The 140606-nt window shown below is 34.0% G+C and overlaps 19 protein-coding genes across 34 annotated transcripts; 13 read left to right on the top strand and 6 right to left on the bottom strand.

The window, feature by feature from the left end:
• Positions 1–1101: 1101 nt before the first annotated feature.
• Positions 1102–5081, top strand: LOC108223116 (endo-1,4-beta-xylanase 1). Of its 4 annotated transcripts, none has more exons than XM_017397207.2 (8): positions 1102–1375; positions 1469–1522; positions 1742–2115; positions 2197–2356; positions 2441–2796; positions 2928–3105; positions 3207–3743; positions 3834–5081. In XM_017397207.2, the coding sequence occupies exons 1-8, from the start codon at positions 1304–1306 to the stop codon at positions 4953–4955; spliced, it is 2853 nt and encodes a 950-aa protein (XP_017252696.1). In that variant the 5' UTR covers positions 1102–1303; the 3' UTR covers positions 4956–5081. The 4 variants fall into 4 exon arrangements, with proteins under 4 accessions (XP_017252696.1, XP_063949134.1, XP_063949133.1 ...); XM_064093064.1 differs by having other exon boundaries at positions 1173–1375; positions 1739–2115; XM_064093063.1 differs by having other exon boundaries at positions 1348–1385; positions 1739–2115.
• A 97-nt stretch (positions 5082–5178) lies between these two features.
• Positions 5179–10535, bottom strand: LOC108223118 (homeotic protein knotted-1). The gene is made up of 5 exons (XM_017397210.2): positions 9973–10535; positions 9627–9749; positions 9405–9540; positions 5791–6044; positions 5179–5680 (listed from the first exon to the last, which is right to left on the bottom strand). The coding sequence occupies exons 1-5, from the start codon at positions 10324–10326 to the stop codon at positions 5477–5479; spliced, it is 1071 nt and encodes a 356-aa protein (XP_017252699.1). The 5' UTR covers positions 10327–10535; the 3' UTR covers positions 5179–5476.
• A 6944-nt stretch (positions 10536–17479) lies between these two features.
• LOC108224020 (uncharacterized) lies at positions 17480–21948 on the top strand. Its single transcript, XM_017398540.2, has 3 exons — positions 17480–17638; positions 20983–21402; positions 21495–21948. The coding sequence occupies exons 1-3, from the start codon at positions 17597–17599 to the stop codon at positions 21696–21698; spliced, it is 666 nt and encodes a 221-aa protein (XP_017254029.1). The 5' UTR covers positions 17480–17596; the 3' UTR covers positions 21699–21948.
• Positions 21949–22107: 159 nt separating this feature from the next.
• Positions 22108–33131, bottom strand: LOC108224018 (CSC1-like protein RXW8). 3 transcript variants are annotated; one of them, XM_017398537.2, is made up of 12 exons: positions 32916–33131; positions 31576–31968; positions 30334–30480; positions 29864–29927; positions 29506–29712; positions 26953–27129; positions 26061–26362; positions 25191–25467; positions 24721–24999; positions 22780–23013; positions 22462–22705; positions 22108–22364 (listed from the first exon to the last, which is right to left on the bottom strand). In XM_017398537.2, exons 2-12 carry the CDS (start codon positions 31854–31856, stop codon positions 22279–22281), a joined length of 2298 nt encoding a protein of 765 aa, XP_017254026.1. In that variant the 5' UTR covers positions 31857–31968; positions 32916–33131; the 3' UTR covers positions 22108–22278. The 3 variants fall into 3 exon arrangements, with proteins under 3 accessions (XP_017254026.1, XP_063949791.1, XP_017254028.1); XM_064093721.1 differs by lacking the exon at positions 32916–33131 and adding an exon at positions 32112–32342; XM_017398539.2 differs by lacking the exon at positions 30334–30480.
• Positions 33132–41632: 8501 nt separating this feature from the next.
• On the top strand, positions 41633–44909 carry LOC108223887 (probable xyloglucan glycosyltransferase 12). The gene is made up of 5 exons (XM_017398339.2): positions 41633–42648; positions 42767–43075; positions 43221–43511; positions 43611–43724; positions 43893–44909. The coding sequence occupies exons 1-5, from the start codon at positions 41875–41877 to the stop codon at positions 44532–44534; spliced, it is 2130 nt and encodes a 709-aa protein (XP_017253828.1). The 5' UTR covers positions 41633–41874; the 3' UTR covers positions 44535–44909.
• Positions 44910–48579: 3670 nt separating this feature from the next.
• LOC108220724 (AP2-like ethylene-responsive transcription factor CRL5) lies at positions 48580–51897 on the bottom strand. The gene is made up of 9 exons (XM_017394574.2): positions 51377–51897; positions 50811–51288; positions 50635–50717; positions 50445–50453; positions 50268–50356; positions 50111–50184; positions 49970–50020; positions 49785–49861; positions 48580–49507 (listed from the first exon to the last, which is right to left on the bottom strand). Exons 1-9 carry the CDS (start codon positions 51651–51653, stop codon positions 48906–48908), a joined length of 1740 nt encoding a protein of 579 aa, XP_017250063.1. The 5' UTR covers positions 51654–51897; the 3' UTR covers positions 48580–48905.
• A 1277-nt stretch (positions 51898–53174) lies between these two features.
• LOC108192542 (growth-regulating factor 6-like) lies at positions 53175–57957 on the top strand. Of its 2 annotated transcripts, XM_064094627.1 has the most exons (5): positions 53175–53339; positions 53421–53505; positions 54445–54654; positions 55989–56337; positions 57024–57957. In XM_064094627.1, exons 2-5 carry the CDS (start codon positions 53427–53429, stop codon positions 57631–57633), a joined length of 1248 nt encoding a protein of 415 aa, XP_063950697.1. In that variant the 5' UTR covers positions 53175–53339; positions 53421–53426; the 3' UTR covers positions 57634–57957. The 2 variants fall into 2 exon arrangements, with proteins under 2 accessions (XP_063950697.1, XP_063950696.1); XM_064094626.1 differs by having other exon boundaries at positions 53175–53505.
• A 1296-nt stretch (positions 57958–59253) lies between these two features.
• On the bottom strand, positions 59254–67755 carry LOC108222911 (uncharacterized). The gene is made up of 12 exons (XM_017396882.2): positions 67562–67755; positions 66646–66835; positions 66456–66530; positions 65729–65835; positions 64886–64946; positions 63894–63953; positions 63714–63788; positions 62766–62918; positions 61523–61577; positions 60123–60245; positions 59754–59980; positions 59254–59627 (listed from the first exon to the last, which is right to left on the bottom strand). The coding sequence occupies exons 1-12, from the start codon at positions 67594–67596 to the stop codon at positions 59589–59591; spliced, it is 1200 nt and encodes a 399-aa protein (XP_017252371.1). The 5' UTR covers positions 67597–67755; the 3' UTR covers positions 59254–59588.
• Positions 67756–68668: 913 nt separating this feature from the next.
• Positions 68669–70363, top strand: LOC108222912 (DNA-(apurinic or apyrimidinic site) endonuclease, chloroplastic). Its single transcript, XM_017396883.2, has 2 exons — positions 68669–69090; positions 69538–70363. The coding sequence occupies exons 1-2, from the start codon at positions 68743–68745 to the stop codon at positions 70192–70194; spliced, it is 1005 nt and encodes a 334-aa protein (XP_017252372.1). The 5' UTR covers positions 68669–68742; the 3' UTR covers positions 70195–70363.
• Positions 70274–74954, bottom strand: LOC108222910 (uncharacterized). The gene is made up of 2 exons (XM_064092893.1): positions 71246–74954; positions 70274–70606 (listed from the first exon to the last, which is right to left on the bottom strand). The coding sequence occupies exon 1, from the start codon at positions 74781–74783 to the stop codon at positions 71271–71273; it is 3513 nt and encodes a 1170-aa protein (XP_063948963.1). The 5' UTR covers positions 74784–74954; the 3' UTR covers positions 70274–70606; positions 71246–71270.
• A 9916-nt stretch (positions 74955–84870) lies between these two features.
• LOC108219824 (heptahelical transmembrane protein 4-like) lies at positions 84871–88492 on the top strand. 4 transcript variants are annotated; one of them, XM_064094178.1, is made up of 5 exons: positions 84879–85030; positions 85316–85397; positions 85952–86227; positions 87143–87461; positions 87630–88492. In XM_064094178.1, the coding sequence occupies exons 2-5, from the start codon at positions 85375–85377 to the stop codon at positions 88290–88292; spliced, it is 1281 nt and encodes a 426-aa protein (XP_063950248.1). In that variant the 5' UTR covers positions 84879–85030; positions 85316–85374; the 3' UTR covers positions 88293–88492. The 4 variants fall into 4 exon arrangements, with proteins under 4 accessions (XP_017248844.1, XP_017248845.1, XP_017248846.1 ...); XM_017393355.2 differs by lacking the exon at positions 85316–85397 and having other exon boundaries at positions 84871–85030; XM_017393356.2 differs by lacking the exon at positions 85316–85397 and having other exon boundaries at positions 84874–85030; positions 85956–86227.
• Positions 88493–88808: 316 nt separating this feature from the next.
• Positions 88809–90114, top strand: LOC108223146 (protein SOB FIVE-LIKE 5-like). Of its 6 annotated transcripts, none has more exons than XM_017397256.2 (4): positions 88809–89372; positions 89462–89513; positions 89629–89704; positions 89789–90114. In XM_017397256.2, exons 1-3 carry the CDS (start codon positions 89043–89045, stop codon positions 89685–89687), a joined length of 441 nt encoding a protein of 146 aa, XP_017252745.1. In that variant the 5' UTR covers positions 88809–89042; the 3' UTR covers positions 89688–89704; positions 89789–90114. The 6 variants fall into 6 exon arrangements, with proteins under 6 accessions (XP_017252745.1, XP_017252746.1, XP_017252741.1 ...); XM_017397257.2 differs by having other exon boundaries at positions 89465–89513; XM_017397253.2 differs by having other exon boundaries at positions 88811–89372; positions 89462–89536.
• An 815-nt stretch (positions 90115–90929) lies between these two features.
• LOC108223145 (adenylate kinase 5, chloroplastic) lies at positions 90930–98915 on the top strand. Of its 2 annotated transcripts, XM_017397251.2 has the most exons (19): positions 90930–91253; positions 91387–91491; positions 92142–92270; positions 92348–92482; positions 92818–92964; positions 93778–93852; positions 93932–94025; positions 95328–95371; positions 95477–95605; positions 96051–96086; positions 96158–96238; positions 96319–96457; positions 96841–96920; positions 97019–97084; positions 97523–97552; positions 97635–97744; positions 98208–98351; positions 98464–98493; positions 98570–98915. In XM_017397251.2, the coding sequence occupies exons 1-19, from the start codon at positions 91059–91061 to the stop codon at positions 98595–98597; spliced, it is 1797 nt and encodes a 598-aa protein (XP_017252740.1). In that variant the 5' UTR covers positions 90930–91058; the 3' UTR covers positions 98598–98915. The 2 variants fall into 2 exon arrangements, with proteins under 2 accessions (XP_017252740.1, XP_063949517.1); XM_064093447.1 differs by lacking the exon at positions 98570–98915 and having other exon boundaries at positions 90950–91253; positions 98464–98497.
• Positions 98916–102578: 3663 nt separating this feature from the next.
• LOC108219877 (sugar transport protein 7) lies at positions 102579–105704 on the top strand. The gene is made up of 4 exons (XM_017393432.2): positions 102579–102880; positions 103789–104108; positions 104378–105004; positions 105104–105704. Exons 1-4 carry the CDS (start codon positions 102736–102738, stop codon positions 105557–105559), a joined length of 1548 nt encoding a protein of 515 aa, XP_017248921.1. The 5' UTR covers positions 102579–102735; the 3' UTR covers positions 105560–105704.
• An 857-nt stretch (positions 105705–106561) lies between these two features.
• Positions 106562–108373, top strand: LOC108222159 (SNW/SKI-interacting protein A). Its single transcript, XM_017396065.2, has one exon. The coding sequence runs from the start codon at positions 106836–106838 to the stop codon at positions 108243–108245; it is 1410 nt and encodes a 469-aa protein (XP_017251554.2). The 5' UTR covers positions 106562–106835; the 3' UTR covers positions 108246–108373.
• Positions 108374–115189: 6816 nt separating this feature from the next.
• On the top strand, positions 115190–118623 carry LOC108219948 (uncharacterized). Its single transcript, XM_017393550.2, has 3 exons — positions 115190–115308; positions 115412–115606; positions 118036–118623. Exons 2-3 carry the CDS (start codon positions 115424–115426, stop codon positions 118312–118314), a joined length of 462 nt encoding a protein of 153 aa, XP_017249039.1. The 5' UTR covers positions 115190–115308; positions 115412–115423; the 3' UTR covers positions 118315–118623.
• Positions 118624–119747: 1124 nt separating this feature from the next.
• On the top strand, positions 119748–130206 carry LOC108222173 (protein ENHANCED DISEASE RESISTANCE 2-like). The gene is made up of 22 exons (XM_017396076.2): positions 119748–120375; positions 120692–120766; positions 120913–120966; positions 121235–121300; positions 121567–121625; positions 121982–122058; positions 122707–122820; positions 123295–123329; positions 124185–124285; positions 124350–124445; positions 125075–125139; positions 125250–125321; positions 125422–125586; positions 126150–126295; positions 126643–126709; positions 126860–127023; positions 127355–127456; positions 127899–127946; positions 128704–128847; positions 128938–129033; positions 129286–129387; positions 129517–130206. Exons 1-22 carry the CDS (start codon positions 120142–120144, stop codon positions 129607–129609), a joined length of 2175 nt encoding a protein of 724 aa, XP_017251565.1. The 5' UTR covers positions 119748–120141; the 3' UTR covers positions 129610–130206.
• A 2775-nt stretch (positions 130207–132981) lies between these two features.
• LOC108219880 (leucine-rich repeat receptor-like protein kinase TDR) lies at positions 132982–136064 on the top strand. The gene is made up of 2 exons (XM_017393436.2): positions 132982–135545; positions 135621–136064. The coding sequence occupies exons 1-2, from the start codon at positions 133139–133141 to the stop codon at positions 135902–135904; spliced, it is 2691 nt and encodes an 896-aa protein (XP_017248925.1). The 5' UTR covers positions 132982–133138; the 3' UTR covers positions 135905–136064.
• A 211-nt stretch (positions 136065–136275) lies between these two features.
• On the bottom strand, positions 136276–139214 carry LOC108220403 (zinc finger CCCH domain-containing protein 49). The gene is made up of 3 exons (XM_017394161.2): positions 139088–139214; positions 137648–138127; positions 136276–136992 (listed from the first exon to the last, which is right to left on the bottom strand). The coding sequence occupies exons 2-3, from the start codon at positions 138088–138090 to the stop codon at positions 136398–136400; spliced, it is 1038 nt and encodes a 345-aa protein (XP_017249650.1). The 5' UTR covers positions 138091–138127; positions 139088–139214; the 3' UTR covers positions 136276–136397.
• Positions 139215–140606: the final 1392 nt, after the last annotated feature.

A 140606-nucleotide genomic window follows, 5' to 3' on the forward strand; every position in this document is an offset into this window, starting at 1 on the left:
TGCCAGAAGCAAATTTCCAACAAAACATTTCTTGTGAAAATTAATATCATTTATAAAGTGATGGACATAATTAAACAAAGGATTAGGAAATCTTAAAAGGTTTTTGATTATATAGTATATAGATTATGATTATATATATAGATTAAGTGCTGAAAAGCTTCTTAATGTCATTTATAAAGTGATAAATAAACATAAGCAAATGAAGGATTAAGGAATTTCAAAGGTTTTTTTTATTATATATAAATTAAGGAGGGTACTCAAAAGCTTCTCCATAAACTTGCTCATTATTCATTCAAGGCTGATCCAACAAAAAAAACATTTTCAGAGGTATGGTTAGTCACTGATCTTGTTTGCTTTGATTAAGTTTTTGTTCGTCTTATGAATCCAAAGAAACTATGGAGACCCCATCAGCAAGCCATGTTCAAAATGCATGTTCTTTTCTGTTTCATGTTTATCAGTTTTACCTTCATTCTGTTGCTCTCTAAAATATCTCAGCTCTACTGAGTACTGTATATTCACTAAACACAAGAATAGATCATTGTCAAGTAATCTGCTCTAAAGGGCCAGGTATCAGTATTAGATTTGATATCATGTTAAGTAACAGGTTAGAGAAAGGCCCAACAGAATCTTATGTTACACCAAACATTATTCAACATCGATATCTTGTGATATTTATTATATTTCTGGCCAAAGAATCGTAGAAAAAAAATAAAATCATTCGGTTCTTTTCTTGTTGCAGTACATATAGCAATGTTGTAACTATGCATGCAAATACTCTCTGTATTTTGCAATTAATGTATGGATTAGGGTCCTATGTTATGGTTATACATTCCTTGTATGCCAATAAGCAAAATTTTCTATAAACTTTTCTTCTGAAAATGAATGGAATTTATGAAGGAATGAACAGAACTAAACAGAGGCATATAGGATAATAAACAAACTATCCTTCTATTTTACTTCAAGCATTTTCAATCTGCAAGGCCAAGTTTACTCATCAACCAACAAATCAATATAGTAAAGAAATAAAAAAATGGATGTTTCACTCTTTACTCAATCTAACAATTTGGATTGCCCAGAAAGAGTGGATCAAATTTGAAGTTTAAGAAATTATAAAGTTCTTTCTTATTACTCTCTGATCCTCTCTTTTTCTTTCGCGTTCAATTCTATTTTTCGTCTTCAATTATTCATTTATTGGGTTCGAAATTCATTCTTTGATTGGAGGGTTCTGGTTGGGTTGGTCCATGCTTTTTGTAGAAGTAAAATCTTTTTAAAATTCAAATTTATTGATATTTTGTTGTATATAATGAGGAGAGTCCTGAAAAGCTTCTTCATAAGCTCAGTATTCAGGGCTAATAGAAAGAAAATATATTCAGAGGTATTGTCTGGTAATCTATCATGTATATTGCAGAGTTGTTTGTTCATCAAAAATCGCTTTGAGTATTAATGTTAATGTTTTTGTTTGTCGTAGGAAACAATGGAGACCCCATCAGCAAGCAATGTCCAAAATGCATCTCACTCTGAGGTACATTTTTGATTCCATCATGTTTTTGATTCATTTGTTTGTTTCTAATAATTTTATCGGCATTTTGTTGTTTAAAAGTAAATCAGATCCTCAACATGAACACATGTATTTTGTACATTATTTAGTTACTAATTGATCATCCTTAATTTTCATGAAATTAATATTTCTGTTTTATCTTGATCACATAACTGTCCACTCGAATTTTTGTTCATCCAGCAGAAATTAGAAGAGTGCCTAATGGAGGGTCCAGAAAACAGTCTCACTGATAATATCATACTAAATCATGACTTCTCTGAAGGGCTGCAATCGTGGAATCTAAATTGCTGCGAAGGCTTTGTAGCTTCTGCAAGTTCGGGTCACAAAGGAGCATTGGCAAATTCAGAGTCAGAAAGTCATTATGCTGTTGTTACTAATCGCAAGGAGTGTTGGCAAGGGTTAGAACAAGATATCACAACTAGAGTTTCGCCTGGTTCTTCTTGCACAGTTTCTGCTAAGGTTAAAGTAGCAGGGCCTGTGGAGGGATTGGCTGATGTATTGGCTACACTTAAGCTGGATCACGAAGACGGAACAACTAGTTATCAACGCGTATCAAGGTACTGGTACTTCTTCAAATTTTGTGTGTGGCCTTTCTGTATTAAACACGAAGTTATTTTAATAAGTGTCTCTACATGCAGAATCTCTGTCAGTAAAGAAAGGTGGGAGAAATTAGAAGGAACATTTTCATTGACAAAAATTCCCAAGCGTGTTGTATTTTATTTGGAAGGGCCATCTCCTGGAATAGACTTACTCATAGAATCAGTAGTGATTTCATGTCTCAGGCGCGGCAAGCTCAGTGTAAGTTGATGTTGCATACAATTTATTCATTATACTGTAGTTTATACATTCTGTTAATGTGTATCTTATCATGCAATTTGACAGATTAAAGGCACCGGAGACGTTCCAGCTGAAAGTGAGAATATAATACTGAATCCTGCATTTGATGATGGTGTTAACAATTGGTCTGGAAGAGGAGGCTGCAAAATTCTTGTCCACGACTCCATGGGAGATGGAAAAATCTTACCCAAGTCTGGAAAATATTTTGCATCTGCAACAGAACGCACACAAAGTTGGAATGGTATTCAGCAGGATATAACTGGAAGGGTTCAGAGAAAGCTTGCTTATGAGGTATCTGCTGTAGTACGGATTTATGGTAACAATGTTACAAGTGCCAATGTACAAGCTACTTTATGGGTCCAGACACCAGACTTCCAGGAGCAGTACATAGGCATCTCCAGGTCAGTTTTTCCTATCTCATCTAGAACTAAAAATGAGCTAACAATGTTACCAGTAATTTTATGGATTTTGCACGGAGACATAGTAGTTGCAGTACTTAATATAACCGGTTCTATATGTTTACTTCTTAAAGTACGCAGGCCACAGATAAAGATTGGGTACAGTTGCAGGGTAAATTTCTTATTAACGGCAATCCATCAAAGGTAGTTGTATATCTAGAAGGCCCGCCTGCAGGCACTGATATTCTCGTTAACAATTTATCCTTGAAGCACGCAGAAAAGATCCCTCCATTACCTGCACCAGTTATAGAGGTATTTGAATTAGTGATTCAGTTCTTGTTATTGCTTCTTGACAGAACAGATTCAACTAATTGAGATTTGATATATTGAGACGCTGTTTTACTGTATTGCAGGATGCAAATTATGGAGTAAATGTAATTGCAAACAGCAACCTTTATGATGGCAGCAATGGATGGTTTTCTCTTGGCAATTGCACCTTAACCGTTGCAAATGGCTCACCTCGTGTACTTCCACCTATGGCGAGAGATACCTTAGGGCAACATGCACCATTAAGTGGTCGCTGCATTCTTGTGACTAATCGGACTCAGACTTGGATGGGACCTGCTCAGGTGATCACTGATAAAGTCAAGCTCTACCTGACATACCAAGTGTCTGCTTGGGTAAGAATTGGCTCCAGGGCAGCTGGTCCTCAGAACGTGAATGTTGCAGTTGGCGTGGACAGCCAATGGGTGAATGGTGGCCAAGCTGAGATTAATGATACTCGTTGGCATGAAATTGGCGGCTCTTTTAGAATTGAGAGAGAGGCAGCTAAGGTGATGGTTTATGTTCAAGGTCCTGCTCAAGGTGTTGACTTCATGGTCGCGGGACTGCAGATTTTTCCAGTTAACCGGGAAGCAAGGTTTAGACACTTGAAAAGGCAAACTGATCAGGTTTAAATTCCCTATATGATTATATTACTTGAGTAATTAGAAACTGACATTGTTAGGATACGATCAAATTTTCCTTTTGTTGCTTTGCAGGTACGTAAACGCGATGTCACCCTCAAATTCTCTGCATCTGATTCAAGCATGCTGCCTGGTACTTTTGTAAAAGTCAGACAAACTCAAAACAGTTTCCCCATTGGTTCATGTATGAGCAGATCAAACATAGAGAACGAAGATTTTGTCGATTTCTTCACGAAACATTTTAATTGGTCTGTATTTGCAAATGAGTTGAAGTGGTATTGGACAGAGTCCCAACAAGGAAAATTAAACTACAAAGATGCTGATGACCTCCTGAACTTGTGCAACACAAACAATATTGAAGTCCGTGGTCACTGTATCTTCTGGGAAGCAGAGAACACGGTTCAGCCATGGTTGAAGGCTCTCAACAAAGCCGACTTGATGACAGCAGTTCAGAATCGTCTGACAGGCCTTTTAAGCCGTTACAAGGGGAAGTTCAAGCACTATGATGTTAACAATGAGATGCTGCATGGATCATTTTATCAAGATCGATTAGGTAAAGATATCCGAGCCAACATGTTCAAGACTGCCAACCAACTAGATCCCTCGCCTACTCTATTTGTAAACGATTATCACATTGAGGATGGATGTGACACTAGGTCGACTCCAGAAAAGTACATTGAGCAGATTCTTGGTCTGCAAGAACAAGGTGCACCTGTCGGAGGGATAGGAATTCAAGGACACATAGACAATCCAGTCGGGCCTATTGTTTGTTCTGCTCTAGACACTTTAGGCACTCTTGGCCTTCCAATCTGGTTCACAGAAGTCGACGTGTCTTCCATCAACGAGCACATCAGAGCAGATGACTTAGAAGTTATGCTTCGAGAATGTTTTGCTCATCCAGCTGTAGAAGGAATAATGCTGTGGGGATTCTGGGAGCTCTTTATGGCTAGAGATAACTCACATTTGGTAAATGCAGAAGGCGATATCAACGAAGCAGGAAAACGGTTGCTTGAGCTTAAGCAAGAGTGGATGTCGAATGCACATGGACATGTCGATGAACAACAACAGTTTCAGTTCAGAGGCTTCCAGGGAACATATGAAGTGGAAGTTCGCAACTTCTCTCAAAGAAAGAAGGTTCTCAAGACATTTGTTGTGGATAAAACTGAGTCTCCAATCGTCGTTTCTATCGATCTATAACCCCAATTGGTACCATTGCTGTGGAATCAGAACTTGCATTACATTGTCTAAATTGTGTGTAATTCTAAATGGTTTAAGTTGGTGTCTATTGTAATAATAAAAGGCATTCTCTGTTTCATTGCTCAATGCTCATTGAATCTTTGATCCTCTCAGTATCCGTAAAACTTGAAACTATTAGAACTATAAAAGCACGCTGTTCGACGTTACAAGGTCTGAACAAATATACACAACAAACTTCATACATTTATCTTAAGACTTTGAACAGAAGTTCTGATACAGATATCAGTACAAGTAAAATATGCAGGTCTCGAAAACTTACTTCCAGATCTTCAAGATTGCGAAAGGACAAGCAAAACTGAAGCTGTTCAGCTAAAAATAATTAAATCACTCTCCTATCATAACATACATACATACATAACAGTCCCACAAACACTGGCCAACTCTCAACAACCATAGTATTCATAGATTTATGGCACAATATTAATCATTGTTGTCTCGGGAGACCGGCCCACGTTTATTATTCATGGCCCCAATCGATAAGGACCTTCACCAACATAGTGGCCCTCCATGTATAGAGCTGCATTTTGAGGATGAAGTCCATCCATCACCATAAATTGCATATCTTCCGAAGGTTTCCAGTGTCGTTTTCTTTGGTTGATGAACCAATTATTAATCTGTTTCTGATCCAACCCGGTTGATTCTGCCAATGCTACTTTCTCCGTCTCCTGTGTATCAACACATCTTATTTAATTACATATTTGCTTGAGTAATCTTAACTACGTTTACATTATGCATCTAACATTACATGTAGATTTGCATGAAAAAAAAAACTTACAGAAGGATATGGCCATTTGTAGTGCAAGTCCCACCAACTTAGTAACTTCTGGCGGGCATCTTTGGGTAGTTTTCCTTTCTTCTTTTTCTTGGAAAGTTCTTGCTTGAGACTACTCAGGTAACCACTATATTTCCTCAAGAGGTGGTTCTTCAGCTCCCTATCTTCAGCACGTGGATCAATCTGCGGAAGTTCTGTCTCTCCACCGCTATTATCTTGATCCTCTTCTGACGAACCAATGACCTCACATTTCTCATCTAGTTAATTATAGAGAGAATTAGAAAACAAGAGTAAACCCTTTACTTTATCAGACGCCTTAAAACATACTATATTAGGGCAGCAGATCAAGGGGAGAAAATTGCATAAAAATAGCAGACTGTGTTAGGGCAGCAGACCAAGGAGAGAAAAATTGTAAAAATAGCTATGCACTTCATATAATATGCTTTAGGTAACATTAGGTTTGCCACAATCAGTATCAACTATAAAACATGCAAGAAAAAACATGCGAGAAACGTAATCAACCTCTAGCATCCCAAATTGTCGTGTGATTAAAATTAATACAAATCCTTAAGAAAGAATATGAACAAGCACAAAATTGCACTGACAAACTGACTAAGTACAAGTAAAATTTGAGGTTTTTTAGGATCCTGTCTGATCCATTACAATGTACCATCAACTAGAATAGTCGAACTAGGAAAAATAAAAACTTAACTTAGTAGTGGAGTATACGCAAAATCCATTCAGTAGAAATCAAAATTCAACTTAGTAGATTAGAGCGGTGTTCAGTATGTTTAGCAAGCACAAGTAAAAATAATTAAGGTCATAAAGTGGAGCCTGTCATCCCATATTAGTGAATGCTCATCTCTCTTAGTAAAACAAAAACGATCAGGCGTATATATATGGAACTTGATAACAAAGCACTTCAAAGTGTATTCAATTTTGCATCTTACCGTCAATGATTAACTAGTATTTCCTTTTCTGAACATGCTTTCTAATTATGCTTATACCTCAACCTTCGGTTACAACTTCATTGTGGAATCTAGAATCACTTTTGTTCATCTATCTTTTCTAAGAGATAATTTCACAGGTTGTGACTAACTTACAAGTTATCAACATACTGAACTCAGCTCTAATATTTGGAGAGTATTTCCTTTCTCTTGTAGTGTTTTTAGTTGGGAATCCTGAGCTGTTTATACCAATTTCACTGAGTGTGTACCATAAAAGTAAAGGTTTCGAGCTTGTCTTGTGACAATTACGGAAAAAAGTAATATTGTTTGTTAACCCAACTTTTCCACCAAGCTCCTATCAAATACTAACACCCAAAGTTATGTCTCAATGCCTCTATATATATGTGCTCCTCGATTTCGGACTCCCTACCAGAATTACCATTGGGTACTTGAAAATATTTGACACTGTCATTATTGAATATAGGCATTTTGACAAACTAAAAAAGATCACTTTTGAGATGGATTTACAATGCAGAAAGAAAAAAAAGAAAAATGAGGAAAAAGAAGAAAGTGAGAAGAAATGGAGGCTTCGGCATTAATGTAATAAAAATAAACATAATTGATTTAAGTTACAATCTTTCAGGAAACCTAATTAAACACATCTTGTTTACTCCCAATAGGTTTTGCATATTATCCATTTAAATAAATTGAAGTCAGAATACCTTATAATTATCTATCTGTTTGACCATACCTACTTGAACTCGGGCAACATAATTTAGAAGTAATTACAAATTTTTTCTAAAGTTATTACTTGGATTGGTCAAGACTTTATAAGGTAATGTTTATATCCAATGTGAATTTTAATTAGAATGGGCTACTTATTTTTAGAGGATTTGCTTACAGGTTGTTGAAATGTGATTTTATATGTAGGAGTATAGGACTGAAATCAAGTATTACAACATAAGAAAAAAAAATTGGATAATTCTTTGGCATTTTAACAAAAACTTTTTCCATTTTCAGAAAAAAAAAACAAAAACAAAAACAAAAACTTTTACCAAGCGAAAATATAAGAAATTATTAGTAAATTGCTTATAAACTTAATATAAAAACTTTCAGACTTCCACCAAATAACAAGTCCTAGGAGAAATAGGAGAAAATGAACCTAACTAATTCCGAGACAAATGGACATGTTGCTGATGCTCATTGCTTGATTGCTCACAAGCATTAACTGGAAAAACTGAAAAGGTGCATCTATTCTAAACATCAGCTGATTCCCAGCAGCCCTTACAAAACCCATCTTTTATTTCAAATCCAAGCAACACACCATAGTCACAACAATTGCCAGCCAACTAGCAGCACTTATTTATAATCAACCGGTTAAAAATCTTTAAAAAACTATCAACATTAATTAAAAAAACGTTACCCAGTGTATTCAAGTAAAAAAATCAAAGTGGATATCACAAGTCCACAGACAAAGATAATTAGATCTAGAAACAGTCATATTAATACATGCATGAACTAGTACTACTGCTACTAGTCATATTATGTACTCCCTCCGCCCCCTGAGTTGTATACATTGGGGGACGGGGACGCGGCACGGACTTTAATGCTCCTGTAGAGTGTAGTTGTGTAATTTATTTTTGAAATTTTCTTTTTCTGAATTAAAATTTGGATGTTATATTTTTATTCAGAAAAAGAAAATCTCAAAAATAAGTTACGGAACTATATTTTATAAGAGCATTGAAATGCGTGTCGAGCAGTTGAAAAGAAACGTATACAATTAAATGGGACAGAGCAAGTAATGAAAAGACAGAAAGTTGAAAGCAGATAAATTGACACTTAAATAAAATAAAAAGTTAGGGAGAAGTAAATAAGAAAAGAGAGGCAGGAAAAGATGTACAGGCTATATTTGCTAGGTCTGATGTGAAACAGCATCCTATGTTCTTCTCCAGTTTTCAAAGCCATACACCCCTACTACTCTACTACTCCACTACTCTACTCGGGAATGTAAGAAAACCATTTTAATAACTGCACACACCTTGATACACATACACACATACATGTCAGAACAAAATAAGTGTGTTTTTTTTAAGTAGGGGAACAAAACCCTAGTAATTAATTACTCCAATGAGTGTGTCAGATGATTAATCAATGAGATTAGTTGAAAAGAGTGAGATTGTGTTTGCCTAATTCCCTACCAATGTCTGGTTTATAAAGAGTAAAGTATGAATAAATTGTGAGGTTTTGGTGTAAAGTGGTGATTAGGGTTTCTTCAAAAGGACACACAGAGTGCAGTCAAGGGCAGTGGCAGTTTGTTCTGTGAGTCAAAGTTTGGGTTCCCGGTGAATAAATGACAATCAATCACACTCCATCTCCACATCTCTTTACTTCAACTGCCAGTTCTAACTTAACATTTCCCCAAATATAACAAAACTACACTCCACATAGATCTACCTTCATCACTTGTATCTTGTTTCCTCTTTCCAGCTATATGTTCATAGTACGTACGGATATACGGTTATTTTTGTTTATATTTGAGATTTTAGAAGAAGTGGTCACTTAGCAAATACAGAAGAGACGACCGGAGTTGCTATATATGGTTATTTTTGTTGAAATTTGAGGTTTTGGAAGAAACGGTCACTTAACAGTAACAGATATGGAGGGGAGTACCGGGGTTGAAGATCTGACGTGGACTGGTGGAGAGCATATTGAGCTGAGTCTCTATCCTTTGCATGAACTCCATGGCCTCTTGTAATGGTCTGGTTAGCTCCTCACGGTACTTCACAAGCATGTCGTAATAAGCCTCCTGTTGATCAATCTTTTATTAATTGAATCTAAAAATAATCACTAGTGAAAGAACAAAATTATGAGATAAAATCATAAAAAACACACCATGAATTGATCAAGCTCTGGATCTTTGGATGCTTCTCCGCAGTTTACTGATGCTTGCTGCCTGGCTTCGAAGTCCTGCCGAATAGCCGCCAGCCGAGCCATCACTTCTGCCGGAGCTCCAACCTAATAAATTCCGTTACAATTGATAGCAGAAATTTAAATACTCATGCCAGAAGGCTAAGGCTATATTAATCTCGACCCTGTGTACTTATTATAGATTGAGTAATAAGTCCAATTATAGTCGATTACAGAAATTTAAATACTCATGCCATAGAGCCTAGACTATATTAGTCTCTACCCTGTGTACTTATTACAGATCGAGTAATATGTATTAAATTAAAAAAACCTTTTGGCAATCCATGTAAGCTTGCAGAAGACTAGAATACTGAGGATGAGCAATGATCTTAGCTTTAATAGCTTCAGCAGCCGCACCTTCACTCTGATCAATATTCTCCTGGTGGCTTCTGATGGCAGAAGGATAATGAAATCTGTGGTGCACAGAATTATGATTCCCAGCCTCCATTTTCACCATAGGATGATGATGAAACCTACTTGATTCATCATTAGGGAGATGAAATCCATTCATCACAAGAGGCAGCTGATGAGCAGAAGAAGAGCTAGAGGTGCCTCCAATTCCGTACAAGAAACTACTTGCTCCTCTTGAATTATTAGATGTATTATTATCATTCATATTATCCATAGCATGTAATAAATTATATGCAAACCTTTTTTCTAGCTAAAAAAATAAAATATCAAAAGGGTTTGAGAATTTTCCGGTAGGTTTTCCGGCTGAGGGACAGTACATAGGGGGTGCTTTTGTTGAAGAATAAAAAGAAAGGTTGTGTGGTTATAAATTATTATTTCTAAGACTAGTTGGTTTAGTAGGAGGTGTATATAAAAGCAATGTGCAGTTTGTTTGATGATTTTTGGTGATAATGTAAAAGAGGGGTGTAGTGTTTACCAGTTGGATTTTTTTTATCTTTTTGTTTTTCTTATCTTTTTGTTGTTGTGTATGGTGCAGTGCAGCATTTGAAATAAAATCCGAATAAATGTGACAGGTATAGGTATCGGTTACTTGTATTTGGACTATGTGGTAGTGATGTAGCCTCAGACAAAGGGACACCAAGTTCTCTCAAATTAATTTCATTCGATTCTTAAATAAATGATTCAGCTAATCAGCTTGTTGCAAAGGAAAGGTCTTATTAGTTTCGTCTATATACTAGAAAACCTCTCGAATGACATTTGAACCTAAAAATTTGATTCCAAGATGTTATCATAGTAGGAGAATTTATTTATTCAATATTACAGAAGCATGAGACTTTTTATCATTATGTGCATGGAGAACAATTAAGGGGGGATTCTACTATAATTAATACTAACCTATTTATTTTAATATGCTATTTAGGTTTTTAGTAAGATAAGTATAAAAAATATAAAAATAATTCTTTTTAATAATATAAATTAGATCGAGTTATATCATATTTGGATATTAATGAGTTAAAAGAATAAATTGTATGTATATATATAATTCATCATAACTTTTTCATAAAAATAATTTATATTATAAATCATGACTATCCATCAAATTCTAAACAATAAAATGTATTATAAGTGATGTGTATATTAGCATTATAGAAGTTGTTTGTTTTTTTTTTCTTAACTCGTTTGTGTAAATAAGTATAAGCACTTTGAAGAAATTGAGAATACTAGCGTCTCTCTCAAAACTTTTACTTCTTTTTCAAATATTTTATTAACTTATTTATTTTTCAATTATGATCCACTTCTTTACCGTTTTTAAATTTGTTCAAACGGCCCTATAGTTTAACTGATGAGAGGAAGTAGAAATTGAAAAGATAAAACAGACATTCTCAACTTTTTTCTCCGATAAAAGGAGGCCGCTTGTTGGCGGCCAGCACTACATATTCAATCTTGAACAGTAGTCCAGCGCGCATCATTTGTTCTGTATGATTAGAAACACAAAGGAAATGGTTAAAACGCAAAAAATAAAAAATGCAAAAAATTTCCATTAATAAAAAAGGCGATGAGATGAAACCAAAAATAGGAGAGTGATGGTGATGTGAGGTGGTGAAAGATAGGAGTGATAGTTGAAGAAATGATACGTCTGTGGAGGTTCCAGAGAGAAAACGTACCAAGTTTCAACGGTAAACAGTGTGCAGGAAAGTGATGAATGACACACAACAATGAGTTTATGACTCTCAGTCTCTGCCCTCTCTGCTCCTTTGATTTAACCCGTTTTTCAGTTAATCCACATGCATGCATCTCTCCTCCTCCATCTCTAGAAACTAACTATACATCTTGCTTCATCATTAATCTAAGGTGGTGATTGGCAACGACTTATAAGCCCGACTTCTGGATTTATAAGTTAGAAGTACTTATTTGTACGTAACAAGTTAAGAAGTACTTACAAAATGATATGATAATATTTGTCGTTTGTTTCATTTCGTGGCTCGATCGCACCAAATATCTTCTCACTCCGAGTTTTTAGTCTCGGCAAGTGATTTTTCACAATTATTGTACAAACAATCAGAGGATTATTAGACTCAACTTGAAAAATATATTTATTGTTTAAAAATTATTATTAGAAAAAAGTGGAAGAAATTATTATTATTTTTCGTCAAAAAAAGAAGTGGAAGAAATTAATAATGAATATTTGAGAATTTTATAGTCATAAACAAATAACTCTATGCACATAATTTTTGACTCGAACCAGGACTCCAATTTGAGGTCGATAATTTCCTAACGTGTTAAAACAAAACATTCAAGAGCTTATCAGTCCACAACCCTAAGTCCCCACCCTAACCTTCAAATTAATTTCGCAACTTACTGCAAGAATCAGCTGAACATTCGCAACAAAAACCATCACAGTTTGTGAAAATGAAATACTCCCCCTCTGTAATCCTAATTCTGAGAATATTGGGACAGTCTCGTGATATCATGTTGAGAAGTAACCCATCTAAAATTTTAAAATATTAAAAGAAGATCCAAATATATCTAATACTGTATTTCAAACATAATAGTTGTTATAGCAATCGTTTTCTATCCAGTTTTAGTTAATTTTTGACATAATCTTACGATATTACTGAATTTATTTAAAAATCTCTAATCTTGATTATTCAAAAAATATCCTATAATTCTGAAAATGAAAATGAATGGATTAATTACTATTTCTGATATTGACACTGATATACAAGGAGCATAGTTGAATTGATGCATAGCAAGCAGTGAAGAATGATAATTTAGCTTAAAGTAAAAGAACTGGAGTCTGAATGGGACCTGATCCCCCGCGATACCCGCGCTCTCTCAGCTCACACACAGCGTTCTCTGCCTGCGCCAACTGTTGCCTCACTCTGCAGCCTGCACTGTTCCATGCTACCATGCGCTACTGCTCCACTTTTTATTATTATATCTATTTCTCTCGTTTTGTCTTTCATACCCTTTCTCTTATTTATTTTTAATCTCTCCTCTGACCGGCTGAATGACTTCTTGTGACTCGGTGTCTGTTTGCTTTTCTTAACCCGTTTGTGTAAATAAGTAAAAATACTTTTAAAAAGCTGAAAATGTTATCTTCTCTTTCGGATACTTTATTAACTTATCTACTTTTCACTTTTAATCTACTTCTTTACTTTAAACAAGAAGTCACTCTTGTTAAGGTGTCCAAACGGCCCCTCAATATGCTGATTCTTTTATTTTTTATGTTCCAACTTAAAGTTCCAAAAATAAGTTACGAAAGTATGTTTTATAAGTGCCTTAAAATGCGTGTCGAGCAGTGAAAAAAACTATTAAAATACGTGTCGAGCGGTGAAAAAAACTGTAAAGAAATGAGAGGGACGGAGGGAGTAGTATAAGATGGCAGTTTTGATTCCTCTGAGTTTTGATATATCGTTGATATCAGAATTTGGTTTAAGAAGAATATTTCTGTTTGTCTATTGATGTCAGAATTCGGTTTAAAAAGAATATATTTCTGCTTATCGTGTAATCCACATTCTAAGATAAGAGAAAAGGTGAAGAAGAATTTGTAATAGAGCTTTAATAAAGAAGCTAATCATCTAAACAGACTGTGATTAACTTGTAGATGCACTGGCATTGCCACTTTACTCATGCAAAGACAAACAAATTACCCCATTTTATCATCTTCTTGCTGGGTGCGGACTGCACAGTGTGGTCGCCTATATCCCAAATATTACACTTAAAATAAAGTAAAATAAATCATAAGTTTAAATTTAACAACAAATGAAACATACAGTAGAATGAAGATAGTGGGGCTGTTTGTTTCCAAGAAGCGGAAGCTATTTCTAACTTCTATTTTTCTTGACCTGTTTGTGTAAATAAGTAGAAGTATTTTTAAGAAGTAGAGAATGCAAGCTTCTCTCTCAGAATTTTTGCGTTATTTTCAAACATTTTATTAATTTATTTACATTTCACCTGTGATTTAAATAAGAAGTCATATTTCTTAAGTTTGTCCAGAGGCCCTGTACATGTATTCCAGGGTAGGGGTGATCGCGGTGCGGGCGGTGCGGTTTTTCACTAAAATCGCGAATCAAACCGCGCATGCGGTTTGGTTAAAACCTCAAACCACAACCGCACCACGCTAGCATAAAAACCGCGTAAACCGCACCACAAAAATGCGGTGCGGTGTGGTTTGTGCGGTTTGTATGCTTAAGAATAAATATTTTTAGTTGAAGTTAAAAATAAAATTTAAATATACAATAATTAAAATTTTTTCTTGTAATGAATTTATATAATATTTATCATTTCAGAGCTACAACAACTACTAAAATAATACAAACAAAAGTGTAAATATGATAAAAAAAATATGAATACTAAGAGACATATTATAATAATATAATCATTTCATACAAATTTGATATAATGGTTATGCGAGATTGATAAGATAATTATTAATTATTATTTGAAGAGATTTAACAAATATATATAACATAATTATAAAATAATATATATGAATATAATATAATTTTATTTGACAATCACTAATATAATTTATATATATTATAATATTGCAGTGCGGTACGGTTTGAACCGCAATAGGAATATGTCAAACCGCAACCCGCACCGCACCACGCGGTTTGTGAAAAATTCAAACCGCAACCGCACCACGAAAATTAAAAACAACATTTTGTGGTGCAGTTTGATGCGGTGCGGGCGATTTATGCGGTTTGGGCGGTTTCTTAATCATCCTTATTCCAGGGTAAAACTCTACTACTGTGTATGGGAAGACATAAATTTCCTACCTATCTCCTCAGCGAGCCATGTCTGATAGTGGGTGTCTTTCATTGTGATGGGATTTGTAGGTCCCTCTGCTGCTTTTAGGGTTTCGCGGGTCCCTTTTCTAAATTTACTTGGTTTTCAAATCAAAATGATTCTTTATCAGTTGCTGTATTCTTAGCCGAGGAGATCTGCAACTATATACACTTGTGACATAACATGCACATATTTTCTATCCTTTCAGGCTGGACACGTGTCTCACTAGCTGCGATGATTATGAAACCAAAAATATACTCCCTCTGATTTTTTTACTTTTCCCATTTGGGATGTTGGAACTGTTCACGACATGAGATAAATTACTAATTTACGCATAATTCATATGACCAAATATAGTCATGAGTGATCTTGTTAGATTCGTATTTATAAGTACTTTAATACAGTGAAATTTTTATATTTAATACTAATACAAAACTAAAAATATTAATGATTAAAAGTGTGTGTTGGCAAACGTGAAAAGTACAAATGGGAAAAGTATTAAGAGACGGAGGGAGTATAAATATAAGTCTAATGAGTTATAATGAGTTACTCCCCCGTCCCATTTTAATTGATACTTATTCTTTTTTGAGACGTCCCTAAAAAAATCTATTACATTTATTATTTTTGAACACTACTTTTCACTATTACACCCACTACTTCTTTCACTATCTCTATTCTATAATAATATAAACACTGTTACACCCATTTCTTTCATCCACTATCTCAAATTTATTATTAAAATTTTGATGGTTCCTATCATTTTACCAACTTTTCAACTAATTTAATTCATTTTGTTACCATTTTTTTAATCTCCGTGAAAGTCAAAGCAGTTCAGTCTTTTTGGGACGTAGGGAGTATATTATTGGAAAAATCGGCAACCCGAATTAATATCTATCTCTATATCAGAGTTTCTTTTGGATAATTAAGAAATTATTAATTAAAATCAAAATATAATCAAAGGATAGGTGAATTTTTGAAAGATTAATCAGAAATTTTTAATAAATTAAAAAAAATTGAACAGTGCTGAAAACAATTAATTTCCAATTTTGTGAATTTTGTGAATTGATTACTGAAATTTTATTAAATCTTGAGTGTCAAACACTTGTATGTTTTTGTTCGAGGCAACGTCACAGCATGCACATTTTGAATTTTGCTTAACATTATAAATTACATGATACTCTTGTGTGAATATATATAATTGAGTTGAGAGATGAGCTAATTTTGTATGAATTCATTTGGATGATTGTTAAGAACTATTCGGACTTAATTAAACACTGTAACCTTTACAGCCTTTAATTGGATTTGATTAGATTGTGGATTAACATCTTAATTGTACTAACCATATTCTTATCTCTTCCACAATATTCTTCCACTTACTTCTTGTCGCGAAACTTGACAAGTTGTGTTCGGTAATTATTATACTCCCTCCATCCCCCTGAATTGTATACATTGGGGGACGGGGACGCGGCACGGACTTTAATGCTCCTGTAAAGTGTAGTTGTGTAATTTATTTTTAAAATTTTCTTTTTCTGAATTAAAGTTTGGATGTTATATTTTTATTCAGAAAAAAAAATCTCAAAAATAAGTTACGAAACTATATTTTATAAGAGCATTGAAATGCGTGTCGAACAGTTGAAAAGAAACGTATACAATTAAATGGGACAGAGGGAGTATCAATTAAGTGATACTATCCTGATTATTGAGGGAAAAATAACACACTTCCGGAAATAGGATTAAGGAGGTAGTTTGGTAGTGTTAGCTGCACATCTTAGATTTCTGTTTTTTGATAAATTTTAATATAGCTCAGAAAACCCATCTTGTTTCTGCTTTTAGGAAGTCCCATATCTTCAGGAAAAAAGTGTTTTTAAGTCTTTGAAGAAATGTTGCTCAAAAAAAAAAAAGTCTTTGAAGAAATGTTAAATATTTTAATATCAAATTTCATAAATAATGCAGTATCAAAATTATTTTCAAGTAATTATCTTATTCTTATAACAGTATTTTTTACCAGATCTTTTCTATAACCGCAATATAGTTTTGGATAACTGAACAAATCTGGGTGTTTAAAATAATTTGTATTATTATTATTTTAAATTATTATGAATAAAATATATTATTTAAAATGAGAATAAGTTATTTAGAATTTTCTCAGGTTCAGGAAGTTTCAAGACGGTTTTTTTTACGTCACAAGATATTCCAGGCAACGACTGTTGTATTCTGATACAATTCACCATACGAGATGGATTAAATCTTAAAATAAGAGAATATCTTGTTAGATTGAAAATTTAAAATTATTCTTATTAAATTCTTGTACCTTGGAAGCTCCATTTTGTAACAGATTATATAATATGATTATATTATATATATAATATATATAATTCAATTAAATTAATTTGACCAGTCAAAATTCGAATTTTAAAAGTGGACACGAACTGAGATAGTAAAACCCTTAATAGGTGACTTTCAAAAAAAAACCCTTAATAGGTGACTTTGGTCATTGGTGTGATACTGAGTTCAGGCCCATCAAACTTATAGCAAGTGTACAACCACATTTTTCCCCAGCCCACTAATAAAAATTCATAAACGAACCCAGATCCATTAACCAGTAGGCCCAACAAACCAAACCCGATTACAAAACCTTGTTGGTTATAAACTTCCGTCGAAGAAACACACCGGCCGATTAGCCGACGGCGATGGCGTTACAGACTTGCACCGTCACTCTTCCGACTTTTTCGGTAAACCCCTCCTTTTTTTTCCTTTCAATTTTACTTATTTATTTGATGATGATAATATATTAAGTTTTAATCTACAGCGATACAAGAATTAGGGTTTTAAGTAGAGCGCGGATGCGAGAATCGAACTCTAGACCTCTTCGAGCACGTGAAGTAGACTTTATCGATTATATTCTGATTTGACTGATAAATCCCCTGTTTATCGAAAAAATCTTCGATATCTGAATCGGATTAGTTCTGATTCCTGATTTCTACGACAATGATTTCTAGTATTAAATATGATTATCGCGAGTTGATTATATATCTAAATAGTATTAAATTTTTTGACACTTTCGGGTTCACCGAGTTAGGTTGAGGGGACTTTGTCATTTGTCATGTATATGATGCTCAATTGCTCATCAGGTTGTCCGATCTTCCCTTTTTAGTGGGCTGTGGGCAGGAGCTTGATTTCCTTGGCTTAAGTGTAAATTGTGTGTGTACTTTTGTTACTCGGACTCGGCTGGAAGTGTCTGTTATGGATGTGTGTCCAAGTGTTGAATTCGGCGAGATTTTATGAATTTTACATGTTTTTTGGCCTAAAGTAAGTGTCCATAGTCCATACCTATTGCCAAGTGTCAAATGTGGTACATGAGGCAGAATGAAAAAATCGGAGTAACAGAGGTGTATATTTCTATCTGACTGTGTAAAGTAACGGCCGCATGGACCATGGGCTTGCTAACCGAGTTGGTTAATCCTGAATTCCTGATGTAGTTGAATAGATCCCCTTGGAAAAGTGAAAGTATCCTATGCAACCGTTACTTCAGGACCAAGGTTTGTGTAGTCACCCAAGTGCTGATTGCCTGATCTTAGGTACTCAGTAAGCAAATTGTTATTGCCGTAGCAATACAGTGATGTTGAGTAGGTTAAATTATTTACTCAGGATTTTAATGATTCAAAGATGTATTTTGATGTTCAGGATAGAGGCAGTACCACGGTTCTGTGTGGGTTTGTTTGTATCTTATAGGGTTCATTTATAACCTAAGAATAGATTATATGGAAGAAATGCATTACTACTATTAGCGCTTTTACTTTTGGCATAGACGGTGCCAAAAGCTCCCAAACCCAACACACATAATAGTTGTTTACGGGGATGCCAATCCAGAGACTAAGAGCCCCACATATCATAAATGCTACTCTTTGGGTAGTTTAGCACTCTTGGCCCCGTCTCCTTATTTATAATTGGAATTAGTCCAACCACTAGGGTAGAGACTACAGATGTTACTCTTGGTATAAAGATAGGAGTCCATGGATTCAGTTACTTGCTGCTGTGTTTAATAGTTATGTTAGATGTGTTGTGCTAAGAAAACATGACTGGAATTTTCAAAATAAGTACATGTCATCATTTGTTAGGGTTAAATAATATACACCTCTCAGTCCTCTGGTGTCTAGAATTGCCATAGTGATTAGTGTATTTCAATTAACTCTAATTACTTACCGTCCAAGTCTGTTCATCTTTACTTTAAGGCTATATGACAATGATAAGCTTATAGATGAGCAACAGATTGTGATTCCCATCTATGGAAAAGTTTAAAATATTGTCTTCATCATAATGATATTATCAACAACTAGCTTTTTAACCCGTGCAAAGCACGGGTTGTTTTAAATTATTTTTTCAATGTATCTCATATCTTTTTGTTTATTTTTTCTAAATTAATATTATTTGCATGTGTTATAAATGTAATTTAAATGTAATATTTGTTTGTATTTGAAGTCATATCATGTGTATGTTAGGATGCCCCTGCTTCCGGCTTCCTTTTATAAGCAAGTCAGTTTCAAGTCAGTTTCTATTTTCCTTGACTCGTTTGTATAAAAAGTCACAAGAACACAAGAACATATAAGAAGCCGAAAATTCCATTCTTTTATCAAGACTTTTACTTTCTTTCAAACACTTTAATAAACTTATAAGTCTAGACTTCCTTCTCATTAATAGTCCACTTTTTTATTTTATTGTATATTATATTTATAATCATTCAAAACTTATGGTAAAATCGGCCGAATTAACGGATTAATCGATAATCGGACGGATTTTGATCTGATTTGGTAAAATCCAGTTAAATCGATGCCTAATTGGTAAGAGATTTGATTAATAGCTCGAAAATCAGCCAGAATATAAAAATTTACAAATTTTATGGAGGAAAATGATAGTTTGAAAAATGATTATATATTATTTTAACATATATAATATTAAACTAATTTCAAATAATGATCATGTTAATTATTCTCATTAATCGCCGCTTTTTACACCAGTAGATATTTATTTTTTATTAAATCATAATTATAAATATTATATACATATATGTATTGGAATTTTAATTATAAAATAATTAATATATATTAATGAAGAGACATTAATGTCTATTTATGTTAGTATAAAAAGTCAGAATTAGCCTTACTATTTATGAATATACATGTATAGTAGCAAGGGTAGTTTAGTCTCAGTAAATTAAATTACTCACCCTTGCTCTATTAGATATATAATAGATGAGTCTATCCTTTCCAAGCTGTCCAAAGACAAACTGGGTGATATGTGTATACTGTTGGTTACTTACTTACTTGTGCTGTTGTGCATACTGGTGGTTGGTTGTGCGTTCATGAGAAGGAAGATGAAGTGGGGGGATCTAATGCTCCACATTGTATATTTCACTCTGTATATAATTGTAAGGGTGACCAGGACACTTATTGTTATAACTTGTAAATAATACTTGATGATCCAACAGAAGTTCTGCCAAGCTATTATATTTTTCTGTTAACTAGGTGTCCATCTTTGTCTAGGTTATATGTATTGTAGCATCTATAGCTTTTATTTTGTATTTAATCAAGAAGATTTAACTTATATTTCATTGTGCGGTTGAATGAAATTATCTCTTACTATTTCATTATCGAGCATTATCATTAGAAAGTAGTGTATACAAGTTGCTACGATTTGATTTTTTTTTTAATAACTGCTATCTATATTTTTATCATAATATGATGATTTTATGCGTATTCTTATTCGTGCACAGTTGGTATGGCTCCCAAATAAATAGATTTGTTTTTCTTATTTTCTCTTTAACATCAAATATCCAGATAAGTGGTATATGACGTGATTTTGTGTGGTGTAAAAGCTTCCTGGTGGCACAGTAATTAATTTTCTATTTATCTTTTTTGCTGTGAAAGCTTCCTGAATTTAGTTTTAGTAGATGTATACTACTGGGAACAGAAATAAAACAAACAAAGATTATTACAATACTAAATTTAGATGCGTACAAAATCTTCTTTTTTATGAATGGGTAAAATATGTTAAACAAAGCAGTATTTTGTTTGTGCAGATGGAATTATTGAACAGCAAATCTTGTCCCCGTAGCCACAGGCTGATAAATGTCACCAGAAGCCCAAATTCAGTCACCCGGTGTGTAAGACTACCAACAAGAGCACAGTTGAATGACCCCTCAGGGATTAATCTGCATATGAATAATATCAAGGATAGATTGTGGTATGTCATTCCTAATCCAGTCAAAGAATTTTCATGGAAGAAAGCAGAATCTATAGCATTAAAGCAATTTCTACTAACTGCAAAAGAGGCGTTGAAGTGGTCTCTCGTTGCTGTGCTAATTTTTGGTTCGATGTCAGATGTTTTATTCTCCATCTCCATGAACAAAGAGTTACTTATCCCCTTTGGGCTCTTTGTTGGCTGTGTAGTTGCCAACTTTTTGAAAGAGATATCTCGAGAATTATTTCCCAACCCAGAGGTATCCTTCGCTTTTCTTCTCCTTCCGGTTTCTGTTTTTTCTTTCACATGTGCATGAAAAATATTAATGCTTATGATTTAAATAAATAACAGGAGGGAAACCTGAGTTGGAACCTTTTGGCTGTATCTTGCCTTTTTGTTATGGTAAAAGTGCTAGCCAACTATTTTACACAAGGAAGACAAGTATTTATCTCACATGTCGTAAATGGTGTTTTAATGCAAATTTTGCTGCCATGGAGAAGTTCGCAAGAAGTTAATAGAGACGACGAAAAGAACTCCTCAGTCCTCAGTGAATGAGGTTTCCGCTACCATGAATCCTTAAGATTAGAACCTTGGTCTAAGAGTATCATTGTGTTTCTGTAGTTTTGTATATCTACCATTTTATTGTAGGATTGTAAGATGCCCCAACCCTATCAAAATTTGCTAGGTCTGTAGAATTTCAGTGTGGCACATCTGCCCCGGTTTGACTCTCATATAAGAACTTCAATTTTGTTGTGTATTGTGGCAAAATGATAAATGTATCACAATTACAGATGTTTGTTTAGAACATGGAAAAAGAGTGCACGCATCGAAGTTAAAAGTTTTTTTCTTTTTTATGAGGGATTTCAAACCTCCATGTAAATCTAGACTCAACTACTAAGGGCAAGCATGCCAAGCGTCTCCGACTTGTACAAGTTCTATGATAAAACAGGCGAAAAAGAGCAGATGAACATGTAAACGGAATTCTTAGCATGCCACGGATGAAAAAACGCCGTATCGTCCTTTTAAAGGTATATACACAGAATTGCTACCTAGCTTTTCCGATGACAACAATTTGCCTATTCAGGCACATACATGACATGTATATGAAAGATGCTATCTGCATGCAGAATACAACCTAGCTGAAATAAAACATCGAGTCATCTCCATCATCTCGAAGGAGATCAGCTAGTGTATTGCCTGGCGTATAGTTAGAATTTTTTGCTGCAAAATGAATGCCGCGTTTGATAAATTTAGAGAAAGTATGGATATTTTAGCACAAAGTATAAAATGTAAGTGAAGAGAATTACTAGTGAATCACCTGGGTTTTTATCGTCTGCATCTGCTCGATTCGTGCCCAGTTCTAAGGCCTTGGGTATTGTTGTCCGCGAAGTGGATTTGAAGGAACCAAATGTCGAACGCATTTGTTCATTAAACTCTTTTACTTGTTTATCATGAGTGGAGCATGGAGACGATTGGAACTGACAATATGATGAATTCAAGTGGTCATGAATCTCTTTCAATCTTCCAGAATTCTCGTCCTGCCTATCCATCTCCATTACAACCTGGAGGAGCACATATACATTGTGTAAAAGAGAGCTTTCATGAGTCAAATTGGTGTTCGCATTTTGCTCAGTACCTGTGCAGCAGTGCTATGAAATACTGCAAAAAATCTTTGCCTCGAGAAGAAGTGGAAAAGGAGCGTGCAAATGATCAGTGCGATGGTGCAACTAGAGCAAACTTCCGCTTTCTTGATAGTGAATACTCCCAGGACAATCACTTGCGTCAGCAGCAATGAGAAGATTATAGTATTATGTGCAACGGGCCAATAAAGTCCACCAGTATCATACTTTGTGATGTATACATTGATAAACTGAAAAGGTACAATCAAATTATTAGATCACAACCAGACAAAAAGCATAATGATATAATCAGGAAAGAAGATCCATCACTGCTCACCATAGATTGCCTCTAATCTCTGTAGATTAACTACACCCTACTTTTGGGAACAGCGAACTCCTAATTGGGATTATATAGTAACCAAGGATGTTCAGCATTTTGAATCTTAAGATTTCACATTTTAATTTTTATTTCATTTGGAACTATAATAGAACTTCATTAAACATATGGGTAAGAAATTGGATCAAAAGAATCAGGATATAAACATGTATGGTTCAGATATATATATAAGCAACAATGTGCTGAACTAAGTTATATGTATTTGAACCTCTGTGGTTTCGTTTATATGGTTTGGATCTAAACCACGCCCATGTATATAAGCTCAGTTCTTATTTTCCAAATGCTAAACTGTTGGCTGAAGCATTGAAGTTCAAGAATATAACTAGTCTGGAAAAATCAAGCGGTAAAAAATTACTTTTCCGGGTAAGCTCATAAGGAACCGTTTGAAAACTGGAAGGTTAGCATACTTTAGAACTGTATATATTTGGTTCATCGAATAAGTCCAATATGGAATCATACTCTTCAACACTTCCCCATAAGGTATCAGAGACAGATAAGCAGTAATTAAATCAAATAAATGGGGTAGAAAAACTCCTTTATAAACCAAACTATGATACCATGTTCAGTATCAGTCCATCTAAAACTTCAGGTTATACTCTTCAACAGTCCACATGTACAAAATATATTGATATAGCAATGCATAGTGCCTTTGACCACACAAACATCAGTTAAGTTAAATGGTTATAATTACAATGATACTGGTGTGTGTTGTGGGATTTTTCTTTCAAATGAAAAGAAAAGTTCTTCAACTTGTTCTTCTCTGTCTCTTTCCTGAATTCGTGAACACATTTAAGATGGCATACACATTAGTGTGGGTATTTGAGACTCAGTACATGTTGCAAAAGATATTTGGCTAAAATAGTTGATACTTGAAAATTGCAGGTCTGGATAGTCATGTAAGAGTAAGTCCAATGCTAGGTGCTATATATCTATTGCTATTGCTATAATATAGCACCAAAAAGTGTTTTTTGGTGCTAAAATAAAACTTGCACTCCAATGCTAAGTTCTATAACTAGTTTTAAATTTAACCAACTCATTAACTTTTACCTAACTTCTATAAATAAAATATAGAACCAAGGATGTGGCAACATGGATGGATCCATCCTTGGTTTCAAATATAGAACCAAGGATGCATCTATGCATGGATGCATCCAAATATAGCACCCCTTTGGAGTTGAGTTTTTTTACTTTTGATGCTATAATATAGCAATAGAACCAAGTATAGCATTGCATTGGAGTTGCTCTTAGGAGCAAAATAGCAGGTAAACTTATTACCTGTCATAGAGTTTAAAGTACTTCCAATTCTAGAGTTCGAGTTCCCAATTTTCTATGATTCTATATATGTATTAGTGAATGTAGGTAGAAAAAGGCCTCTATTCGTATGTACTGTAGCCTGTATACCAAATAATATTTGGCTTTCTAGTTCACTCTCTCTTCGCATGCAGTCTCATTATATAAATTTCAACAATGCGCCACAAATTTACCCTAATAGCCATTACATACAACACAAAATTAGGCAAATTAGCTGACTTTATCTTTGTTAGGTTAAAGAAATTCTCACCTGATTACGATATACCAGATAGGCAAGTATAAAGTAAACCATCAAGAAGGGTAAAAGTAGAGGTGCCGTCACGGAACCAGTGAAGCCCAACAATCCAAAGTGAAGAAGTCTTGGGATTTCAGTGTGGTATGGGAAAGTCATTGGGCCATACCCTAAAACAGGTTTGCCTTTGAAAAATATTATATCCAACCAATGGCACAAAAGGACAACAGGTTGCATAAGCTCGGAAGCCAAACCCGTCCAACCTGATGTTAAAATGTACGTCATAAAGAAGACAGCCTGCAAAAGTTTTATTGTCCTAGTCAATAATTAAAAAAAAACACCTTGATTTTCATCTTCTCTTATTAGGTCCTGGATCTATAAGTAAGATAAATACTTGGGAAACAATTATGAAAGTCACAAATATCAAAAACAACTAAGAGTGCTAAGAGACTTAAGAAATTTATTAAATTAATTAGAAGAGAGATTACCAGTGATGGTACTCCATTGGCAAGTTGCAGCGGAATGTCCCATAAACTTGAAAGTGTATCGAACCTCTCCAAGACAGATCCTGACAGAATATTAGAGAAGAAGACATTCCAAACTATAAAAAACATAACTTTGCGGCATGCACTTATTTTCCTGCCACTACGGGCAACAGGACCCTCTACCGCCGCCAAAGTCGACATTAATGGTGGGACAGTGAGCAGTAATACTGTCAACATCACACTTGGTAGATATCCGGTAATCATATCAAAGATGAAGTTCCTGCAGACACATTGAAAATGTTTAAGAGACTACATAACTATCATACTCATTATCTATATGCTATCAACTGGCAAAGACTTGGTCTAGTGGAGAGGAATAGGGAACAAAAGTTACAATATTATGTGGCATGCTTGGTGTGCATTCCGTAATATTAAACTTTATATAGAGAAATCATGACAATCTTTAATAACATCTGTGTGATATGCACACTCGATTTATCCTTGACATCCTGGTAACTTTAGTATTATTTGGTAACAAGGTTATAACTTTGTGGGGGGCAAGGATCAGTGTAGTAATTCCAATAAGGTTTTCAGTAAGTTTCAAAGAGCATTTACAACGTATACTGGTAGCAAAAGTTTGGACCCTCCAGTCAGCTCTCATCAAGCACAAACGAATTTGCAAACGCTCATAAAACTTGCATGATTTACATATTGCATCAGAAAATGTATATTATATAAGCTAACAAAATTAAATTCATCTTAGACATATTGAAATGAACTTGGCTCCATCTAAATGGAATGACATTTATTAGGGCTTCATGAGAGTGAATTTGACAATTTTTTGGTTAAGTAGAACCTGACAGTATCACATACCTCTTTTCGCTCAACTTCCTCACGAACAAAAAATTTTCTTTGAGCTTATCTAGGTAAACAAGACTTTGCACAAATGACACAGGCACAAAAAAGAAAACCATCAACACACTTGCAGCCAAGTAAACTCCAAGCTTGCGAACCCAGAGTAATTTGTATGGTACACAAAGGTTTGCCCAGAATACATCTGGTGGTTCTGGCGCCATATCTGTAACCCAGAGCATAGGATTTGGTGATTGTTGTGTCGCTGCAGCAACAAGAGCAGCATAGCGAGTTCTGAAAAAAACTAAAGCAGCTGCACACTCCTGCATGGAAATACCTTAATAATGAAACTTTATCATCGCAGCCAAAGGATAATTTATGATGTGGTTACTGGTTAGAGTGGTTAAGCTTTAGGGTTGCAAGTAACGGTTCCCAGATCACGTCACTTGCAGATATACACACAGGAGACTTGCTACATTCATTATAACAAAATATGATTATAAATACTGGAAAAAAAATCAGTCTATTTAAGTACCAAAGAATCAAACAAATGAATCAGCCTTATCTTGGTAATTCAGTGAGATGTAAAATTTTTGGTACTATAACCATAAAAATAAGAAACTCATGGTCATTATATTTTACAACATCTTTCTTAAAGGTGAAGAGAATAAGAGTTATGCCCAACCACCACATATAAATGCATAGTCCAATATCCTAGGAGGTGCAGACCAGTAGTTGGCCGGTGCATTCCCAAAATGAATGAACATAGACACATGATTCTAACATTCAGTTGAAATACAATAAAAAAAATTTGGTTCTAAATCCCATGCAAAACATATACTCCTAACAGTGATATGCATAAATTTATCAGGTAACTTCATGTAAAACTTGCTAGCAGTGTCATGCATATCACCTTTTCTCTTAGATCTTCCACAAATTCAGTTCTATCGTCATCTGAATCCGTTGAATTCTTAGAAAGAATCTTGAAAGGCTTTTTATTTATTCCACAGAGGCCGCATCCTCCTAAATTAGATCCAGATGGAGCCGGATTAGGGGCCTTGAGCATTTTCAACATCATCTCTGCATCTTTCTGAAAGTTTTAAGGTGAAGACAAGAAACTTATGATTGACAGGTGGAAATTTCTAAATAAAGACCAGATATAATTTATTTTTTTTATGGAAAAAGACCAGATATAATCAACTAAATAAAAGGAAAACTTGTCGCACAGTAAGAAGTTAATGGCAATACTGTAGAAATTAAGTTTGAAATACATTTTCCTATGAAATTATTGACATACAATGAGCAAAAAGAATTAAAAACTGACATACTGGTTCAGAGAGGCATTCATGATAAAATTTTATACCAACATCGAATGACATATATTAGTTTCCCACGTATACTACAATTTCTTATCTTAATCTACAGACCACAAATGTACCTCATTGGCTGAACAAAATATATACAGTACTAAAAAGGATCAAAGTACACACACACACACACACACACACATATTGTCAGCCAATAAATTCTGCTAATCAGTAAGTATTAAATAGAAAAATATATAAAAATAAAATAAAATGATTGTATGCTTAATTCAGCAACTCTAACACTCATACACAGACATAATTTCTTACAAAACATATGTCAACTGGATAAAGGTTTCCGATTTTCTCGTCCATATATTTAAAGAAAAAAGCAGTTGACCAATATATAGTTATCGCTCTTCACCGCAGTTAATCAGCAAGTGAAAGAATCTTAGAAGTTCAAAAATCTAATTCTCTTCGAATTTTGACCAACTTCAAATCTTATGATTGATGTGTTATAGATGGAGCTATAACTACAGACATCCAATCAAGGCTCAAGCAAAAAAAGGAGGGAAGTTAGCATTTCATTTCGAATTTCTGTTAAGTCTGTTAGAATCAATACTGGCGGGACATTCTGTTAATCTTAGAACTCAACTTGTGGCAGCTATTCATATTGTTTAATATGTGTAACTGAAGGATTAATAATTTTAATAAATCCAATTTTGAATTCTCTTGTATCTCTCTGATATTACTCATCTCCCAATCTCATACTGTAAAAGTTGTTAAGACTCATTTCTTGATTTATACTTAATATCTTAAGGTCATATACTCATATCCCTGTCTTTAACATGATGTTCATGTAGTTTAGCACCATGTTTCTGGTCTATTTCCTTGAGCTTTATAAGAATAATGAATCACATATATGAAAGTAGATTTGAAAAAAATACAGGCCTAGAACTACTTTTATTATATTACTCTGCATATAGGGTCATAAACTATAAAACCAGACAATTTCTCTGCACAAAGATATTCTTTCTAGTGAGGGAAATTCATAAATGATCTAAAGCACAGAATAGATCATGGACACAAACCGCAATAAAGAAATAAACTCTAAAATATATTGAACGGAGATAGTAATTCCAGCAAAGGGTTTTGTCTCCGAAATTGTATTAAAACATTAAGACTATAAAATATCTTGGTTGGAGTCCCTATGTTTATTAAAATCTGGTAACCTGGGGAAGCTGGAATTTTTTTATGAAGATTTTAAGATATTACATTGATTATATATGAGTTAAGTTCTATGGAGTACAAAAAAAATTGGAGTATTGGAGTACAAAGTTTGATAAAATGTAATCTAGTCATCTAAATTTCAATTTTTTTTGTCCAATAATATTTGTAAATATTTGACAACATGCACATTATGTTCTGCAACATAAACATCGTGATCAAATGGTAGAATAATTACTTTTATAAATCATAGGACTCTATGTTCTGCAATATAACTAATAAGCAGAACAATAATCTTATTACTTTTTTAAAGTTGAAAGATATTAATGATTAATATACAATTATGTGCAAGACAACTTATAAATGATAGATTGTATCAAAATTTGGATAATCAAAGATATTATATAGGATCAAACTAAAAAATTATGATTTGTACTCCAATACTCCAATGTTTTTATGTACTCCATAGAACTTAACTCTATATATATATATATATATATATATATATATATATATATATATATATATATATTAGGGTATATAGATATACATTAAAAATTGTAAGAAAGTCGAGGCAACCCATAGCTCCACTTAATGCTTATTAGAAACTGAGGATGTTAACTCATTGCACTTTTTACATGACAAATTTTGTTGTTAAGTTTCTTCTTATCTTTAAGAATTCATCATTTTGTCACTTGATTGTAGCTAAAGGAAAATTCAGAATGACAGGTTAGGGAGCCATGACATATACTATCTATGATCTATTCTGCACCTGACTAGTTTCCTAGCTCATAAAAGAGGAGCTCATAGTCCATAGAGATATACTATACGTACAATCTGTGGACAGCATAGTGAATAAACACATGTACAACAAGATTTTTAAGGAATTAGTAACAAATACAATTGTCAAAAGTAATGTTATGTCAGAAGCTCACCACAAGTTGCCGAATTGTATCAGGGAAATAAACCATCTGGTGTGATAAGTAACTTGAAGGGTAGTAATTTGTGAAGAAGTTGGTTACTGAATCACTGTATGACTCTCCCGAAAAGGGGATAGCGCGAACAAGAACTGTAAAGAGACTTAACTTATTTGGATTACCGAGAATGTAGGTGATCCTCTTCTTAGCAATACTTTTGCTTTCCTAGACCAAGCAAGAACAATTACAAAAATATTCAGGACGTGTTAAACATAATAATGATTAATATATGGTACAGAAGTTTAACAAGACACTTAGGGGAATTCATACTAATTGTATATTGCTTGCACGACAAACTTAAAATTTAATCTCTTACTATGTACAGGAGAACACAGGCGCAGAAGGTTATAATGTATAACGCAGCACAATGAACCCAAAGCCTGAAAAAAAAAAAAAAAGATAAATCAGCAACAGTGTAGACCAATAAAGGAACAGAGCAAATGGTCTGTATAATACATAAAAAATTAAGTTTTATTTTGCTTGCATTGAACTAGAATTAGTGGAAACAGTAAAATTTTAATCTCTATAGATCATTAATTGTGGTAGAAGACAAATATGTAGCGGGTGCAGTTTAATCAATTTTAGTAGCCCTGAACATCTCGGATTAAAATGGAAGCCAGCAAGCCGGGAGTGCTGGGATCAATATTATATTTTCTATGTTGAACTTATGTTTACTACAATTGCTTAATGATAGCCTTCATTGTCGAACATCAATAAACTCCTCAAGTTAACATGTAAATAACTGGATCACAGATATAATCATCCATAGGGAGATGAAACTAATACCATTCTGACCGTGCTTTAATATTTATAATGGTGAACGCTGTGAGTGACTCTGTACGAATTCTCTTATGATGTACTGGTTGACCCAAATAGTTGAGTGGAAGCACTATACAAATGCAAATAGCAGCAGCAACGGAGAATACCTTGATACTGCATAAAATGCAAGTGTGAGTTCAGTATCTTAGCGTAAATATGTTACCTGTTGTATGTTAGACTGAAAATATATAGCATTCCAGCCAATGAAAAGGACATTAAACGTTAAGGTTCCAATGATATGAGTAATAGTGTGTGTTTCAACCACAAACTGATAGGACATGTAATAATCTTCAGGCATGGTGCAAGAAAGTAAATTCAGGATAATATAAATCTATTCACTTGCTGGGACTTACGAATAATATGAATTAGATAAGAATCTACCAAGAGGGTGAGAGGGGGATTAAGTGTGTCGAGAAAAACTAGTGTAAGGATTAATAAGAAAAGAATGATTAAGAAATAGGAAGTAAAAAAGCGGAGGATAAATACATTTTATCCGCTAATATCCTTCACCAAACCACTTTAAAAAAGAGATTTCTCTAAGTAAGCTCCTTCCAGGTGTATCCATGATATCATAGCAAACTTGTATAAACGTTGAAGTTGCCTACTCGCTGCAGCATTTTATCCATGGATTTACCCAAGTTTGGGTGCAAGTGTACATCATGGATATGTGTCCAAGTGTCAAACTGGGCAAAACTTTAAACATATTGCATATTTAACCAAAAATGAAGTGATTAGTGTTCACACTCATGTATGAGATCTGACAATCCGACATGGATACTTAAGTGAAATAAAGTTCGGGGTAAAAGAGTTGTGCAATTACAAATTTTGGCGCACTTTATCAAGTTAAGGCAGAGAAAGTGTAATAAGGAACTTACCGTTTTATGCAATAATAAATACCGAGCTAAGCCAATACGGAGTCAATGTATAGCATGTAATAATGTACTTAATTGCAACATTTCAAGATATAATAAATCATAAAAAGATGAGGAAAACAATACTAGGCATATCACTGAGTTCTTTGAACTACCTTCAAAATGAGAGAAAGAAATAAATCACTCACTTTCAGGTTGCAAAGACCTTAATATTAGAATCTATATCACATAAATCTTTAGAAAATTTGATTACTTCCATTATCATAGACCACCCAGAAATTTTTTGATATAGTAGAAATTTGTATCAGTGACAGATATAAAAATAATGTGTACTTACCAAAACAGAACTATCCTGAAAAATACAACTGCATCTAGACCCCCAATTGCCAATAAATCTTCTTCGGTTGTCTCCCAAGCTCTAAGTATCCAGCTAGGTGAAGGAACATATCTGTCAAAGGTAATTGGATCCTCCTCGTTTACTTGTACTTGAGAGATCCTTTGCTCAAAGTACACGCTTACATTGCTTGGTTGTTTTCTTAATATCGAATACAGCGAGGCGAGCCCTGTACACAATGCTATATTAATTCCAGCAGAAGTACACAAACCAGCTACATTCATCGGTCTTCCACTGTGTTTGAAACCTTAAAACCCAAAATATAGCATCACGAAAATTGTGAGGTCACCATGAAGACTAATACTGTGGAAACGAAGTGGCACACCAGTGAAGTAGCTGCAAAGGTCAACAACCAATGTCACCTAGAATATCTTGAAAAACGATAGGCGATTTCTGCATAACTATTAGCTAAATACCTTCGATTGGCCTGGACAAGCATGCATAAACATTTAACATAGAAATAAAACTTAAATGCCTACCTGTTACTTGCAATTTTTAGCTCCTCTCCCTCGCCATATTACCATATATAAAAAGCCTTATTCATGAAAATGAGAGGAAGAACATGCAAATGAACAGGGTTTAAGTAAAAAACCATGATGACCGGAATGCAACTATACATAATTCCTCCAAATAACCTAACCCCACATTTGTGAAATCTGAACACATTGAAGTGGCATTCATATTCTCCAAAACTTGAGGTCTTTACGGAAACAGCCTCTCCACATCCTAAACCGACGATTAAAGATTTTCATACATGACACTCTCCCAAGCTTGCTGAGTGGGACATACCGACTATGTTTGGTTTGTTTGTCTCTGTTCTAAATATATAATATAGGAATTTTCAGCATATCTATAAAATTGGGAGACTAAACTTGAACACATTCTGTAAACTGGACTGCATTTATGCAACTTTTCTTTTGGGAATAAATTCGAAAACAAGGTGAGCTAAAGGACATAATGGAACATCCCACTCATTTTGATAAAGAGTATTTGGACCTTTATAAGCCCAATCACATAACTAATTATTTCTTTCGAATTCGACAACGATGAGATTTTCCTATAGCAGATAAGAATCCATCATTCTAGAGCCAAAAAAAATCAATTTCTGGAAATTTAATAGAAAAATCGCATTAAATTGTTTTAAAACAATCTTTCTTCTTGGGGTCTATGCATGCAAAACAGATGCAGATCATAAAAACAATAAAACAACAGAAATACAAGTTTAAATAAATAACACCAAATTGTTAAAAAATATATAAAATAGAGAGAAATAAATTCTTTACCTGCACCGATATGACATGCAAAAGTGTGAATTTGATAGTGGAAAGTGTAGAATTGAGAGAGACTAATTAAATGAAATCACACTATTGTTGATGTTTTTCTGATGATTCAGGGGAGGAGAAGGTGAAGAAGAAAACCCAGAAGACAAGAACCTATGATTATACAGGTGTGTACTATATATAGAACTTGCTTTTTTGTGTCTGCATATTTTAGCGGGTGTGTCTCGAAACTGCAAATATAACTATATATTTATATTCTACTCCAAAAAAAAAAGTATACATTTATATTTTTATTTTTTTTATGTAATGTAATTATGAGTCCCCAAATTTTTAGACCCTGATCGCTTAACCTGTACTACTAGATACTGAGGTAAGAGTTTTGTATGCCTAATTCTAATACATACTTTTATTTATCATAATTTTGTAATTGTACATTTCATCAAAGCATATAAAATTTTATGTAATTACTATTTTATTATAAAATTTCAGACAATCATTTTATCGTAACAGTTTCAGAGATATTCTAATTAAGGACCCGAAATTTTGTATGTATAATACAAGATATTACTTTTTTACAAAATACATATATTTCATATTGTGTTGGGTTACCTGCAACTTAATTTCATGCATAATTTATATTATAATATAAATGAAATCATATAATTAAATGACATTTATTTAATTTTATTGTTATTAACATATATTTTTATCAGTGTCTGCCTTCTTTCCTCTCCACACCACCTAAAAGTTTATAATTAACCCTCCAAAAGCAGTGCATTGTTGTTTTGTATGATCATTGCTTTCCATTTCGATGTGTTATAGTCATCCCACAAATACAAACACCTATTTGTTCTTTGGTATTTGTGTTTGATCCATTATCATGAATAAAAGACTACATACCAAAAGTTCCTTCTAACTGGTGTGCTCTGTTCATATCTTTTTCGATGCTTTTCAACTAGCCCAGGGTTTGGCAAGCGAGACAACTATAAATTATAATAATGTCCTGAATATCCTAAACATAATTACAAAGTATTTAAAATAAATAAGTCATCCAATGATCTTTGTCTTAAAATAAAATCCAACATCTATTTTATTTTATCAAAACTGAATAAATGTATAATCATATCACTATTGAATTCTCCCATCTTGGATATACAACCAAACAAATTATTGAAAAAATATGTATATTTTATAATATGAGCACTCGATCATAAATACATCACTATTTTTAAACTGAGTTAGTATCATGAAAATTCCGTAGATTTATAATGTCGAACATGATAAATAATAATAAAAATTCAAATAAAAACCAAACTCTCATAAGAGAAGAAATCGCACAAAATCTAAATAAATTGAAATTCTAGTTTTAAAAAATAAAAAGATGAAACAAGTGTAATAAAAAGAATACAGAAGGGGGTGTTCACCCGTAAGTCATTGAAAGTCCCTAAAACAAGGAAGGGAGTTTCAAATTTTTAGGATCGTTTGGTTCCAACAATGGTATGGGGTTGAAATGGAGAATCGAGTTAAACTGCTTTAAGTATCATATTTGATATCATGTGTTTGGTTGGTTGAGTGTTGGAATTAATATATACCATTTTTGTAAGAATTAAGTTATTACTTTATATTAATTAAAAAATTATTATTATTAAATATTAATATTTCAATACTTAAATAGAGATAAAAAATCAAAAATGAATGTAGCTCATATCCAACCCCTCTTGGAGGATTAAAATATGAGTTCAAGATTTTATTTTTTTACTTTAATAATGCAATACAAACTAATATCGCAGATCACGGGAACTTTTACCTTTTTTAATATATTTATTAAAAACGTGCTAAGACATTTTTTATTGCTAACCTTGATCAAATAATACTCTCTCCGTATCCTAAAGTATATAATATTTGAATTTTTAACAAATTCTTCTTTGGAGAATTCCAGACACATCATGATAAAAAATTTGAGCACATGGCAAAAATTATTATTTCTAATTAATTATTTTGAACTAAAATTTTGATTACATATTTTATATAATATTTTTAAAAATAATAATGATTTGACTAAAATACATAACATTGTTGAAAAAAGCATTATATCTTGCAAGAACGAGGGGTAATGATCCTTAATCCTTAATTATATGTTAAAATAATACTTTTGTTGAGCTGATATTTTCTAAATTTTAATATAATATAGATATAGATAACATATTTAAATATTTATTAAAATAATATATAAACTAACTTCTTTCAAAATTAGCACTTTAAATAAGTTTAACATTACCGCACTTTTTTAGCTTTTTTCCTTGACGGAGACCAGTAATGATTTGAATAAAGAGCCGTTGATAGTGGCGGAGCCTAATGAAAGTGATGGGATATACTCCCTCCTTCCCATTTTAATAGTCCACTTTGCAAAGAAAAAATTTCCCATATTATTTGTCCTACTTCTTTGTCCAATACAATTTTATACAAGTTTCAATGTTAACATTTATTAGCATGTACAATTTTCATGATTTACAATGCAAACTATGTTGACTTTTAACAAAATGAATGAAAATTTAGTAGTGTTTTTGTATAATTAATGCATAACAATGATAACAACATATCATATTTAATTTTTCTTAATATGTGTGATTTGAGCAAAGTGGACAATTAAAATGGGAAGGAGGGAGTATATAACTAGTGAGTTCTAATTTCTTCTCTCATGCCTCGACTGCCACACGAGTGCACTTGGAAAAGTTGATCTCAGCGTAGCCCAGGCAATCAACCACACAACTGATTAATTTTTCTATATAAAGGCCGTTTGGTTTAAATCTTAAAAATATTATTTATTATTTATGAGTCAAAGTTTATTTATACTTGGATAAATTTATTGATATTTATAATATAAGATGTATAAATTTATTAATATTATAATAGAATATTTTAAATTTTTATTGTGTCAAATTTCGAAAACAATAAAAGTCAGCAGAAAAGTATCATTTTCAACTTATCATATCTCCGCTTGTAAGTTAAAAATTGACTTAGAGCATCTCCAATGGTGTGGCTAAAAGTGGTTGGGTAAATTGTACCTGTAAAGCATTATGTCGAATTTGCCGAAGTTGTAAGCCATTTTGCTTCGATGGTACTGACTATATTGGTTGATTATATTTCACAAATAGTAAAATATTATTCTTTCAAGTTATTATAAATAAAATGTATATTATCATATAGTAATAAATGATACGAAAATTTGCTACAGTTGTTGCTACATGTTTGTAGAGGTTGACCAAATATAGCCAACATCAATTGGTTGGCTATATTCTTAGACAAGGGTTATGTGTGGTTGAAGTGAAGCAAATTTCACACATTATCTATAATTTTTATTTATGATATAATTTAATGAATTTTAACTAAGAATTGTGATGAGTTGGAGAAGCTCTTATAAATTATAAACCACAAGTCAGATATTTTAAACACAACAAGACATGATCGTATTATGAAAAATCCTAACTTAGATTATAGAAAATGTTAGAGCATCTCCAACGGCGTTGGCTATAATCGTTGGCTAAATTGAACCTGTAAGACATTATGTAAAATTTGCTGAACCTGTAAGACATTTTGCTTCAATGGTATTGGCTATATTAGTTGGCTATAATTTAAAAAGAGTATGTTATTAATATTTTATATTGTTAAAATAGAATATATCAGTTCAATATAGTAATAAATGATGTGCAATTTTTCTACAGATTTCTTACAGACCTGTAGAGGTTCGACAAATTTAGCCATCCATAGGAGGTTGGCTAAATTTATAGACAACAGCTGAGCATGGTTGGAGTTGAGTTTTTCGCATTGTTGGCTAAATTTTTTTATTTTAGGTATGCCAATTCACTTTTTAACCAAGAACTCTCAATGGTTGGAGATGCTCATAATTATCGAGTTCGACTTCTACAAAACCTGTGTAGGTATTAGGTAACACCTGCCTCGATAAATCGACCTTGACAGATTTGCAATCAGATAAATAATAAATGAAAATGGGATATATTTTACAGTAATCGTTGACAATACCTGTGTGGAACAACGGTTATTGATGCGTAAATCGTAATCAGCGGAGTATACTATTAATTAAATAATTAAAATTAAAGAGAAAAATGATTAGGGGACCAGGGAGATTAGCAAGGCCTTTTGCAAAACCTAGCAATGCGCAAGTTACACCTCTGGTTGAGTCGATGGTTTGAGCAGACACCTGGACAAAATATACGCCCACATATGTCTGAAAACGACTGATTTATTTATTACGAGATTGAGACTTGCAATGTTGCCGACAGTTTCCTATTTTATTACAGGCCACTTCAACGTATTCCGGAACGTAGTTTCTAAATAATAATTTCTCTAAAAATTTGGAAAAACTATAATTTATCATATTAATCGAATTTGAACGGACGAAAAGACAAAGAAATGAGTACTATACGGGGACCGTTTGGGTTAGTTTAAGATAACTGACTTCTTACTTAATTAGAAAAGTAAGAAGTAAATAAGTTTATAAAGTGTTTGGAAAAGAAGCAGAAATTCTGAGGAAGAACTTAGCATTCTCAGTTGCTTAAAAATGTTTCTGCTTATTTACATAAACATGTCAAAAAAGCAGAAGCCGGAAGCAGCTCCGGCTTCCGGGAAACAAACAACCCATAAACTGAGGAAGTTCATTAGGTCGTTGAGCTTGGCTTCAAAAATATGTTTATTGTTCATAAATGAAAAGTTAATTATAAATGAGAAGTGATTTTTAATTCATGTGTTCGGACAATTTTTTTGATATTTATAATTTTTTTCTACATAAAATTATGAATAAACTATTTCTATATTATGACTTATAAATTCAGAATTTGGGTTTAAAAATCCAGCCAAACAGGCCATGTTATTTCGCAAGAAAAACTTGTGATCAGAAATTTCCATTAATAAATAATTGTGCTGCTAATTATTAGCTTAAGTATAATTAAACCACGAATGACCTTTACCAATGGCCTACTGGTGATTAACAAATCTACTTTTCTACTACCTAATCTTGCAATTGCCCTAATCCGGGGCAATCGAACTGGTAGCTCTCTGGTTTTCTTATTAGACATCCTCGATTCCTTAGAATAGTTTAAATTGGAAAGTTAACTTTAGCACTCTAGATTATTCTAAAATTCCGTCTTTTCTATTAACAAAGTAATTAGCAGAGCTGTTATCCATAATTAGAGTTACTACTAGAGTACTAGCTAGCTGTGATAAGCATCGCATTGCTTCAAATTAATAATATATTAGTATCCAATAATTGTTCAAAAGAAATCATTTACCTTTTTACTTTTATTAGCAAAAGAAATCATGACTTTATATAAACGTGTTTTACTCTCTCAAGTTTAGTAGAGTAATATTAAAATTCTATTCAAAATATTTGAACAAGAAATCTATACTATACTATTAAAGCTGAAAGATTAAAAGTTTGGTCGGTCGGTACTTGGGCCAAAATACGGGCCTATATAACTAATAATTCTTTTTAATTTGGGCCAAATTACGGGCCTATCTATATAACCAATTAATAATTCGTTTAAAATCGTCGGTACTTGGGTCAAAATACGGGCCTATCTATATAACTAATTATTCTTTTTAATTTGGGTCAAATTAATTTGGGTCAAATTACGAACCTATATATATAACCAATTAATAATTCTTTTAAAATCGAAACAATAAAAGTTTGGTAGGTCAGTACTTGGGCCAAAATACGGGCCTATCTATATAACCAATTATTCTGGACCTATCTATATAACCAATTATCTTTTTTAATTTGGGCTAAAGTACGGGCCTATCGATATAACCAATTAATCCTTTTAATTGAAATATATTACCTTTTTTATATTTCTGACTAAAAAACTTAATCTTCTAAAATAACATTAAGAAACATGGTAATTACTTTTTTTAAGTAAAATATATTATCTTTTCATAAATTTTCTAACTAAAAAATTAATCTTTTACAATTAATACGAACATGGGCGACATATTTATACGTAAAGATGTGAGCCAAAAGTCTAAACGTCAAATAATAAAAAATAGAGAGAGTATTATTATATTGTCGGGCGGTCGGTACTTGCACCGAAGTACGGGCCTATCTATATATAAAACCAATTATTCTTTTTAACTAAAATAAATTACCTTTATATATTTATTAGCTAAAAGAACTCAATCTTCTAAAATAATATCGAGCAACATAGTAATTGTCTTTTTAATCAAAACGGGTTATCATTTTTAGATTTTCTAACTAAAAAATCAAGTTTTTACAATTAACACGGACGTCATGTATATTAAAAATATAATTATTAATAAATAACATGTGATATTATTAAACCAAAAATACATTAATAACATTATTTTTAAATACTCTAATGATCTCACATTAAAAAAAATATTACAAATCTATCATATACTATATATTATTACAATATTAATAAAACCGAAATAAAAAGTTCACATGGTCGGTCAGTTAGTAAAGTTGGTGAATGGGTTGGTATTCGACCCACGGAGCTCTTGAATTTATAACATGTTATACTATATTTTTTTTATCATTTATTAAACCAAAACATTAAATTCAAATTAGTATGATGGGTCGGACGGTCGGTATTTGGTTTCATGCGTCTCTTTAAATTATAATATGTTTTATACCATATTATGAATTATTAATAACGAAATATTAAAAAGGTTGATTGGTTAGTTTATATATGAGTTTATAGGCCTTCTTAAATTATAACATGCAAAAAAAAATATTTTAACATTCTTATTAAAATATATATGTTCGACCTAATATTTAATTAGCCATTTGACGGACTTAACTATGAAGAATTTATCCAACTGCTAAATAAAATATTTATTTAACCACATTATTCTATCATAATTTTATTTTTACAATAAAATTAGATAAATTTAAGATATATAAAATAAAATAACAAATATGTTAACCGCCCGTGCATTGCACGGGTTATAAGCTAGTATGAAATAATGTTCAAAAACTAAAACGCATGGTTGTTTTACTAAAGGCAGACTTGGTCATTACCCCATTCCATAGGTGACGCTCTTTCGATCCCCTGTTTCATCTCTGACCGACATTTACACATTTTATTTCAGATTAAAACATTAAAAAAATAACATTTAAAATGTGAAAAGATCCACCAAGTTTAACATGATTTTTCTAATCTTTTCCTGAAGCAGATTCCGGGAGTATTTGGCTGGGATTTTGCCCTCGGTTATAAATCAAGAGTAGCTTATTAATATTGTTTGTAAAATAAATTATTTTAATCAACTTCGTAAATGACCATTGAAGAGATAATTTATAATATTTTTTTATTATATTTATAATTTTTATGCCCAATAATTACGAGTATAAAGAAAATTTAAATAAATAAAATAAATATTACTTTTCACTTATAATTAAATTTTAATAAATAATTTTTTAAAATTACATAAAAGGACACACTTTAACTTAACGATTTTGCTCTTTGATTTCAGCTTCTCGAAACAAGAAGCCCTCCATTTGACAAAAATCATACTCATAAACCAAAATCTCGAAATGCGTGATTTAAGAAAAAAATGAGGATAAAATTAACTAGTGTATGTGTGCGTGTAACAACGTCAGTAATGATACTCTGATAGCTGTAATAAAACTAAGACTTAATTACCGAAAAAACTATTAAACTATAGTGATTTTTTCATTTTAACCATAAATCTAATTTTGTTGCAGAAAAATGCAACTAACTAATAAAAAACGTATTTGAGAGAACCCAATTTGAAAATATTTCTAACCATGGTTAAATGGATGTCATACACAACTTTACTAAAATATTATTTTTTTATAATTTTATTTTAAATATTTACATAATTCATTGTACACACGCCAAACAATCAGTTTTTTTTCCGTAGGGCGCACCGGGTAAATCCACGACTTCACATAATAGCCTGCAAACTGCACTTAAGTGACAGACTCTAGTCCAAGCGGCATAATTTTTTTCCCGTAGGACGCACTGGGTAAACCTACGAGTTCACATAATAGCCTGCAAACTGCACTTAAGTGACAGGCTCTGGTCCAAGAGGCATAATCACAAATTCTGCTCCCTTCAGAAGTTGAACTTGTGACCAAAAGGATACAAGTCCCCTCTTTAAACAGTTGAACCAACCCTTGCGGGCAATTTTTATTTGAATTATCAAGGTTCGTCATAATATAATTTATAAATTCGATACAAATATCATAAATCACATGGAAAATTATCAATATAATCATACACATGTAGCCAGTAGGCTATGGGTGTTTCATAAAAATCATGCTAACATTGTCCTCTGCCTTCAAACATAAATTATAATTCGCTCAATATTTGTGTAAAATATGAATTATGATTTTGACATTTTAACTCGATAGTAAAAAAATAAATAAAATTCGTATACTAATTAATTTATAACTTAGACAATATATGTGGCATACATCTCAATTTTAACTTAACCATGATTATGGATTAGTGAGATTGGGTTTTAAAAATAATTTTTTAAAATTACTTGCATTATCCCGCAATAAATATACTATTATGGTTAAATTGAAAAAAACATGATAGTTGTATAATTCTTTTAGTAATTAAGTCTAAAACTAATGAAGCTCGTTCTTTACTCATCTTCCATCTCCATTCCTCTGTAAATCAATCTTAAAAACATCTCATCTTCTTACATAATCACACACGGACAGACATATTTCATATCTTATAGTGTCTGATATATATATACATACACGTATAGATACACACTTCACTCTCTGTCTCCCCCATTTTCTCTGCAACTTTTTCACCAGTCTCGAGAAATGAGATCATATTTGTAGATTTCAGCCATCTGGGTCCTTCACATTTTGCTCATTCTACAACCCCATCTCGGAATCTTGGATTTTTTTCACTGATTTCTCATCTGGGTCGCCGGAATTTGAGAAATGGCGCCGTCGTTCGAGTGGTGGGCTAAAGAAACCCACAGAGGGACGCCGGTGGTTGTGAAGATGGAGAATCCGAATAACTGGGCCATGTTGGAGCTTGAGTCCCCTTCTGATGACGATTTTCTCGCGCCGGAGACTGCCGGAAATGGGAATTCCGGCAGCACGAAATCCAAATCTCGCCGGAATAAAAATGCCAAACAGCTCACTTGGGTTCTCCTGCTTAAAGCCCACAAAGCTGCTGGTTGTTTGACTTCAATTGCTTCTGCATTGTTTAGTCTTTCCTCCGCCGTGCGCCGCCGTATTGCCGCCGGAAAAACGGACTCCGATGAGTCTGAAAGGCCAGTTGTGAAATCAAGGTTTTATAAATGTATAAAGGTGTTTCTTTGGTTATCTGTTTTGTTATTAGGTTTTGAGATAGTTGCTTATTATAAAGGCTGGCATTTAGGTAAACCAGATCTTCAGTTAGAGTATTTATATACATTAACAAGGCCATCAGGGCTGAAAGATGCATTTGATTTGCTTTATTCCAGTTGGGTTTCGATTAGGGTTGATTATCTTGCTCCCCCTCTTCAATTCCTTGCCAATTCTTGTATTATACTTTTTCTTATCCAGAGTTTGGATAGGTTAGCTTTGTGTTTGGGTTGTTTTTGGATTAAATTTAAGAAGATTAAGCCAGTTTTGAAACAAGGGTTAGAAGATCTTGAAGCTGGTGATGGTACTGGTGGTTACTTCCCTATGGTTCTTGTCCAGATCCCCATGTGTAATGAAAAAGAGGTGAGTTTTGTATGCATTTGTTTGTTCTTTGTCTGAAATTTGGTTTCTCGCTTTAGTCTGAATTCAGACAAAATAAGAGATTATTCATTGTTTTCAACTTGGAAGTTTGTGTTTTTAGGTTTATCAGCAGTCTATAGGAGCAGTGTGTAACTTGGATTGGCCAAAATCTAAATTGCTTATTCAAGTTTTAGATGATTCGGATGATCCAACTACACAGTTGTTGATCCAAGATGAGGTTTCTAAGTGGCACAAAGAGGGTGCAAACATTTTGTATCGGCATAGGGTGAATAGAGAAGGGTATAAAGCTGGAAATCTCAAGTCTGCGATGAATTGTAGTTATGTTAAGGACTATGAATTTGTTGCCATTTTCGATGCCGATTTTCAGCCCAACCCTGATTTTCTTAAGAAAACTGTTCCACATTTTAAGGTAATAAAACTTCCTTGCTTCTTGTTTAACTTGATTATTACGCCACTGCTTTTTTGTCACTGCAAACACGCATCAGGCGAGAAGCTAATTATACAAGTTTTTGTGGTATCAGTATTTCAATGTATTGGGGTTTATGACTTTGTAGGATAATGAGGAGTTAGGGTTGGTCCAGACAAGATGGTCCTTTGTAAACAAGGAAGAAAACCTGTTGACGAGGCTCCAAAATATTAATTTGGCATTTCATTTTGAAGTAGAACAACAGGTGAATGGGATTCTACTCAATTTCTTCGGATTTAATGGAACGGCTGGGGTGTGGAGGATCAAAGCCTTAGAAGAGTCCGGTGGTTGGTTAGAGAGGACCACAGTTGAGGACATGGACATCGCAGTCCGAGCTCATCTCCATGGATGGAAATTCATCTTCCTTAATGATGTTGAGGTAAATTTCAATGGATAATACATGTAGTACAATCAGTACTGCTTGTTTGGAATTCTTATCATTTGCTGAAAACATTTGTTTGTGTAATCCAAATTTCAGTGTCAATGTGAACTGCCGGAGTCTTATGAGGCATACAGGAAACAACAGCACAGATGGCATTCTGGTCCGATGCAGTTGTTTCGTCTCTGTTTGCCTGATATAATCCGTTCAAAGGTATTTAACTTGTATGGTCTTCTCTGTCAAAAAAAAAAAACTTGTATGGTCTTATCTTCACACAAATATATTTTTTAAAACCAAACTCTTCACTCGCTGATGTAAGTTCTAGTTAATTGGTATTAAAGTGACCCATCATTGTGTTAATGTAACTTCTGATTGCTGCAGATAAGCTTATGGAAAAAGTTCAATATGATATTCCTCTTCTTCCTTTTAAGAAAATTAATACTTCCATTTTACTCTTTCACTCTATTTTGCATAATCCTTCCAATGACTATGTTCATACCGGAGGCTACGCTCCCAGCATGGGTTGTTTGTTATATACCAGCAACCATGTCATTTCTTAACATACTCCCAGCCCCAAAATCTTTTCCTTTCATTGTCCCTTACCTTCTATTCGAGAACACAATGTCAGTAACCAAGTTCAATGCCATGATTTCTGGTTTATTTCAACTAGGAAGTGCATACGAATGGGTAGTTACCAAGAAATCTGGACGCTCCTCAGAAGGAGATCTCGTTTCCTTAGTTGACAAAGACCCAGAAAAAAAGCCTCTAAGGGGCAACTCATTGCCAGATTTAGATGAAATGCGAGGAGAAATTGAAAAGGAAATCAAGAAGGAGCAGATGGCTTCTAAGAAGGTAAAACACAACAGACTATACACGAAAGAGCTCGCACTAGCTTTTCTTCTCTTGACAGCTTCAGCCCGAAGCCTGCTGTCTGCCCAGGGAATCCATTTCTACTTCTTACTCTTTCAAGGGGTTTCATTTCTACTGGTCGGACTTGATTTGATTGGCGAGCAGGTTGCTTAAAGGAGCATTGGTAGGCTTTGCAGGGATTACATTGTAAAGAAAGCTATTCTGGCTTTTGTAGATATTGAATTGAAGATCAAACACGGAAATGAACTTTGTCGATGAGTGAGTTAACACCCTGTCTTCCTCGTTCAAACTCTGGTTCTGATTCCAGCAACTTCTGGTTGGACATGCAGCAGAATGATCAAATACCAGTGCACAGAAATGGAGGTAGATGATTTTATATGAAAATTCGATAATTAGTAGCCAGTCTTGTGATTTCATTTGTACTTACTATTGAAAATCCACAGTTCTACGTTTCAGCCATTCATTCGTTTTTTAGACTATTCTTTTGTAAGAACACAAGCTATTTCAAATGTGTGCAGTTTCAGATCATCTTAGTAGCTGTGCAGATTTTTAAGCACTGTTCTTTGTGTAAATTTGATCGATATGTAAACATTGGCAATTTTCTTCGTACGATCCTGGTCTTCGGAGAATTTAGAAAAAATCCGAGTCAGAATCTAGTCTTCGGAATTTTTTTTAAAAACGAGTCATTTTCGGGCTGTGAAACGTGCTACATGAAATATGAGCACCCTGATCAAATGTGCATGTATTGACATAAAAATGTGGCTAAAAATAGATTGGGGCAAGGCTATGAATTGGATTCTGACATAGGAGTATCTTTCTGTACTTTTTGGTCATCTCTTTATTTGTCCACCGATAATATGGTTGAGTAGCTGGAGCCTCTCTTTAATGAAGTTGAATATCCCTTTATGACCTGCTGTTTTTTTTAAATTCACTCATTTAATTACATTAAATAGTGGTCACACCAACCACTAATTAAAAAAATTGAAAATTAATTCGTGCCATAAAATTGCAAACACAGGCTTTAATTATAATGGACCTGCCGTTGGGTAAATGTCCAAATTAATTAAAAAGGGTCCATGCAAATTGGCCCATGCAACAAGCTGTATGTGTATTCTTCATTAATACTGCAATATCTGTTTTCTTCCCATGTTACATAATATTATGGTCATAGAAATTAAAAATCATAACTAATCAATTGATTTATCAATTCAGAATATTCAGAATCTATAAGAGATTTATCAGAATATTTTTACATAAATTAGAATGTATCGCTAAATCGGTGAATTAATAATTTAATATGCATTAGAAAATACTATCACTTACCGTATGTTATAATAATGCTTTTCTTTAAATTAGAGAAATAAGATAAAGGTATTCTGAAAAATTTGAAAGACCGCAACCGAAACCGAAACTGAAACCGAGACCGGAGGGGAGGGAGGGGTGGAAGAAGTTTGTCTGCAAGTCTGGTACAGAATTCGACATTTGACCTGCCATTAATCGTGCCACCCATGTTTGTATGATTCTATATGGTTTTACATGCAGGTACATTATGCATGTGTATAAAAAGTGTTGCTTAGTGACATTATTGGATGAATGTGTCCAATCTTTAATTCCACACTAGAGCTCTAACATGTTTTGTTCGTCAACAACCATGCAAGCCTTTGATTCTTTGTCTTTTTCCATCACTGTATGCTTCAACTGTTTGATATATCATCAATCGGACTATTAATTGTTCGAGGTACGTAGCCCAGACAATGTGTTGGGCTGCCTTACATGGGCTTGGGAACAATTTCAAAGGCCTTGTAATCATACTAAGCTTGTTGAGCAGTTGGAGAGACCGGCCCAGTAATAATTTCATGTATATTATCCTGTAAAACGCTCAAACTCCAGCTCAACTCGAATTATAGCGTTGTTGTAAACTTTCATGATTTATTGACAAATTTCTATTAATCATCGTCTTATTTTCCAAAAATATTTTCTCAATTTGTCGATTGCAAATTAATTTGATCAAAAATCTCTGATTAACTCCAAAAAAATTGATAAATTTTTTATTAATTTTGAATCTATAGATTTTTTTTGAAAGAATTGAATCGATAAATTTACCGATCAGCTTCGATTTTCAATTTCTAAAACCGAATTTATAGCCCACGGGGAGTGATTAAACTTTGTTTTACTTGATCTTACCTGTCCGGCAATTGTGTAATTATGGTTTTTTTGACTAAAACCAAAGAAACACTACTGTATATATAAAAATGCCAAATGCAAAGCCGCAGTGTTGCGATCTTTTGACCATAAAACTCTCTACTTGTTGTCTTTTTAAACAAACATATCATAGTTGTTCAATGTGCCTTTCTTTTCTCAAAGTGGACCTCCTTTTTCTCTTTCGGTTATTCATTTCAATTTTTTCCCCTCTCAAATTCTTTTAATCATGCGTTACAGTGTAATTTTTAATCTGTTTGTTTAGTGTGTCTTGGTGGACACATGCTAAATATTAAATTTATATATTTAGTTCGTTTAGATTGACGCAGTTTTTATATACGCGGATGATCCATTATTATTGAAAATAAGCTAAATTTATAAAATTTGATGTTTAGCAATGGATTTATAGACACATGATAAAAATTCCTTTTTAGTTATGCATTACGATGTTATAACAAAAATAGAAATAACTAGAGAAGCTTGTTCGGGTTTCACACGTTTATGTAATTTTCCGATCAGTGTTCTAAAGATCTCTAATATATTGAAAAATCTTAACTATTTTTTAATTTTTTTCAATCAATTCACCAACACTTATTCAAAATATTTTGAAATATCCTAAATCGATAAGATCAACCGATTAGTTAACCTGTATCTACATCTCACTAGATGATCTAGAATTCCACTTAAATGTATGGTTTATACCAGCTGCATGTCAATTACTAGTACTCGGTTAGGTAAATTTAAGTGTTCACTCAGGAGCCCATCTCCACACTACAAATTCTTGCATGCACAGTCTTTTTGGATGATTAATTCATCTTTCCTGCCAAAATTTTCCTCCTTGTCTGCTAACTCAACCTACTTTATCTTAATCTCCAAGATTTCACAACTAATACACCACATAAGTGCACCACAGAGGTGGTCTCACGTGTGACCTAATTTGATTAAGGCCACTAATCATCATTTCATCTTTCATTAGTGGCACACAAGGACATGGAATTACTTTTAGTTAATGAATCACTGGATTACTGTTTTCTTTTTTTGACATAAAATAGCAGACAAAAGTGGCAACTAATCATGACCATCTAATCTTTTAAATAAAAAGAAAGTTGGGGGATGAGAATATTTCCCACCTTTTTTTGAATAATTCAAGAGAATGTCTTTTGCCTTTAAAGAAAGCTTAATCCAAAAGATTTACAATCATTTTGTCATGCAGATTTGAGTGATGAATAGGGAAATTTTTAGTGTGGTCAAACCAAGAAAACACCCTTTTAGAGCAAGTCCAACAATTTCCTAGTTAGAGCCCCAAATATAATATAAAATATGATGTCCTAGTGATTTAGGACATGATTATGTAAGTTCAACTCCAACAATGTGTCTTATTTTCAATATATGTTTAATATTTTATTATTAAAGTCTTCCTTTCATCATTAAAACACAATATTAAGTAGAGAGAGAAAGAGAGTGGATATAAAATTTTATATTAAAATATTGGATAGGGCAAGGAGAGAGATGCCCTATTAATAGGCCTTGAAGAGGTTGTCCTAGTGATATAAGGCATCACTAGGACACTCTTGGATCAACATTTTTCATCAAGTGCCTTAAATTATAACTTAAGACAAGTTATAGGGCTTCTCTTGGACTTGCTCTTACATTATCGAGAGTGTCATTCAGCTGGTTTTGTACTTTGAGTTTAAGAATTCAAATAAAGCAGATACAATCATGAAACACATGGATCCACACAGGTGATTGATTCATTTATTTATCATCAGAAAACTTAATATAGACATTTTTATACTACAATTCATGATAGTAGAAATCAGAATCAATTAGTTGACCCGTCAATTAAAGATTTACCGGGATTTATTTCAGATTTTTTCGATAAATCAAATTTTTTTAGCCAAATCAGAATATAATCGGTAAAAGTAAAATACTTTAAAAGATTAATCTAAGATTTTTAACACTAATACAAATGCATAATCTTTGACACTCTAAATAACCATTTTAGAATTTTTGCAAATCAACAATAAAATATAATAGCATTTCTATGTAATGATCCCTCCATTAAAACCATACCCTCCATTTTTCAAGTAATTAAATAAATAGTATGGCCCCTAATGTCTTCCACTGGCCCTATTTTTAATACCTAAACACCACAAAAATTTTACTATTTTTTGTCTTCTGTTGTTCATGCAAATAAACAAGCCTTCACATGCAACTAAAACACAGAATCCCTTGCCAAGCACTAGTACAAGAAGAAAAAAAGCAGCAAGTGAGCCATTTGGAGGGCTTGGCTGAGCTGATGAAATCCAAGAACTTGAAGTTGCATTAGCAGAACAGCATTGAGGCTGTGATGACCGCGAAATTTTCAGGGCTAGCTTCTCTTGAGCTACTTAAACTAGTAACCAGGGAAGATGGTTCTGAGAAATGGTTACTATTATCAATCTTTGTTGATGTCAATGAATCATCAAACATCTGTTGCGTCGAATTCATGGCCTCGATACTGATCAAATCCTGGAGAGCCATTGAGAAAGACAAATTCTTGTAGTGCTGCTGTTGCTGCTCTTGTTCAACACTAGTATTTTGCTCAGCAAGTGATTCCAGACAATTAGGATTTTGTTCATGCTGTTGCGAAGACTGGTGCATCACCATTTTCCAATCTGAACTACTGGCATTCTTGTGATTAGCAGATTGGAAAAATTCACCTTGGCTTGAAGGTACTAACAACGGGTTTATGTACTCAACAATACCCGTGTGATTAGTTGTTTCTGAGTCATTCAGGCGCCTGGCTTGCTCTCCAGCAAGTATTGCATCGCTGGCCATGATTTTTTCAACGTCGTATCTTGTAATGTCAAAGTTTGTCACAGCACTTACCCCGCGGAACTTAATAGCAGCAATGTCATAGGCTTCAGCTGCTTCCTCTTGAGTGCCTGAACCATCAAGATTTAACCACATTGTCACCAAAGAGTCCATAAGTATAAGAAGGATCAAAGCATTCACAGTACAACTCAAATTTATAAATTAGTCCTAATTTCATTATATTACTGGATAATATAACTTGTGCTCGAATAAAGTAAAGTTTAAATTCAAGAATAAACAACCATGTCATGCATATTTTGCTATTAAGTTCTGTTTCTGAGGTACTGTAAATCAGAAGAGCAAAAGTAAATTTAACAGAGTAAAATGTGCATGTAGGGCAGGACTTACTGAATGTCCCCAGGTAGAGGTCCTTGTTTCCTGCAACCCGGCCAATTCGAGCTTGCCATCTTCCATGCTGATGATGCCTAGTAATAAAGTTTTTAACAAGAAAATGTGAAATCTCTGAATATGCATATGTTACTACTTATCAATTACTAGTACTGCAGCACTAATACATAAACCTCATCAACTACCTTGTTACTCCTCTGTACATTGAAGCTCCCCTCGAAAACCCACTGCTTTTCCTAGAAACAGAAATCAGAAAACAGACAATTAATACCTCAAAATGCTGCTAAACTAATCACTTAAAAAAAATATTCTGCCATCAGCATTACCTTCTCAGATTCGCAACATACTCCTGTCGGCTCATGCTTTTCATATCCTCGAGTTGTTGCTGGTAGCTCTCCAACTTAAAAAAATGCATAATAATTCAGTATAACTCAATCTGGTGAGAAAACAATAAACTTAAAAGATAGGTACTTAAAATCATACAGGAAAGTTAATATGGGTTTGAGATCCCCAGTACTTCAAGGCCGCGCAATCATAAGCTCTTGCAGCTTTTTCTTCCATATCATAACCCCCTAAAAAAATTACATTTTCAATGGCTTGATTAAAGATGAAAAACTAATAATTCAGCTGAGTTTTTTCACTACAAGTAAAATGGCTTACCAAGATACACTGAAAATATGCATCAACAGTTGATTTGTAAAGCAAATATTCCCCCATCATAGAAAAGCATGACAAGATATAATCAAAAGAAATGGTCAGATTAATGTGCCAAAATTGTACAAGTCAAAAGCATGAACCAAAATTGTCCAAAAAAATTGAGAAACATGCAATTTTCATTTTAAATTCTGACCTTGCCTTCCTTTCCTTGTTTGGCCTTCTTTCTGGCAACTATTATCCCACAAATGTGCTTCATATCTACCAGTCCATCTATGCCTAATCAATACATGACGTTTTACAATATGAATCACAAAATATAGCCAAAAAAAGTTACAGATAAAGATGAACAAAAGAATATTTTGAACTAACCTGGTGACACCTCTATACTGAGATGTTCTTTTCCCAAAAGTGTCAATAGTTTTGGTTTTGAGTTGTTTTGAGCCCATCTTGGCTGACCCTTTCTTTTTAGCAGGTGAGATTTCTGCTTGAGTTGTGATGCTGCTTGATTGAGAGCCAGGGCTGATGGACAAGCTCAGACACTGTAAATCTCCAAAACCCATTGACCCAACAGAGCCAGAAGCAGCTACAACAGAACCATCATTGTGAACCATGGTGCCAGTGTTCATCTCTTGGCCTGGGAAAATTTCAGAAAAAATATCTCCACCCTGGGAATCTCTGGCTTCTTGCATAGAAGCAGTTTGATACAACTGATGGCAATGCATCCCAGAATAATATTGCATCTCCTGTTGTTGTTGTTGCCTTTGAGCTTCTTGGTCTGCAGCATTTTGGTGGTAATAAACACTGTCTAAGCTGAGAGCCTTACTCTCCCTATTTTGGCTTGCACCACCTAACAAGTTCCAACAATTAGAATGTGAAAAATTGAAAATGACCATTTGAACAAACAAGATTTGAGATGAGTATACTCATTTTGTTACCTTGCAGGCTTTGTGATGTGGAGAATGGTGGTATAATACAAAGAGAACCATCTGATTTCAAAGGCATCACAGGTAAATGAGAGTGAAAAGCACCATTTTGAGCATAAGTTGAGGGAGAAGAGCCATAGAAGCTTGTTGAAACTGTGGAGGAAAGTGAAGTAGTGAAGTGATGATGGTTATGTTCAGTCTCCTTCATTTTCATGTGAGGTGAGAGAGAAAATCCCAGCCAGTTGGGACTACTAGTGTTATTATTGCCATTGTTGATCTTTCTTTTCATTGCTTAATGACTTGAAACAGAAAAACAAACAAATAATACTTCAAAGTTCAAATATATCTCAGTATTGCAGGCTTGCAGCTGTGGAATAGAGGTCAAGAAAGTAGGAATAATAAACAAAGAGAATGAACAACATCAAGAAGTGTTGGGCATAAGCCATGCATTCTTGTACAGGGATCTGTGTGGAGTATTTGATAAAGAAAGATCAAGGCCCTTCAAATGTACTCCCTCCGTCCCATCCAATTCGTTACATTGGGTTTGGGCACGGATGTTAAGAAATATGTATAAAGTAGTGGAAAAGAGAAGGAAAAGTGGGTGAAGTGGTGGGACCAATTGATTTTTAATATATAAAAGGGAGTTGGTGGAGTAAAAGTAGTGTGAAAAGGAAGAAAAAGTGAGAAAGTGGTAGGACCTATTAACTATTTTAGGAAAGTTTTGTGACGTAAAGAAATGGGTGAGACGGCCAAATAAAGAAACTGTAAAGAATCTGGTGGGACGGAGGGAGTATATTCTCACACACTTGCAGATGCAGCGACTAATAGACATATTTATAGGCAGGTCTCGAACATCTGAAACGGTTTTTTATATTTAAACGATATGATTTCTGTATTTAAATAAAATATTTTAAGTAATAATTGTATCAATCGCTTGACGGGGACTCGAGACTTGTATGTGTATGAATGTATTCAAGATTTCATGTAGCATGGACTTGAAAGAAAAAATTAAAGCAGAAAACAAACCAAGAAACAAGTCTGCCATATGTTTTGCACTGCGACTAAATGACTGACTTTTTTAACCAAAGGTGAATAGGTGTACAGTGAGGCAGGGGATTGATAGATACTACTAGCTGGGATAGATTTTCAAATCTGCCCCCATTCATCTAGTCACTTCATGCAAGACAGCTCTTTCTTCTGTATAATGCGGCTACTGCATCACCTGCAACTGCAACACTCTCTTTTATACTGTACACTATACAGTGGTACTCATCTCTTAATATTTTTTTTGTTTGTTTTTATCCCAACATACGTTTCTGATCATTAATATTTTAAATTAATATTAAATTCATCATTATATTAAAGTATTCATGAATACGAAACCAACAAAATGATTATAATTTTGTGTAACACTATTCTTTTGATGCAACCCATTTATGTTAAATCTTAAACTTTGTCCGATAAATTATCTTGGGAGATCTTGTCATGACCGTATTTTAAAATTTTTATAAAATATAATTTTATAAATTTTTTCTTCCAAAAATATCTAATATTTAAATATTTATATAAAAAAAGTTTTTAAGAAAAAAAATTATAAAATTATATTTTATATACACATTATATTGCCTAAAGAAATGAGAATGACTTGCAGGGACCAAGAAAATGTATCACAATAATAAGCCTAAAATTGTTGGTTCAGTCAATTTTCTTGGCATGACACGCATGTAGCGCATGCGTTGTGTGAACTGGAAGGACCAGGCACCCAAGCCCAATGCTGCATTTAATGTGGGTTTAAAATTATCTCTAGTTTGGTGGGTTGATTGATTGGCTAATGGAATTTGGGGTTGGATTGTTACTACCGTTTTTGCTTCACATCTTCAGACCACCAACAAGTTGTCCTAATCTCAACTATCAAGATTCATGGCTTTAAACTAGTAGTAGCACTTTCCTGTTCAAGCCAACAAACAGTACTAAGGTTTTTGTTTTTTTGCAATCTTGAAATTATACTATGTTGAAGAAGAGATCTGATTCTGGTTCTCTCTTTGGTAATGGGCAGTCTCAAATGCTCAGTTTCTCTTCCCCCAACTCTCACCCTCTAGGGATGCATCATCAAGTTGCAACTCCTCACTCTTACACTACAGGTCTCTCTCACTCTCTCTCTCTCTCTCTCTCTCTCTCCCCCCCCCCCCTCCCTCCCTCCCCCTCCTCTCTCTCCCCTTCTCTCTCCCTCTCCCTCTCTCTTCCCCCTCTCTCTCCTCGCTCCCTCCCCCCTCTCTCTCCCTCGCTCCCTCCCCCCTCTCTCTCTGTCTCCCCCCCTCGTGTGTGTAAGCAATTCAGGCTGTGTGTTGTATTGAACGGGTAGAAACCTGATGTTTTTGCTATGTTTCTTGATATGGGTTACTGGCTATTTGCACTTATGGTTTTAAGGATTTGAGTATGTTCTAGTGAAGGACTTTAGAGATTTGTTTAGTTTAGTTTGTTATTTGGGTTATGTTTTTAAGTATTGTGATTGTGAATGCCTTCCATACATACTTATCCAAGTGTTTGTGTTTATGTATAAACCTTTGTTTAAAATACAGGCTTCAAATTCTTCACACCCATCTCTTATATGAGACAATGGTTTAGGTAATATAGTGTTGAATTGGCAATTTGTAGAGTGTAATATGGTGTCGATTTGGTGATTTGTAGAGCGTAATATAGTGTCGATTTGGCGATTTTATATAGCTTTTAAGCTCAGCTGGTTTGCCAAAATCAAATGACCTGGTGTAAATTATTGTCATTTAAAAGTTAAAAAAAAGAACTGTTATTCCTCTCTTTTGGTGTAAAGTGTGAGGTTTTGGCTGTGTATCAATATTGTTCATGATTGTGTAGTACAAAAAGAAAAAAATTATAACAAGAATGACTAGAGCTATTGGAAAAGGCATATGACACTTGTTTCATCGTTGATTTATTCTGATTCTGATTATGTTCCTCTATGTCATTCTTAGTGTTTAGATTTCTTATCAAATATGTCAGTCAGCACTTGCAGAGGTTTATGTTCCAACTGAAAACTGATACTATTTGGGAACTATTTATTTCAGGCCCTGTCTCTGGAGGCTTGTATGGTGGAATATCAACAGGGGTTAAGGGGCCATTTACTCCATCACAATGGATGGAGCTAGAACACCAAGCCTTAATCTACAAGTACATGACTGCAAATTATCCTGTGCCTTCTAACCTCCTCAACCCCATTAAGAAAGCAATGGAATCTGCTCGGTTCTCCAGTTCTTTGGGCGCAAATCTTAGACCAGGTAAATTTGCATTGTGGTCTCATATTACCTCCATTTTGTCATTTATATGCACAGCAGTTTTCTACCTTCACTTTGTTATGTAGTTGGTCCGATGTGGCAATTCGCCAGTTTGCTTGTTTCTCTTATTTTCTTGAACAATACCCACCATAAAATCAAGAAAACGGGTTCCTTGTCTCCAATCTTCTCCGCAGGAGTCATGTTAAAAAAAGATATTGATTTTTTAGAATTCACTTAGAGAAATGTATTTTTAGAAAAGACGCCATCATCAGCCCTTTCCAGAGAAATGCTTGTGAGGTGCTTATAGCCCTTCTGAGACACATAGTTCTGAGAACAGTGACGACCACCTTCCTATCAGACCTTAGTCCAACAATTTAGTAACTACCCCCAGTTCACTCCACAACTCCTAACTCCACTCGTCTGTTTATTGCATCAATGGCAACATCTAAATTAATTTTAATGGTACCTGCTGCCGGAAATGTGCAGCAAACTACCCCATTGCCAGCAACTCCTGACTTGAAGCTACCATGCCGAATATTAGCATCTTGGAACTCATGGAGAAACAATAGAGCAATAGATTTGACCGGATTGCTGAGAGCACTTCACTGTTCCATAACTTATGACTGTGTTGGCCTCCCACACTTTGGGAGAGACTCTGAAATATGAAATAAACCCACTGCTCCCATTCGTTGACATTAACCTCAACATTGGCAGCTTTCTAATACTCCTTTGCAAACTTGCAGTGCAGTCTACAAAGATATGCATGTTATGCTTTACAACTGCTTTACACAGGACATATTTATTCTCTATGAGAATACCTTTAAGGAATAGGTGCTCTCAAGTAGGGAGAAGATTGTTAAAAAAATTTACTTTTAAGGGTGTATTACTGCTTTGCACATTACACACTTTATGTAGAATTTCAACTTTCAAGATTTGATTATGAACAAACATTAAGGAACTATCGGGCTTCCTGCACTAAATCTACCTTTATAGTCTTCCTATAGTTACACTAATGAAACATTAGTGCTAACCTTTAGTAAGATAACTACCTGAATGCCACATTGAAAGCAAAATGGATCTGATTATATTGCATCAGCAATTCAAAGAAAAATAAAAGCTTCAGACCCTAAAATAATAAGACTATTCGCACTGAATTTTAGTGCATAAAAATCATTGATCCAAGTGAAGAAAAGCGAATCGAAATTTCTGATGTTATAATTAAGCATAAATCCAAATTCTCACACATGATATAGATTTTATGCATTTTTAATACTGATTTCAGGTCATGTGACCACATGCATATATCTTAATTGATTGCGTTCATGTTCATCAAACAGTTGAATGGGGTGCTTTTCATCTGGGATTTCCTAACAATGCTGATCCTGATCTTGGGAGATGTCGTCGGACAGATGGGAAAAAATGGCGCTGCTCACGAGAGGCTGTCGCTGATCGAAAATATTGTGATCGACACACAAAAAGATCCCGTTCAAGAAAGCCTGTGGAAGGTCAAACTGGCCATAACGTCTCTGGAACCACCAATACCACCACAAAGAGTCCGCCTATGTCTTCTTCCACATCAGCTGCCTTGGTGGTTCCAGCTAGCGATACATTTAACAATTTTGGTCTCTCAGGAAACCGATTGCAACAAGGCACACCCAATCCCACCACATCCCCTCACCCTAAAAGGTAAATACAGTTCTTGCAATTATTTTTTCTGTTGTATTTTGCTATTTGCTTGTAGATTAACATTCACTCTCTAGACTTAGCTTTACCTATATAAGCAACATAATCGAAACTTATGTTACTCAGACTCTTTGGTTTCTGGCTTCTGCATTTGTGTCGACTCCTTGCCTCCTTGGACACGATACTCATTTCATGTTATATTCACTTTGACCAACTGAAAGACCATATAATGAGATGTACTTGTGATGCAGAAAATAAAAGAGAAAGAGAGAAGATCCCTTGGTATTATCCTAAAATTGGTGTTGATAATAGAAGTCCAACATAATTAGTTTCAAGAAAAACTAGTACCTGTAATCTGCTATTTTAAAAAATCATGTATACTATGAGTATCATGTCTAATATCTGATAAGATATTGTATCCTTATAATGAGGTATCTATCAACAAATTGCGCGGAGTCTCTGTACATGTATCAGAAAATAGGTTATTTTCTCGTTTGGCCGGAATCCAATAGTCAGATATGAATGTGTTCATACCTGAGTCTAAGCAACTTAGGCTTAAACTACATATTAGCAATAATTTGTGTTCATATTTCAATTTGCAGCATTGCTTCACACTAAAACTTACATGAATATTAGTTCTTTTTGCTAGTCTTCTCAGTTGTCAGACCTGAATAATTTTCTTCAAGCAGGAGATCTGTTAATATCCATGAGGAAGTGAAAGAGATGGAAGGGCTTCCCATGAAACGTCCAGTCAATACTCTGAATGAAAGTGGGTTCTTAAATATTAAACATATTCCATATCAAGAGTCTTCTACAATGGACTTTGGACTTCAATGCTCCGACTCGATGCTAAACCCATTCCAGAAAGCTCCTTCATTGATCAAAGGCAAAAGCTATAGGTCTTCTGCAGAGCTTGATAAAGACAAATATAGATCAGAGCATTCACTTGGACAGTTCATGGGTGACTGGATGAAATGCCAGTCTGAGCCCCAAGCTATCCCGTGGCCTGAGACTGATGCCCAACTAGACAGGACCAGACTCTCCATATCATTACCAGTAGGTGCTGCAGATTTCATATCATCAACTTCATCTCTTACCAATGAAAACCTTGTATGTTCACCCATAAGATTATCGTGCAATCTTGGCTCTGCTCATGCGGGTTCTGAAATGAATACATTCATCAAAGATACGAACCAAAGACATGCAAATTGGGGTACTTCTGCGGGTGGACCACTCGGGGAAGTTTTGCATAGTTCCAATAATAGTGCAAGTGATTCCCAGAACTCCATCAGTCCTTAATCTCATGGGTGGGAACTGGGACAGCAGCGGGTCGATTGCTTTCTAATAGCAGTGCTGGGATCATTCCTAAAAAAGAGTCGATCTTCTCCAGCTTCAATAACATCAGTTCCCAACCCTCTTGTAACACCTTGATCCTCTAACCTGGAGATCTTCAAACTACGTGGCGCATGCAAGCTTTTATGTCAATGCTGGGAAACGTCTGACTTGTTATCTTACTGAATTAGAGTTCACAATTAAGCTATGAAGTACTTATTTGAATCTGCTGTATCTTTTCTTTATGTGTTGTGACTTTGACTTGCGTTAGTAATATAGTGTTTTTGTTCATTTGTTTCTGTTTTTCAAACACCCATTTGGCGTATCTTATTTTTCAGAAACAAGTAAATTTTTTAAGAAAATAGTAGTATGTAAATGAGAATTGTTTTTCCTTGAACATAGGTATTTTTTTTTTTTTTTGACAAAATGCAAATTCACTCCATTAAATTAAAACAAGTCTAGTCGGGACAGATCCCCAACTGACAATGCAATCAGGTTAATAAACAATAAAACGAGCTAAACAAATAGCCGCATTGTTTCCAGACTGCTTAACACAATGAATCCAATGATTCTTGAAATTGAAAATGAATACAAAGGCTTCTCGAGTAATCCAACCTACATCAATCCCGAAAATGGTAGCTTCACAATTGACCTTCACAATAGTTCCATGGCTGTTGCGGTATTCAGACGACTCAGTTGCAAAAACTAAGCAATGAGGAACAAGAATCCTCGAATAATGAACAACTATAATTTGTGAAAGGTGAGCACATGCGATCACCACCGTTCCAAGCATACCCCAGCTATCTACATTCCGGGAGCCAGCTATAGACATGCCGAAAGTATTAATGATGCGATAAACCAGATCTCCCAAAACTCCATCCCAATCATTCTCATTGATAATGCAGGAAGACATAACAACCACAAATATAACACCCAAAAATTGGGTACTAAATCAACACACGCCAAAAGGCGAGACGGAAAAACACAATCGGACCTTTGATTTCAAAAGATCTGATTTATTCAGAAAACAATCAAGTCCAAGCTCAAATCCGAAACAGATCTGAAAATAAAACTCGATTGAAATTTTCGAGGTTTAAGCAACACTCGATTTTATTGAAAAACAAAAAACAGGTAAATAGTAGAGAAGATGGGAGAGCGAAAATGATTTGGTGGATGTAGAGGATGAAGGTGAAGAATGGAGAAGTGACGGCTAATTTTGGGAGACTCTCAAAACCCTAATTTGAGATTAAGTTCAGTGGACGAACATAGGTACTTATTTTTATAAGTAAGGAATATCTTTTGCATTACCGATATTTTGGACTGTCACACGATCACTGATTTATTAATTCAGAATTATTGGAGATTTATTTGATAAATTATGAATTTTCAGTCAAATTAGAATATAATTGATAAACAATAAAATATTTTTTTAAGATTAATTATGAATCAGTGATATTTGAAATTTTGAATTTTTAGTGAAGTCAAAGTGTAATAGGTAAGTCGATAACGTTTTTTTAAGAATAAATCACGATTTTCAGTCAACTTAAAATGTTACCAGTAAATCGAATATTTTTTTAAGAACTCACAGAGATAAGTCAGCTGATAAAATAAATCCTCGGGCTCAAGCAAAGTTCTACAGTATTAAACATCAAATTGCTTTCATAAATAATCTTATGTCGACTAACTAGTAACATATATTATTACATCTGCTTACATTTCCTTGTTACCATCTTCACTGGTATATCTTTGTTCTATTTCCTATAACATCCAAGGAAATAAATATCAGTGTCTTTTTCAAATGTATCATTTTCCTTCTCCATGCTGCATGAACCTCCCCGCTTGTGTTTCTTCTCCTTGAAGATGTGGATTCCTATTCTATATAAAACAACCGGAACAACGTATTTACATTTTTCTTGAAGATCCTAAGTATCAGCCACTTGCAAGTTCGCCTGTATATTTCCCTACGAAACCAGGAGAGTGGATTCTGCAGTTAGCTCAATAGTTTAACTACTCTACGTAGTTTTTAGTGAGTTTAGACTCCATTGACATGATTCACATTTCAGCACTTGTGATATACTGATTCTTACCTTAAATAAGAGGTCGTAAGCAATACATTCCCAGGGCAATGATATGGACATCAAACAGCACTTCAGTGGATGCGTTTTGTCAGAACTCTGGCTTTCACCAGCTGCATATACATGCTTCGCGGTCGCAGATGCTACAATCGCTGCTTTACGTACTGTTTCTCTGATTCGAGATTTTTTCTTAGACGATTTCGCTGACGAATAAGAGGGTATTCCCTGCATGCTTCCATCTGAACAGTAACCAAGATTCGTTAAATAAAATATGGTTTGCATAAGGCTATATTAGTCATTTTAAGACAGATTCAAACTGAAGAAGCAAAAGAGACTATTAAGTAGTACATCTCGACTTAAGCCAGGCAGGTACAAGTATACCTAAAACACCAGAAATGGCCACTTCAACTTCCCCACGACCTCCAGGACCTTTCATGTGTAGCTTGTGTGTCTTGCCAGACGTATGACCAATTGACAAAAGACTACTGAATCCAGATTTACCAGCTGTAAGTTGGCATATACATGGTCAGAATTCAGATCTTGAAATATAGGTCAAAGCAGGTAATTGATCCATACAATAATACAACAGTAACAAGGTAAGTCTAAATTACTACACATGAGCAAACAGAATTACAACAAGGAGATTTGTGCTTTGGTACTCATCCTAAAGTAGCTAGGGACTTTTGTTCACTTAAACAGCATCTTTAAATTTCTAAAATCCTCTTTCTGGTCCATGCATATCCCAAATGACAGTTTGGGAAATTGACTCGAGTGCTTGGACTTGGACATGTTTCATTCCATTTTTCCAACCACCCAAGTCCAATGGCCTAAATGCAACCAACTACGGTCATCCACCAGCCCACCACAAGCTCCAAAAGATCATGAATTGACGGTTTTGGGACAAGATATCTGGAAACACCCGCCTAATAATTACAAATCAACACAGCAAACAATTGAACAGACAAACCTCAGGCAGCGGGCAGGCACCTCTGACCGGGTAGAACTCTGATACCATCTCTAACAACCAGAGTCAAATCCCGAATTTTAATCTAAAATTTAGGTCTGCGACATATGTGAACCCTGATTAAGTCCAAAGTGCATTGGGCCAAAGCAATCAACTAGGGTATCGACAGGTTTTGTTATTCAATTTTAATAATAAATTATAAAACACTCAAAATATTTGTAGAGCAACAACTAAGAAGTATAAAATCCATGTGATTCACAATATTTTCAATATATAACTGAAACAATTAAGTCATCTTAATAACATAAACCGGTAAGAAGTGTGTTGACTTAATGACAACTATAATCCATCCATATATAATAAAAACCTTTAAAGGTTGTGCAAGTCCTAAAACGGAAGGGAATGGACGTCATCCTCCAATAGTCAAGGCATCAAACGGAGTCGATTTAATTTCTTTCGGGTGGGTGGGGTACAGGGTCTAAATATTGCTGAAGCTAAACATGACACAAAATCTGTGTATTCTTGTGTGTTCATGTACCTTTTCATTTTGCGAACCTGAAAGTCAAATCCAAACACTAATTCTCATGTACATGTCGTGTACCAAATTGGCAAATTGTCAGTTCTAGATGAGAAACCAAAAAGGAAGGTATATTTAAAGTTAGATTCCACAATGGCAGTTGCTTACTATAGCTTTTCAGAACATGGACATAAAAGAAATTATGGTGCCCCAAGTGCAACATTGTTAAGTTATATAATGTTTCCACAATTCCACTTCAAAATTTTAATACAACCAAAAACAATATAAAGATGATTATACCATCGCTTGCTTCTCGGACAATTTGATAGCTGACAAATCCTGAGAAAAGTGTGACCTGCATCCAAAAACTAACATCTTTGAGAAGAACTTATCAATCTTCATGAACCCAGACCAAAACACCACCCAATAAAAGAAGAGGGGCAAGGCTCCTAATGTATATTCAATGGGGAAATTAACATGATGTATCACATCTTGTAAAATAAAGAAAAACAGCATTACCCACTTTTAAGTCCTTACAACTGAAAATGACTATGTTCTAAACAACATGTAACATTGTCATAAACTAAGCCTAGTAGCACCATTGACAGCATCTAAATCTTAACCAGAATGTCTAGCAAAAAGATAACATCACAACTTTTGCCACCATCAAGACTGGAACCAGATTTACTGTCATGGTAGGCAATTAACTCCCGTCTCTGTTATGGTAACGTAGGCAGGGAAAGCAAATGCTTTCAAGCTCATCAGAGCTGCGTTCCGAATAATAAATGACAGAAACTCAACATGCCCATGCTTAAGCGAACTCAATACCCTTATGCCTCATTAAATAGATGTAATGCATGAGCAATTTTACACACAAAACAACATGAAAATTTAGTGTTTCTGTTCAAGCATCTAATACGAAGTAGGTTTAGTGACTTGCTCGGACTACACACACACACACACATTTATATATTTTATATGTACTGTAATTATACATCATAAATTTATAATCTGATTTCAATTTTTGATATAATTGATGACAATTGGCTCATAAAATAGGAACCATTGACGCTTGTCGCTTTTAGTGGATATGAAAAACTTTGGGGTTATATAAAAATCAAATATTCAGAACTACATGCATTTATACTTACAAACATAAGTACTATGCATTAATACCAGATTCAAAAGTAAAAAGTCGGACTACCCTGGGTTTCTATCTCCTTTTTCTCCTAGCCGCTTTAATCTACTACTACGACCTCTCTTATCTTCAGCTCTAAATGGCTGACGATGATATCATACTGTTGAAAAGGTAAAAATTAAAATATCCAATTTAGACTTTCATTTTCGTTAAGATTTGTATCGGTGCAGAAATGTAATCCTGTTAGTTTGTCTATGTAATTTCCATCGGAGTTTAGACAAATTTACCACATGTAGACACAACTTCATGTCGCTAACAAATTCTTGTCGTGTATGGGTTGGACGATTACAGCACAAAAACATGGAACTACACAACACGACAAGCATGCAAAAAGGCATCTCAAACCTTTGGATGCTTTGTTTTTCCTGTATCATTTCCGGAATTTGCTGAAGAATTGTCACTAGAACTAGAATCTTGTGATATTGTTTCACTAGGAAAAGCTGCTCCACCGTGTGCATGTAGGAGAACACAGAAACAATGGTCGACATCAGTTAGCACCTGCAAAATGAAAATATCAACAGAAATGACACATTGCAAGTTGCAACAAGCAATTAGTTGCACCACATATAATTGTGTATTACAAAATTTTATCCTTTTTCTCTACCCACATATAATAGTCATATAAAAGTAACCCCCTGCTAATCAAATGCAAACACTTGCACACACATAACCATGATCTTAGATGCACATGCATATACAAGCAATTAGTTGCACCACATATAATTGTGTTTTAATTTTTTTTATCCTTTTCCTCTACTCACATATAATAGTCATATGAAAGTAACCCCCTGCTAATTGGATGCAAACACTTGCACACACATAACCATGATCATAGATGCACATGAATATATAATGAAACACATGGTGAAATAAAAAAAAAAAGAGGCACCCATCACCAATAGATCAAATGCAGAATACATTAGAACATATTAAATTTTTCCTCGTGTTTTCTACTGCCTAGTATATTAAGGAAACAACTGGTTCTCTTTAATTTTGCAACCAAGATTGTAAAATGATGGGAAAACCTAGCCATGTCTAAGATAAGAACAACATAGGTTCTCTTTCTTAAACTGTGCAAGATATAATGCTAAAAAAATGACTATGACTAGATGTACTTCGATTGTTTCATGGATCGAGTACTCTAACGTGTTTGTTATTTCTATGGGACAAAGTCGCTTGACATTTTCCAAACCTTTATTGGAGCTATGACGGAGAGGACAGAAACATACAACCAAGGAACCAAAAAAACAAGTTGAATTCATAACTAAAAAATGTGTTGGAAATTAGAGTTACCATTGCATCAAAAGTGGAATCAAAATCATCAACTGCAAAACATACATCTGGATAGGAAGGAGTTGTCTCTACTTCCTGTATAAACAGCAGGAACAGTACCAGATTTGCTAAGTTATGGATGAAGACAAAGATAGAACATTATTTTGAGAATCATGGTGTTGGCAACGAATTAATACTAGCCTTCCTTGAGTCTACATGGAAATTTACACGGTCTGGAGATGCATAAACAGTTTTCACAACCTGCGCACAAAGCATACCAATATATATACTTATACTCTGTAAACTAACCCGAGTGACCAAATACGATAATTGAAAGAAATTTTGTGCATCAGAACATATACATAAAGAAGATTTATACAGGATATGTCATTATATTCTGAATTTTTGACGAATTAATTATTTGTTTTTTCCCTTTCTCTGCCTCACATGATATCACCTTAAATTCCCGAAACACAAGTAGAGAAACCAATTGAATTTATATCCATTTCAAGTATATAAGCATGCGTTGGCAATATATTATAATTGACCCGCTTCCTACAAAGGCTTCTAACTTTCTTAACTACAAAGGCTTCAACTTTTTAATAAGAGTAACACCCACTCATGAGAAATGAACATGAAGCCAGCCAGTGGCTTAGCCGTATAGGAGAACTTATAAGTAGATGGCAAGGTACTTAAATGCGAGAGGCACACTGAGGCGCAAGACCCTCATGGAGCCTAGGCACGAAGAATACGTGAGGCCCACATAATAAAAAACATCACATATATAATCTATAAAACATATATCTATTATATATATTATAGAGAGAGAGTTATCTTCTATTTAAAAAGCAAAAGTTCAGTTTTAAGCTACAAAATATTTAAAAAATTCCCACAAAGATAAATGAAAACCAAATCAAAGACCAATGCGCACCAAAATCAATTCTGTACATATGCAAATCAAATGCAAGAAGTCAGAAATAGTGAGCATAAAGAAGTTGACAAACATGGACACAAAATAAATAAATAAATAAGTAGCAAACAAATTACTTCAACTTTATATATATGTATTTAATCATTTAATAAATTCATGATTATATTAAACAATATACGAAATATACAACTGCCCTCCCCTCCGGGACACATTGTTTCATCAATAATAAAGTTTCATCACCAAACTATTAGCATATTGATACCTTACATATGGGAGATATCGATGTTGTTTCACCACTTTGATAATTCTGAAGAGCCTGATGACTGAAAGCAAAAGTCCTAGTTAAATTAAGTGCAGTACTGGTATTATTATCAAAAGCTGAAAATTCATAGTTACATTACAGTAAAAGATGATTAAGATACAAATGCGGTCTTTTTTAAGTTACTCAGTTTTTTCCCTTCTATTTATTATTCGGAAACAAAACCCAGAGAGTTTAAAATTCAGTATTGTCCCTCTAGTTCACAATGAAAATCATGCTACTCCTGAAGCTTCCAACACTACATTAGCTGCACAAGGCTGCAGTTGGTAATAGTATATTTGCATATACAAAGACCTAGCAACCCACTTAATTACGGTTTAACAGAAAGTTAAGTAAGTCTTCAAAGAAGTTCTCCTCCAAAAGAGCTGATCAAGTCAAATTTTTAATTTTTAATAGTCAAAGTTGCTAGCAGAAATGGACACTGACTTGCAGATGCAGGCATGACTAGATGTAATAAAGAATGTGGTATGAAGTACAATTATCAACTTCAACAACCTAGAGGGGAACATAAGTTCAACAGGGTATTAATCATGATACACTATTAGAATTAGTTGTCGGAATATTAACCAGCAGGCAGCAACTCAACTGTACTTGATAAACCAGACTCTTTCCAAAGCAAGCAGATGCAATAATTTTTTTCCCTTCCTGATAATTCAGAATCTAGGCAAGTACAAGTAAATCCCGAGAAAAACACATACACTCATGCCCACATGAAAAGCAGAAGATTTTACATAATTCAGGGCAAAAACATGTTTTAGCTATTAAGGGTATGGAAAGATAATGTACCTGCAAATTAACACTGTTACACTAAACGAAGAGTGCGCAATTAAGTTCAAGTAAAATGAGCATCTCCAGTCCACGTTTACTGCATTCTTCTCCACTAAATTATTCAACTGGAAATAACATCATAGAACAGAAGGCCAAATCAATAAAATAAAGATCATAGTCCATGTTTTTTGTGAAGGACATGGACCATAAGCAAACCCAACAAGTCAACAAGTAAAAGACAAAAAACAACTGATTATTAAAGGTGATAGTTTTATGTTGGCTAATCATTTTATACAAAATAACATTAGGCAGTACTGCAGCAGTAACTGCATGATAAAATACAGATGTTAACAACTGTGTTTCCACTTAAGTGAGAAATGACATTATGCCAGTGGTCAAACTTTACGATGGGAACTTCAGTTGATGTTTCTACAAACACGTCTCTACAAGTATACACATTCTAGTTTCTACAGACGACTTCCATCAATCATCTGCAAAGAGAAGTTTCTTTTCAGGAGGGGGAGCAAGAAGTCAACTTTGTACTTTCTACACTATCTGCAGAAATCTTAAAAGCAATTTCAAAACTAAGTCACAACCCAAAACTAAGAATCAACGCCAAGTATTTCAGTAATTTAGAGTTCACTAAAGCTTGAGAAGAATGGAGCATCTAACAACTGGTACAGTTAACTAGAATCATCTTAAGGCCAGAGCAAATTTTAAATTGTTTCAAATTAATAGCCTTTACCTCAGGTGCCCACCTGCGCACAAAGTAAGGGGAGTCGTCCTCTGCACTGTCAATGAATTCAAACCCATCCATGCTCTGGAAGCAAGATAATAAACAAACCAATGATGACTTGGCAGAGGAAAAAAAGAAAACAATACTACATATCTGATATCACCAAAAGCATTAGAAAAAAAAAAAGAAGTGAACCAACCGTTTTCCTAACAAAGAATATGAGATCATCATCCAACCGTCTCCTTGCCTCCTTACCAGTCACAAAATACAGTTCCATGACATCATGCCAAAATCCGTGATTCTTTTCCACATCAGAAACATCTTGATCGTCAACAGACTCTTTCCGTAATAACACTGAATGCTTCTTAACGATATCCAACAATTCAAACCTGGAAATTGTAAGTGCAATAGTAAAAAACACTAGAAACAAAATAAGCCGAACATTTATTTTACTTTCTGTAAAGAATATGTGCTAGCACAGATGTCTAATATGCGTGTTTGTGCAAGAGTAAGCTTTTATAGAAAACCACCACAGATGGAGACATGGAATTCAAAATCTTGTTATGCAGCCATGATCATTTGCTTCAAGGTAAATGCGGGTACTCTTTTTTTTTCTTTTTCTTTTTTGCTAATTAAATGCGGGTACTCTTTAAACATAACAAATTGGTTCTTGATCCTCCGAACAAATAAATGCTTGTCATTTGAACTTCACCCTACTTTCCTTACTAACACACTCTTTTTACTTAACAAAGAACTAAGGAATTACGACCAAGAGGCCTTTCATAATTTTTGCCTATATTGTATATAAATTGTAATAAAACAGTGCTTCTTCCAGAAAATATTTTCCAAGATTCTTTAAAACTTGGCTTTACATAAAACCTAAAAGGGTTACTCCATAAAAGTACAAAAGGGTCATAACCAAGCACTAAACACATATAGCTTATCTAAAAGATTCCTAATTACCAGTTAAGTCGAGATCAAACTTTTATCACCAAATCACACAAGTAGAGCCAAGAAACACAATATACCCTCAAGCAACTATAGAAACATGATTAAAATTTCACAAATACATACATATATATATGCACACACAATTGCAGAATTGCATCACTCACCGAGAAGGTGCATCCCCATTATCGTGTAGCATCATATATGTGTGTCTATATATCTTTCAAGAATCAAGATCAGCAATGGCCCAGTTGGGTTCCAGATCAAGCTCTTTAGTTTTTCTTGTATATAGATGATGATGATTCACTCTAACAATTCTTGTTTTGTAAGTATCATAGTTCTTTATTTTATCTGGGACACGCAGACGGTCACTATTTTTGGATAAAGGGTGTTTATGTTATTTTTTTTTAATGAAAAAACGGACTTCAAAATCCAATTTGATTTTTTTTTCCCTGAAAATAAATCCAATTTGGTTTTCAGTTGAAATTGCGTCTGGAAGTGCTCTTATTAATTATAAAAATAAAAATAAAAGATAGCAGCGACTCATTTCATTAAGGCGAAGTCTATTATTTAAAAAAAATAATTATTATTATATTTTCAAAATTATATGAGTTCCGAAAGTAAATTCTAATCATTAATTAAGTATTATTATTTAATTATAATAAAAAATTAAAAAAAAATCAACTAGATATTAAATTGGCCAAAAAAAATTAGTTTCAAAACCCTTAGACGAATGGAATGAAATGAAATGAAAATTTATATAGTTGTGTTAATGATAAATAAGAAAGTATGAGATACTAGTGCAAAATATGAATGTGAGAAAGATGGTAAGGAAGAATGATGTATAAATAGAGTGAGCATTTTTTCCTTCCAAAACATGTGAACTTAGAATTATAGTTAAAATAGTAAGAATGAAATTATCGAATAAATGAAAATTAAGTTTTATCAGCACTGTTTTAATTATCAGATACAAAATTCATTTCATTCTCTTTCTATTCTATTCAATCGAAGCGAAAACACAACTTTAGTATTATCGTATCTCAAATCTTCTTTTCTTTTTTCCTTTTCTAATTATATCTCAAATTTTCTTCGACCAATATATAAGAGCAAAAGAAGTGAAGAACTAACATAGGAAACATATAAACACATTTCCATATCGATAACTATAAGAGAATCCAAAAAAAAAAAATTACATTCTCTAAACCTAAAAATACATATAAAAAAATGAAATAATTGCAGGCATTTCAAACGAGTTTTAATTTTTTTTTAACTATTTCAAGTTTTCAACAGAAAAATTAATTTTATTCTTCTCTCTCTTTTTTCTTTCCCTTACAGTTCTTTAAGCCAAATGATTCGTGTCTCAACTCTGAAAAAACTAGGGTTCTGCCATACCTTATCTCCCCTGACTCATTTATTTCCACCACCGTTGCTTAGATTCTCCCGTACAATAAGCCTAGCCATGTCTGCTGAGCCCTGGACTCTTCTTACACACAGGAATCCACAACATGGGTGGGCCCCTTACAATCCTCGTACTATGAGAAACCCTCCTCTTACACCTCACACTAAACATGTCAAGATTCTGTCTTACAATGTCAACGGCTTGAAGCGCTTACTGGAACTGGATGGGAATTACCTGGTACAGCTGGCGCAGAGAGAAGACTTTGATGTCTTGTGCTTGCAAGAAACTCACTTACAGGTACATCTCGTCTCGTTTATTATTAATCCGTTAAAATCCTAATTGAATACGCTCCTGTTTATTATTAATCCGTTAAAATCTTAATTGAATAAGTCACTGTTTATTATTAATCCGTTAAAATCTTAATCGAATACGCCACTGTTATATACACATGTATAGGGTCTGGATTTTGTACAAATATTTCTAGTTAAGTCTTATTTGATGAATGGCTCCCAAACCGTTGGATTGGAAAATAAATGACCTGGATTTTTAAATGAGCCGCAAAAAAAGAAAAGGAAGCGGTAAATGACTTCAAAATCGTTGGATCGGAAAATAGTGAGCCGTCATTTTGTGGTGTACTGCTGATGACCTAGGGGTTTGTTTAATTAAACAGGATGTGAGGTGGTGTTATTTGGCAGTTTGCAATACACGGATGTTTAAGTAATACAATTTCTTCTTTATATACAGGAGAAAGATGTGGAGGCAATCAAGTGCTCTCTTATTGATGGATATGAAGATAGCTTTTGGACATGTAGTGTCTCCAGGCTTGACTATTCTGGTACTGCAGTTATCTCAAGGATCAAACCACTTTCCGTGAGCTATGGCCTTGGCGTATCAGATCATGATAGCGAAGGGCGTCTTGTGACTGTCGAGTTTGATACATATTATTTAGTTTGTGCATATGTTCCGAATTCAGGGAGGTATCTAAAGAGATTGTCATACAGAGTCACACAGTGGGATTCTTGTTTAAGCAATTATGTGAAAGAGCTGGAGAAGGCGAAACCTGTTGTTTTGGCGGGAGATTTGAACTGTGCTCATGAAGAAATTGATATCCATAACCCTGCAAGAAGTCTGAAAAAAGCTGGTTTTACAATTGAAGAAAGGCAGTCATTTGAGATGAACTTCTTGAACAAGGGATTTGTCGACACATTTAGAAATCAGCATCCTGGTGTTGTGGGCTATACGTTCTGGGGTTGGAATGATGGACGCGGGACAAATAAGGGATGGCGCCTGGATTACTTCCTTGTATCAGAGTCTGTCTTGGACAAGGTTTACGACTCATATATTCTTCCAGATGTTGATGGAAGTGATCACAGTCCAATCGGCCTCATTCTTACACTATAGCTTAAATACCGTTTCTTCAAGCCAACGGTTAGACTCAAATATGTAATGTACATTAGAAAATATGACTGCAATCATAAAATGTAAGTCCTGTAAAAGGGACCAAATATTTTTCTCTTTTATACCAGAGAGGGCTGTTTTCATCAGAAAAAGGCCTATGTTTATCAGACAATACAGAGTCTCCCATGACCCTGAGTCTTAACTGACGAAAAAAAAAGAGAAAGGACCTAATCGGACACAACTGGCTCAGCACCGAGCTCCAGAACAGCATTTAAAGTTTACAATTGAAACTATGAAACCTAAAGAACAAGCTCGATATACATCTACATGGCGAGAGATGGTGAAATGGTGCTTTGTAATGTTGCTGCAACTCATCTGTGCACAATCATTCCACTTGACATGCCGTCGTCTTCACCTGGAAACAAAAATAAATCAGTACATAATGCAGAATGCATAGAAGATTACGGAAAAGCATATGAATTGCAGAGCTCTTTAGTACGTCTATTCACAATCCTTATCATATCAAAAAAAATTATACTAGAGATCTATTCACAATTCGTACTAATTTAAACTAGAGATCTATTCACAATTCGGGATCAATATATCGATCCTACATCCATTCAATTTCTTGGCAAACCTACTAATATCAAAAACTGGCACTCTCATCGTCTCCAGATGATTATATTATGAAAACTTGACTGCCTAATTAGCATTGATCTATAATGTAGTATCTCTCAAAATGAAATCAACAAACATTAAAGACTAATAAAGATTTTACCAGAATCTACTTCACTAGCAATGGAAAATATTTCGAGACTTCTATCTGAGAAAGAATGCTCATTAACTCCTCTCTCTTATCCTTCTACCAAACCAATTAATTGTAAGTAAAAAGATTCGAAACATATAAAATGCAGTTAATCCCGCCATAAACCAAGCTATTATTGCCAAAATTAGTGAATATAACCAAGTATGATTAAGAATACCAAAACAAGCAAACTACAAGTATAGTGTTGATATATAAAAATAAATAAATACAGCAAGAGTTAAGAATTACCTGAGCTTGTTTATCAGCTCCTGCATCACATTTTTTTCACCCACATCATGCCACTCTCTGTCTGCTTATTCTTCCAGGATCCAAACCTCCCATGACTCCTACCATACTTATTTCCCTTTCTCCAACCATTACGAGGAATACCTTCAGATGTCCCCCCAGTCGCCTCATCTCCCCACCTATGACCAAAACCCTTCAGAGTCTCCGACATCTTCACATTTAACAGATTCTGCTTCTCAACTTCATTCTCATCTCTCACAGCCACTGGAATCTGCTTCTCAGCATCATTTTCTTCTTTAACATCCACCAGATAATGCTTCTCAACTTCACTTTCTACCCTCACATCAACCACAATTGGCTTCTCAGCTTCATTTTCTCCCTTCACAGCAACTGTGATATTCTTCTCAACTTCATTTTTTTTTCTCACAGCCACAGGAATTGACTTCTCAACTTCATTTTCTCCACTCACAGCAACCACAATAGGTTTCTCAACTTCATTTTCTTTTCTAACCGCCAGCAAAATTGGCTTCTCAACTTCATCTTCTCCCCTCACAGCAGCTGCAATTGGCTTCTCTCCTTCATTTTCTTTTATCACAGCCATCGAAATTGGCTTCACATCTACCTTTTCTCCCCCTGCAGCAACTGCAATAGGCTTCTCAACTTCATTTTCTTTTTTCACAGCCATCGGAATTGGCTTCTCAACTTCATTTCCTTTGCTCACAGGAACGTATATCTTCTTCTTCCGGTGTCGAAATCTACGATGATCTCCACCGGGCTTAAACTTACCTTTCCTTCCACCACCGTTAATCGTCAAATCTCCGAATTCTTTCCCAATATCCACAATCTCAGTAACCTCTGACATCTTGCCATCCACTACATTTTCATTACTTACATCCACCACATTTCCCTCCACAACTTCACTTTCCTCCCTCACATCAATTACATTCTTTCCCTTCGTAGCCCTTGAAACTTTTTCAAACCTACGACGATCCCTACCAAACTTGCCCTTCATCCTGCCATTCAGACGCCTTTCAACCAAAACCTTTGAATCCTCCGGCATCTTAACATTCACCACATTTTCCTCCCTCACATCGCTCTGAAATTCATTTCTTCCCTTCCAAACCCCCGAAACGAATCCAAACCTCCTACGATCCCCACCATACTTATCACTACCCTCCCTCTCACTACTAAGCTCCAAACCTCCAAATTTTCTCCCAACATGCTCCACCTCATCAATCACCCATTTTCCATTACCCTTCGAACTCTCCAGTACCTTAACGCCCACCACATTTTTCTCCCTCACATTCACCACATTTTTCTTCTCAACCCCATCCCCTGAACCTTTTCCAAACCTCCTGCGATCCCCGCCATACCTCACACTCCCCTTCCTACCATCATCCATCTCCAAACCTCCAAATTTCCCCCTAACATCCACTTCATAATTAACCCTCCGCTTTCCATACCCCTTTGAACCCTCCAACACCTCACGACCCATCACATCCCCCTTCTGAACCTCCTCCCCCTTCACGGGCCCCGAACCTCTCCCAAACCTCCTACAATCCTCACCAACATCCTCCATCTCATCAACCCTCCTCTTTCCATACCCCTTGAAACCCTCCAACACCTCACCATCCACCACATTTCTCTTATTAACCACCAAACCTCTTCCGAACCTCCTACGATTCCCACCAACATCGTCCACCTCATCAACCCTCCTCTTTCCATACACCTCACCGCCCATCACATCCCCCTTCTGAACCTCCTTCTTACCCTTCCCAGGCCCCGAACCTCTCCCAAACCTCCTACAATCCTCACCAACATCCTCCGGCTCATCAACTCTCCTCTTTCCATACCCCTTAAAACCCTCCAACACCTCACCATCCACCACATTTCTCTTCTCAACCCCCAAACCTCTTCCAGACCTCCTCCGATACCCACCAACATCCTCCACCTCATCAACCATTCTCTTTCCATACCCTTTCAAACCCCTCATCACCTCACCACCCATCACATTCCCCTTCTCAACCTCCTTCTCCCCCTTCCCAGGCCCCGAACCTCTCCCAAACCTCCTAAAATCCTCGCCAACATCCTCCGTGCCAACATCCTCCGTCTCATCAAATCTCTTCTTTCCATACCCCTTAAAACCATCCACCACATTTCTCTTCTCAACCCCTAAACCTTTTCGAAACCTCCTCCGATCCCCACCAACATCCTCCACCTCATCAACCATTCTCTTTCCATACCCCTTCAAACCCCTTATCACCTCACCACCCATCACATTCCCCTTCTCAACCTCCTTCTCCCCCTTCCCAGGCCCCGAACCTCTCCCAAACCTCCTAAAATCCTCGCCAACATCCTCCGTCTCATCAAATCTCTTCTTCCCATACCCCTTGAAACCATCCACCACATTTCTCTTCTCAACTCCCAAACCTTTTCCAAACCTCCTCCGATCCCCACCAACATCCTCCACCTCATCAACCATTCTCTTTCCATACCCCTTCAAACCCCTCATCACCTCACCACCCATCACATTCCCCTTCTCAACCTCCTTCTCCCCCTTCCCAGGCCCCGAACCTCTCCCAAACCTCCTAAAATCATCGCCAACATCCTCCGTCTCATCAAATCTCTTCTTTCCATGCTCCTTGAAACCATCCACCACATTTTTCTTCTCAACTCCCAAACCTTTTCCAAATCTCCTCCGATCCCCACCAACATCCTCCACCTCATCAACCATCCTCTTTCCATACCCCTTCAAACCCCTCATCACCTCACCACCCATCACATTCCCCTTCTCAACCTCCATTTCCCCCTTCCCAAGCCCCGAACCTCTCCCAAACCTCCTAAAATCCTCGCCAACATCCTCTGTCTCATCAAATCTCTTCTTTCCAAACCCCTTGAAACTATCCACCACATTTCTCTTCTCAACTCCCAAACCTTTTCCAAACCCCCTCCGATCCCCACCAACATCCTCCGCCTCATAAACCCTCCTACTCCCACCCCCCTTAAAACCCTCCACCACCCCACCACCACCCACATTCCCCCTTAAACCTCTCTCAAACCCCGCATAACCCCTCGAAACCTCTCCCCTCTTTGCATCTCCCTCATCTCTCTCCCAGACACCCCCAACCCTCCTTCTCTCCCCACGATAACTTCTATCATCACCATCCTCTCCCTCATCAACCTTCATCTCCCCAAACCCCGAAAAACCCCACCAAATCTTTATACTCCTCCTGCCCTTGCCACCCATCTCTACCCTCCTCCCCACATTTCCCTTCCCACCCATCTCTCCTCTCCCCTCATCTCTCTCCCGATCCCCTCCATCTCTCCCAGTCCTCCTCTCCCTAAACCCCCTAAAACCCACTTTCCCTCCATCCCCCGCAAGCTCCACAACCCCCTTCCCGGAATCATCGCCACCGCTCTTCTGCCCTGCATTTTCCTCTTCTCGTTGCTTCTTCTCATTCTGTTGTTTCAACCACCGATCACGCAGATCAGAAAGGGACACATAGTCCGGAGGAAGCTCCGTCGTGCTTAGTACCACCATTGAATTGATCACCAGAAAATATTTCACGATCGCCGGAAAATCTATAAACTCAATGCTCTTGTTTCAGAAAAGCACCGAGCATATATGCGCTTACTAAATGCAAATTCTTGTGTTTTAAATCCTCTGTCTGGGCCCACAAAAATCCTCTTTATTTTGTACTACCAAATTGGTTGTAGATTACACTCTTTAAAAGCCTCACTCGAGTATTATTATTTTCCAAGTAGGGTGGTTTTCATGTGACAGCCGTGAATTTAATTGAGATTTTAAAAAAAAAATTTGTTCAAGTGAAGGTATTTAATTCAGATTTCAAAATATGTATCTCATAACATTTTAAATCAACTTATATATATAATAAGACAACTAAGGCAAAAAATTGTCAAGAAAATGGTCGTGAAAAGTCAAATATATCCCTACTTATCTCATAATTACAAAAAACAATCAATTAATACATTTATTACATTTAAACTATTAAATACTACTCCCTCCGTCTCATTTTAGTTGTCACGTTTGTATTTTTGTTGGTCAAATTGACTAATTTTTGACCAAAGATTATAAGTCATTCTTACATTATTTTAAAAAACTGAAAATTATATCTTAAAAAGATTAAAAATTATTTCCGATGACATGTTTTTTTTATTTTTTCAATTGATAAAAAATTAATAAATTTCAATCAAACTTTGGTCAATTTGACCGGCACAAAACCAAATGTGACAACTAAAATGGGACGGAGGAAGTATTGAATAATTATATCGAATTTTCTATGGTGTGCCCAAGGGCACACAATAGTCACTAACATCCATGAGAATACTAACTTTTGATTGGTTGATAGATAATAAATGTAAATGGCCCTCCTGCATTCACATCAATTCCACCAATCAAAACAAACTATTTTCATGAAAGTTGGTGTTTATTATGTGCCCATGTGCCCATGAGCACACATTAGAAAGACCGTAATTATATTCCTTTGTTAGTTATACTTATGTTAATTGTATTTAGTACATTCATTAATAACTCATTCATAATAGCGTCATTATTTAATTAATTTTGAAAGATGGTTAAATACTCTTGATTAATTAATTTGCGCAAAAAATTCTTTTTGAATTAGAATTATGTCATTTTATTTAACTAATAAAGATACATTTTCACTAATAATAGAGCAATAGATGATCAATTGAAGTTGATGAATGTATCATCCAATCGACGAGTGACAAAGTGCAAGTATATATTAAGGAGTTTAAAATTAGTGCCGGCTATGCATGCACTCTAGATAAAGTTCAATTAATGGTCATCTGTCATATGATTATATCAAATCAATTTGATCTAAAATCAATTTTAGCTATCGAATTTTGATTAAACAATCTCCTGGACAAATTAATATTAGCATAAACGTCTGGTATATAAATTATGTTGGGTTAGTTCAAGTTGAATAAATATTTTATTGACATTATTAGTTTATTTTTAAAATAAATTTATATTTATAAAATTATAAATCAAATATATTATACAAAAATTAAATTAAAATCAAAATACATAATTTAAAAATAAATATTTATTTAAACTACGGGCCCGTGCCTCGCACGGATTTTTATACTAGTTATATTATAAAATCTAAGTCTTATTGAATGAGGATTTTAATTTATATTTTAAAATCAAATGTTGTTTAATTTAAATTATTTGAAATCTATTAAAATATAACAATATTCAAAATGAATATTTTTGGATTTCGTAAAATGAAATTTGTTGAATTGTTTAATATATTTGAAATTCGACCAAAATTTGAACCATTTGTTTCTTAAGGGGTTGACTATAATCATTAGTTAAAGTGGACTTGTAAAGTATTATTTAAAATTTGTTGAATCTGTAAGATATATTGTTTGATTATATTGGTTGGTTATAATTTAAAAATAATATATTATTAATATTTTAAATTGTTAAAATAAAATATATCAATTCAATATAATAATAAATGAGGGGTAATCATCGTACAGATTTCTTACGAGCATGTAGACATTCCACAAAAGAGATTGCTATTTTTGATATGACAATACTTTTTAACTAAGGCTTTCTATGGTTGGAGATACTTTAAAAACTTACATCAATTCTACCATATTTCGTGGGTGTTTGGGATCGACTTTTAAGTCGGGATTCTCGGTTTATAAGTTAGAAGCACTTATTCGTACCGTTTGTGTAAAAAGTTAAGAAGCACTTATAAAAAGCTAGGAATGCTAGCTTTTGTTTCAGGACTTCTACTTATTTCCCAAACACTTTAATCACTTATAAGTCTCATCTTGCTTCTAACTTCTACTCCACTTATTTATTTTAAGCAAGAAGCACTTATTTTAAGCCCATCCAAACGGCCCCTTCATCTTAAATCCTCATAAAATCAAAATTAAATAAAATTTATAAATTATATAAATCTAAGTTGATTACATTTTCGAATTATTGACGTTTTGACTCTCTTATAAATAATATTTTATTTTTAGAGAAAAATATATAAAACCGCTTTTTTTAAATAGACGGTCAAATCTAATAGCACTTAATTTTTACAGTAACAAAAGTTTAATAATACTCTCTTCTCAGAGCACGACTATAACACGATACTCAAATTTTAAATAAAAAGCACTCTATCAATCTCGGCGGTTTTTACTTTATTTTTCTGACACGTATTTTGAGATTTTTGTAATATAATTTCTCTATTTTTTTCAAATTTTATTCCTTAATAAATGTTTAAACGTGAATTGTTTTAAAAAAAATCAAAAAAACATTACAAAACTATATTTTATCGATTTTTTTATTATGTGTTTATGAACACATGCTAAGTATTAAAATTTATAAGTTTGACTCATTTTGAATTGACTCTTATTTTTAATAATGATGGACCCCTTACATATACAACGATCACACCACTCAAAATAAATAAATACTTAGCATGTGCCAGACACAAACTAGCCAAACCCTTTTTTTTAATAAAAATAAATATTAAATTTTGGATCTTTATTATTACAAGGAAAATGCTAGAAATCCCAAAAAGTGTTCCCAATTAACACCCCCTTCAAATGGTATTATATGACTGGTTCCTCCCACACCAATAATAATGAGACTCACTGTATGCACATCAATCACCTAATTAGAAATAAATACATGTCTGCCATGTCATTTGGTAAAATATTTTGGAAACAAATTTTAGGATAGGTAGCATTACGCCATTACCTTTGTTACAATGCGGTGTAGACATATCTTTTATTTTTTAAGCGTGCATGAACCGTTAATGTGAGTTAAAAATAGTTGTTATTAAAACAATGTAAGCAAAGTATCACAATGATATTCCATACACAGTGAAATATGACCTTGATATTCAACTAAACATGACGTATTTTTTGGTTCAGTTTTGATAGTGGAGTATCTTGTGGGTAGTTAAAACTCATTCCTGAATATTCAAATTTTGATTAAATGCTGTTAAAAATTGACTATTTTAACCAATAATTTGTCCAAAATTTTAATTGAACGTATAAATTTGTTGTTCCACTCCCGGTAAAGTATCACATTGATATTCCACTATCCACAGAGTATCACGCTGATACGTAATTGGTTGTGACGTATTATCATAATAATCCTCTTATAATAAAATTTTTGTTGATATTTAAAAGTCTCATCAGCAAAATATATTACATCGATATTCCTGGGTCAGTAAAGCAATTATGCATCTGAATTATGTCCGTGTAAAACCTTTAACTTCGGGCCAAACATATATGATTATCTATATTTATTTGTGTGATAGTTTGCGATCTAAATTTAATAATCTCTTGCTTTTTGTAATTCAGTCATGTTAAAAATTATTGTTTAACGTTATCTATTTGTATTTTCATGATTATGTTTATCTTATTTTTAAACCCTATTTTTCATATTTAAGTTGTATATTTCTAGAAAAATATGAAATGTGAATTTTCTTTTTCAAGTTCATCCAAATATATAATAGATAAATATTTTTTTTATTTTTTCCCCTCATTTTCCATATTTTTTATGGTACTTCTTCATGAATTATTGTTTACTTGGGATGTGTCCGGGTAAACTTGAAAAAAAAACAAACAAATTTTCATATTTTTTTACTATCAATAAATAACTTATTTATGAAAAAAAGATAAACAAACAAGATCTTAAAATTATAAATACATAACATTAATAATAATTTTTAACGAAAAAATGGATTATGATTATAAATATAAGAAATTTTGAAGATCATATCGTAAACTGTGACATGCAAAAGTCTAGATATTGGACAAAATAAACGGTTATAAATTGTAACAATCAATCAATCAATCAATATATCTATATATATATAAAGGAGGATGCGGGCGTCTCTAGAATTGCTCGATTCAGTCTTCTGATTTTTCTTAAATATATATAAAGGAGGATGCGGGCGTCTCTAGAATTGCTCGATTCAGTCTTCTGATTTTTCTTAAATTTCGAATAGAAAATATAGTTATAATTCAAAAAATCATGTTTAAGAATTCTAAAGGTGATACAATTCTTTTCTTATTGAATACTAAAGATGATACAATTCTTTTCTTTTTTATTTAATATTTTTATTGAAATCTAAAGATGACACAATTCTTTTTTTATTTAATAATCCTAAAAGAAATAGGACTATTCTTTTCTTTTTTATTTGATATTTCTTATTGAATTCTAAAGATGACACAATTCTTTTCTTATTTAGTAATCCTAAAAGAAATAGGATTATGTTTAAAAAATCAAGTTCAAAGATTCCAAAAGTTAATACAATTCTTTTCCTTTTGGATTCTAAAAATAATACAATTCTTTTCTTATTTAGTTATTTTAAAAAGAGTAGGATTATATTTATTTAAACTAAAAATCACAGATAAAATACAATTTATATTTAAGATTTGTAAGGTAATACGTACAATTTTTATTATTAATTTAGTCTTATAATTTTTTTTAAAATTTCGTATAGAAAATAAAGGATTGCAAAGATAATAATCATTAAAAAACACTAATAGCAAAAAATTAGAACCATAAAAGAGTAATAATTTTTAAGTAATAAATAGGAATCATAAAATAAAAATAATTAACAAAAAAATAGGATATATAAAATAGGAAATATATATATTGATTTTATAATAATGTTAATGATTCTTGATTAGTATTGCGTTTGACGGGCACGGGAGGCGGCCCAAACCAATTTTTATTTAAATAATAATAAATTTTCTATTAGTATTATGTTTGACGGGTTAGTGGCTAATATAATTTTTTATCTATGTTATAATATTTGTTTTTTAAAATGGTACCACAGTTCAAAATAATTTTTATCCAATTATAGTTATAATTTAAAAAATCAACTTGAATGATTCCAAAAGTTAATACAATTTTTTTTTTCGAATTCTAGAGGTAATACAATTTTTTTATTATTTAGGAATGCCAAAAGTAATATGATTATATATATTTAAACTAATAATCATAGATAAAATACAATTTATATTTAAGATTTGTAAGGTAATACGTACAATTTTTATTTCCGATTTAGTCTTATAATTTTCTTAAATTTCGAATAGAAAATAAAGGATTGTAAAGATAATAATCACTAAAAAACTAATACCAAAAATATTAGAACCATAAAAGAATAATAATTTTAAACTAATAAAAGGAGTCAAAAAATAAAAATAATTAACATATAAAATAATACATATAAAATAGGAATCATATATTGATTTTAAGATAATGTTAATTAGTATTGTGTTTGACGGGCACGGGAGGCGGCCCAAACTAACTTTTATCTAAATAATAATAAATTTTCTATTAGTATTATGTTTGACGAGAAAGTGGCTAAAATAATTTTTTATCTATGTTATAATATATATTTTTGTTAAAACGGGACCACAATTCAAAATAGTTTTTGTCCAATTATAATCTTTAATTTTATCATAATTAGAATAATTTTTATTAGTATGTGTTTGACAGTAAGGCGACTCAAACTAATATCTAAATTATAATGTTTTGTTATTGGTATTGTGTTTGATAAGAGAGCGGCTCAAACTAATTTTGATCTAAATTATAGTATTTAATTTTATCATAAAAACAATAATTATGGATTAATATTGTCTTTGACGGGAAGGAGGTTCAAACTAATTTTATTATTAGTATTGTGTTTGAAAGTATGGCCACTTAAAAAAAATTTTATACCAATTATAATATTTTTTATTTGTGATATGTTTAACGGAAAGATGACTCAAAATAAAATCTATGGTATTATAATACTGATTCATATCAAAATTTATCACGCCGCCGCGATACACAACCGTGTACCGCTTTGTTTTAATTTGTTAATGTTTGCTTCAGAAAATGGTTGATGGAGGAATTGTTAATAGTCGGATGTGTGTGAACTTTGCACGAAATGGTCAAGATAATTTGGCTAGCGGGTTTTTTCAGAACTCGCACAGATGTGCACAATATCAGGAATGATATATACCGCAAGACCTCTGTTTGTTTTAATGTTTACGTATTGTCCCTGTTTAGCGGTTCGATCCCAATCCGGTGCTTCCAGTTACCGACACATGCTACAAAAACTAAATTAAGATATTGATCTTATTTTGCAGACTAACTGGTAAGGGGAAGAGGAAGGGTTGAAGATAAAATAAACAGATAAATAATAAAAAGGGATATAAAAGGATAAGATTGTAATTTCAAAAGGGATGAAAAGGGATAAGATTGTGATTTCACGCGATTTAATTGGCTCACCAAAACTCATGTTGCAGCATTATATATATATATATATATATATATATATATATATATATATATATATATATATATATATAATAGATGATAAAATATCATTATGTTTGTCATAATATGCAATTGAAACTAATAGGAGAATACTAATAAATATATAAATAACAAAGAAAGATAGTGAAAAATCATGAGAACCAAAAGATCATTTGGTAGCAAAAAACAAAAAGAAGATCAACTGATACTCACAGGATTTGCAACGATCGGATTGTAGTCAAAGAATAAGGAATAGTTCCTGTCAAAGTGTTGTTATTCAGCATCCTATCCATGCAAAGACAAGAAACAGATTAGACACTGTTATGCCTCGTATAATTGTAACAATTATCTAATTTATACTTCCTCCTACCAAACAGCTAACAAAAATATAAATAAGAGGAAACTGAGATTTGTGGAGAGATTTTATTGCATAGAGGAAACGCAGTTTCTGAAGCTTCTTCAAAGTGTCAGGAATCAGACCAATCAATTTGTTTAGGTAAAGATCCAAGCTGACCAAGCTTGTTAAGTTCCCCAGCTCAATTCTTCTTCTGTCCAGCAGCATCATTCGAATAGAATGGTTGGATTCAATCTTACAATTTTCTTAAATTTTGAATAGAAAATAAAATTATAATCTAAAATCACGTTCAAGTACTTTTATAGATAAAAGTATTGCAAAGATAGTACAATTCTCTTACTTATTTAGGAATCATAAACAAATAGAATTCTTCAAAATAATGTTTATCCAATTATAATCATTAATTTTATTATAATTAGAATAATTTTTATATTTATTTAAACTAACAATCATAGATAAAATACAGTTTATATTTAAGATGTGTAAGGTAATACGTATAATTTTTATTTTCGATTTAGTCTTATAATTTTCTTAAATTTCGAGTAGAAAATAAAGGATTGTAAAGATAATAATCACTAAAAAAATACTAATAGCAAAAAAATTAGAACCATAAAATAATAATAATTTTTAACTAATAAATAGGAATCATAAAATGAAAATAATTAATAAAATAAAACAGAATATATAAAATAGGAATCATTTATTGATTTTATGATAAAATAAATTTTCTTGATTAGTATTGTGTTTCACGGGCACGGGAGGCGGCCCAAACTAATTTTTATCTAGATAACAATAAATTTTCTATCAGTATTATGTTTCACAGGAAAGTGGCTAAAATAATTTTTTTTCTATGTTATAATATATTGTTTGTTAAAACGGGACCACGGTTCAAAATAATTTTTATCCAATCATAATCTATAATTTTATCATAATTAGAATAATTTTTATATTTATTTAAACTAACAATCATAGATAAAATACAATTTATATTTAAGATGTGTAAGGTAATACGTATAATTTTTATTTTCGATTTAGTCATATAATTTTCTTAAATTTCGAATAGAAAATAAAGGATTATAAAGATAATAATCACTAAAAAAACTAATAACAAAAAAATTAGAACCATAAAAGAATAATAATTTTTAACTAATAAATAGGAATCATAAAATATAGATAATTAATAAAATAAAATAGGATATATTGATTTTATGATAATGTAAATTTTCTTGATTAGTATTGTGTTCAACGGGCACGGGAGGCGGCCCAAACTAATTTTTATCTAAATAATAATAAATTTTCTATTAGTATTATGTTGGACGTGAAAGTGGCTAAAATAATTTTTTATCTATGTTATAATATATTGTTTGTTAAAACGGGAATTTTTATCCAATTATAATCTTTAATTTTATCATAATTAGAATAATTTTTATTAGTATTGTATTTGACAAGAGAGCGGCTCAAACTGATTTTGATCTAAATTATATTGTAATATTTAATTTTATCATAAAAATAAAAATTATGGATTAATATTGTCTTTGACGGGAGGGCGGTTCGAACTAATTTTATTATTAGTATTGTGTTTGATATAAAGGAGGATGCGAGCGTCTCTAGGATTGTTCGATTCAGTCTTCTAAATTTTCTTGAATTTCGGAGATAAAATGTAATTATAATTCAAAAAATCAGGTCCAAGAATTCTAAAAGTAATACAATTCTTTTCTTATTTAATTCTAAAGATGATACAGTTCTTTTCTTATTTGGTATTTCTTATTAAATTCTAAAGATGATACAATAGTATTTCTTATTGAATTCTAAAGATGATACAATTTTTTTCTTATTTATTCAAACTAATAATAATAGATAAAATACAATTTATATTTAAGATATGTAAAGTAATATATACAATTCTTATTTTCGATAAGATATATTGAAGATATGTTTAACGGGAACACGACTGAAAATAACGTTTATGGAATTATAATATTATTTCGTATCAAAATTTATAAAAAAGATTATTTATTAGTATTGTGTTTAAGGGGAGGGCGGCCCAAATTAATTTTTACCTAAATAATAATATTTTTTTATTAGTATTATGTTTGACGGGAAAGTAGCTAAAACAATTTTTTTGTCTAAATTTAAAAAAAATTCATAACGCCGCTGCGAAGCGCGGCTTTTTTCGCTATTTTTTTTTAAAACCTCGAAAGATCGTACATAGGGGTGTCAATGGAGCGGATATCCGGTCCGACCCGGTCCGATCCAAGAGCTAACGGAGCGGATATGGATCACCTAAAATAATATCCGATCCGAAAAAAATCCGATCCGGAAAATATCCGATCCGATATGTATAGGATATGGATTTAATACGATCCTATCCGAAAAAAATCCGATCCGACTTATATATATATATATATATATATATATATATATATATATATATATATATATATCTGTGTATATATATACTCTATTAAGATATTACATATGTAAATAAATAAATAAAATTAAATAGCATTTGAACTTAGATAATTGAACTGCATTAGTACAACCTATTTCAATTTTAAGTTTCTCATATTTTATTAGAAAATTTGTAATATATATAAATTAACGTAGTGTTTCTCAATCCTAAACTCCCGGAATTTATTAAAGACTTGTAATATTTGAACAAGTGTATTTTTGTATTTTAAAACACTACATTTTGAATTTATAAATTTTTATTATAAGTGATTCCAACAAATTTTTATAAGTGAAGAAATTTTTTTTTTGTTTAAATATAAACGGAGCGGAGCTCCGATCCGAAAATCCGTGATCCTACGGATTAGGATATGGATCGCACTCTAAAAAATCCGGTTGAAATCCGATCCGAATCCGATAAAATTAAACGGATCAGGATATGGATCATGTCTGATCCGATCTATTGACGCCCCTAATCGTACATGTACCGACCTAAGTACGTGGATATTTTGTTAAAATGAGAGCGACTATCTCTATATCTCTTTCCCCTTCTATCTCTTTCCCCTTCTATCTCTATTCTTCTCCTTCTCAACATCATTTTCTCCCCATAAATAAATTTATATAATTTCATCTCTACAATCAGCAAAGCCCCGAATGCAATTACCAGGTAAATTCTTTACTGCAATTTATCTTATAATTTACCCTTCTTTTATTTGAATGTTTCATAGTTCTCTGCCTAATTCTTGATCATGCCCATTTACCCATTTTTCTGAATTTCTTGATTCTTGCAATAATTTAGCTGAAAATGGTCATCATTGGATAAGCCCATCTGTTAAATGTTGATTTTTTTACTTGTTTTCTTGATAATTTTTTGTGTTAAATTAAATGTGAAATGATGGTAGCTGTGATTGAAGTTGCAAATATTGAATTATGAATTGTTGCTGATAATCAGGTATCAAGTTAGAATCTTATTTTGAAGATAAGATAGGGGCGTTGATTTGACAGACATGTATGTTTATTGTTGAGAATTTGAGGTAAATGATAAGAATTGCATCAATTTTTTAGTCTAGATACAAGGCTAGAGCTTGAAGATAATGCTTCTTTTTACAAATTTGTAAATGTCTGGTGCTTCTGTTGATGAAGAAATATACATGATTACGTAGTTACTTGTTTTAGTGTAGAATGTAGGATGCGTTTGTGATTTGTTATTTTTTTTAATGGAGTTTACTGAAGGCCATTCTTTTTGGTCCTTCAGAATCACGCACCAACTTGTTGATCCTAGTTCAGTTCCATCCCTGTTGGTCTATCTTAGAAGTAACTTACAAACTTTATTTGCTGTTCCGAAATCAAGTATTGGTTTCTATTTGAGTAGCGTAAAAGAAAACTTTTTTGTTACATGACTTTGCTTTTTGATTATCTAGAATGAAGAAACTATAGTAATTCCTTGGCTTAATAGGTATAGGTGATTGTTGATCTTACGGAAACTCTTTTTGATTTCTGTCTGCAGAATTCATTAATTTTGTGAATTTTGTGTAATGATGTTTATATAATTACTGCAAGCTTTTATTTGTATGATTTTCATGATTAGAAAGATGGTTGATGATCAGAAGGAGAAATGCATTGTGTTATCTGAAACATCTGAAAGTCAAATGGATTGCGAAAGTGGGAGCAGACTTTTCTCAAAAGAAGGGAAGAGTAAGAAATTTTGGAGAGGAGTTAAGTATCAGCTTGTTGAATATCACACATTGCCTGCATATTTAAAGGATAATGAGTATATCTTGCGTTATTATCGATCAGAATGGCCGCTTAAGCAGGTGTTCCTGAGTATCTTCTATATTCATAATGAAACTCTTAACATTTGGACGTAAGGAATCTCTTACCTTAACTTTTATTTAGCATGGCTACCCATTTGCAAGTCTTTACCCTGTTGCATTTTTTTTCCATATTTTAACTTTGTTTGCAATTAGGGATTTTTATTATTGGACTTGACAGTATGTTCCTGGATTGTGCCCTCTCTGTTAAAACTATGATGTAAAGAATCATAAGCATAGACATAATTTTGCAAATTTATGGTATTACGCTAGTAGAAAGTGTTAAGACCCAGCTTTTTGATAGTCTTACTTGTACATTAATATGTTTTATCTGTCAAAAATTGAAGTTTGAGAAGTATTGTATTACTTGCTACAGTCCTTATAGTTAGGATTTAAAAACATTTTAGAAAAATATTAATGTATTTCTTTCATTTTTCATTATTCAATGTTTACGTCAGCTATTGTATTAAGACATTACTTCATCCCTTCTCTGTTTCTACTTCTACCTCAATTAAGATCAAATTGGAGGCAGGTGTAATGGGTATCTGGTATCTAAGTAGCTTTTGAATTTTTCTACTTAACTAAAAAAACATTAAAAAGTGCTAGTACCACACAGATGCCCTTCAAAATTCGCAGTGTGTAAAGTATGATCTATAATTTTCCATGTATGCACACACCTTTATCTCATTTTAAAATATAACCGACAGGAATGGCTTATATCTACGCTCTACATATCTGATTCTCAGTTTGACATGTCGAGATTTAGATGTCATACATATCTGATCTTTAGTTTGACATTTTGAGATTTAGATATCCTTGAAGTAAGGACTAGAATAAAGGGCTATTACAATACACCTGATGTCAGTATGTGTCAATATGTCTGAACAAGTGATCTGTACTATTAGTTGGTGAGTCGTATTAGCGGCTTAATAAATGTAACTGTTCTCAAGCTTTTGATATCTTTTCAGGCATTTGATCGGATTTCTCCTGTTTCTATCATTAACTATATACACAGCAATGAAGATCCCCAAGGTAATGGATCTCCAGGTGGTACAACAGTTGTCTAACATGCTCAGGAGTACTGATCTCAGCAAGATTAATGGGGAACTCTTGAACCTACCTTCCTTGCCCAATATGGCTGACTTTCATAGATTCAAAAATGACCTGAAGACATCTTTGCCTTCAGTTGATTTTCTTCCTTCACTCTCTGGTTGGAATGGATTAGAGCTTATCGCGAATTGTCTGCCAAAACAGTCAACTGAGTACCCTGCCAAGGATTGTATTCTGGTAATGGTTCGCTTCGTGGCTTTTAGTAATTACCTAAACTTTATGAGTGTTAAGAATTTACGAGCTAAGTAAATATGGATACGAAGCTTCTGTAGTTCTGTAGTTATTGCTGCAAACACTTAATATGTAATCAACATCATGACTTCTTGCTCCTTTTTGATAATGCAGAAAAGCGTAGAAGGCAATATGGGCAACAGTGCACATTCATTGCCGAATGAGCCGGTCACGAGGTGGCCATTTTTTACCTTCTTGGGAGGGGCCATGTTCTGCTTGCTAGCCAGCAGTACGTGCCACCTCCTCTCATGTTACTCAGAGCGCCTTTCATACATAATGCTCAGGCTCGATTATTCTGGCATTGCAGCTCTCATTGCGACTTCCTTTTACCCTCCTGTTTATTATTCCTTTATGTGCCATCCTTTCTTATGCGACCTCTACTTGACCTTCATTACATTATTGGGTTTAGCCAGCATTGCTTTCTCTCTTCTCCCAGTATTCCAGAAGCCTCATTTTCGAACTCTTCGTGCTTCTCTCTTCTTTGGAATGGGTGTATCAGGTGCCGTGCCCATTATGCATAAATTGATATTATACTGGGACAAGCCAGTGGCTCTTGAGACCACCGGATATGAGGTACTGATGGGAGCATTCTACGGAATTGGAGCACTAATCTATGCCAAGAGAATACCCGAGTGTTGGAAGCCTGGAAAGTATGACATAGCTGGACACAGTCATCAGCTTTTTCATGTGTTGGTCGTTGCAGGAGCTTACACACACTACCATGCCGGTTTGATCTACCTCAGGTGGCGGGACTTGGAAGGCTGTTCTAAAAATTAGTGAAGCTGACATCAGATAGTGATCTTGAATGTTACAGCTTACAGGCTGCAAAGTTGTATCTGTATTCGGCAAAGCATGTATAACTGTATATACTCTTGACAATGACCAGGCAAAGAGATTTATGGGTCAATTCGAACTTTACTATGTTGTATGTTAACCTGTACTATTTCTGTTAATGCTCAATTATTCGGATGGACCAACTATTTTAGCAACACTTTTACATCGAATTATTGTGAGATGTAACGCTAGCCTAGCGCGAAAACTATTATCCTTTCTTTCGTTGGTTTGACAAGCTACTTCGAGGTCTAATTCAATGTACTACTACTATCACTACTTGTTTTGGATCAACAGTGAAGATTCGATTGCAGAAGGATACATTAACGGGACACTAAATTTTGAACGGCATTGGTCTACCCTATAACAGTAGGACCGTTACGCCGTGCCATATTAAGGTGTGAAAGTTGGCTCTGAGCTGGCTCTTGCATATATATTGATGGTTTATATAGGCTGAGCCAACTGGCAATTTTCTTAATTTCATTTACAATATAGTTGAAATATTTAAAAGACTGATAGGTATACAAAAGACAAACTAACTTGAGTTCTCATCACTTTAGTGTGATTCTTGTAATGATTTTCTTGTGTTCCTCTAATCATATATATACACACTCACAACATGCACACTGACACACACTTGGCTTGTTAATTTTAGTTTTAAAATTGTCATGCTTCTGAGTTTGTGAGGATTTAAACATGAACATGTCAGCTTCTGAATGCAGTAGCGGATGTGAGTCCGGATGGACTGCTTATCTCGAGCAATCGTCCAGGCCTGCATATGATGAAACCCGAAAAAGTGGAAAAAGTAAAAAGGCTGGTTTGCAAGAAGATAAGGATTTGTCGATGGTTTCTGATGCATCTTCAGGGCCTAGGCTTGATCATAATAATGATGTTGAGGAAGGCGATGATTCTTTTAGGTACAATTCGTATTATGTTTCTGCTTCAGAACAAGGAAAGACGAGGAAGCCTGTGAAGAATTCTCATCTTGATGATACTGCTAGCTCACCTGTTTCTAGCTCTCCTAAGGCAAGTTCCATTAAACATGATAAACGCCCTTCATATTTAGCTGTAATAATGCTTTTATTTATGCGTCGATGTCTATGCATATATTCTAGAAGAACTTGGCCCTTTCCAGCAACCAATCTTCCCCAGAGAAGCAAAAACAAGGTTTTTCTGCAACACGTTACTCGGTGACAAAAAAAAAAAACCCTTCTCACTGTAATTGAGTCGTATTCATCATTTAACCGGCATTCTGGCTTATTATAATTTGTTTTGCTGTCAGAGAAAATCTTTAGTGAAACGGCATTCTGGATTCTTGAAATCCTCTGTTTCAGAGAATGAAGTCTCACAAGCATCAGGTTATATTTTTCACGAAACTAAATTTATTGAATCTCAAACACGAGGGAAATCAGGAGCGATAGCTGATATTTTGGTCCTTGCAGGTGATTTGCACGGAACAAAGTACAAATCAAAATGATGTTATTGTCTTCTGTCTCTTTTGCTGCAACTGCTCAATCCCAGGGGAAGAAGAGATAGAAGTGCATTATGTTTCAAGGCTCCGTTTCGATTTTACTATGTTATTTCTCCGTGGTTCCTGTCAATACAGTGGGGAACATCTTCGAGCACACAGAAATTCGTTAAAAGATAAAAGAGAGATGAGATTCTGTTATGATTTACAGTATTTTGTTTGTATGCCAAGATTATAAGCAAAACAGAGCTAAGCCAAATTACAAGCTCATTAGCAATAATAATGGTTTAATTTGGTCTCTTTCATAACCTTAAACTGCACTGGATTGGATTCTAGCTTTCCGGCCTGACCATAACATTATAACAAAATTCGAAATAGTTATTATGTGATAATTACTGATTGGTATAGCGACAAATTATTTGATTAATCATTATAACATTTTTTTTAGTAATATATTATATTGTATAATAAAATAAATTAATACTTTTATTAACTACTACTCCCTCTGTCCCCCTCATTTTTTTACGTTACTTTTTGGCACGCTTTTCAACACTCATTTAAGTATAGTTTCATAATATATTTTTAAAATTTTTTTGCTCTGAATAAAAAATTGATATATAAACTTTTATTTAAAAAAAGAAAATTTTGAAAAAATATTACGAAACTATACTTTATGGGAGTCTCAAAATGCGTGCAAACAGTGAACGTAAATGAGAGGGACGGAGGGAATATTATATTATTTTAACATATCTGATATTTAGCTCGATTAATTATATCCCGATTATCCCGATCATTCAAATAACCTAATTGGTGCCTTTATAAAAAGCGGGAATCGGACTTAATCGGTGAAGTCACGGAACATGGATTAATCGGTGATTAACTGAATTGATCGGGGATTATTCAGATTAATCAGTGATTAATCGGAGATTCAGTTCAGTGAGCTACGGAACATGGATTAATTGGTGACTAATCGTGATTAATCACCGACTTTTAGAACAAAGTTTTCAATTATAAATTCTTTAAAATACACAAGTAATTCGGAACTAATTAAAAAAAAAAGAAAAAAAACCCTATCCGGGTAAAAACTCAAAAGTGTTGAAGAACTCAGGTGGGGTTTCAAGAATGTCCCCATGTCTTGCCATCCAGCTGTACTATGTGGTTCCATTTATCTCTCCACTTCTTGTAATAAAACGGTCACCACTTGTGTCTATATCTAACTATCCACCTTTTCAGGCCATCTAACCATGGCCTTTTCCACCACTCAGTGCCACCACAAAGCCCCTCCGCCCCCTCGCCCTCTCCCCTCTCTCTCTCTAAACCCTCCATCTCTCTCATCTCTCTCGTTTTCCTCTCACCCTTCTCACCACAAACTCTCACTCTCCAACAACTATTCTTTTGGCTATGGAAAACCCCACTTCAAGATCAGGCCCAAAGCCAAGGTTCTTGGCTTCTGTTACTTGTTTTTTGCATGCACTTAAAGTGTTCGATATTATTATTGTTGTTATTTTGCATGTTTTGATATGGGATCATGGTTTTTTTTTTTGGGTAACTTTTTTATGTGTGGATGTGTAGCAAGGATTGGAGGTTATGTGTGTGCAAAGTGTGCCATTGAAAGTTATGATCTCTGGGGCTCCTGCTTCAGGCAAAGGGACTCAGTGTGAACTCATTGTCAAGAAGGTGAGTCAATTATCTCGTGTGTTTTTTTTTGAAGTGTCTTGAAGTTCTTGCTAGGAACTGATAGAATGATTGTGACTACTTGTGGTTTCTATGACTGTTGCGTAACAGGCCTTGCCTATTTGACAGAACCAATTTTAATGCTTCCCCATTTGAACATGGTGGATGAGTATGAGACTAATTATTTTGAAAATTTGATGATCAATGATTTTGACCTTTCATTTTTTTGGTGTTTCTCTACGGTGCTTCTAAGCACTGCTCAAAGACAGTAGATTAATTTAAAGAAAGTACAAGACTCGGGATGATACTTGTTTGATGATAGAAGATATATTAGATACTTGATTATAAAAAGTAAAGGTTAAGATCAATTGGTAAGGCAATTATGTGCAATGTAGTCCTTGTATACACACAGTAACATACGGAGCACACCTCTTGAGGAATCCAAAATTGGGCCAGGAAGACCTGATATTTGATCGCACACCATATGAGGGTAGTGGGTTCTGCGGATAAAACAAAAAAAAGGGTTCTGTTTTAGTTTGTTATATTTTTGTTTGTTGATTCAATTTCTTGTAGCCTGTCACATATGTATAAAACTAAAAGAGTATAAAAAAAAAATCTGTCATTAACCTTTATTCTATCCGTATAATTTTCAGTTTGGATTGGTACATATATCGACAGGAGATCTTCTCCGTTTTGAAGTGTCAGCTGGTACTGAAATTGGAAGAAAAGCAAAAGAATACATGAATGCTGGCCGTTTAGTTCCAGATGATATAGTGACAGCTGTATGAAGTATTCCAATGTTTGTTAGATTGTGCATTTAGCTTCGGCAACACTAAAATTATGCATGCTTTTCCTGTAGATGGTTACTGGAAGATTATCTCAGAAAGATGCACAAGAAAAGGGCTGGTTGCTAGACGGATACCCAAGAAGTTTTGCCCAAGCACAAAGTCTCGAAAAATTGCAGATTAGACCAGACATATACATTGCATTAGATGTATGTCTGTACTTTTCAACACCTATAATATGGTATCTAATTTTATTTTTAATTATTTGACTTGAGTACTAATACTATAGTTTGTCTGTTACTCTTGAGAAAATTATGCAACCTTTGTATAGTTTGACACACATCTGTGTCAACTTGACAATGCCAACATTCTTGAAATAGTCAGTCTGTTAAATATTTCTACCTTCTTTGCTTGTAAAATTTAGTGTTCTAATGCTATTCCAGCAGATTAAAGAAACAATTTTGTGTTGGTGCTTCTTTGTTGTTCATCTCTATTGAATTACATGCGATTTTTTTGCTCAGATGATAAGCCTTCTCAAATACAGGTACCCGATGATATTCTAATAGACAGATGTGTTGGTAGAAGATTGGATCCTTTAACAGGGAAGATATACCATATAACAAATTTTCCTCCAGAAAATGAGGAAGTTAAGTCAAGGCTTCTGACTCGTCCTGATGACACTGAGGAAAAGGTAGGTTTGCTTGATATTACAATGCGGTCATCTTCTTCAATATAATACTCTTTATTGGGGTTTTCCACAAAATATATGTCCAGTTTCCAATAACACTATAATCGTGTTCACTCCTTTCAGAGCAACACATTTTTATTAGCACGCATCCCTCGTGGTTGTTATAGATCATAGATGTTTTTGACTAAAAATATCTGCTACTTTAATTTTGTGTCAGTTTTTAAAGATGAATTAATTATGCTAATAACTACCAAAAAATACCATTGTGCGGCACTAGTCTTGTACATTATATCATACTTGTTATTCTTTTGACTGGAATGTAGACATCAGTACTATAGAAAACATCTGGATAAGCTGTTCCAAATAAGTAACGTATAAGTAGTATCTCTTACTGTTTGTTTATCACAGGACAGAAATTATATCATATAATTACTGAAAGTAAAGTAGAAAACATTGTTATTGCTGTGCCATCAGAACAATGATTATAGTGCCTCAGGAAGGCTCTAGAAGCACTGTGTAAAAGTAGATGAAATTGTCTTTGGAAGACATATAGTAATAACTAACCGTTATGGCCTGCCTTCAGTTACCTTTGTTTAATATGATATTCTATTTTCAGTTCTAATTAAGGTTGCTTTTTTATTGTATATTTGTACTATATATTGTATCACCACTGTGGAAAGAAGACATCTCATTTTCTGAAAATTAGAATAGAAACTAATGAAGCCAAGTCCATGTACAGTCTCAATTGCCCATCTAAGAGGACCTGCCACGGGGTCCTGTGATAATTAGTAACATGGTCTTTTATTCTTAGTACAGGCCAGATCACGTCTGCAAATTTACAAGCAAAATGTAGATGCCATCTTATCAACCTATATTAGCATATTGAAAAAGGTAATTCATACCCTGAGTCCCTGATTCATCTGGTTTCTTTACGGCGTGTTTACCTTACCAATTTGTTTATTTGTTATAGCTTGATGGCAACCGTTCCAAAGAGGTTGTTTTCGAAGAAATAGATTCTTTACTGACCCAGGTGCAGAAAGAGAAATCAGATCAGACAAAAATAGGTCAGTAAATTTAAGGATCTGAAGCACACCATGTATTTTGCAACTTTCAGTTTTAGAAGCTTCACTCTGTGAGGCATTTGTACGATGCTGAAAGTCAACTGATTTTTTCTTAGTTTTCTGATGATGTATGTGAGCCAGGCTTGTTCTTTTCAGTCATTTTTGTACTTAAACATTGACACTCTAAATCGTTACCAATTTCATCTCTCTGGTATTTTGAGCAGATGCATGCCAATTTCTGTTATAAAATACTTTACGTAGCATCACCATCAAGGTACATGTAAAATATGAGATATGACTACAGGGTGAAAAGTATATAGAGATATGAGAGCGTGGATCTGTAAATCAACCAATTACAAGTACCGACTATCACAACAGACAAGTTGTTTGTACTTCAAACACTTAAAGTGCTGATTGATCGGAAGGATTGAAATAGGATAGTAAGGGAATAAAGTGAGGGAAATGTAGATGAAGGTTATAGAAAACAAAAGAACAGAGTAAAGGAGATCGACTGTTAAGAGATGGGGAAATTTGTGGAGAACTCGGAGTTGAGGATTGGAGTGATAAAGCACATGTGAAAAGGAAGGAATGAATATAGCAGAATTTGCAATGCAAATGAGTTTGGGGTAAAAATAAATGTATTTTGATTATGAAGCCGGCTTATAAATGTTTTTTGTTTTTGTTCTTTCCAACCTAAAACAGCTTACAAAAGTATATTAATATAACTTGAAATGCACGGAAAACCCCAATGCTCATATTGGCTGTTCATTCTGAGTGCCCACACATCTATATCTGGACTGCAGCATTGGTTTTTTGGTGGGGTACTGCTTGAACAACTGGTGAAATTATTAAAAGTACGAGACACTGGAGAGAAACTTGAAGTATTAGAGTGATGATAGCTGTAAATTTAAATGTATCCTGCATAGAGTGAGTTTTTCAAACATAGTTTTATTTATCATGTGAAAACAAATTAAGCAGTTTAGGCAATATAGTGCACATTTTCAGTGTACTTGGTTGTGTATGAGGATATACTGAGGTGCAAACACAAACACACCCCCTTCATATATTAGAAATATTTTGCTACTCAGAATCATGTTAAGTTTTGGACCAAAATAATGCATGTTTTAGTTTAATTCTATAGTTCATATTAGGTATATCTGACATATCAGTGGCCATCTTGTAAGACTTTTTTGTCTTCTTACACAACCTCCGCTTCATGCACTTGGTACTAACTACCTATTCAATTGTATGAAACTTGTTTCGTTAAAACCTTATGATTTTTGGGTTTGGGTCCTGCAAAATCAGCTTTTCGAGGTGATACTTATTCGGAGAGAGCATCTCCACCCAAGGTATCTGATTGCAGGCTGTTATGTACAATACAAAATAACAGATAATACCTCAGTGGGAAAAAGCTGGATGTCAAATTCTGTAACATCCTGTTTCATGTTGTACAGAATAACTGGAGAGGAATTCCTACTAGATTGAATAATATACCTCATTCTAGAGAAATAAGAGAATATTTCTATGATGATGTGTTGCAAGCCACTCAAAGAGCTGTTACAGCTGGAAAGACTCGGTTGAAGGTCAGGTATCTGTGGAACTCCCTTTACATAAAACACTTTTGATGATACATGTACCAATTTAGGTTTTAAAGTTGTTTGGCTTTCATTCTTCAGTGAATTGTATTACTTTGAGTGGAACTTTAAACAAATAGAATTCTAATTCATGTATAGTGATCATTCTATAACTGATTGATTCTAAAAATATAGAGGAAGAGGATACAAAACTAAATGATATCCAGAGACAAACCCTTCTTGCTAAATATACACGAAAACAGAATTTTTTTCTACTGTGTGGAGTTTAACACGACCTTATGATGATAGAGAGCCGAGGGGGGGGGGGGGGGGGGGGGTTGAGGTATTTGCAGTGGTAAACACTAATTTAATTGAAATTGTGTGTGTGTGTGTGACATGACATGCTTTCGAGTGTTGCATGAATTTTATTTGACTTGTCTCTATAATTTAATAGGTGGAGATCAATATTCCGGAACTCAACCCTGAAATGGTGAGGGACTTGCTTATTCCCGGCCATCCTTGTTTAGTATTATAAATTAATCTTTATCTTATGACACACAGGATGTCTATCGGATAGGTACATTGATGGAGCTTGTTCGAGTTCTAGCTTTATCATTTGCTGATGATGGAAAACGAGTAAAGGTGTATAGTTTGTCTAAGCTATTGTTTGTGAAGCAATGTACATGTATAATCTATCAAGTTACTATTTTGTCTTTGTGTAGGTTTGTGTTCAAGGGTCTATGGGGGAGGGTGCACTCGCAGGGATGCCATTGCAGCTTGCAGGAACTCGTAAGATCTTGGAGTTCATGGACTGGGGTGAATATGGTGCCATGGGAACCTTTATCAGCATCGGTGCTATAGGTAACTGAGAAATCAAAGAGTATGAGTAATATTGCAATGCTGTAGGTCTCTACTTATTATCTTCAGTTTGTCAACTGCGGGCACCTGCAGATTTTGGTGATCAATATGCTTGCTGTGACTTATCCTTTATTCATCTTAGACACTGTTGAATATTGCATTAGTTTTTTGCATCTTTTTACTCATGTTCTATCTAGGTTTGTCTAAATCTGAATGCTCATGTAAGCCTATTTTTCTGTCATCCGTGAGCAATATAATAAATCTTGGTATTTAGGAGAAAATTTGAATCAATGACATTTTACCGCCTACTCTGTCTCACCTATATGCATAACATGCTTGGGTAAGTGTTGGTGCTCATATCTGATATTTATAAGATTAATCTGCAGGAGCAAAAGAAGTTGCTGAAGAAGATGACTTGTTCATATTAGTAGCTCCTCAAAATGCTGTTGGAAATTGTATAATTGGGGTCAGACATTGGAACAAGAAAATACTTTCATATTTCTAAATTAACATGTTCTAACTTTATGCCTTAATGTTCACAAGCATCAGGTTTAAATAATGCAGGATCTACAGGCCATGACTGATGCTGCAGGAAAACGACCTGTCATTCTTATAAATCCTAAGCTCAAGGTTGGACCCTGGTACTGTTTATCAGATTATACATTTTAATTGCACTTTAAGAGGCAACATGTATCAGAAAATTACATTTTTATGTCTCGACTCACCCTAACGAATTTATTATCTATTCCAAACTGAACTTCCACATGATTCCTAGAACATCCCCTGAAACTGAACAAAATAGAAGATATAAGAGTCAACCAAAAACCATGTACTTATAAATGGCTTGACAAATCTTCTCATATGTATGCCTTGAGATCAAAACCTTTTGTGGTACAAGGTGGATAAAGCACCATGAGTATGCTGACTTGTGTTTAGTAATGAGATAAGATGTTAAGAATAGCACGTTATGAAATTGGTAATCGTCATGTTGACCGATTTAAGTTATTTTCCTTGCATATATTGGTAAAAATGAAGAAACTGACTAACATTTTTTCTCATTTCGATTAGGATTTACCGGCTTCGAGTGGTATCATGCAAGTAAGGACATTTCAGTGCCACGTAAATGGATAAGTACCTGATATTTTTTTAGCAACTTGTAACGATTTTGTTTATATACTAGACAATGGGCCGTGATAAGAGACTGGAGTATGCTGCATTATTTGAAAATTGCTACCTCTTACGGCTTCTCTACTATGCTGGAACCCAGTATCCAATTGTGGGTGTTTTAAGGTGAGACTATTGGGACTCCTGCAAAATCATATTTCTCTGTAAGACTATTAACAACTTCATCGGAATAGTTCTCGCCTTTTCGTGTTGAATTGTCTAGTACTTCATTGTTTTTGTGATTACTTTCAACATTAACATTTTAGTGCTAGGACTAAGAGATCTAAATGATGTTTCAGTTGTCGTATTCTATGTCCAAACATGCCTTCTGATTATCATACAACAATGTATATTTGTTGGCAGATGTTTCTGATTTTAAACTTTATTTGTACAAAAGGTGAATAGCATGGAAGTCTAGTTATGTTATATCTATCGTTTATATGGTAGGTCAATAGTACAGGGAACTGAATTGAAAACTTTAACCTTTTTTATAAAACATATAAATTTTTAGTTTTATAATGCTCTTAAGTTTTACACCAGATGAGTAGTAGCTAATTCAAACTTGACACCCTTCACTTGCTGATTTCAGGATGTCATATCCTTCTCCTTATGAGTTATTCAGGAGGGTAAGTGAACCTGAGACGCCCCAAAAGGAGAAGTATGTCTTGATCTCATCATTTGCAGAGAGGCCTGACGGAGATGATATCAACTATGCACTTGAAGGAAAAACAAGGTAATTGTTAAACCTAACTGAAGGGTACAAAGTAAAACTGGAATTCTGGATGTTATACTTCATTTACCAATTTATTATGCTGATATACTAGTTTCCTTTTTGACACGTGCAGGGAACAAGCTAAAAAAGAGGCAGGAGTTTGGTAAAAATCCTTCATCTCTCACATGAACTGCCATTATCTGATTGGTATTGATCGATTTACATTTATTTTTACACAGGGGGTACTTAAGTAGCATGTTTCGGTGAAAACGGATATATTCAAACACGAGATAAAATCACTGCAGCCAGTATCAGAAGTCAGAACTCAATGCAAGGTGATTATAAGATTAAACATAAGACATTCTATACTTACCTGTTTTGACATGCTACACGTACACGAAGGAATCATGCAATTCGCCTCTTGCAAATCTCTCTGTATAGATTCATTTTTTCGAGCGAAAAGCTTAAAAGTTAGAAAGGATAGATCAGTAACAATGTAGCTCTGTTAAAATACTAATGCAGGGCAGTAGAACTTTGTAAATATACATTCACTTTTACTTGGTAAATAGTAATCTCCTTCCTTCATATTGATTAACTACCGCCAACGCTGAATCAGCTCACGGGTGTTTGGATGGTACATGAGAATGAGAATTGGGAATTGGGAATGTGAATGAGTATCCAGGCAGTGCGTAAGAAATGATTTATCCTGGGAACAGGATCCTCATTTCATACAACAAAATGACTAATCCAAAAACTAGCATATGAATTTAAGGGTCGCGCTCTGGAGAGAACCAGTCCCTGAAATAGAAATATAGAACCCCTAAGGCCTGAAATAGAAATATAGAACCCCTAAGGTTTCGCTGCAGAATCCTAAATTTTAAATAGATTTTTAGGATCTAAATCTACATGCATGTTTTTTTGCATGTGAAGTTCCGCCGCAGAACCTAATTAATACTAGAAATAAGGTAAGAAATAAGATAAGGGTTCTATGAGTTCTTTGTAATGGTTCTCTCTTGAACATAACTCGTGAATTTAAACACTAACATATGGATTTGAGGTTCTTATTTCCGTTAATCAGGCTCATTAACCGTGAATGAAATGCCCCAAAATTATTACATGTAATTATAACACTTTGTTGAATAATAAGGCATTAGTAGAAATGCAGCAATTTAGTTACGTAACTATTACTTCGTGTTTAAGTGATAATCCAACGTGATACTGTTATAGAAAACGATTGAAATCTTCCAGAGCCAATAGCTTATTATAACTAAATACTAATTATTAGTGCTATAACATGAAAATGGGGCAATTCATTTTCTGGCAAGTTCTTGTTAGAATATGCAGTCCAGCCAAATTATAACCCACCCAAATTAAGGAAAGTTTGATGAAGGACAAAAATACCTAATTATAAGAAAATCGGATGAGAATTTCTATCATTGAGTTTATGGCCAATTATACCAATTGAATATGTATTTGAAGCGTGGGAATTGAGATGTATCAATCTCGAAATATAAATTTTTGTAGGACTCGTGATTCATATAACTATATAAGAGTAAAGTCTGGAGTGGTGGTTGAAAGTGTTCAAATTTTTATAAATAGGTGGCTGATTTTGTGTGTTGTTAAGTATGAAAAATAAGGGTGTAAATTGATTATCAACCAATATTTTATTAAATTTTAGAAATTTTAACAACTATATTAAAATTATTCTTTAATTTTTAATATTTAATGACATATCGTTAATGGCAGTTGATGACCGTGAGTTTTTTTAAAAACAGTGAAAAATACATGCCAAATTATTGTTATTTCAAATATAAATCAACATTTTATAAAAGGACAAAAAGTTTAGCTGCGATCTAAAATTTACTCTATATTTATCAATTCTGAAATTATAATTTTCTTTATAACATACTATAAATGTTAGATATACACTGTTTTTGGAGTGAAATCGGTGAAAGAGGTCCATCTCAGATCTCAATACAACCAGGTTTAGTACTCCCTCCGTCCACCAGGTTCTTTACGTTACTTTTGGGCACACATTTTAAGACTCCCTCAAAATGCGTGCAAACAGTGAACATAAACAATCTGTTGGGACGGAGGGAGTAGTACTTTTAACGGACGAATATCCCCAAGATCTTTATCACTCACATAAAAAATAAGAAAGAAATCTAAGTACGTTTAAATTACATGATTAACTTTTGAAAAAAGAAGGTAGGAGTAGTTTATAGGATCTTGGGAGTACTAAAAGTCTAAAAGAGATTTGACAGATGCTCATGCGGGTACTGAGTCACTCCCTTGTCGTACATCAAAATTTATACCTGCGAGCAAAGCTCGACGCATATTTTAAGATTCTTATAAGATATAGGGGTCGTTTGGATGAGTTTTGAAATAAGTGTTTCTTTATTAACGTAAAAAAATTGAAATAGAAGTTAGAAGTGATTAAAGTGTTTGGGAAATAAGTAGGAGAACTAGCATTTGTAATTTTTAAAAAGTGCTTTTGTTTTTTTACACAAACGGGTCTAAGAAAAATAGAAGCCATACTCTCCCCTCGTCCCAAACAGGCACATAAGTTAATAAATTATTTTAATTTTTTTTTTCTGATTATAAGTTCAATACTTAAACTTATATACAAATATGATTTAAAATATACTCATTTTATTTTTTGAGATTTTTCATAGCAGGGGATGGGAGCTTGTTACGCATTTTAAGACTTCTATTAATAATAATTAAAAAATATTTTTAATTGTTTTCTTTAAATACAAAATTGATGTTTAAGTTTCTATTTAAAAAATTATATAAGTTCTATAATTATATTTTATAAAAAATTAATATATTTGTTACAAAAAAATCATAAAAAAAAATAGATGTACGGAGTAACAAATTTATGTTATATCAAGTGCATATAATGTTGCTATTAACCCGTTAATCAGAAAATGGAAAAACAAAGGACTTGTATTGGTTCCTGATCCTGTGGCTGCAAAAACTTTTAACTTACAATTTCTGCCATAAAAAGAGTGGACATTAAAGAGCATACCCAATTTCATAACACAGCCGACGACTTGAGGACAAAATATTTATCTGAAATGTCGATATCCAAAAATTAATGCCCTGTTGCTGTATCACCCAACTAGAAAAGAAATACCAAATGAAAGAGTACGAACTTTTCTCAACTTTCATATCTAACTTTTCTTATTTTCCTTTTTTTCGTAATTACAATCTGTTATATCAAATTTGTCCCAATCTTAATCCATACCGTCTCTTTTTTGTAGTGAAAAGTTATCACAATTTTAAATAAACTCATGAAGTATTTTATCCAGATTAATTAATTTTGTAGATCAATTAATTTATGACTTTTAACATATTATAATTAATTTTTATTCCACTCAAACAGAAGTTATCTAAAATCTCGTAAATCTACACATATTAACACAAATCACTTAGAATCTCATATACTTCAGAAAGAATTTTAGAAGAATGAAATACTCTATCAAATTGCCAAAATCCGTCCTTTTACAAAATATGACTGATTATTAATATTTGAATATTATGAAATTTTAGATATTTTTTAAAATCTTAAGAAAAATTTAAAATTCTAAATAACTCAAAATCTTAAGAGATTATTTGTAATCCTGGATGCATATATTCAGATTTCTAGGATTCGAACACTTTTGCCCCCTTTCTCAAAAGTAAAATCTTGACGGAATACATCCCTCAATTTACAAGGATGGTCCAAATCCGTAAAATCATAATAAATCAGAATATTTGTAAAATTTTTATGGGATTTTCGGAGGCCAGTGACATCTGAATATAAATGCTGTCGAAATATAAAGCCTTTCTATATCAGTTTTTTATTTTTTTTTTTATTTTTCGACCATATAATTAAAATTATTGTTTCTAAAATTCATAAACAGTACATATGAACACACGCCGATGTACAATCCTTTATTTTTTTTTTGCGCTGAATTTGAGAGTAAAAATGTCACACGTAATGACGCAGGACATAGAATAGTTTGTTGGTGCGGTAATAATGGTTTAGATGACGATGAATAACAAGGCATGTATCGAACCTTTGTTTCAGTTTAATATATCTGGGTAAGAGATTTTCTGTTTTCATTTCAATAACAACAACATTGGAATTTCAAAGCGGCAAGCTTCATTCATTCCAGTTGCATGCTTAAAGTCAACCAACTTTTATTTACTAAATCCAATACTTTTACATACTTAACCACTTGCTACTCAACTCCTATAAATAACTCAGAGAGATACAGCCAGAGAGAGAGAGGGAGAGAGAGAGATTTTTCTTGTTATATAGAGTAACACAGAGAGAGAGAGAGAGAGAGAGAGAGAGAGGGAGGGAGAGGGAGGGAGGGAGACAGGGGGAGAGAGAGAGAGAGAGAGAGCGAGAGAGATGGCAGGGGGGTCATTTGGTCCGGCCGGGGTGGCGAAAGAGAGAGCTGATCAGTACCAGGGGAAAGTGACCTCATATGTGATCATTTCTTGCATTGTTGCTGCTGTTGGTGGTTCTATCTTTGGCTATGACATTGGTATTTCAGGTATTCTTCACTAATCTTATCCATCACAGCTACAGTTTTGTTTTTAGTTTTTTATTTAATTCATTGTGATGATGGCATTATTTTATTCAAGAAGCAGCCTGTGTTGACTTATCTTCGAAAATGATGAATTTGTTGGTACCAAAGCAAACCAGAATTTGAACCTCTTTGCAGATGAAAAGATTTGAAATCATGAAGAAATTAATATTTTAACTTGCAAAATTAAAATGACTGCTAGTCTATCTTATCCCGACTCTTCATATTGCTTCAAGTAAATGTGTCGGACACTCGACACTCAGATATAGGTGGATAGAGACACTCCGACACTTATTTTACGCCAAAAACATGTAAAAATTTTAGAATATTGTTGAGTTTGACATTCGGACATGTATATATGTTGGACATTTTTAGCCGAGTCCAGGTAACATAATTACTAGTAACAGACTGATCTTTTTGAAAGAGAAATTAAACGTGCCCTCAAGATCATGTAGAAGCACTAGACCCGAGAAGAGGGCGTGTTTTGGCTTTGCGTATCAATGGGCTTGGGCAAATGAACATTAAAGAAGGATTCTCTGCCATGGCTAATCAGGTTCTGCACAATTAGTATCTTCCTAGGATGTATGAAGTAAGAGAGCGCTTTTAACAGCAGTGAAATGTATGAATTTCTTATATAATGGAGATATTCTTGTCGGATATGTTGAGCAAACAAGAAGAAACTATAGTCTTGTATTCAACTCGCAAGTGTTTAACTGTTCCCAGTGGCTGCCTGGCAGAGACATGTTTAGTGATTTTCTGTTTAATAATCGCTGTTGCTTTAGGGACGTAATGTTGCCACTTCATTTGCGGTTCTGCTTAACAAAAATAAGAAAGAATAAGGAGTCATACTAACAATGAACCTGATCATTCAACAGGTGGAGTTACATCGATGGATGAATTTCTTGAGAAATTCTTCAAGACAGTATACAGAAAGAAGCAACATGCTCATGAAAGTAACTACTGCAAGTACAACAATCAAGGGCTTGCAGCATTTACTTCATCTTTATATCTTTCTGGTCTGGTTGCGACTTTGGTGGCATCCCCAATCACAAGGAGGTATGGACGTCGAATAAGTATAATCATTGGTGGACTCAGCTTTCTCATTGGAGCAGCTCTTAATGCATCTGCAATCAACATAGGAATGCTTCTTCTGGGCCGTATAATGCTTGGTGTTGGCATCGGGTTTGGAAATCAGGTATTCTCCTTCACTCACACGTGGTTCATAATTTTCAGTAACTGAGAAAAAATCTTAGCAAGTTAATATGCTTTGCGATCAATTGCCTCTATGCTAAAAGAGTAGAGAGGCTGTTTCCACAACCCATGGCTTAAATAGTACAAAAAACAGTAACAAGAGCATTTTACATCAATCTATAGTTCTCCTGAAAGCAGTGTAATTAATTTAGCGAATCATTACATTGAACATCATAATGTTGATCTATTGATAACTATTACTGCAATTTACAGGCTGTTCCACTCTATCTGTCAGAGATGGCACCGACTCATCTGAGAGGAGGCTTAAACATGATGTTCCAGTTAGCAACGACTATGGGAATATTTACAGCAAATATGGTCAACTATGGTACATCTAAACTCCATCCATGGGGATGGAGACTCTCACTTGGACTGGCTGCGGCACCAGCTCTCTTAATGACCGTGGGGGGAATACTACTTCCAGAGACGCCAAACAGCTTAATTGAACAAGGCAGGAAAGAAAAGGGAAGACAAGTTCTCGAAAGAATCAGAGGAACAAAGAATGTGGATGCAGAGTTTGATGACATGATAGATGCAAGTGAGCTGGCAAACTCAATCAAACATCCATTCAGAAACATCCTACAGAGGCGAAACAGACCACAACTGATCATGGCAATCTTCATGCCAACGTTCCAGATCCTAACAGGAATCAATTCAATTCTCTTCTACGCACCAGTGCTCTTTCAGAGCATGGGGTTCAAAGGAAATGCTTCTCTCATTTCGTCAGCCTTAACCGGAGCAGTTCTTTGTTCCTCCACAGTTGTGTCAATAGCCTTGGTGGACAAATGGGGTCGAAGGCCTTTACTGATATTAGGGGGTATTCTGATGATTGTCTGCCAGGTAATTTTACTATAGATTGTAAAGTATATATATGCTCAATTGCTTCTACATGCCAAAGATGTTAACATTTTCTATATTATGCTCTCCACCATCAAACAGATTATTGTTGCAACAATTCTGGGACTCAAATTTGGTGGCGACAAAGAACTGACAAAAGGCTACTCAATAGTGGTGGTGACTTTCATCTGCCTGTTTGTTGCAGCATTCGGAATATCATGGGGTCCTCTTGGATGGACAGTGCCAAGTGAAATATTCCCCTTAGAAACTCGGTCAGCAGGACAAAGCATCACAGTGGCAGTGAACCTCTTCTTCACATTCGTCATAGCGCAGTCTTTCCTTTCCCTCCTATGTGCTCTAAAGTTCGGTTTTTTCCTTTTCTTTGCTGGCTGTGTGACGATCATGACAATCTTCGTCTACATTTTCCTTCCGGAGACAAAAGGAGTTCCTATCGAAGAAATGATACTAATGTGGCAGAAACACTGGTTCTGGAAAAAGATTGTGTCTGAGCATTCTAGTGACAGTATTGTGAAGCCTGAGAATTCATTCCAGGCTTAGAGCAGCAGCTCTGTTAGCATAAAATTTGAAAGCATTGTGAAAGAATGTATGATTTGTATTGTTCAGCATTGATTGGGGGAGGAGGATATGAATCTTGTAAAGTTAATACATGCTTAAATGGATAACTTTTACTACTTCCTTAAAATTGTCAGACGTCTCAGAACAGGTTTGGGTGGCCTTAAACTTGGATGAAGCTAGTTCAAGGCCAGTCAGATGGGTAAAATTCAGTATCATTACATGAAAATCATTTTTTTAGCAAAATTGCCAAAGGTATTTAAATTTTTAAAATTGACAAGAATACTTGTTTCTAGAATTTGGACTTCAATATCAACACGGTACCCATTTCTAATCCAGATTTTTCAAAAAATTATTATATCTTTTTACAATATTTTAGTCCTGTTTTTTTTAGGAAAATAGTCTTTTTGTTTTCAAATCGTTTAACACATATAATATCAAAAAAATATTTAAAAATATCACAATAAATCTCGAATAATCCAACACAACAGCTGTGAACATAGTAACATAGTAGTCCAATATTCAGAATTATTAGTTATATAAACCGATATTGGAGTAAGAAACATCCCTAAAATATAAATAATTTTTGGTTGTGAAAGGTGAGTTTTTGCGGTAATTATCGCCGTCTCATATTTGATACAAGTCTTACAAAGATTATCATGTAAGTCTTTTCTGAAAAAATTACTGAAATTCATAAAAAGGCACACAAAACATCAATACATAAAATAAGGCAATTTATTCAATTGGGATTTTAAAAGATTTTTTTTCATTCATGAAATTCGAGAGTATTCAACTCGAATTTTTAAAAGTGTATCAAAATCTTGAGATATGCAATTAAGATTTCAAATTATACTACAAAAATTGACGGCATACAATTAGAATTTTAAATTATTCTTTTAAATCCGATGTTATTTAATTAAAATTGTTTAAAATCTATTAAAATTTAATAGTAATCAAGTTTAACACAGGAAAGAGACGTATCTTTGGTCATCTGGGAAAGCCTTGGCGATTGGATCAAGATCAATGCGATACTTGAGAAACAAGGCAAATGTATTCCTTTTCGATTAATGGCCGGGCCCAGCCCAACTGAATTCTAATTGGAGTTGGTTGTTGATTTGGAGTGTAACTATTCTATTTTGAGTTGATATCGATTTGTTTGTTTCGTGATATATATCTATAAATATATGGCGCAAGGACTTGTTAATTTTGTGCTAATTTCTTGATTCTACTAGTTGTGCTTCAGCAGTTTTTGATCTAAGCTATGAAGATTTTGAAAGATGAGATGGAGGAACAAGAGGATGATGATGATACTGATGAGAGAAAAGAGATTGAAGATAAGACCATGTTGGAGACTAAGATGGCCCTGGAGAAAATTGTGAATGCTAGGTTGAGTAGAATATCGTCGGCCACAAAATCATGTATCAAGTACAAACCTTCACAGCGGTGTTCTTCTGCTTTTAATTCTGGTGCAAAGGAAAGGATTATTAGGATGGTTGAGATGCCAGTGGACCAGCTGGAGCCACCAAAGTTGAAGCACAAGAGGAGGGTTCCTAAGGCTAATGGTTCTTCACCCCCTGTGCCCGTTATGCAATCTCCGCCTCGCCCTGTCACTGTTAAGGATCAGCAGGATTGGAAAATCCCACCATGTGTATCTAATTGGAAGAATTCAAAAGGTTATATGATTCCACTTGATAAGCGTCTGGCAGCAGATGATGGTAGAGGTGTTGAGGAGGTTCAGATTAATGACAACTTTGCAAAGCTCTCAGAAGCTCTGTATGTGTCAGAACAGAAGGCAAGAGAGGGTGTTGCTATGCGATCAAAGGTTCAAAAGGAAATGATGTTGAGAGACAAGGAGAAGAAGGAACAAGAATTGAGAAAACTAGCTCAAATAGCTAGATCAGAAAGAACTAGTGCTGCTGCTGCCGATAAGTGTATGGTGGATGTTGATGACATGAGAGGCCGAGACAATGATAATGGCAGAGAGAGGGGTGCAGCAAGGGAGACAAAGGAGGAAAGAGAAGATAGACTGAGGAGAGAGAAGATCCGCGAGGAGAGGCGCTGTGAGAGGGAAATAGAGAGAAGATTGGAAGCAAAGGATGCTGCAATGGGGAAGAAAAGTAAGATTACCAGAGACAGAGATCGTGATGTCAGTGAAAAGGTTGCACTTGGAATGGCGACTACTGGAGGAGCACGAGGTGGTCAAGTCATGTATGATACACGATTGTTCAACCAAGACAAGGGCATGGCCTCAGGCTTTGGAACTGGTGACCAGTACTACAACGTGTATGACAAGGGGTTGTTCACTGCCCAGAATACTCTTTCAACTCTTTACAGGCCAAAGAAAGATGCAGATGCTGATACATATGGCGGTGAAGATCATGAGCAGCTAGACAAGATAATGAAGACTAATAGATTCAAACCTGACAAGTCATTTACCGGTACATCTGACAAAACTGGCCCAAGGGACAGGCCTGTTGAATTTGACAAGGAACCAGAAGAAGCTGATGATCCATTTGGTCTGGATCAGTTTTCGACCCAGGTCAAGAAGGGTAAGAAGGCCTTGGACAAGGTTGGAGGCAGCGGTACAATGCAAGCTAGGGCTGGATCTTCTATGCGAGATGGCAATGAAGGTGGTCGCAGTAGAGTTGGCTTTGAAAAAGGTCAGCACTAGAATTTGCTTTCTCACTTGCATATGTAAAATAAACTTGTTTTCCTTTCTTAAATTATGTTTGAACTTATAGCTGCTTTCCTAGGATATTATGAAACATTATGCAAGATATAATCAATCAGATTCATCGATTTTTTAGTCTTGTCTTCTTCGTTGTAATTTCGACATAGTAAACATTAAACAAGCATGACTAAACTCTCCGGCCTTTCCTTATAATATGGTACTGATTTCATATTCGTCTGTCTGAGACAACAGAGAATCAGCAACTCAATACCAGGTCGAATCAATTCTTACTCGTTCTATTTTCCTAATAGTTTCGTCTTTCCTATGGACGGTACAGAATAATGCATATTGCCTTACTCACTGAATAAGGTACATCCTCGCATTGCAGTAACGTTTAAGAAATCACAAAACTGTGCAAGTAGATGTCGATCAGGCAGCTGAAAGCGCGAAAGTTACAAACAGATCCAACAGGCGTCCATAAATTTTGATTGTCTGACATTTTTTTCTCCTGCTCTCGTATCATTAGCATCGTTTCCGTCATTAATTCTCTCCCTCGACCACGCTACCAGACTTAAATACAAAAATACTTTTTCAGAAAAAATGTTTGGATTGAACCAGTTCTAAACTCGTATTTTAAAATTTCGTAATTTTGTGAAATATGATAATCAGAAGGCATGTTCTGTGACTGAATGTTACTGAATATGAGAATATCTGCAGATCCATAACAACTTTTCTCTTCATACGAAGAGGAGTTTTCCCTCTCAAATTCTTTTGGCTCAGAGTTATTATACCTGCTTTCTGGATTTGTGTGACTGATGCCTCGGACACCTTTTGACTCTAAGGAACCTGTTGTAAGACTAGGATCACCAGCATTCAGATTGGCACGATCACGCATCTTTTCATATACAAACTCCTCACCTGTATGCAGAGAGTGATTATGTACAGGCTTAGCTTCTGTGAAATTATGCTCCGAAGGCCTCACATTGGAATTTGCACGTCCACTAGGATCCCCCCTGTAACGCTGAGACGCGTGTCCAAATTCTACACTCTCTGCTTCTCTGTTACTAGGTTGGAAATGATTGTAGTTTTTAGAATGTTCCATCAGACAAGTTTAAGTTTTCTACTTGTTGAGAGTTTTCGCTGACAAGAGTTGATAATTGATCCCTGGAAGTCAAACAATAGACAATTGAGGATTCTCAGTGCAACTAAACTCTTTGATATTGCATCTGGTTACCTAATAACAATACGAACAGCATACAGTTCAGAAACCAGCAGCAAATATAAAGTTTTTAAGCTGATACTTGTTCCTAAGAAACAACGAATTTTGAAAACAGTATTGAATGGATTAGGACTTACAATCTTTAAGTCGGTTGAATTATCAGCAGTTGGGAAAGAACTCTCTCCACAGACACGAGATACTTCTTCCCTAGCCTTTTCCTGCCATTCTTGGTGCAGCGCTAAAAGGAGAAGTGCCCAAGTCAAATGATTAGCAGTTGTTTCCTTACCTGCAAAGTAGAATGTCTTGCATTCATCTATGATTTCTTCGGAGCTCAATTTCTCTTCCTTATTTTCTTGATTTTTATAAGGATCGGAGACATCAACAAAGTAAGTAGACATTTCGGGCTTTCTTTTGTTTTCAAGTGACAAAGTACTAGGAGATTTACTTGCATGTATTTCCTAATCAACTTCAACTCTGCGTTTTTCTGTTAGTACGTGATGTTGATTTCCAATTAATTTAGAGCTGTTAACTACTAATTACTTTGAAAGTACTAAACATTTGTGCAAGAGACCTTATATCATATTGTTGGAAATTAACAGTTAAAATCACAGCAACAATGTACTTATATTATATAAGCAAGAACAAATTAACGAAACCACCACAAAACAACATGCACGAAGATCGTATACAAATAATCTGCAAGATATTTCCATGGCATTTGTTAAAAAGCAAAGCCAATAAAATTGCTCATTTGTTAGCTAGGGTGCCTTGTGAGGTGAATTGCTTCAATGATTTTCTATCTCCTCCACATGTAATGTTGGAGAGTATTTTATTATTTTGTATGATGTTTCATTGATTTAATGCAATTTCCATCTTTCAAAAAAAAAAAATAAGTGCAACATACTCATTTTCGAAAACTTTATTATCCTATACTCCTTCCTCAAAAGCATATTTAACCGGATTTCTTAAAATTATTATCTCTGTCACTTTGATTCTAAAAAATGCCATGACCATATATATATATATATACATATTATATTTGCTTTAAGTAAATAAAATAAGTAATCACAAAATGGTAACTATATCATATACGGGACTTTAAAAAAATAGGCAAATTTTCAAGATCGTAGATGAGTGTTCAAATTTAATTTTCGCGATTTAATAAAAGGAATTGTTAATATTTTTTTAAAAAAAATTATCATATCTTATTTCATTTTTTTTAAATAATAACTTACTTCTCGTTACAAGTTAATTTTAGCAATTTTTAAAAATATAAAAATGGAATTTGATTATTAATTTAAAATTTTAAAAATTTGTCAACGTTTCTGAAATCTATTTATATAATAATTCCTGAATGATGCCCAGTCACAAAGTCCACGTAATTCGTTAAAAGCCACGTAAATGCCACGTAAATGCCACATAAAATCCAGCTCAATGGTTACTTTAAATATGTAATCTCATATTTTCAGCCTTGATTTATGCTTCCTATTCTTTGGATGTTATGACACAATTAATTCGTGTTGAATGGCTGTCATTTTTGGTATGTATCCTATTTTTTCTTTCCTTTCTTACAATCATTCCAGCTTTTATTTTTAATTGTCTTAACCAATATGTAAAGCATTGATTGTTTTTCAAAATCAAATCAATTCTTATCATCTATTTTAAAAACTCAAATTCATCGGTATCTCTCTCATCTTTTTTATTTTTCTCCTCCGGTTTCAAGTATGTTAATTGAATAATTAGTATAACTTGCAAGGGAAGTTTACTAATTGTAACAGATTTTATTTTACTTATTTTGATTCTTTTAATTGATTTCATATGTGTGTGTATCCATATATTTGTGTATCTTTAATTGTAATTAATTACTTTCAATTTCTCCTTGATTAAATATAGGAAGACATCCTAAGCACTCTGAAGACTTTATTGTACGATGTTACATGAAAAATTAAAAATTCAAAAATTGAATTATCTCTTAAATTGTTGATCATCTTATCTTAAAATATTTAAAATAAAAATATTTAAGAAAATTTTAAACAATAATTTTCTTATCTTTATACATTTAATTTATTTCACATCTACAATATATTTTTGTATATTTACCTATTTTTAATTGTAATTTTTTGCTTATCTCTTTCGAATTAAATTTGTAAAGACTTCCTAAGCACTTAAAAGATTTTTGTATGATATTGCATTAAAAATTCAATAAATTGAAAGAGTGATTACCTCTTAAACTGGTAATCGTCTTTTCTTAAAATATTTAAAAATAAAGTATAGTTAAAATATTTTCATAAGATTATATTAAAAAGAATAAGGTATTAATGCACGAATAAATATATTATACTTTAAAAAATTATGATTTGACTATTATTTTGTTAAATTTATTTATGTGTTATTGTTTTCTTCATTATTTTATTTTTTAGTTTTAATAAAGTAATTCTTATATATAAAAATTGTGAGATGCGTCATTATATATGTTTTACTCTCTTATCTTTTATTTTAAAATAAATATGAAATTAGTTCAAAATTATATACTAAAGCACTAATTATATACTAAAGCACTAACAGAGCGTCGCAATGGTAGGGTGTGTGAAGCAGCATTTGGTTGATATTTAAGCATGCTCAATCAGCTGCATAATCAATGCTTTTTATATATTTAATTGGTTTGAATTTTTTTAATTTTATTTGAAAAATAATATCTTTTGAGGATCAGAAATTGTAAGCAATTTAGAAGGGACATGTGGTCAATATTTAGCTCTACTTGATTATATGCATGATTGGTGCTTCAGAATGGGAATGGAGTGAATTTCATTCGATTCTTTTCATTACCATCTAAAAATTTGCAAAATTGGAATCATATGGTTGTCGCTCTTCAATTTTCGATTCAAATTTCCTTGATTATAGCTTTCGTTAAACAATAGTATGACAAAAATTAAAACAACGATTTTATTTATTCTAATTTGTTTGATTGATTTCATATCTATGTATATGTATATGTCTATATATCCATATATTTGGTAGAGAGTGGATATATATATTATGCTAATTTGTTTGATTGATTTCATATATATGTATATATGTATATGTCTATATATCTATATATTTGGTAGAGAGTGGATATATATATATATAACCGTCATCAAGACCTCATATCCTTGATTGTTTGTATTCATCTTTATTTTTATTTTTCTTTTTTAAGGCTGATATGGTAATTTTACATTGGAGTGGATCAACCCATCAAGCTTCCGGTTTGACCCCGCATCTTCTTATTCAAATTAACACTGCGATGAAATATTTCGGATCTTCAAGAAACCCGACCCGAGTATCGTTGGATCTGAGAGCCCATTCAAATCATATCACGATCATCTTATCAAGATTAGAATTTCAAAATAGCATTAATCACGCATCCTTAAATCGTGTCACTGATCACGACGTCAGTTCATATTTAAGCTTTACTACTTATTTGCATATGATATTCTTATCAGATCAAAGCAGATGATTTTAATTTCACATTCAAAACCATTTTTTCTTCCAAGCCTCTAATCGTGACGAGTATGTTTTCTTGCTTAGTTTCCGAACTGATTTGTGTCCTCGGTTGGATTTTACTGCGGTACTACTGATCTTGGCTTTTTTCACATTAATTTCTCTACCTACGAACTTTGCTTTGCGCATATTTACTTTATTTAATAATAGAATTCTACTTATCTTGCACAAATCGCGTTGATCCGTGTATGCATCAGGTAGTATCCGTCAAAGTCCTTTTGCGACGATGCTTCGACAAGGGATGACGTCTCGAAGTCAAAAAGAGAATAACACCATTGGTCGTGAAATAGGTTTGCACTATTTCCAGCTTAATTTACAATATTTGCTCCATTGTGTATATTTGTTTATTCTATTATTGTTGAACGGGTTCTGAAGTTTGTTGTTTGAACGCTGCAGGTATCATAATCAGTATATGATTTTGTATTTAACGTGTTTGATAATTTGCTACAGAGAAAAGCTGAGAAATCCGTCCTCACGATTTCTATTGATTTCATGTTCCAGGAATTTGAGATTATTTTTTATTTCTAACGATTATTTTTGCATAATTTCCTTTCGTATTGATAGTGATTAGGATGCATATATGTACTCTAATGCATTTATTGAGCCACTTTTTGTTATTGAGTTTTCCTTGCAGCTGCTGAATAGAGATGATTCGTCCATGCAACTATCGGATGCTCATCGTGTGAAGATTTATATTCACTTTTCCTCAACATCTGCTTATTGATCTAGACTTTTTGTTTACATCTTATCGTGTGTCATTGTTGTTTGACAAGAACCACCGAGAATGAATATGACGCAATTTCTGTCCAGATGCATGAATCTAACCTGCTATAACTCATATGTAAATAGGAAAAAGTAGTCAAAATATTGATTTTCAATGATTTTGGCATTTATTTCTTTTGTATAATATGTAGATGTTTCCCTATTCACTATATTCAAGTTTCAAATCTAGACTTTTTGTTATAATTTCAAATTAATGAAGTCCTTTTTCACTCCACAATTTTAGCTCTTGATAAGAAAATTTTTATATATTAGATTTTTTAATATTCGGATACATGGATCTCGATTGTTATAGCTCATATGCAAATAGGGAAGTCAGACTTTATTTGATTTCCACTGATTTTGACATTAATTACTAAAATACTTTTCTATTAAATTTTTGCAGTTTCCATGTTCATTATATTCAATTTTCAAATCAAGATTTTTTGTTATAATTTCAAATAAATATCTCACTCCATAATTTTAGCTCTTGATAAGGAAGGTTTTATATATTTTGACTTTTTAAATTTTTTTGATACATGGGTCTAGCCTGCTATAACCCATATGTAAATAAGGAAAAACAGTCAAAATTTATTTGATTTAATTAACTGATTTTAGCTGTTATTATTACAATACTTTTTTGTATAATATATACTGGTTTTCATATTCAATACATTTAATTTTCAAATCAAGACTTTTTGTTATACTTTCTAATCAATGGAACACTTTTTAACACCACAATTTAGCTTTTGATAATGAAATTTTTATATATATATATTTTTTATATTTCCCGATACATGGATATAGACTGCTATAATTTATAGCAAAAAGAATTTAAAATTTAAATTTATTTAAAATATTTTCAAACGATAATTCAAAGTATTGATTCTAGCACAATCCCACAAATTATGCATTCATTCTATCTTTTGTTTTTAACTGTCTTAACTAATACGTAAGTATTGATTCGATAAGTGCTATAATTCAAAGCATTTGAAATTTAAATTTATTTAAAATATTTTCAAACGATAATCTATTAAAATGGTTGAAGAAACGAAGACCACATAAGGATACTAAACCACCTGGTTGTGAAATTGTTTCTTCAAGTACCTCCAGAGTCGGAGCTTATGGTCTAACTTGACTTGCTCAAAATAAGAATTGCAAGACTAATACAAATATGATGCATGAAGAAATGATGGGTGGTAAGTCTGATGTTTTCATATCATGGACGAAGTATTTTCATCCGGGTTATGTTGATTTTAAATGACATTTTATTTTATTAAATTTAATTTTTAATTTGAGATTATTTGATGGTTTGATTTTCTGTTCTTAATCATAAAAATTATTTCGCAACGCCAAAAAAACAACAACTACAATATCAGGACACCCATGCGCGGAGCGCGGGTAAGAAAATCTAGTTTAATATAAAATTTACTAAAGTCATTCTTATAACCAAAAAGGCAAAACTAGTTCTTGAAAAATCATTTTTACTTTTAATAATTTAGGAGAGCACCCGAGTAAACTAGGGTTTCTGCGGATCTTGCAAAGGTGAGTTTTGGGGTTCTTCCACTCAACTACACACACAAACACACACTCTTCTGTACATGAATCTTTAAATGCTTAATTGAATTTACATTTTGTTTGGCATTAGGGTTTAAGAGAGATGCCTCTGTATGATTGTATGCTGTTGCTGAAGCCACATATAAAGATGCCTGATGTGATGGACCTTGTTTCTCGTGTGGGCAAGCATATTTATCAAAGAAATGGGGTTCTTACTGAGTTGAAATCATTGGGTACTGTTCACTTGGGCTATGGGATCAAGAAACTTGATGGCAGGCACTTTCAGGTATCACCCTTTTCAATTTTTCTGTGTTTAGGTCTGGGATTTTGTTTTTCTTTGGCAAAGTTTGCTGCTTTATTGTGTTTTTTTTACTGTGTCAAGTAAAATTATGTGCAATTGCTGTAAGATTGCAATCTCCCCCCCCCCCTCTCTCGGTCTCTCCCTCTCCCTCTCCCTCTCCCTGTCCTTCCCTCTCTCTCTCTCTCTCTCTCTCTCTCTCTCTCTTTCTCTCTCTCTCTCTCTCTCTCTCTGTGTGTGTGTGCGTGTGTGATTTGGGGTCTTGATATATTGTGGGATTATTGATTGAGATTTTATGAGGTTTACTCAGAGTGGAAGAAATGTGTGCTTGCTGAAAAAATGAGGTTTTTTTAATCGAAGAGGAATGGTTTGGGAGGGGATATGGATGAGAAAGAATTCAGGTTAAGGACTATTCGATTTTGTTTGATGCTTTTAAGAAACTCGATTGGGGTTGAAATTTTTTTGGAACCCATGGTTGCCTTGAAATATTATAGTGGCTGTTCTTGTTGTATAAATTTTATCAGAGAAAAATGTAAAATGGCAAAGAAATTACATTTGGTGGATATATACAGTGTTTTTTACTCTTTGCATTGCTTTGCAATGTTCTTATACATTTATGGAATGTGATAAGGACTTGTATAATTCTTTATAAGTTATAGTTTGGGAATTACGATTTGTTTTCTAGTTTATATTTTATTGTTAACTCTTGGTGGTTTCTTTGTTTAGTTTTACTTGTCTTGAATTGATCTGGATTCTTATTTGCTACCTGTTTCTGGAAGTTGGTATGATAGACTGTGTTGCTTACAGATGAGCAGAGTTTGTGCCACAGTGGTACTGAGGTGTTGCTTGGTAGTACTGAAGAACTGTCCTCTGTGTTGAAAGAATTTTAGCATGATCTATATATTAATAAAACTAATTGCCTGCTCAAGAAGAATCACGGGATGTATTATATAAGACAGAATTACAAGATTTTTTTAGTGCTAATGTTCTGTAAATAGTGTCTTTCTATCAGTCTTTGCATCTACTAAATTGTAAAAATTTTAATCAAAATATATTTGAATTGAGTATGATAAGAAAAGAAAGAACATATTGACAGTTTATAGGTATCATGTTAAAAAAGCTCTTGGGTTTAAGTCACCAGTCTTTTCATTTTTCTTTCATCTCTTCAATATTTTGTTCTGGTCATGTATACCTATATGTTGAAACTTGAGAAATTCTGATGCACGTAGTAAACATTCAATACTCTAAGCATCATTATTATGGGGACAAGAATAACTTGGGAGTTGGTCCATGACAGTATACGGATTTTTCAATGTTAACTCACAAACGGGGCTGCATGCTGAGTTCTGAGCAGAAGTGTCCAACAAAGTTTCAGATGTTCTGAATTATAAGTACATGTTATGTATCCTTTCAGATGCTCTGAATTACATGAGTGTGCATATCAGGGTACCAGCAACCAAATTAAACCAGCACAAATTATGTTTTACCTGTTTTATAGTATTATCACTATAAAGACTACCAGAACCCTGTTGACCCTTGTAAAGTAGTAAAAATATAATTAAACTAGAGTTAGCTTCAGCTTTGTGCCACTTATCTGTTTTTCAAATCTGGCCTTTTTTTAGAAAATTATACTGTCTTGTAGGTTATATAAGATAAACTATTGGTTGCTTATATTCTGAAAAGTATATCTTTGAAATAAAGTCATGTGTTAAGACTTGAACTTCTACTATAATTTAACTGTATCTAATGTAGCTGTGGTCCATAGCTTTCTAATTGCATGAACTGTTATATGAAGCACTGCCAAGGTTCTGATATTAGTACCCAGAAGACAAAGTTGGGCGTCTCAATTTCATTGATTATACTCAAGATTGTTTTTCATCTACATTCCACAATTCATTCCTCATTACTGTGACCAGATGTTAAATATCTCAAAGTTATAAGATTGAAATAAATATCACTATAAGAGTGTAGACCATCCAAAAATAAGCACATCAAATTGAAAATTTATTCTGATCATTTAAAGAATTTGTATTTCGATTTTTTCATCCGAACTTTGTTGAGTCATCGCTGTTTGATTCACAGAAACATTGCTTTCTTCTAGTGTATAAAAGTTTGCAAATTTCACTTTTACATTTGGGTCAATACTATATAGTTTAAAGTACCTTTCTTCGAGAAAGGGGAATAGGACCAAATAAATAAACTCGAAAGAATCAAATTGCACTAAAAACTGCTATTGATAAGATTGATATTGGTTACCTTTACCTTGTGCTACAATATTTCATATTTTACCTCTTGAACTGTATACATTTAGTTTTCTCCATTCTAATTTGTGACTTGAGTAGCCAGCCCTCACAATAGGAAAGAACCACTAGTTTTTTTTAATATGCCAGGGCACTTACACATTGATTATTGGATAGGGACAACTGTTGCAGATGACAATGATGGCTCCACCTAGCATGAATAAAGAACTCCACTATCTAAACAAGGAAGATAGGTTGCTGCGTTGGCTTATGGTGAAACATAGAGATGTAAAATTCGGATTGGACTATCCACTTGAGGACGATGGAAGAGGTGAGTTAAGCAAGTTCAGGAGCAGACTCTTTGACAACGAAGATAAAGACATGGATTTTGATGACGAAGATGACGATGATGATGAGGAATATGATGTGGACCAAGATGTGAAGTTAGATGAATAAATCTTATTGATTTCATTATGTTAGTTGAGGTATGTTGTTCTGTCTTTGGCTGTAAGAAATGTTTGCATTGGATATCAAGGCGCCTTTCTTTTTTGACCGTTCCTACAGGTTGAACTTGGTTAAACATGTTACACATATCCTCCTAGTATAGAATTTATGGTTGGTCGGACCTGTGATTAATAATCTTGGGGAATCTTGAGCCCTATAGAACTTAACCCAGAGGGTTATCTATGTAATTTAGTGCTCTTAATTATTTATTTAGGAATGAGCAGAGCATGGGACAGCAATGTAGGCCCTCGGCTTCTGTTATGCAGTTATGTTCTAGTTACAGCCTGCCAATACTCGCTGAAACTAAGGTAATAGCAATTGGCCTACTTCGGGTCCTATGTTTATATGGACCGGAAAGCTGATCGATATGTATTTCATATTAGCTCTGTAAAATTTTTATGGTTGCCAGGTGATGCATTGTTGGTCTAGTTGAGATTAGAGCACTTGTTAGTTAATCATACTGGCACCTGACAGTTATGCTTTGCGTTTATTTTGACGGATGACATGCTCCGAGTTATCGGTGTTGAAATGTGCTAATTTGGAGATTATTAAAAGATATTTATGAGCACGATTGGATAGCCCAAGTGGTGGGCTTATCCTCTGTTGTCCCGGGACACCGGGTTCGACTCTGGCTCACCCGAGAATTATTAGAACAGATACTAATTTGTAAGGCATATAAGCTCGCATTGTCAAAAAAAAAAAGATATTTATGAGGTACAAAAGAAGTCGGGAGCAGTGGAATGGTGATGTTTTGTGCTGTGCGAGAAATTGCTGTTCTCAATGTTGTGAAATGATGCAGCATGATTCAAAAACTAAAACTGTGATGAAGTTGAAATATCAAGTGCAAATTTACACGAAGAATGCATGCCTGAATACTATTATATAACTAATATGGATCGCTTAATCTTGTAATTCCAAACATTATGTTTAGCAAATTAATCCTTCCAGTTATTGTTAGTTATGTTAAAGTAAAAAATTGCAACTACGAGGTTTCACCATAATTTTTAGTTTTTTTGCCTGTAGGAAGAGATATATTATCGTAAAAAAATATATTAAAACAGATATTGCGTTATGAACCTTTTTTTCCCTTTAGGAAGAGATATATTATCATAAAAAATTATATCAAAATAGATATTACGGTATGGACCCGAATCGCAGAAATGGGGAATCGAAGTTGAACAAAAATTAGGAATAGAGCTGATCGGTGGATTTAAGATTTATTGGGTATCGAAGATTTTTTAATTTTTTTTCAAATCGGTCAACAAAATATTTTTTTAAAATTAATTAAAAAATTTTAAATAAATCATTTAGAACATCTGCCCGAAGGGTCCGGGCAGGGACGGTTTAACTGACCTATAAATTTTAAACCGTTGGATGCATATCGAGCGGTCAGGATCGTATTAAAATTTTAACATGTCCACTTAAGTTGTGCACACTTTGTGAATCTATGAAAATGAATGCACACGCGCACTGTTTGTTGTTATTACATGACATTTAGAAGCCCGTTATCACATTACATGTTTAGTATCTTTGTTTCTTCAATCTCATCCGTCAAAAACAACCCTAATTTGTCACCCCCCCTATAATCTCTCTTCCTTAATTCCCCAGGCCAACACAACAACAACAATTTGTCAATTTCATTCATTATTCATTACATGCACATTTCCTATATACCCATCTGGTTCTGTTCTGTTTCTGTTTTTTTATATTTAATGATACCAAGATCATTAGGCCTTATGATCCTCTGATCCTCAACATTGGTGATTAAGATATAACATAATGGCTTCGCCCGAGGAGCCACGGAAAGAGGGTGGTGGAGGTGAGAGTGGAGGCTCAGCTGATGAGAAAGGTGGTGGAGGTGATGCCAATGCCAATGTCAGGCCTTTTGAGTATTATGGATGGGTTTATCATTTGGCCGGGCATAAGATTGAGTTTTTTCGACGTCGATTCCTTTGGATTCGAGGCACTTATCTGCAGATGTTCAAGCGTGATCCTCATCAACATCCCGGCATTGTAAGCCTTTACTACTCTGCCATGCATTTTTGGAATTTTTTGTAATATGATGTTGTTTATTAGCAATTCTTGCCAATACTGAATTTGTATTTCGTGCTGGCCCGTGAACGATATGCATCACTTTTCTTGATTTAGTACTTTGGGACTGTTGTTACTTAACAGATATAGTTCTTGGTAGTTTGATTTGTTTGCACTTCTTTTGTTGATTAAACTCAGATGATAGGATATTCTTGGCGAGAGTCTGGGAACAATGGACAATTAGTATACTGTGTTTATGTGGCTGCTCATGATTTATTCTTTGTATCTTTTGATGCAGAAACCGATAAGGAGAGGTTATGTAGGACACAAGGTAATGGTGGAGGAGTTAGGAAGTCGAAAAGTTAACCATGAAGTAAGGCTGTTATGTCGATTTAAGTTGCATTTGCTTTTCCTTTGAAACTTTCTTAAGTGATGCTAATTTTATCTTGCATATATCAAAGACATTGCAATTCAATTTATTGGTTTTCGTAACTTTGATGTGTTTTTATCCATTCCTAGGATGTTTATGTTCTTAGGTTCTACAATCGGCTGGATCAGTCAAAAAGGGGAGAAGTAAGTTCTCTCTTTTGTTGCCAAGTTTGTGCTACACTAGTCAGTAGTCACTAGTTACAATATTTCTAGCTTCCTCCTCTGAACATTGTGAAATTTAACGCGTAAAAGCCAGGCTAGAATAATACATGTCTAATCGAAGAAGTCTACTTTACTTCTGCTAAGTGTTTATACGATGCAACCTGCTTAATCTGTTTTGATTAACATGCTCTTTCTTGCGGGGAAGTATTATGAAAATCATTATAATTAGTTGTTTATACATTGTTGCAAGATTGCTTGTCCTACACCTGAAGAAGCACAAAAATGGATGGAGGCATTCCATCGTGCAAAGCAACAGGTATTATATCATTTATACTGCTTCGTACATTTTTTTTGCTTGTTTTACATTTTAGTGTTCCCGTTAAATCAGTTTTTGGGTGTTCTTTATAATGTGATATATCTTATCATCTTTCTTTTTTTGAATCCTACGCCAACAAATCATAAACTTTGGGCTCTATTACTGCATTGGTTATTCCTTAATGTTCTATTTCTTTTAAATTTAGGGTATTCTCTTAAGGTCATTTTATGTTCTATTTTCTATAACGTTTTGTACCTTTATTACAGGTTGAGTATGACCTTTCGAATGGCGGTAGTGCCAGAAAGAATCTGAATGAGGAGGCAGAGTATGTTAAAACTACATATAGCGAATTTACTCCATGAAATATGTATACATGAATGAGATGCTTTTCTATGTTAATATTCATTAATGACCACTTTTTTTTATAGAAATTAAATTGTTATTCAGCCCTACTGCAATTCCTTTCACTACTACTAGTAGGTTATATACTGACCTTGAATACTGTTAGTAAAGGAAGCCCAGAAAACGCTGTTTTTAACTACTATCGACAGGAAAAAGCTACTACTTAAAGTCTGGATTGCTAAAACCAGGATTTAATATGCTCTAGTCACTGTTTTGCTTTTAAGATTATATTTCTGTGTTTCTTTAGATAAATGTCAAGACCCATTGTCTTTGAATCAGGATTGATCTGCAAAGGCATCGACGAAGGGTCGGGAGGTATGCGCGTGGTTTGAAAAAGCTGATAAAGAGAGGGCAAGGTGAGCCGACTTGGTCTCTCTGTGGTCATATTTAGTTATTTATTAAAGACATTATATTTCATCCAAGGCATATGTCCAGCTAATGAAGATATGATGATTCATGTCTTGATATTTTTGTTTTAAAATTAATATAAGATATTTCAGGAAAGAACGGTTTTTAATCTGGCAGAGTTTCCTATGTATCAAATACACACTACATTGGGTCAGAAATGCATACTTTTCTCTGATGGGAGAATGATGGGGAATGCAAAAAAGAAAGTATGCAGATGTTTTATGATGTATATTACCAAATATGATTGTATTTTCAACAATTAATCTTAAAATCTTATATCGTTATTGTTTTAATTCTATAAATCTGTGTTGATTCTTTTCCTACCTCATTTTTGCAAAAAATGATTTTTAATGTTAAGTGTAGCTTCATGCCAGAGCTGGTCTCGACTTTGAAGCAAAAATGGTGTTCAACCTTGAGATTTTGATTCCATGTGTTTAACAGAAAATTAAAAACCACCAGTAATTCCTTTCTAAGATGTTTAAATTAAACCATTTTTTACTGTTATGTTTTCCTGTATAACTGAAATAGTATGATTTTAAGTGTCATATGTGGCCATTTCACCCCGAGTTCAAGCTTTTTCTCTATGAGATTTGTAGGTCAAGATATGCGACATTCCCGCGAACTTTGCAGAAGACCTACAGGGGAATTTGACGGAGATGCTGGGGATGCTATTGAAGCGCATGAATGGAAATGTGTCCGCACATTTAATGGTATCATTTCCTGCTTTAAACATGTAGATGAAATATCATTGTGATGTGGAATTTCCTTCTTAAGCATAGGGCAGTCTGCTGAGGATTTATGTAGCAAACCGTAGCTTGTCTGAGTTTAAGGATTAATTAACTTGGTTAAATCACGATTCCATGTTGATGATCAGGCCAAAATAAGCCAATAAATTAGAAAAAAGTGTCCCCATATGTCTTCTCTCTTCTGTGATTGGAACCGAGAAAGTAGTATCCATATATTTGACTGAAGACGGGTGGTTGAAATAATGACTTTCTTGGGAGTTTGTGATGGATGGTCGATTAGCTTTCAGTGTCCTGCATTGAATCCTGAAAGTCCAATGGCTAACTCCATTCCCTAGCATGCAATGCATAGAAGTGACATAGTAATTTCTAAGTCTTGTTTTACCACGGATACTTGTTCTGATCGAGTGGTTACAGTTTTCTCTTTTTATAAAATTTCAGGTGTCAGAATCTTTGAGGACGTAGCAGGGCATAAGGTATAAATTATTTTTTTCATACGAGCAGTTAAGCACACAGTAGTAATTGCCAGTTCTATTTCAATGTAGATGTTAAGTTCCCCATTCACAGTTAAGTATCCTTACGTGAGTAACATGAGATGCTATACACACATGGATCACATTGAAACTTACAGTACAAGCAGAAAATTTGTTCTCAAAAAGTAATAATTCATAAAACTGTCTCAGTTAATGGTGAATTAAGTCCCTGAAATTTATTTACTTGTCTGATATAATTATTTGATATTGTCCCACGTCCAAGTAAACATATCCATAGGAGAAGCTACTTAGCTGATTATGAACCTCAATTGATGCTCAGCAACCGTTAATCCAATTATGGAATGTTCAATAAAACAGTCTTTTAAAAAACACACAAGTCCCTAAAGCGTACACAAGAAAATGAAATGCATAAGAAGCCCCATAATGCCTCATAAGTCAAAAACAAATCAGACATTTTAACAGGAAGGCAAAATGGATGAAATTTTGTATCGCTCCTCTTTTGTTTGTATACAATGTGGAATCAAAGTACTCGCACCCTTGGCTGAACCGTAAACAACTGGTTCACAGTCAGCAACATCACACGAGTTATATTCCTACTGAAAACAAAATCAGGTGTATAGACTAATCTACTTAGCACCTCATACGAATAAGCAGATTTACATTTTTGCTACTAGACCATCTTATAACATCCAGAAACATTTCAGTTCCACCGTGTTTATATTGTTAGACCATTTGTCAAATATGTTCTCCCTCTAACATATCTAATATAATATATATTAGATGTTAATTTGCTTATTAGTCATTAGTTAATTAAGCTGCAAAATGCATATTTTGTAGAATGGTAAAGGTGTACTTGTCAAGGCTGTTGGTGTTATTGATGCAAGTGCTGATACTGTTTTTGAAGTGGTTTTAAACCTTGATCGAGAAAAGAGATACGAGTATGTAAGCCCTTATTACACATACCTATACTATTTTTATTTATATGACTAATAATTTCTGCAGGTGGGATATATTGACAGGGGACCTGGAGTTGGTTGATTCTCTAAATGGACATTATGATATAGTCTATGGCACATATGACCCGCGCTATCTAACTAGGTATCTTGTTCTGTACAAATATTAATTACTGAATACAGTGCTACTGCTAGGGGTTTTGTAGTAACACTAGAAGTACATTGTGGTCATCTGCAGAGATCCATCAATAATGTTTAACGATCCCGTATAGAAACTTATTTGGCTTGACTTGTACCTAAGTTCCTCATCATTTTATGTTATCGTTCCCTTTCTTTCGAATCCTATTTGATATTTCTGTTTATAAAGGTTAATGTATTCCTTTGCAAACAATACTTGATTCGGGGTTTTGTACACAGATTCAACTGGCCTGTAAATAGTACGTGTTATCTGAATCTCATTCCATATGCGGAATGCTTCCAACTAGATTAGAACAATGACGGGAATAAACTATATTTCAGCTATAAAATTTAAAAAGAAATTTGTTAAAGCGATCTAATATCACAGGATTATGCGAGATAATTTAAGATTCTGAATCTTTTCACCCATATATAGATGTTAATACATGACAATAAGACATATTTAAATTGCATGTGCAATTATGTAAAATTGACTGAGAAATGGTAATATTTAGTGTGTGAGGTAGGTAGGACAGACCACACAATTTCTTTTTGGTCTAATGTTGCAGCCCTTAAATTTTTTGTCATGTGTTTTAGGTGGACGTCAAAGAGAGATTTTGTCTTCTCTAGGCAATGGTTTCGTGGACAAGATGGAACATATAGTAAGTAGATTTCGATACAAAATTAAACCAAAGATTAGTTCACACCTTCTTGAATATGTTCAACAGTGTTCTGTTTCTCAGAAACATTGTGTTTTTTTTTTCTGTTGCAGCAATTTTGCACTTCCCAACTGTGCATAAGAAGCGTCCTCCAAAATCTGGTTATCGACGTACAAAAATCAACCGTACGAAGCACATTTTCTGATTAAAAAAATATTACAAAGTTTATTTACTCAGTTTACTTATACTTGAACATATTTCTCATAATTAAAATTGCAATTTTAGCTTCTACTTGGGAAATCAGAAATATAAACTCATCGTCTGTTCATCCGAGATGTCTTGCGACACAAATGCTAGAGATAAATGCTGAAGGCTGGTTCGGGTGGAAGAATAATCAAAGCTCGAAGTTTGAAAAATCTGTGCCTCATGCATTGTTGTGCCAAGTTTCAGGTTGGTTAACATTCTGAGTTGTTTACAGTCTAGAAACTCCGAGATCCCAAAGGAATACATTCGCAATAATCTATACCCATTATCTAAGAGTACTCTCACTTGTTCTCACCGGGAATGTTTTAGATCTTTTTGGATAAATCCATGTCAGCTCCTGTGAGCTTGCGACATGTTTTTAAATCTCAAAGTAGCAGTGTGTGTGTGTGGCCATTGACTGTAAGCCAAAACTTTTTGGCCATCACTCTGAAGTACATGTAGCACTTTGTGCTTTATTGTTAGAATTAGCCTCTTATAAGTTTTAGGACAGTACTAAATTTGGCTGACAAAATCGATTTATTGACAATTAAATTAGCCATGGTATCACTCTTTTAGCAAGGTCGACTGGAAGTGGAAGCTGTAGTTACTAATTAATAATCAACAAGAAGTATGAGGAAGTGAATCTATTCAGCGCAGTAAAGCCGTTGGGAGATTACTTTACTTGATACAGATGCTCTTGAACAAATACATTCAGTTCCTGTTGCATGGAGGTTTTCTATATTCATGCATTTATAATTTATAGTTTACAGGTCTCAGGGCATACATTGGAGCAGCATCTGCAGATGAAGCAAATAAAGCAAGTGGCAAGCTTGTCAATGGAGAAGGAAATGATCAATTTTATGATGCTATTGGTACTGATTCATCATCAACATCATCAGATGATAGTGACAATGAGGTAGAACCTAATAGTAAGGTGATAATGCCAGTTTACTTGATACAAAATAAAAGCATAAACCAAGAAAAAATTGGCTTACAAAAGTGGGGAGTACCTGATTGTAGACTCAAGAGTGTCTAGAATTTTACTTAGTGGCTCCTACCAGCAAGATTTTATGTTCATCTCTATCCATGCATTGCTCATTCGAGTTAGTGTTGCTTTATAATATTACACTTGTCAGTAAATCAAATTATGCACCACTTATGAGGTTCATTCTTTAAAATCGTGTAGATTATTTCATAATTATGTATTGCTATTTTACCTAGGAGTTATTTTACTTTTTAATAATATCACATTATCTATGGCAGGAGAATAAAGAGAATATAAAGACTGATTTATGGGCAAGAGCAAAATCATCTCTAAGGAGAACTTTAGGTACCGGGTTCTTCTTTGAAGTTTTGTAGTATATGTGTGCTCATATATAGTACATGACCAACGAATGCCACAATTTACTGCAGTCTACATACCTGAACTCGTTAATCTTGAGTCATTGCATTGAGTGTTTCATTTTATTGTTTTGCGCAGTTAGGGAATTTTGTACAGGTGCAGATCCAATTGCTCTTGATCCTCATGACTTTCAAGGTTCCATGCGCCTTGGGACTAATGACGCTGACAGAGACTGCTGGACATCTCCCAATGGCTCTGGATTTGTAATCAGAGGGAAGACATATCTGAAAGATAATGCCAAGGTGGGAACCTAATGATTACTGAAAATATATATTAAAAAACAAAACTTAATATAAAATTTAAGAACTAATATCTTTGTCCTTTGTTGGAAGTATATGGAGATAACTGTCCACTCGTCGATTTTTAAAACTACTAAATTTTGAACATATGTTAGAATTCAGTGCACAGTAGTTGCTTTTGCAAGTCTAAAAAACCATTAATCTTATATCTGTTTTGGTTAGTCGATGAATAATTTTTTATGAAAAGAAGTTCGCTTTCTTTTTTTAAAATGCATACATCACTTCTAGTTTGCTTTTGTATATTCATAACATTCATGATATAACTTCTGTCCAGATAGCAGGAGGAGATCCTCTTCTTAAGCTTATAGCAGTTGACTGGCTCAAGATCGATAATCCCATCAGTAACATTGCATTGCATTCCAGTTCTCTTGTTCAGGTAATCTAAATTCTAAATTGACATATGCATGGAAAGCTAGCAAATTTATATATAAATCATTACATAGTATCAATATCCATGGTCCTTTCCTTTGCTCTCTGGTGACTGGTATGGCATCTTTAGGTCAGCTCTAAAATTGTAGATTTCTTTTACTATTCTTGTACAAGAGACGGAGGTCCTTGACACTGACCAGGCTGACCTCATCTCATTTATTGAAGACCCTAGCTCCCTTTGCTCTCCAGTACATTTTCTTTGCTGTATCTCATGCTAATTGATATTCTTCACCAGGGTGCACCAATGTTAACCAAGTACATACTAACACATAAATGTAATATAGTTGGAACTTGGAAAGCATATTGTGTACTTGACAATTTCAGATATCTGATATTTACTTTTTATAAGATCCTACACTGAATCTTATGTTGGTTTCAACATTTTTCAGTCAGAAGCTGGAAAAAGACTTCCATTCATCTTCGTACTTAACCTTCAGGTATGAATAAAAAGACAACAAAGATTAAATACTTGTACAGGTGTTGGAAAACAGAGTGAATTTTTGTAGCTTCTGTTGTGTAAGTAGCTCCAGGTTCTTCATACGATGAGTAGTGATAATCGCTGCTCGGATATTCACCTGAATGAAATGGCTAAATTTCTAGCTCTCTCATTAATCCCGTGACTGGAGTTGGAAGGAATATGAAGAGCTTCTTGTTTACTATAGACAGGGCATAGGATTATAGGAACCGGGATTGCTTGATCTAGGCCACATAACTCTGTTTCTTGCTCTACATTATGCAAGATTTCCAATTTTTGACCAAAAAAAATATAGATCCTGTAGCATCATGTTTATCGGATAGTAATTAGGTGACTGGAACACGGGTTTACTGTCGAAGCATCTACTCAGTGGAGACTGGAAGTAAAGTAGATGTGTGCAAACAAACTTCAAGAACTACCAAATGCTATTGATGTTAAAAATTCATTACATAAACTCGGATGTTGGAGGAACTGTCATATCAGAGCATGAGCCTAATCATCAATGATTAGTACCAAATTTAAAGTGTGTTGGTATTATGAACAATGTTTCTTTCTGCAACTAGTGTTTCAACACATTGACCAAACAAATGATACTGTTTTTGGTTTCTTATTGTCCTCTATCAATTTTGATTCTAGTTTAGGTCTTCATTCATTGTAGGTTGTGAGTAGTTCTTAGAAGTTTCAGCTTAGACACTGTATTTTTGGTTTTTTATTCTCAGGTTCCTGCTAAGCCAAACTACAGTCTGGTTCTTTACTATGCAGCTGAAAGACCTGTAAAGGAAAACTCTTTGCTGGGTCGATTTATTGATGGGACTGACACGTTCCGAGATTCAAGATTTAAACTGATTCCAAGTATACAAGAGGTAACTCGAGGAGTATCAATATGAAGTCATGATTTCCGTTTTTTGATTATCTTCACTGGTAGCTGTATAAGATTGTTTTTAAATCGACAGGGATATTGGATGGTCAAGCGTGCCGTTGGGACAAAAGCTTGTTTGTTGGGAAAAGCAGTAACTTGCAAGTACTCGAGACATGACAATTTTCTGGAGGTAGTTAAACTTTGGCATTTTTCAACCCTTTTCAGATATCATATCATATCTTTTAGACGGTATATTGTAAGGGGCTTGTGGTGAATGAAGGGAAGTTGAAAACAGTAAATTTATACGATGAATGTGCTTTGTCTGAATCGAAATCTTAATAGGACTCTGCAGTCTGCAACCTTCCTGTTGCATGCATATTAGCATAATACATTATGTCACTCGATTTTGCTCTTCATAAAGACACTAATATCTCGTGTGCAGATCGATGTAGATATTGGCTCATCATCCGTAGCAAGGAGCGTCATCGGCCTTGTCCTAGGATATGTAACAAGTCTAGTTGTTGATCTTGCAATCTTGATAGAGGTCTTACATCCCTCCATTTCCCTTCTTTTGCTTGTCCCTACTAATGATTTCTTGTGCTGTATGCCATTCCTGTATTTCATTTCCATGCAATTACATGAGTTAATAGTGCTCACAACTGCTGTTGTGCAGGGAAAGGAAGAGGAAGAATTGCCTGAATACATTCTCGGCACTGTGAGGCTTAATCGTGTTAGACTTGAGTCTGCTGTACCTCTTAAGGATTGAGGTTAGAATGATAGATAAATATAAACTCAATTGTATTAGTCCGTCTGCTCACCTAGAGCTCTATTAGATACAATCCATTTTACGGGTAGTATGCGTCAACGATTGTTTATATATTGCCTGAATATGTAATGTGTAATTTATATATGTAAATAGGAAACAAAGCATATATATCAGGAGGGACTAGGGAGCCTTTATTCTTTAACTTCTCGCAATTTTTCTTGCGCTTGGGTGTCGAAAGGATCTTTCAGAGATTTTATCAGAGACCGATTTTTACAAGGAATTCAACCTTACCAAGACTTTCACTTCTGTACACAGACTAAAAGATTTCATGTTTAATGCTTCCATGTCAATAACATCAAATGGTCTATTTTTCGTTCTCTGAGAGCAACTCCAACCCAACACCATAACACCATTTTGGTGTTATACTTGGTGTCAAATTCACTCCAACCCAACACCAAATTGGTGTAAACTTGACCCCAAATGAATTGGTTGACACCAAATTTGGTGTCAAGTATTGATTTGGCGCAACTTTTACACCAAATTTGGAGTTTTTCAAAATACCTACTATACCCTCACATATGTTAATGAAAACAAAATTATTCCATCTATGTCCCATTAAAGTTGTTTTATGTTATATTATATATTCTTCAATCATAATTGTTTTAAATTTTCATTCTTTACTATTTTACTCAAGTTTTTTATTTATTTCCAAATATCAATAAATTTATATTCTTATATAGAAGATATATTTTTTAAATAGATTTGATTCAAAAATAAAATACACGATGATTAAAATATAAATTAAATAAAACTAAAAGGTTTGCATTTCTTTTGCATGAAATCACGATTACATGACCTGCCTGTGCATCTAAAAGGAATATTCAGTACACCATCTGAAGAAACAGCAGCATGATAATAACTAGTTTTCTGGAAAATGATCCAGGGAACCTCCAAACTTTTTCAGATATTCATCTGCAGATGTGGATGCTCTCAGTAGATATCGACAAATTAAAGATAAGAAAGCTCATTTTGAACTTTGCAACGCCTTGATCGAGCACATATGAGAAGAGCACGGGAATTCATATAATTAAGTTGTCCTCTTGAATTTATTAATGAATTTATAATTATTTTAGGTTCTTGTTTATTGAACATGTTAAAATTTAAGTACAAATTCAATATTTGATATAAATAACTTAAAAAGGGAGAATATTCCATTTAATATGTAAAGGATTCTTTTTGGTGTAGGATATAGTGTTGATGGGTTGGAGTGAAATTTTGATTTGATGTTGTTTTCACACCAAATTGGTGTATTTTTCACACCAAAATGGTGTCATGGGTTGGAGATGGTCTGATATCAGGTTCCATGTGTCTAGATCTCCCTTCGGGCTAGAATTATGATAAACGCAACATATATTTCATTGAAATCTTTGTGTAATTGCCTTAAAGTGAACTCACACACATTATTTATTCTTAGCAAGAAGATTTTTAGCTTTGGAATAATCCTTAAAGCAATGAAATTTGATGTTGGATTTTGCTGGTGTGCTGTTCTTGTCACTTTCTTGTCTGCAAATTTCAATCAGTACCCCTCTCACTTTCTTTTGCATCATACATTTTTGTTAAATTTGCATCACTTTCAAATTATTCACCCTCTGCACAGTGCTAACGATAACATTTATGTGGTTTGTCATATTGGTTTATACACAGTGTCGAAAAGTTGCTCGACATTCATCTGTTAATCCTTTTTCTGCTTGTACTTGAGCAAAAAAATTAGAGAATATTTTTATTCTCACTCCAGAATGTTTCATCTGTGCATGTCTTCTCACATGCAAAATATGTTCCTCATAATTTAGATGTAAAATAATCAATTAATTTGTGTTACTTTAGTTGATAGGATTGCGATTGGCTTCCTGTGCGCGACACAAAAACACTACAAGAGCATGACATGACCTGAAAAATTAGTTTTTGAATTTCAAGTTTGAGTACATGAACGTGAACACAAAAGAATTTAGTGTCAGATATGTATTTTCATTTTATATACACAAAAGTACAAATATATTTTTAAATAAATAAATATATTTTTTATTTGAAAAATATATATTCACACATATATAATATATATACATGTAAAAATTTGTACACAACTGTATGTAAATATAAAATATATATTTCATAAAATAATACATAAAAATATTTTTTTAAATATATTTTAATTAATTTTATTGTTATATTTATTTTAACTATACACGAAAATTACATCAAAATAATTGATTTTAAAATTAGGTACACAAATTTTGAATAAGTCTCAAGTTTCAAGTACATCAAATACGAAAATAGATGAAGAACACAACACGATTAACATGTCTCTCAGAATTACCATTGACAGGAAAACGGTGAAAATTGAATACATACGTTGCATTCACGGGTACAAACTACAAAGAGGACACTTGTGAAGACAATGAATGCCTGGTACTCTGGTAGTAATAGAGAATATGTTTTATTTGAAATGCAAGTGAAGGACAACAGCTTGCGTCTTGTGATAATTATAACTTCTTGGACTCAGCTATTTTTAATCGGTGGATTCTTGTCACTGCTGAATTATTAAGCTGCTACACACTATAATTTATTCCGATTTTATTTGTTCTTAAATATAGTTTTTCTAAAAAGAGGTCGGTTACGGATATTACTGCTTATCAGTTGATTTAGCGAAGAGGGATATATCAAATATGTTTGATTTTGTCGTTCAATTGGTAGATAACATGAAATAAAAACACTGACAAGGCTCATGTCATTTTATGATAAAAGGTGACAGCAGTAGAAAAAGTGAACAGCTTAAGCTGCTTTTTTCTACATCTTTTACCCACCTCATTTACTTCCTTCCCCAGCAAATTCAAACCTCCAATCTCTCTTCCCGGATGATTATTATATCCGGTCTACGACTATATATGTTATAACATGTGTTTGTCAGATTGTCACGGATGTGAAGCTATTATTATATACGGGTGAATTTCAACGTAAATTTGTATAATTAGTACTCTATCTTACTACTGCCAATGATTCAGACACTAATCTTGACTAATAATTACCCTCCAACGTCCACACGAATCACCTTTATTTTTCATTAAACTTGACTAATGATTGTCTCAAGTACACCCCACTGCTTAAGAAAAAGGGATTTTCAAGTTGATCAGTGTTAACACTGCTGCAAACTTATTGGATTCTCAGTTGCAAAAAGTAAGAAAAGAGATGCCTTCAAGTATAAAGAAAAGCTTGTTTATTCTTAATGGCAAACATCATCCAACTACAAAATCAAACTCATGGTCCCCTTTGGTTTGCAATAATTTTCTTAAAGATTCACTGTGAGTCAATCCCCTTGAAGCCATGATAAGCTTTCTCTATTTCCCATGCATTGTTGTTTACATGTATACAAAAGTGTGGTTCTTCTTAAAAGCTGACATTTTTATCTTGGCTCTTGTATTGTATTTTGATCAGTTTTTGCATCTCTCTTCTTGCTTCTCCTCTGCAAATCCCAATGGAGATACTCCATTTCTCCTGCCTCAGGCTTTTCTTGGTTTGCTCCATGTTCATCACCACATTTTCAGTTCTTGATCCCATCTCTGAGTCTCTTTTGAAATTGAAATCAGAGCTTATTGATGGTTCTGATAGTTTGAGTGATTGGTTTGAGGCTTCTGGTGAAAACCCACCTGGGAAAATCCATGCTTGTGGGTGGACTGGTGTGATGTGTAACAATAACTCTACTGTCATCACTGGTTTAGACCTGTCAATGAAGAATCTTGGTGGGGAGATTTCAAGAATGGAATTTGATTTGCTCAATGATCTTGTTGACCTTAACATCAGTTACAATTTGTTCTCTGGTGAACTCCCTGAGGGGATTTTCAATCTCACCAATCTGAAAGTCTTGGATTTCAGCAGAAATAACTTTTCTGGTGAGTTTCCAAGTGGGATTTCCAAACTGAAGAGCCTTGTCACTCTTGATGCCTTCAGCAACAGCTTTTCAGGCGAATTGCCTGTCGATATCTCGGAAATTACAACACTTAAGGTTCTGAATTTTGCTGGGAGTTATTTCAGTGGACCAATCCCATCTGAATATGGCTCATTCCAGAGCCTTGAGTTCATACATTTAGCTGGGAATTACCTCAGTGGCAGCCTTCCATCGGAATTAGGAAGGCTGAAAACATTGACCCATATGGAAATTGGTTACAATTCTTACCAGGGAAGCATTCCATGGCAATTTGGTAACATGAGTGAGCTCCAGTATCTTGATATTGCAGGTGCCAATCTTTCCGGGTCACTGCCAAATTATCTCAGCAACTTGACTAAACTTCATACTCTCTTCCTCTTCAGAAACAAACTCTCTGGCCAAATTCCTTATGATTTCAGCAAAATCCAAGCTCTTACAAGCTTGGATCTTTCTGATAACTTGCTGTCTGGACCAATTCCACAGAGCTTCTCTGAGCTGCAGAATCTCAGGCTGCTAAGTCTAATGTACAATGGCATGACTGGTTCGGTCCCAGAAGGCATAGCGAAACTTAAGAATCTTGACACTCTTCTCATATGGAACAATTATTTCTCTGGGTCAGTTCCACAAGATTTGGGAAGATTTTCTAAGCTCAAATGGGTTGATGTTTCCACAAACAATCTAGTAGGCCTCATTCCACCAGATATATGTGCTTCAGGACAGTTAACCAAGTTGATTTTGTTTTCGAATAATTTTTCAGGTGAACTGTCTCCAATCACCAATTGCTCATCTCTAGTCCGCCTTAGAATCGAAGACAATTCATTTTCAGGTGCCATCTCTCTGAATTTTAATAAGCTTTCTGATATCACCTACATAGATTTATCAAGAAATAGGTTCACTGGTGGGATTCCTGCTGGTATATCTCGAGCTCTTAAACTTCAGTACTTCAATGTGTCTAGTAATTTCGAATTAGGTGGGATTATGCCTGAAAAAATATGGTCCATGCCATCTATCCAGAATTTCTCTGCTTCATCTTGCAACATCACAGGCAACATTCCACCATTCCATTCTTGTAAATCTCTATCAGTTATTGAATTGAATACGAATCGTCTTTCAAGTACTTTACCAACAAGTATAGTCAGGTGTGGAAGTTTAAAACTTCTAAATGTGTCCTTCAATGATATATCTGGTTCGATTCCTTCAGAAAAGGTCTTCAAATCGATGGATTCTAGTTCATTTGTTGGAAATCCAAACCTTTGTGGAGCTCCCTTGAGACAATGTCTCGTGGCACGACGAAGTAAAAGAACACAAAAGATTGCCTGGATTCTGATAACCTGTGCAGCAGTAGTTCTTTTACTTACGCTTACTCTGTTTGGAATATTGTACCGTAGGAGAGGAAGTCAAGGCCAGTGGAAAATGATCTCCTACAGAGGCCTTCCGCAGTTCACAGCCAACGATGTCTTAAAGAGTTTTAATTCAACAGAAACCATGGAAATCATGCCAGCACTGTCAGGCTCGATCTGCAAAGCAGTCCTGCCTACTGGAATAACAGTCCTGGTGAAGAAATTTGAGTGGGAAACCAAGAGATCACAGTTCGTGTTGGAGTTCATAAACACGATAGGAAATGCCAGGCACAAGAATCTGACAAGATTGCTAGGATGCTGTTACAACAACAACCTGGCCTACTTATTGTACGAATACCTGCCAAACGGAAACCTCACTGAAAAATTGGGAATCAAGAGAGACTGGGCAGCCAAGTCCAAAATTGTGACTGGCATTGCTAAGGGACTGTGTTTTCTCCATCATGATTGTTCACCAGCTCTTTCCCACGGAGATTTGAAGGCTAATTACGTTATTCTTGATGAAAATATGGAACCGCGTTTAGCTGAATATGGATTTAAACACCTAGCTCAGCTGAATACTGGCCTAAATGCTGCAACAATGCATTGGTCGAAAAAAGGTACATTTCATCCTTCACTAACAAATACATGCCTTAGTTGATTGCTTTCGTATTTGTAACATTTTTCTTGGACAGATGAATTCAGCGGAACCATCAAAGAGGACATATTCAGCTTTGGAGAGATCGTTCTGGAAATTATAACAGATGGACGGCTGAGAAATGCAGGAGAGATCATCCCAAAAAAACAGAAAGAAATTATTTTAAAAGAGATTTACGCGGAGAATGAAGCTGAGCCCTCAAAGTCATTGCAGGAGGAGATTAATTTGGTGACTGAAATCGCTTGGCGTTGCACTACAGCAAGATCATCTGATAGACCATCAATGCAAGATGTTCTGAAGCTGCTATCAGGCTTAAAATAATTTTTTACCTGTAGTAATAATATAGCTAGGAGGGATTGTTGTTTGTTAATTTGCATTAGACCTGATTTATACATCAGAATATTATTGTGTTCATCTCAATGGAATCATGGAATGTTTTTCTGTATAGTTGCAGCAAATGAAACATATTGTATTACTGATCCAGAGTTTTTGGATTTAAGAAAATAGATGTTTTCAATCTAGAGCCTCAATTCGATCAGTAAACTCGTTTTTAAGTTTTTATCAGGCCTGTATGATTTTTAATGATTAAATTTTCACCTCCCATATTTTGTACACTTTTCTCCGCATTTTCTTTATTATTTTTTCATTAATAGATTTTGAATTTAATATTATAATCACAATAAAGACGACAATTGAAGTTACTTATAATTTAATATTATAATTTTATGATTAAAATTACAGGCAATCATCATAAAGACTGCTAATATTATTAAAATACTTATACACAGTGGACAAAAACTCTAATGTTGGGCAGCTATGGGGTTCCTGCTGCTTGGTGCTTCTGAGAACCACTAATGGTCTCATTTGAGCCACTAAAAGTTCCTTTATGAGATGGAATACCAGCTCCTGTTCTTTGAGAATCCTGCAAAGGATAATATGCCCTCCCCTCATGAGGCGCCAATGGCGGGATATTGAAATGATGCAATGCTGGATGTTGGTCTTGAATGCCCGGTGGATGAAGAACATGATTTTTCAGTAATTCACTGAGAACCGCCACTTGCTGTTTCGCATCATCAGAGACTGAGGATTCAAGTTTTGGTGCTTGAGGCCTGCCCCACATCAGCTTCAGCCTCAAACCTTTTATAACCAGTTTGTTTGACAGTTCTTTAACTGCCTTTTCTGCACTTTCTCTAGTCATATACGTAACAAAAGCACAATCTCGCGAGGGAACCATTTTTATTGTCTCAATTTCACCATGAACACAGAAGTTGTCTCTTAGATCCGGCTCTTCGATTCTTTTATCAAACCCGCCCACATAGAGGGTTCTGATGCTTTCATCATCTGGAGGTTCTAGTGAGGGCATTTCGCCTGCCTTGTTCAGCAGCTTCATTGCTGTTGATTCGTTGACCCTGATTTCACCACAAAAAATCCATAAATATTATTTTCAATTGCGAATTGCATGTAAAAGAAAGAAATTACAGCAAATTTATTAAGAACTAGTAAAAGAAGAGGATGTAAAAGCTACAATTGATTAAATAAGCTTTAAATACAGGAAAGCTAGAATTAGTTTATACTTAGAGTTGGATTCTCATTAGCAATCTCTTCCTGGTAATCATCAAAACAACACGCACATACATAAACATGATAACTCATCATATTAGTCGGGTAAGAAGCAAAAAGAGTTCAGAGAAGAGTAGGGGAGACAAAGAATGAATGATAAGGCCATCATGCTCACAATTTGAAAAAGTTTAGAGCATGCAACTTCAGATTCTGTATTTCACAAAGATAACTTTAGACTACTAGTTTCTAACAAAATTTCTAGACCAAACTTAAACAATTTCAGATTTTTATATTTGCAGCATCTTTCAGAGGTATCATAAAAAATATCAAGGGAAAAAATAAATTCGTTTTAAAATTTGACTCAGGCTGTTGTGGTGTGTTTCTGATGAGAATATTCAACAGGGAGAAGTACATAGATTAGTAAGTGTCTGTGTGTGTGATATAAATGTGTCTGTGCATGTGTGCGCATTAGTAATTGTGCTTACGTAAGAAAGTTTTACATACCCATAATAACGATCTTTAATAGGTGATAATTCTGTGGTACTGTAGAAACCACAAACATGAGCTTGGATTCTGGAAGAGTATGGTGCTGTTCTCTGAAGCTTCAGAATAGTATTATTTGAGCGCAACTTTCCGAAGGCTTTCTCCCTTGCTTCATTAAAGACTAGAGATTCAGGTTTCAGCGTTTGAGATCTGGCCCGCATCAGCTTCAGCTTCTGCCCTTTGATAACAAGCATGTTTGACAGCTCTCCAGCTGCCTTTTCTGCACCTTCTCTACTTGTGTACATAACAAAAGCACAGTCTCGTGATGGAATCATTTTTATAGTCTCAATTTCACCATGTGCAGAGAACTTATCCCTTATGTCCTGCTCATCAATTATTTTATCCAACCCGCTCACATAGAGGGTTCTGATCCTATCATCATATGGAGGTTTTAATGAGGGCATTCCACCTGCTTGTTCAATAGCTTTGTTGCTACCAGCCCTGATTTTACAACAAAAAAAGGTCCTTAAGATAGTATTCTCAAGAAATGCATATTGCTGAATACACAACGGGAAATGATTTTGCTAAATTCAGAACTAGCAGAAAAAACGGATGTAAGAGCAAAAATATATTATATAATAAAAATTACATGAAGCTAAAATTGATTATAAGACCATTAAATTGATAAAATAAGACTTTATTATGGTTAACAAATTCACAAATTTATAGTTTATAATTGTTACTTACAATAAGAGGCATAACTATATTACATTATTATTTGAATGCAAGTATATTTTTACTTCTATATATTTATATCATCTATTAGATTCAAATATCTAATTTTAAACGTTGAGATAATAGCTCTTAATTAGAAACCTAGATAATTGTTACATTTAGTTTCAGTTTATCCAAGATAGAACTTTACAGCTACAGAATGAAAAGCAACCATTCTACACGACATTTTCAGATTATATAAAATATGACTTATTGAATATTTGATCACTATAACAATCACTTTCTTCCGTATTCAGGCCTAATCTATGTTTTTAACCTTTTACTAACTTCATCAAAACACGAAAATAGTCCAAATAGATCTTAGAAAAGAAAGAGAACAAAACACGAAACAATTCAGCCAGGAATATCAGTCCTTGTCCTGCAGAAAAATTATACTTCAATAACAACCCTAATGGTAATGTAAGTCATACAAATAACCAAAAATCCCAAAGTCCTACACTTCAATAACAAAAATTGAAGCAATTTTTGTTTAATTAGCACAGTAAATTCGAATAAAAACAATTTTCCAAAGCAATGAAAGTGAGAATCAAACAAGGCTAATTCAAAACTACCAGTACAGAATATCATACGATTAAGATGCTATGATTGAAATCGAAACTATATATTCACAGCGTGTATATAACATGATGAATTATATTTAATATCGATCAGTTAGGTGTTAATTACCTTTGATCGTTGATGACCCGACTGGACCCGAAAAACCCCTAATTGGTAGTAGTTTGTTTTTGGGATAAAAGGGGCTTAAATAGGTCGCTCCACATAGATTAGAAGAAGTCATAATTATATTCGAAAGGAGACATTGAATTAGAATAGAAATAGGAATGTTTTGTTATATCTGATAATATTAAAAAATTTAATGGTTTGGTGGATATAATTTAGATGAAATTTTCATTTGATTTTATTTCTTGAACAATAATATAAAATAAAATCTTTTATGATAAAGTTTAAGAAGTAATAGGAAAATCTATTAAAATCCCATAAATAATTTATATTCTACCTATTTAGAGGGCTCGAAAAATAGATTAATAAAGAGATAGTTTCCTATTTTCATAATCTTTACTTGAATATTGAATAAATTATTATTATATCATATTTAGAGAGTCATCATCAATGAGATATAAAAAGTGATGTTTCACTCGATAAAATAATGAGTATTTAAGAGTATTTTCATGTTTAGTTATATTTAAGTTATTATAACTAAGTATATATTATATAAACAGGTCAGCAAAAGGAAAATGTCTTTTTGAAGTGCTATATTTTTTTATATAATTTTTATAATTTATTTATAATATTTCACATACATTTTTAATTAAAGATTTTCTCTATTAAAGATTCTCTTAGAATCATATTTATTCATATTAATATTTTGGGAAATCTACAAAACTACCTACCTTTTCTTTAATTATTTACAAAAATACTACCTTCCAGAATTATTTTTAAAAATACCTTTTCATAAAATTGTTTTTTCAAAAATACTGTTTGCAACTTTTGCAACCTCATTTGCAACTAGCCAGCCGTGTTGCAACCTCTTTTGCAACTTCATCTGCAACTGAATTTCTGATTTCAAGTTCCAGTTTTCGAATGTCATTTTCGACCTCATTTTCGGAATCGATATATATATATATATATATATATATATATATATATATATATATATATATCGATTCCGAAAATGAGGTCGAAAATGACATTCGAAAACTGGAACTTGAAATCAGGATTTGTAATTGCATATATGATTGTATATGGTTGTATTCAGTTGCATATGGTTGCATTCAGTTGATTCTATTGTAATCTAACGGCCCCGCCAGGGGCACACCATACATCTGTTGTTACTTACAGTTTTCAGTTGCATTTAGTTGCAACTGAGGTTGCAAATGAAGTTGCAAAAGTTGCAACTGCAGTTGCAACTTTTGCAACTGAGGTTGCAAATGAAGTTGCAAAAGTTGCAACTGCAGTTGCAACTTTTGCAACTGCAGTTGCAACTTTTGCAACTTCATTTGCAACCTCAGTTGCAACTTTTGCAACCTCATTTGCAACTTTTGCAACTTACAGTTTTCAGTTGAACTAGTTGCAATTGCAGTTGCAACAGTTGCAACTTTCCATTTTTATTTGCAACCTCATTTGCAACTTTTACAAACTCATTTGCAACTTTTGCAACCTCAGTTGCAACTTTTACGGCTGCGCC

This window comes from Daucus carota, chromosome 5 (genome assembly GCF_001625215.2).
Source record: "Daucus carota subsp. sativus chromosome 5, DH1 v3.0, whole genome shotgun sequence".
Classification (NCBI taxonomy): Eukaryota; Viridiplantae; Streptophyta; class Magnoliopsida; order Apiales; family Apiaceae; genus Daucus; species Daucus carota.

Bases quoted from the DNA above. Each gene is read 5' to 3' on its own strand.
- LOC108222159 (XM_017396065.2), top strand. From the start codon at position 106,836: ATGAAGATTTTGAAAGATGAGATGGAGGAACAAGAGGATGATGATGAT.
- LOC108220724 (XM_017394574.2), bottom strand. From the start codon at position 51,653: ATGAAAAGAAAGATCAACAATGGCAATAATAACACTAGTAGTCCCAAC. The intron at 50,185-50,267 runs GTATGATTTTAA...CATTTTTTTAAG, and splicing joins AAACCCATATTAACTTTCCT to TTGGAGAGCTACCAGCAACA. The intron at 50,021-50,110 runs GTAATGCTGATG...TTCTGTTTCTAG, and splicing joins TATGTTGCGAATCTGAGAAG to GAAAAGCAGTGGGTTTTCGA.
- LOC108223887 (XM_017398339.2), top strand. From the start codon at position 41,875: ATGGCGCCGTCGTTCGAGTGGTGGGCTAAAGAAACCCACAGAGGGACG. The intron at 43,076-43,220 runs GTAATAAAACTT...ATGACTTTGTAG, and splicing joins AAACTGTTCCACATTTTAAG to GATAATGAGGAGTTAGGGTT. The intron at 43,725-43,892 runs GTATTTAACTTG...TGATTGCTGCAG, and splicing joins CTGATATAATCCGTTCAAAG to ATAAGCTTATGGAAAAAGTT.
- LOC108219880 (XM_017393436.2), top strand. From the start codon at position 133,139: ATGGAGATACTCCATTTCTCCTGCCTCAGGCTTTTCTTGGTTTGCTCC. The intron at 135,546-135,620 runs GTACATTTCATC...TTTCTTGGACAG, and splicing joins AATGCATTGGTCGAAAAAAG to ATGAATTCAGCGGAACCATC.
- LOC108219948 (XM_017393550.2), top strand. From the start codon at position 115,424: ATGCCTCTGTATGATTGTATGCTGTTGCTGAAGCCACATATAAAGATG. The intron at 115,607-118,035 runs GTATCACCCTTT...ATTATTGGATAG, and splicing joins TTGATGGCAGGCACTTTCAG to GGACAACTGTTGCAGATGAC.
- LOC108224020 (XM_017398540.2), top strand. From the start codon at position 17,597: ATGGCGTTACAGACTTGCACCGTCACTCTTCCGACTTTTTCG. The intron at 17,639-20,982 runs GTAAACCCCTCC...TTGTTTGTGCAG, and splicing joins TCACTCTTCCGACTTTTTCG to ATGGAATTATTGAACAGCAA. The intron at 21,403-21,494 runs GTATCCTTCGCT...AATAAATAACAG, and splicing joins AATTATTTCCCAACCCAGAG to GAGGGAAACCTGAGTTGGAA.
- LOC108219877 (XM_017393432.2), top strand. From the start codon at position 102,736: ATGGCAGGGGGGTCATTTGGTCCGGCCGGGGTGGCGAAAGAGAGAGCT. The intron at 104,109-104,377 runs GTATTCTCCTTC...TGCAATTTACAG, and splicing joins GCATCGGGTTTGGAAATCAG to GCTGTTCCACTCTATCTGTC. The intron at 105,005-105,103 runs GTAATTTTACTA...ACCATCAAACAG, and splicing joins TTCTGATGATTGTCTGCCAG to ATTATTGTTGCAACAATTCT.
- LOC108222912 (XM_017396883.2), top strand. From the start codon at position 68,743: ATGATTCGTGTCTCAACTCTGAAAAAACTAGGGTTCTGCCATACCTTA. The intron at 69,091-69,537 runs GTACATCTCGTC...CTTTATATACAG, and splicing joins TGCAAGAAACTCACTTACAG to GAGAAAGATGTGGAGGCAAT.
- LOC108223146 (XM_017397252.2), top strand. From the start codon at position 89,043: ATGAACATGTCAGCTTCTGAATGCAGTAGCGGATGTGAGTCCGGATGG. The intron at 89,514-89,628 runs GTTTTTCTGCAA...TTTTGCTGTCAG, and splicing joins CCCAGAGAAGCAAAAACAAG to AGAAAATCTTTAGTGAAACG. The intron at 89,705-89,788 runs GTTATATTTTTC...TGGTCCTTGCAG, and splicing joins TGAAGTCTCACAAGCATCAG to GTGATTTGCACGGAACAAAG.
- LOC108222910 (XM_064092893.1), bottom strand. From the start codon at position 74,783: ATGGTGGTACTAAGCACGACGGAGCTTCCTCCGGACTATGTGTCCCTT.
- LOC108219824 (XM_064094178.1), top strand. From the start codon at position 85,375: ATGTTTATTGTTGAGAATTTGAG. The intron at 85,398-85,951 runs GTAAATGATAAG...TTTCATGATTAG, and splicing joins TTTATTGTTGAGAATTTGAG to AAAGATGGTTGATGATCAGA. The intron at 87,462-87,629 runs GTAATGGTTCGC...TTGATAATGCAG, and splicing joins CTGCCAAGGATTGTATTCTG to AAAAGCGTAGAAGGCAATAT.
- LOC108192542 (XM_064094626.1), top strand. From the start codon at position 53,373: ATGTTGAAGAAGAGATCTGATTCTGGTTCTCTCTTTGGTAATGGGCAG. The intron at 54,655-55,988 runs GTAAATTTGCAT...TTCATCAAACAG, and splicing joins GGGCGCAAATCTTAGACCAG to TTGAATGGGGTGCTTTTCAT. The intron at 56,338-57,023 runs GTAAATACAGTT...TTCTTCAAGCAG, and splicing joins ACATCCCCTCACCCTAAAAG to GAGATCTGTTAATATCCATG.
- LOC108223145 (XM_017397251.2), top strand. From the start codon at position 91,059: ATGGCCTTTTCCACCACTCAGTGCCACCACAAAGCCCCTCCGCCCCCT. The intron at 95,606-96,050 runs GTCAGGTATCTG...ATAATTTAATAG, and splicing joins CTGGAAAGACTCGGTTGAAG to GTGGAGATCAATATTCCGGA. The intron at 96,458-96,840 runs GTAACTGAGAAA...ATTAATCTGCAG, and splicing joins TATCAGCATCGGTGCTATAG to GAGCAAAAGAAGTTGCTGAA.
- LOC108223118 (XM_017397210.2), bottom strand. From the start codon at position 10,326: ATGGATAATATGAATGATAATAATACATCTAATAATTCAAGAGGAGCA. The intron at 9,541-9,626 runs GTGTGTTTTTTA...ATTGATCAACAG, and splicing joins CAGAGCTTGATCAATTCATG to GAGGCTTATTACGACATGCT. The intron at 6,045-9,404 runs GTACTCCCCTCC...ATAATTAACTAG, and splicing joins ACGTCAGATCTTCAACCCCG to ATGAGAAATGTGAGGTCATT.
- LOC108222173 (XM_017396076.2), top strand. From the start codon at position 120,142: ATGGCTTCGCCCGAGGAGCCACGGAAAGAGGGTGGTGGAGGTGAGAGT. The intron at 123,330-124,184 runs GTATAAATTATT...CATATTTTGTAG, and splicing joins AGGACGTAGCAGGGCATAAG to AATGGTAAAGGTGTACTTGT. The intron at 127,457-127,898 runs GTAATCTAAATT...AACATTTTTCAG, and splicing joins ATTCCAGTTCTCTTGTTCAG to TCAGAAGCTGGAAAAAGACT.
- LOC108224018 (XM_017398537.2), bottom strand. From the start codon at position 31,856: ATGAATGTAGCTGGTTTGTGTACTTCTGCTGGAATTAATATAGCATTG. The intron at 25,468-26,060 runs GTATGTGATACT...ATGTGTCTGCAG, and splicing joins AGGAAGTTGAGCGAAAAGAG to GAACTTCATCTTTGATATGA. The intron at 22,706-22,779 runs GTACTGAGCAAA...GTGCTCCTCCAG, and splicing joins TTCATAGCACTGCTGCACAG to GTTGTAATGGAGATGGATAG.
- LOC108220403 (XM_017394161.2), bottom strand. From the start codon at position 138,090: ATGCCCTCATTAAAACCTCCATATGATGATAGGATCAGAACCCTCTAT. The intron at 136,993-137,647 runs GTATGTAAAACT...TGGTGAAATCAG, and splicing joins ATTAAAGATCGTTATTATGG to GGTCAACGAATCAACAGCAA.
- LOC108223116 (XM_064093064.1), top strand. From the start codon at position 1,304: ATGAGGAGAGTCCTGAAAAGCTTCTTCATAAGCTCAGTATTCAGGGCT. The intron at 1,376-1,468 runs GTATTGTCTGGT...TGTTTGTCGTAG, and splicing joins GAAAGAAAATATATTCAGAG to GAAACAATGGAGACCCCATC. The intron at 2,797-2,927 runs GTCAGTTTTTCC...TACTTCTTAAAG, and splicing joins CAGTACATAGGCATCTCCAG to TACGCAGGCCACAGATAAAG.
- LOC108222911 (XM_017396882.2), bottom strand. From the start codon at position 67,596: ATGATGCTACACGATAATGGGGATGCACCTTCTCG. The intron at 64,947-65,728 runs GTACATTATCTT...TTTTGCTTTCAG, and splicing joins GTAACAGTGTTAATTTGCAG to TCATCAGGCTCTTCAGAATT. The intron at 60,246-61,522 runs GTATAATCATCT...GCCAACTTACAG, and splicing joins TGTCCGAGAAGCAAGCGATG to CTGGTAAATCTGGATTCAGT.